This window comes from Lichenostomus cassidix, chromosome 2, assembly GCF_008360975.1.
Source record: "Lichenostomus cassidix isolate B80296 chromosome 2, HeHo_3.0, whole genome shotgun sequence".
NCBI classification, from domain to species: domain Eukaryota; kingdom Metazoa; phylum Chordata; class Aves; order Passeriformes; family Meliphagidae; genus Lichenostomus; species Lichenostomus cassidix.
Genome location: NC_139482.1, coordinates 13,734,521 through 13,878,699, shown reverse-complemented (window position 1 = coordinate 13,878,699; position 144,179 = coordinate 13,734,521). Strand labels below are relative to the sequence as shown.

The following is a 144,179-nucleotide window of genomic DNA, read 5'->3' as shown; positions in this document are numbered from 1 at the left end:
AGAGCATTAAGGATGCTGAGGCCTATTTTCCCCTGCTTTTAGAAGCAGCATGAGATGGTAAAATGAGACACTTTGTACCAAAGTTTTTCTGGCTGTAAATATCTTAGGAAATATTCTCTAGCTTGTAAGGAGAATTCTTACTTTGGGACAAAAGCTTTGCCAGCAAAGCATACCAAGAAAGTATAGAATTATGTTCTAATTTGCAAGGTTGTGATTGTTCTGCCAGATGGCAGGACTTTTTACTGTGCCATAAGGTAGATTAAACAGCAAATGCAGGAATAGCAAAATATGGCTTACAGATCAAGTATTATGAAAATCTATCAGATCAAAACTGCTTAAAATTCTTAATAAAAGTAAGACTATCTTCTCAACTAGTGACCTGATTTAGATTTTAGTGCATGATGAATCTGTAATTTTGACCATATGACATTAAAGATGGAAGTACTTTCAGAATATGTAGCATACAGAAATATTTCACCAAGATTCTTCTCCTTAGAGAACCCCCAAAAAACAGTTCTGCCTTCTCCTGCCTCTCCATTAGCCCTCCCCAGGCCCTGTTCCCACCACATACACTCCCACATAAGAATTTGTAGCAAGATGTCACAACCACTCTATTACTCTACTCCAGTGTGAGAATTTTCTATGAAAAAATAATTAAAGCCATATATTGCCAGTGTGATCTAATGGAGCTTGTGATTGTTCTCAGATGAGCTTAATGAGATAGTAAACAATACTTGTGCCTAAATATGAGGGGGGCAAAAGCAATAGAAAGATGTAGAAAAATTAAGAGAAAAAATTAGAGAAGAAACAAGTAAAATGTACAGCTTGCAACCACTTCACTCCACAAAGGGTCATCCTGAGCAGTTGCTTTTCCTACCAGGAAATTAAGCTGCATACATTTTGAGGGATGATTCACCTCCAAGGACTTTTATATGGTATTAAGGCAGATTTCGATCACTTACCGTCATTACTTAGGCAATGAAAAACATGGTGAGTTTTTAGTCTTAGGCAGGAGGAATGTGGACTGCTGAGATTAGGTGGTTGGGATTAGGGGCTGAGTACCTCTGCAGACCCATGCAGAGCATGTGAATGAAATGCTTTTTCCTTTGTTTAAGTAGGGAGCTTACTCTCCTATGTGGGTTGATGTAAGGCTCCTGCATGTGGAACAAAGTGCTCTGGGACCAGCCAACTCCAAATACTACTTCTTTGGATGTATCTGATGTGCCTGACTCTTGGCTCCATTTGGAGTTGGTGTCTTGATGATTTGGAATTAACTGCATTTGTTTTTTGGAGGGTAGGTGTCCCCTTGCTGAGGATGTGATGGCATTTGCTTACCTTGGAACTGATCAGGACACTGCTCACAGGCAGGTATTTGGGTAGAAGGGTAATTCCTAAGAAACATCTACCATCCCTCAGGCTAGTGGTTTCACTGTAAAAGTCCAGGACAGCAATAAAGAAAATGTTTTGGGGCCAAACCCAGGAGTCCCTGAGGTTGATGTAAACACTTTCTTTGGAGTCAAGAGCTTGGAAAATGGCCCTTTTCTCTTCCACTTGGAAGGAAGGCGAGAGCGGAAGGTGTTGAAGGAAAAGTACATTGCTTTATTTTTAAAAAGGGAAAACACAGCTGAAAGCTTTTCCTTTGTAATTGTGTTTCAAGTGGCTTTAAGAGTGTATCTTTCTAGCCATCTAACCTCTTATTGCTATAGTGTCTGAATGTCTAATGTGAATTTATTGCAATGGTGGTATATTTGTGGTTGGGTTTATTATTTAAAGCCTTATTTTAAAGGCCTTAGACTGTCATTAAGATGAGATGTGTGTGAATGAAGCCAGCAGGATTTGTCTAGTAATGTTGTGTGATACTGTAATGATTTGTTTTCTGTGTGTCAGCTTTAACAGAGAAAAGTTGGACTGATTTGGGAGAAAGAACAAAAGAAATGACAGTAAATTAAAGCTGGCTTTAAAGAGATTCAATTTACATTGACCACTTTGGAAATTTTTGTAATTTGTATTGTGAAGATGAGTCTGTTTCTGTGACAGACTCCTCCTACATCTCCACGGTATCATCTCCTGTCTGTCTGCCTAGTGGATACTTAATTGTATGTGAATATTTTAACAGGAAAGCACAGTGTATGGCTAAACCAGGTCAAAAAAGATTTATGCAGCTCTCCCATATAACTTACAGGAAGAGCCTGTGAAAAGAAATATTTTCTTGCTTTCCTGCTGCTAAGTGGATGAAATGTATGTCTTTCTCGCCCCTGTTTTATTCCGAATATTTATGGATATGTTTACTTATTAATGAAATTTCTTAGAAGCAGACATAAGACCTACTTCCATTCTCCAAACCACTTACAGTAACTATATCAACTTTCTGGATCTGTTGCTTACTCGGAGGCTGTGAGTTCCAGGAAAAGCTCTGTGGGTGTTAGCAGGGAGAAGTATTTTTCCAATATGCAAAAAGCAATGCTTTTTCCAAAAGTTTTTTGACTTGAACGATAGATACCATGGCTCTCCACATAGTTCTGTGCCTCTCCAGGACCTCTTTTTGAAGCACAAGAGTTAGTGGTGTGTCAGACTGTGCAATGGGACATGTGTGGCACATGGCGTGGGGAGGACTGAGGCAGCTCCTTTACATCCTACACAAATCCACAGCCATCCACAAGTGGCACATGTGGTCATGGAACTGGAACAGGAATATGAGATTGTCCTGAACGAACCACGAGAAATAGATCTAAATGTGTTTCTGCTTTGCTGTGCAGAACAGGTGAGTGTGCTGTGGGACTGAGGGTGTTGTGAGTGCTGCTGAACAAGCTGCTCCTTAAGCGATGCAGTGCAGCCATACAGACCTTGGCTTTTGTGGATTAATGCTGAAATTTTCAGAATATCCTAGGGAATTTGAATAACTACTCCCAAAGCACTCATGAGAGACTTTGCTATGCTTTTCCTCCCATAATGAATGGAAAATGTTCTTCTTTTCTGTGTTCTGGTTTACACAGAAGTAAACCTCTGCAGAGCTGGTGAGTGTGACGATGAGCCTTTCATGGAAGTGCAAATTACAGATGAGCTCCTTGGGGGCACCAGGTAGCTGAAACATATACACAGGACACAGGCATATGATGAGTGAAAACCAAACTTTGTAGCTCAAATGATTTCCACAGAAACAAGCAATAGGGACTAAGACTTCAGTGGGAGACAAAACAACATGGAAATAGGGAGGGGGGGAAAAAAACAGAGAAGAAAACCAGATTACAGTGTAGGGAAAAAAAGCTGATGGAAAGCTTTCCAGGCAGAGAGTTGGCTGAAAGGAGGTTTGGAGCTGTGACAGCAGAATCTAATTCCTCTTTGACTCTTACTCTGTTCAGGAAGACAGGCAGTTATAAATTATTTCTAAATGGGGAGGCTTGCATCATAGGAATATTTTATTTTCTCCTCAGAAAAGAAAAGAAAAAGACTCCAGTTTGTCTCAAATAGCTCAGGTCAAATAGATAAAATATATTTATCAAGACTTTGCTGCTTGTGTCTTTACAGTGTGCCCTTGCTGGGGTTTATCAATGCCAAGAGCATGTTATAATTCCAGAAGAAGGGAGGCAAGGGAGGCCTAATAAATAAGTTACAGGGAAATTTATGCTCCCAGCCACCTGCTACCCAGTCAACTGTGTTAATGCCTGGCAAAATCGAAGTCCCTGTGAGATTTCCTGTCTCCTGAATATTAGTTTCCCCTGTAGTAGGTAGATACCTCTCTAATGGGTTTCTGGCCACCTGCAGACCTGTCCAGCTGGGTAAATTGCATTGCATCATAATGAACCTGCTTAAGCAAGCAGGAGGAAAGTTGCTTCAAAATTATTTCCATAATGGGAAAACAAACCCCTTAATTAAAATATTATGCTCTTAAGTATCAAATAGAACAGTTAGAAACCCAAAACCACTTAATAGGAGCTTGCCTTTTTGTCCTGTCTTAAATGGTAATGAACGTAGCTATTGCAGGTCATATTACCAGGACATACTAAGTTGTGTGATCTGTGTAGTGAGACATATGGGGACATTGCAGGCATTATCTGGACATGCTGTTGGGATATTTTATTAAAATACATTCTGTAGACACTTTGTTATGCACCTGGAGCCTAATGTATTCATAGTTAATAAATTCTAATGGATATATAAATGTGCAAAGAAAGCAAGGTCAGTGAGAAGGTAGATGTGTCCCATAAATAGCACACTCCAGAGTTTTTTGTTTGCATGATCACAAATCACACCCTCCTTTTATTTTCACCCTGGGAAATTTCCTCCTGGGAAAAGTAGCAGAGGGATCCAATGAATGTGTGATTCATGGAAACATCAAGGAAGAATGGAAAGGATAATCTAGTTTTTCACATTGCCATGTGACTTGTCACAGAGAATATTGTCACAGGAAAATCCTGATAGAAAAGAAGGAGGTTTTTCAAGCATGGCAAAGGTGATAGACAGGAACAGACAGCTGAGAAGGTGCTGGCCTTACTGGAAAACCCCTGATGTGTATTTTTCTGTCACAATTTTATTATTGCAGACCTCTGTTTTAATCTGTGTATTACAAAATGAAATGATCCTTATCTTTTATCCCCATCTTGTAGGCATAGAACTGAACTGCTGTTACCAGGCAGACACTGGGTGCTGTAGCTGCAGACACTGGAGCTGTGGGATTTCCCCTGAGTACCACACCCTGTATGGATACAAGTCCCTGCAGAGTCTCTCAGGGAGAGTCCATTTGTCTGCAAATGCGTGCTGTAAACTGGCAAGTGTGACTTTCCCAAATGAAGAGGAGGAGAGTTTTTCAGAGGCTGGATCTGGACATCATTTGCCCTGTGGTGCCTCAGAGAGGCTGGGATCCCTGCCTGCTCTGCTGGCTCACCCAGCAGCCAAGATTATGGGGTGACTTTGGGTGGCAGAGATGGCTCTTGAGGTAGAAAGAGTGTTACATTTGCCAAGAGGAAGCTGCTTTTCCACTTTTTTTCATAATGATAAGAAAGTGAGAGGAAAGGTTGGGAGTACAAACTTTCCTGACCCTCCTGTGTGACAAAATCACTTTATGGCCCTGATAAAATATCTGCCTCTTCTGTGAGTTGTACCATTGCATTGGAGCTGCTGCTTTTGCTTTTGGCTCTGGTTGAGTAAATATCATGATTCTGTCTGGGCTTGCCATCCTGTAACTTCTCCTGAGTTTCTAAAAGAACCTCTGTGCTGAGGCCTTTTCAGTGGGCTCAATCTCCTGAACACCAGAATGGAACAGTCAGCAGTTAGTGACTGCAATTACAAACAAAATCCATGCCAATTCCAACTTTGAAAGTTAAAATATAGTGGCTTTTACTACCATTTCTGAGACTCTGCCCCTTTTGTGATCTTTCTGGAGCTACGTGAAATGTGGTTAATTAACCTGCCATCACCTTCTTTTCCATGAATCCATAGTCACATTATCTACTTGGTATGCTGAAGCTTTTCAGTGATGTATGTTCTTCACTGTGCAGACATTTGATTTAACCTCTTGGTAATCTACTAAGTTAATTCAGTTTTGCATGAGTTGTTTCATTTTGTTTTTTTCTTGTGTTCTGGTATTCCCAGCCTTAGTGTTCTTACTATTAATTTTGAAGCAGAAAACCCGAGTTTCTGTAAGGTGACCTGGATGGTCATTCTTTCATTTTTATTCTTAGCCCTGGTCTGGACTTGTCCATGCTTTTATGGAAAGTAAGGCTGCTCTGTTTTTGCAGAACATACCTTACAATACCTCACTAACCAACATTTTTTTTCTTAGATCTTAGGAGTTTTTTGTCTTTTGTCCTAGGTTTTCAGTGAAAAGGAAAACTACAAAACGAGAAAATTTGCATTTAATAAAGAGGCTATGAAAAACTGAAGCTTGAAAAGGTCCTTCTGTTTGAGGCAGCCTTGGGATAGTGAAATAAATAAGTAAAATTTAGATAAAATGGAGAAAGATAGCTACCACTGCAATGCAGTGAAATGGAATTAAGGAGTCTGAGTGATTCTTTCTTGTAAAGGTCAACATCATTGACTGAATTTTTGTGAACCTAATAAATTCTAAGATATGCTATAAATAGGAGCATCTCAAGGGCAATACTTAAGTCATTCAATTGAAAAATGGGACAAAATAAATAGTAAAATGATAATGAGAAATGGCAAATCAAGTTAAAATGGTATGTTTAGACCTGGCTTTCTTGATAATACAATTTTAAAATGTTACCAAATCAATTCTTATTTAGAATGCATTTTGGAAAGAGATTAACTGACTTTGGATACAAACCAGGTTTCTACACAGGTTTTCAATAATGCCAACATTACATATATTTGACTATTTCTAAAAGCTGTCACAACAGTGAAAATCTGTTTACATATTTTCAATGTTATATTAATTTTAACCTGTAAATTCAACATTTTATAAGAAATCTACATCCACTGTAGAACTACAAAATTTTATTTAAATTTTCACTGATTAAAGTACAGTTTAGTAGTAGGGAGGATAATTAGTCACAGGCTTGTAATGAATATTGTCAGACTATTTGTTAAAATCAAGAATCCAAGGAATTCATATAGTTAATACCTTGAAAGAGATCAAAACAAATGATCATGGTGGTCCATTCAGGTTTTAAATTATATTCATAGCTTTATAGAAAATGGAGCCCAATTTTATATTCATGTATAATTTTAATTTTTATTCTATGAATCATACTTGAGGCTTGTCTTTTCTCAGGAAGAAGAATGTCACTGCTCAGCATCCAAAAATGTTCTGTTCCCAGTTCCATCCTGACTGTAAAAGCTCCTGTTGTGCATTTCATCCCAACTGTAAAAATTTCATTGTCCCTAGATCACGTCATGGTTCAGAGATCAAGTTTGTCTTTGATGAAGTTTGGGCTTGATCAAGTAATTATGTTATCAGGAGATGAGCAGGAGCTGGAGAAGGGATTTGAGCTGGTAGCTGCTCTCTGCATCAATGCAGATGATGCCAGATGGTGGCAGCTGCCTCCCAGCCTGGCTGGCTCCTCGCTGTGCTCTGCCTCCACTGATGATGCTCCAGCTTCACCAGCCAGCCAGGAGCACCCTGCCCTCAGCAGAGCACAGCCTTTGAGCCACGAGATGGAGAGTGAAAATTCAAACAAACAGTGGCAGCCTTAGATCTATAGGTGAATATTTTATAAAGCTGCCTCTGATAACGTTTTATGTAATATTTAGCCACTTTCCTGAGCTAATAGTGCTCACTGGTCAGAGTGGTGATGGACAGTACCCAGATCATCTCTGTAAGCTGAACTGTCATGTTAAACTGCATCAGAAGAAAAATGGGAACCTTTGGACATACTTTCTTATATTTAACACACCTTTTTGGTTTTGGGGTCTTTTTCATTTCCCTGTCCCTTGGATAGATATACTATACTTCCAAATTAATGCATTTTGACTACAGCTTCAGCCTTTTTCCACTTGTTTGTCTGCTGGAAGAGCACATGGCAGATCAAGGTAAAGCAATAACAGGAAAGCATCTAAGCATAGATGCACAATAACCAGAGGCACTCTCACAGAGCAAGTGGTAAGGTCATGGAGAAGTCACAGGGAGGGCAGGACCTAGAAGAAAAAAGGACCGAAACAGGATATACACACAGAAATAATGCTGATAACATCTTTGTCTTGCATTCAAACCACTCTGACCCCTAACAAACAAGAGCAGTGTGACTCCATGGGTAGGAAATAAAGGATGGAAGAGTAGCAGGTGGCTCTGGGCATCTGTAATTCTTGTCTAGCGGAAGGCAGGGTGGTGATGGATACTTGCTTACTCAGGTCAAAAGGATTCAGGGTCCCAGCAGATGTGCAAGGGGTAGCAAAATGCCTGAGGGCTCTGGGGGAAACAGCTGAAGCAGCTGTTGGTGTTGCAGGGGCAGAGGACCAGGATGAGCATCTGGCAAGCATCAAGCGAGGTGAGGAGGATCCCTGCAGCAAATTACACCAGTTAAACTGGCCCTTGTTCCTCACACTGGAAACCTTTAGTCAAGCATCTTTCACCTAACTCTGAGCGAATTATACTTTATTTCTATGTACTGAAGGTCTTATGAGGTTAACCAATAATTATTTGGGATCTTAAACTTTCTGACGTGAAGTTGAGACTGACTAGGGCAGCAGAAAACGTGGAAGAGGTTGTTTTAGGTTAGTCCTGGTGGACAGCTCAGCCCCACACAGGCCGTGGCTCTCTCCCCCACAGTAGCTGGGTGAGGGCATCAGAAGGGCAACAGTGAGAAAACTCATACACTGCACCATCAGCATGGCAGACTCCAGATACATCCAGACCCCAGTGGAGTTTGCCTGTTATATACATCTTGTATAACATAAAAAAAAAATCCTAAAAATGGGCTTTTATGCTTTTGTAAGCCATTAGGAAAACTTGTGGATTTTTTATCTTCAGGGCAGTTTGCAATGAGGTACTCCAAAAGAGAAAATAAATACTCAGACTACTACTTTTCAGCTTGTTTTGAGGAACCTAACAGCCAGCCAGAGCTGTGCTCCATAATTATGGTATCCAAGATAGATGAACCTAAATAGTTTTTGTATAGATTTCTGAAAGATCAATACTGTTGTTTCTTTTTTAAGCCTCTCCTGTGACATAGATAGATACATAGCTAGAAAAGTTGTATATTTGGCTGCTGCAGATGTGGGAGAATTTCTGACAGGTTCCCTGAAGATACTGAAAGAAACAATTAGAGTTTTCATTATATTCTCTGCCATGGAAAAGTTTAAGGTGTTGCCTATAAATGTAATGTACTGGTTTCTTTTATAAAAGTGGTCTAGCTTTTGGAGGAAAGAAGGTCCTCTAAGTGTAAATCTTTGGATAGCTAAGCTTGTAACTAATAATTTGAGGGGGTGTTGGTAATGATGGGTGATTTTCTTTCTCTTTCACAAACCCGAGGAACAACAGAAGTGAAGGTCATCATGGCTACTGCCAAAACCTGCTTTTGTTTCTGAGTCCTGTTATATATTTTCTTGGGTTCTGAATTTTAACAACAAACTAAAATGCAGTTTGAATCCCACTGTTCTTTTTCCTTCATAGGGGGAATACAGAGGACCAGAACACAATGTCAGGAAACCCTTGTATTTATTTTTAGGCCTATTTGTTAACGGTTTTCCCTCCTCCCCTCCAGACAAACTCCTGTTGAAGCTGATGACTCAGGATTGCAAAACCTGCCCGTTTTCTTGTCGTGTGCTTTGCTCTTGGCTGATCTGAAAGCCTGGCCAAGTTCAACAGTTCAGTGAAGCAAATAGCAACCCCCTCCCCACAAGGGTAGTGCACTGCCCTCATGAAACTGTGATTCTGATTAAAACAGAAAAGTGGTAGCTGGAAAGAATCTAAATGCACATTTCTTCCTGTCACTGTGTGGTTTTTGCACTTAGCAGATGGCAGTTTCATACTTGCTGTGAATCCTCCTGTGTGCCCCGTGGGCAAAAGAGGCAGTCCTGCCTTTCTCCCTCTCTGCTCATCTTGCTAGCCCCCTTGGGTGGCATCTGGCAGAAAGTTTGCCTCCCAAAAAAGGCACAAAGAACTTGGAGAGCAGCTGTGGTGTTGGTTGACTATGTGGTTGCACAAGTGGCAATGGCAGTGCCAGCAGTGGGGTGAGAAAATGCACTCAGGGATCCTGGGATGGCAGGATAATGCTTGGTTGTTGGCCATGCAGTCTTTAGGTGGCTTGAACCATTTGTGATGTGTACCCAGGTAGGGAGGCTTAGGGGTTGGGAATGGGAATTACTGGGAGGGTCTGTAGCCCCACAGGAATTCAGCAGTAGATGACAATTAAAAGATCAAAGAGCAAAGATTCAAATGCCAAAATTGGGTGATGATATTTGCAACAGAAAATGAGTAGAATAGTGAGGTGCTAATATATGCAGCTGGAAGAGAACTTTAGCGAACTAATAGGTACAGCCGAAGTAAAAATAATTAAAATTATATTTAATGAGAGAAGTAGGAAAGCAATGTTTGCTCTCTGAGGAAATGAGAAGGAAGATAAATGGGAGTGAATACAGAAGATAAATAAGAAAAATGTAGTTAATTGAGGAAAAATGAAAATCACTACTTTTTTCATTTGTCTAATGGTGTTAAAGAAAGAAATAAGAAAAATATAATTGTGACAGTAGGGGAATTTCATATTCCTTGATGATGAACCCATCTCAGGTCAACAGTATTTGATCATCTGGATAAATATCAGTACATATGTCCTTCATCAAAATTAATCAGTTTTAAGGAAGCAAGATTTAAAAAGCTGTTCTGTAGATGTTCGTCTGTAGCTGAGGTAAAGTTTGCTTTTTCTGGCAATATAGCACCATATTTCTGCCAGTATGTTGTGGAAAAGCATCTGGCTTATTCTTGCTCACAGAAAAGGACCTAACAGTGCATTGTGTTGTATGGTGAAACTACTGACTTGAGCACCTGTTGCAATTAGGGAGGAATTTATTGATATATTAATATCAATGCCTTATGGCTTACAGAGACTTCCTTGCTCTTAAAATTCATACTATTTATATAGGGATGGTCAAATGTAACTAGCAAGTTGCTCCAACTGTGGAAACATTGCAATCTTTTGTGGGCACTGGGAGGGTGAGAACCCTGAGACAATGCTGATTGGCATGGAGGGAGGCAGTGCCAGAACTGGGGACAGGACAAAAGCTCTTGATTTCCTGGCTACAGCATTTTGCATTAACCTACTATCTTTACTGGGGATAAAAAAAAATGCACAAAGATAACTGGAAGGTTAAAATAGCAAAATCGGTGTTCTCTGCTAAATTTAAAAGTATTAGCACGAGAAGCCAGTGGGAGAAATGTCAGCGAGGACCAAGTGCTCAGCTCTTTGCATGGCATTTCTTGGAGTGGGATAAAATCCTTCTTTGCAGACCCACAAAGGTGCCCCAGTATCTACAGGCACGCTTCCGTAGCTCATCCCTGTGTTCCCAATAACTCCTCACACCCTGAAGCCTCGTCTCTGAACACCATTTGAAGGAGGTATCTTGCTCATCAGAGGCAGCTGTGAGTTTCAGGCAGTGTCTGGCAATGTGCTTGGCCACGGGCAGTGTAATTCAGCTGCTGATGTGTGCATGTGATTGCTCAGTATAAACCCTTAGATCCCGGTTTTTCTGGCAGGCTTAGTACCTGTCCTTATCTCCTGAGCACCAGAAAGCTCTGCAGCTCAACCTTCCAGCAGCCTGGGCTGCCAGCTCTGCCTGCCAGCCTGGACAAGGACTCCTTGCTGCTTTATTCCTCAAGTCTCTTTAGAAGTGGCCTTCTCTCACTCTGGTGGCAGCAACCCTGGGTGCTGTTGCCTCTCTTAGGCTGATATCTTCAGACTTTGGTGCTCCTGGGCAAACAACCTGTGTGTACCTGAAATGTGCTCAGCCACGCTGGTCTGCTTGGCCATTAGGAGCAAGTGTGTGTGTTTGGAGGAAGAATAATTACCATGGAACTCATCAGATGTTTTCCTTGAGCTGTGAGTGTGTATTTAGCTGGTGGCTTCCTGTCAGTGAGTTTTCACATATCTCTCAGGGAGGACAGAGACCACTGCTAACCCTTCCAGCCCTCTTAGCTTCAATAGCATTACATAGAATTTATACGTTGCATGTCTTAAAACACAATTAAAGGTACAATTTAATCTGTCTATGGTCTGTCTGGAATAGCTGTCTGCCACAGAGTATTCTTCTTAATATATAATTAATATTAATTAATGTGGGTTGCAAAGACTCAGGAAGGCTTTAATGGTGTTTAGGGAATTCTGGAGACACAGAACACTTGCAAAGAGAAATTTATTTTTATCTTTCCTGATAAAGTGATTTTTCAGTTGTGAACACATATTCTCGCACAGAAATACAAGTTAACAACAAATATCATGTTGTGGTTTAACCCCAGCCAGCAACTAAGCACCAGGCAGCCACTTGCTCACACACCTCTGCCCTGGGTAGGGAGGAGAATTGGAAAAAAATTAAAACTCGTGGGTTGAGATAAGAACAATTTAATAATTGAAACAAAGTAAAACATAATGCTACTAACAACACAAATAAAAACAACAACAACAGTAATAATAATTGTAATGAAAAAGAGGGAACGAGAGGAATAAAACTCAAGAGGGACACACGATGCACACTACAATTCCTCACCATCCACTGACAAATGCCCAGCCTGTCCCTGAGCAGCAACCTGTGGTTCCTGGACAACTCCCTCAGGTTTATATACTGAGCATGATGTTCTGTGGCATGGAACATCTCTGTGGCCAGTTTGGATCAGGGGTCCTGGCTGTGCTCCTTCCAGGCTGCTTGTTGGAGAATGGAAGAATGGAAAACTGAAAAGTCTTGGGTTTAGAGTGAGCGCTACAAGTGAAAAATAGAGCACCAGTGTATTATTGACATTATTCTCCCAATAAATTCAAAACACAGCACTGCACCAACTACTAAGAAGAAAATTAACTCTATCCAAGCCCTAATCAGGTATGCATATGTGCACATATGAGTGAACCTTATCAGAGATCTTAGAACTCTACAGTGTAATTTCCTGTTTAGAAGTGAGAGAACTAAGAGGTTATCAGTCATATATATGAACAAAAATACTTTGAATTAAAGAAATAAAACATTATCAAACTACAATAAAATGTTTGATAATTTCAGACAAAATTTGCAGGAAATGTTAAACTATATTAATACTGTGAGTTGGGCTGTGTACAATTACATTATGATATTGGCATACTGATGGATTTCTATAGTTTTAGCTGATATCTTAAACTTGTATCTCCTCAATTTTAACCATACAGGAGTATTTACTCTTTCTTATAGCTCACGCCTGAATTTACCTTGCTAAGTTAAATAACCTAACGTTTACTGAGTTCAGTAAAAATAAAAGTAGTGAGAGAACTGACAGTTTGTGGATAAGGTGGTTGTCTCTGGGTACAGTTCTATGGCTGCTAAAAGTCTATGATGCTGTTAATGATAAAGCAAAGACTTGGTTTTTAACATACATGAGCTGTAGGTAGCATCCTATTATTGCATATGGGACATTTGTTACAAAGCTGAGTTAGTTTGTCTTCAGTAATCAATCCTTTGCTGTGAGAGGTTTCATTTCTTGTTGTTTGAAGCTGCTGGCTGTAAGTGTTTCTCTGAGACAGGATGCTAGACTAGGTAGAAACACAGAAGCTGCCAGGTCAGATCAGCCTACAAACTTTGCAAAATACCATAGGACTATTTTTAGCCAAGCCTCAGCACAACTCTCATGACTGCACCTATGATACAGTGTGACAAAAATCAGGCTTGATTGCAGTTTCTTTTTATCATGGTACAGTTTTTCTCGTGTGAATGATGAACATAGAATAATATTCACTTCTAAGTAGGTTTGCTCAGTGAGAGAGACAGAGAGAGGCTGTGCTCCATTTGGCTCCACTGAAGTCATCCCATGAGCCCTCAGCACTTCTCTGCCTTTCTAATGTCTTTTTTCATGTTCCCTCTGGTTCCCATAGAAAACCAGCAGAAACTAAACCATCTTTTTACTGAGTCTCTGGCTTCCACACACAGCCCATTCATGATCCTACTGAAGTATTTATTGGCCTTTGGAGATTAAATAAAGCACACATAGCACTTATAGCTTTTGGAGATGAATTCCATTTTCTGGCTATGTCTGGACCAGAGTTAACATAGTTGAGCTCACACTGGTTCAACTTAGTAGCACAGGTATTAAAATCAGAACCTCTAATACCATTTCACTGGCTTGATTGGTTTAAAAACTCAAGAGGATTGTATTTAACTAACACTTTTATTGGTGCTCATTTGAGTCTTTAGGTGCAAAAGCTTTGACTTTCATTGGGTTTCTTCTCTGCAAAGAGAGCTGGAAGTGTCCCTGTGCAGTGTCCTGAGGCCAGCAGCTGAACTCCTGGGAGTAATGCCAAATATATGAGGCACAGTAAAACCATGAATTGAAAATAGTACTAACTAGGCCAATCTAATTAATACCTTCTAAACCCAGGAGTTTACAAAATGAAGGATGTAATTAGAAATAATGCGAGTCTTTTGAAACCCTGGCCTTGGGAGACACGGATGTTATGTGGTGTAACTAGAAAACAGGATTTGGATCATTAATAATATTTGTAAAAGAAAAAGCAAGGCAGTGAATGGAAAAGACCAGGCTCAGGAGTCTTTGGTGGTGGTGGGTGGAAGTGCCTAATGGTCAGGACTCCTCAACTCCTGTGACTGTGCTCAGTGAGTTGTGCAAATTGAGTGTGGGAGACAGTATGAGACAGAGTCTTGGGCCCCTCTTTTACTGTTGAAGTGCTGAACCTTCAGCCTGAAAAAAATACATGTCCTAGTTCACAGGGAGTCTGTGGGCTTTGAGTTTTTCACCTGGAAGGTGAAGGTATTGCTGGCAGGAAGCTGTGGCACCATTTATAGCTTCACTGTGTTTCATGGAGACAGAGATTCCTTCTTGGGCTGCAGAGGCCTAGGCTATGAGTGCCTAAGTGGCAGCGGGTTGAGATTTTCCTTTTGAGGGAGACAGCATTTTGGTAGGACAATTCAGAGTGGAAATCACTGGTGCAATGGTATTTTCGTTTTGACACAGCCTGCCCTTGGGTTCAGCTTCCTTGAACTTGCACAGTAATTACCCAGGCACAGGAAAGCCCTGTCTTTGGCTCTCTCTGCTGCAGCATCCTCTGTTTCAAGGATGCATGGAAAATGCAAGGAGATCCAAATGACCATGAGCTTTCTCTCAGCTCTTAACCCTTGTCTTTTCTACACAGATTGACTCCATTCAAAGACCTCCTACCTGCCTGGTCCAAAAGGAGAGCTTTGCCATTAACTTTCATTGTGCAGTTGCTTGGCAACACAAGGTAAGGATCTAAACAAAAGGACAAAGAAAAATGATTTAATTCCCAAGACAGCCTGAACAGCTTTGGTGGTGGTTGCTGGTCTTTCGGTTGTTTGGCTTATGCCACAAAATTTTGCTCACAAAGCAGTGTGACACCCTCAGTTATCACTGATACGTTGAAAAAAATCCTTGTTTCAGACACACATATGGCTGCAGAAAAGAGTGTTTCCTGGCTTGGCTCTTGCTGTCGGGGGAGGAGGTGTAAATAGAACAACATAAAAATGCAGCCTGGTGGCATATGTTCCCCCCACCTGGGAGCCCTGACAGCAGAGTCCCCTGCTCCTCGGGGCACAGGAGTACCCCAAACATGTGTCTGCTGTGACCCTCCTGTCCCTGCTCCTCTCATCTCTGGCCGGGAGCAAACCCTGGGGGCTGATTCATGCCTGTCTCCTTGCTGTCCCCAATGCAGGGTGACATGTCTCATTATGTACCGCAGTGGCAATTGGCACTTCCACTCAGTGCTGGAATGAGATGAGTCCTCACAAGGCATGTAATGTATGCGCTACCCGTGCCAAAGTGGAGCCTATCTCTTGTAAAATGGCTTTGATACATCGATAAATGGAGCTAGCTGACAAAAATTCCTTAACAATGAAGTATCATTTCAAAGCCAATATTTTTTTAGAGTGCTGAAGGTACAAGGAGCCCTAATGACTAACAGAGGATTGTTATGTATGCAGGTGAAAAAGAAAGATGACAAGGATTTTAAATCAATCTATCACATTATGCAGTTACCTGCCAGGAGTGAGATTTTCACCCCTTTCATTTTCTGCTGCCAAATACCACATATTCAGGCTGGTAAGCAGAACATTTGGGGGCAGAATTTACATTAAAAATGAACCTTTTACATAAATTATGACCTCTTTTGTTTCCCTCCTGACTGATGCACTTTAGCTGTCACATGCCCATTGTAGAGGGACTATTCTTTCCCTGATGCGTGCATGTAATTCTCATTAACATCAAGGCGACTTACAAGTACTCATTTGGGAAAGACAGAACCCAAAGTGCCTCTAAATGCTTATGACAGGGGTGCCCAGATTGCCAGGTCCTACAAGCAACACTCCAACATGTTCATCTGGCTGAGAGCCTCTCCCTCCCCAGTGGCTCTCTCAGCCATCCTGTGAGTCCCACTGCCCCAACTCAGATGTCCCCCCAGACACAGATGCAATCCCCCTCTGCCTCCCTCAAGCCCTCCCAACAACCTGAATCCTTCACTGCCTCCTCCAAACTCCCACGTCTCCAAACAGCCTGGGCCATCACACCTTGCTGCTGCTAGCCCACCAGCTCTGCTGTGGGTCCCTGCTGGCCCCTGATGGGTGCAGCAGCAGCACTCAGACAGCAGCTCAGGCAGTCCCAGGCAGCAGCAGCAGCATCTCCTGCACCTGCAATGCCACCAGCTGCTCCCTCTGAGTCCCACATGGCACAGGCATGTTCTGCAATCTGCTGGTTCCTTGCACGTCATGGAGCTTCTCCAGCTGGAGAGAGGCAAGCCCGTGTGAATCATCCCCCCTGCCTCCAGCAGGCCTCCAGGAACAAAGTGGCCTCCTTACCAGCCACACACATCTGCTGTCCTCTAGTTTGACCTGCTGTTTTCCCCAGGTCTGGCACATCTGGTGTAAGGAAATGAGAGCAGGCTGGGAGTAATGGCAAACTGTGTGTGGATCACAAAGGATTTGGCCACCCTGCATTGTAGTCAAGTGCTGGGACTATAAAGTGAAGGTGCCACTGTGGAAGGTTACCTCTGAAAATGAGGGGTTATTTGCACTTTGAGAAATGCTTTCAGCTTCATGCCCAGCTGACATGTTCCCCATGTTAGGCACAGGCAAAGAATTTGGCTGCCTGCAGCTTCTCTAATTCCCAGATCCTTCTGTAGCCTTGGCACTGCCACAGAAGGTGTGAGACCAAAACTAAGCCTCCTGTAGACTGGTGGGATTGGTAGGTGGTGGAGAGGAAAAACTGCACAGTTATTCCGAGAGGAAGGGGAAAATGACTGATGAAAATTTGATAGGACTTGAGTTTATTGCCTGTAACTTTTCTCAACTGGTAAAAGAACACTGAGACTTAAGTTCCCATTTGATTATGACTATCACTTCCTCTTTTGTGATACATCCCTATACCAGTGCAAAATAAAAACCAGCCCAAGTAATAGTCTAAATAATGTAGGGGAACTTTGAGAATAAAAATACTTCTGTATCACATAATTCTAAGGGCAGTTAGTGCCTGTTCCAGCCTTTGAAGGAGCTGAAGACTAATCACAACAATAAAGTAACTCACAAAATAACAAGATCTCTACAGCATTAGACAGGGAGGAGAGAACAGCCTCATGGAGGAAAATTCCCTGCCAATGGCATTGGTTTTCCTAAAAACAGAAGTAAGGCAAAACTGCAGATACAAATAATGGTTTCACTTTTGGGAAGAAGTGGCTCTGTGCAGAGGAGAGGATAGAGTGAGCTGCTCCCTTGTCCACCTGTTTGAGTGCTGAGGCTAGGGTGATTCTTAGAATCATGGGGTTGTTGGGCACTTGAGGTTTACATGAGCTTAGAAGGCACTTTTTAATCTCCAGAATTTGCTCAGTGTGAAACCTTGTGGGTCTATCCTAAATTAAAACAGTGAAACAAAACATGCCTCTGGTTATCTGATAATTTTCTATAAAGATGGATCTGGGGATATGTAACTTTGAGTTAGACATTTGCCTCCTGCCAGCTAAGTGAATGAATTTAGTTTCATAATGTGTTGGAGTCAAGTAAGTTCAACAGGCCTAACAATGCACATTGTGATATTTAATTACCCAGTAATTTTCAGTAAGAAATGTTGCTCTCTTTTTTCCCACTCCTCTTAATATCCCCTTCTTTAGCATTAATGTTCTTTGGCAAAAAGTCTTCTTTTCAGCAGCAGAATGGATGGGTAAACCCAGAGTGGCAAAATGCTCTTTTCAGAGAGTGAAACTGGCAAGTGCTTGACAGGTCGTAATTGTATTATGTGGCAGGGCTTCCAGGCTGGTAAACATGTGCAATTCTCAGTACTTGCTTTCATGTGGGGAGGGGGTGTGCTCTCAATATTTCACATATGCCACCTCACGGGAATCAGAGCCATCATACTGGTACAGACCAAGTGTACTGCTGTCTGTGCTGAGACCACTCTGCTTCTCAGCAGTTCTAAAACATAACAAAACTCATGCCCAGTGCTCTATTGACTCTAAAAGTTAAAAAATCTTTCAAGAGTTGCTTCCTGTGTCTGAAGGAGGGACTAAGAGGATGAGCTGTAGAAGTTAGATGTGGGAGAGGATCAAGGCTCTGGGAGGGGTGAGCAATGTATATGTTGACATTTCAACTCTTAAGGAACCAAGAAGCCTTGATTCAGTGGTGGATGTAGCTACATGGCTGCTGGAACACGAGAGATTAGTCTTTTAACCAGACAGACATCTGAGAATTGTGAGCTGAATTGCCATCTGGAGGTGCCCATATCTACTCACAGAAGGAAACTAGATGGCTGGTTTAGACCTTACTTTGAATGCTAGAGAGGATGAAGATGAATCCCACTGCTGTGACTCAGCACTTGATCTCTTTCTTCGGTGTTTTGCAGGAGGATGTTAACTCACTCCTTTCAAGTTTCCTGCTTCCAAGTCCCTCTCTTTGCTTCTTTCCACCCTTGTTCTTTCCTCTTCCTCATGATATGCCTGAGCAATTCTTTGGCTAGAGACAGCAAATAGAATCATGGAATAGAATCACAGAATATCCTGATTTGAAAGGTTGCAATGTCAGGTTTTAAAATTTGTTGTGTGAAGTGGAAAAAATTGAGACCTGCATTTTGTGTTGCTTTGTTTTCTTTTTGGTGAAAGACTGATAGCCTGGTGACTACACTTGCCTACAAGATTCAGAGCCCTTTCTGCCCTAAGATCAACTGAGCTGTGACCTTGGGTTGTACTGGGTTCCTTTCCACTTCTATGTTTACCACCTACAGACTATTAACATGAGTTTCAATAGCAGAAGTTTTGTAACTTCCTTGTTACAGCCCTGCCTCCAATAAATCTACTTCTCTGAAAGCCTATGTGTTTATCTAGTTATGATTTTCAAAGATTAGTAAAATGAAACTGCAAAATACTGCTCCTCTTCAATACATTCAGGCTTTTGGCTTCATGCACTCTGTGACTCTGAGAGGGAAATCTTTGACCCCTTTGTAATTCATTACGAAGTCACTGCACCTTGTATAAACTTGTCCAGTATGATTTTGAGGTGATAACTTGGGTTTTGCAAGCAGGACAGATGAAGCCTTTCTGAACTGATTTTAGTTGTCTGTGCTGAGCTCCATGTTGTGGCTACACCATCACACTCAGTGTGGAGTCAGAGTGTGAACACAGCTGCCTCCCTCAGACAATTGAACATGTAAATGGTGTAATGCTGAAGTTTTAAATAGTAGCTTTGAAGTTATGTCCCTTTTATGCAAGAGGCTTTCTGTATTCTAGGGCTGCCTTTGTATGTGCTCAGATGCAAGGGGAGAATCACTGCAGCAGTTCAATGGGAGCAGGCAAGGGTAATGTCTGGAGCGAGAAGGAAAGAACTACATCCAATTGAATCCAGACAGGTGGAATTGTGCCAAGCTAGAACTCAATTAAAACACTGGGATTAAATCCACTTTTCTAGTAGCACCCTCTTTAATTAAGTGCTGAAGGCAGTAATATGACTAAGCTGTGTATCTTCTTGTTAGCCCATCAGTGCAAAATCTTCGGAAAAGAGACAGATGAACTTGTATGTTGAATAGTTGGGAAAACTGGACAATTTGCCACAGCCAAATGCTCTGTTTTACTGAAAAGGCAACAGTGTTGGTGACAGCTGGTTCTCTTTCACAAGCTAAAGAAAACAATAGAAACCATTGTCTGTACAGAGATGAAGACATATGTTAGGAAATGGCAGTTATACCCATTGCTTAATGAACTATTTCTCTTCAGTTATATTTAATTATTCTCTCCATGTAGAATCTAGAGTCACACATAAAATATACAGTATTTTAACTACTCCTTAATAACTCTCTCAATATACACAAGCTTGTGTTCAAGCAGGTTTCAAAGTAAGCTTTAAAAATGATCTTGAACAGTGCCAAAACCCTGCTTCAGGGGATCATTTCTTCTTGATTTGCTGACAAGATATGTTTTTATTCAGTCCATGGGGGTAGTTTGTTTCAAAGGTCTAAAAATATCCATGATCTTTGGATTATTAATTCTCAGACTTGGACCTGCATTTCTCTTCAGTGTTTGGGAAAGAGTGGAGTCTTTGCAATCAGATGAAAATGATGTATTGGAAGGTGGAACTCAAGTTTCTAAGAGCTGAACTATGGTGCAAATAGAGTTCAATTACTCTAGAGATGAGATGGAATTTAAAAAGACAAGTCCTGTCACTACTAATGGCCATCAAACACATTTTACAGTCATATAGTTGTGTTGTGTGTGGAATATAGAGATGATGCCAAATCTTGCAGATATATTTTACAGTATTCTTGCTGATGCACATGATGGCCACCAGATTCTTGGGTCAAAAATCTTGGACAGATCATACGTCCATGTTAATCAACCTCCTCTGTTTTCATCCTCTCCAGTGAAATAAAGAGCAGAAGAGTTTAAAAAACCTGAAAAACTGCTGAATGATTGTGATGTGCTTGCCAATAGCAAACAGGCCAGCAAGTTCTCGAGACTGTGGCTTGCACTGAAGAGTAATTTACAGCAGGAGTTGAGCATTGGAACTGATTTGGGGGAGAGGAGAAGACGAGACTTGTCTTCTACAGTTTCTTTTGTACTGAGAGAAACGAGCTCTCACAAACTGTAATTCAGAACAGCTAAATAGGATTTTTAATGAGTTCTGTGAGCTACATGCCTAAAGTGAACCCATATCTGCTGCAGTTGTGCACCAAGCAGCAAGTCTAGGGAGCAGAAGTTATTTCAACTGCTTGAGGAGTGAGGAGCTACTAACCTTAGAAAATGATGTAAGAAGTGGCTTTGTATATTTGTTAGCATCAGGAGTTGTTTGAAAATAGATATCTGGGGGCTTCTTACATTCTGAAGGTTCATTATGAACTTACAGATCCTGGTTTTCATACAGTAAGGTCAACAAATAGACTGCACTGAATATAAAAATAGTTTCAGGGCTGGGAGCTATAGCTAAGCTGTTATGATAAAAGCTAAAATTGTGATCTGTGCAAACAGTGATAATGATTATTTCATATTTGAAATCCTGTGTGAATTGCTAATGACCAATCTTCTCTGCTTCTGCCATTGGTTGACATTAACTTTTTATTTTCGATTTCTTCTACAGACTTTTTTTTACTATGGCACTAATTGCTTCTCTGCTAGCAGTCCTTTAAGACACTGACATTGTTTTTCAGCTGCAAAGAGTGAACAGAAGCCCTTAACATTTCTCCAAAAAGCTGCATCTGACTTTCTGTGCTGTTTTGTTTGAGTAAGACCCATTGAACTGGGTCTGGCAGCACCATTAGCAGGAAGAGCAGTGACATTTTGATTGCTCAGTACTTTCTCCAGCTTCAACATAGCTCAGCAGACTTGGGGATGTGTGATTACTCCAGTTTAAAGGGCTTGGAAATGATGAGCCATTTTCCATTTCTCCATCACCTGTGCACTTTGTTTGCACAATATCTTCCAGACATTTGGTAACATACTCACCTCAGGGATCCCAGATGTCTTCTGTTCACACTCATTTGTTTTACAACATGCACTGATGTGAGACAATAATCATAAAAGAAAAAAGGTGATTTGTTTTAGAATGATGGAAGAGAGACTCAGAAAATCTTTGTCTTCATTCAGCACAGTGAGGATGGAGAAACAGAAACTGTGCTTGGAAGTGATTAAAATCTGAACCATAGAGATTTGCAAGTATATTGAAGAGTAACACGAAGATAATACGAACACCTCTTTCTGTAGTGTAGCAAGCACCAAAAAAAGAAGAAGATCCATCAATATGGTGATTTATATGGCATCTACTGGGGCCTGTCCTGTTTGCCAACATAAATGCAAAAAGAAAGAAGACATGTCACTACCCTTTTGTTAAAATATATATTCAGATAAGAAATATGGCTTTTCCTAATAAGAAACAATCAGGAAAGAACTCAAGGTTCACTGCAAGCACAGTGGTGTCAATAATAATAACTGCAATAATTCTTACTAACACTTCTGATGATAGTTTCTTCCAGCTCATTTCAGGGTTCTGTCAGGTTTCATTAATATACTCACTAAGCCTTTCTCTGTATTAAAAGCAGACTGTGATTTTGGGTCACCCTTCATGCTGCCTGTCATGGACATAAGTGTGCTTGTTGCTGAGAAAAATACTTAACAAGCCATCTAAAGTAATGGTTAGAAATGCGTGTGAAGTTATAAAATAAAGCTGTAAGTTTCAGAAGTTTGAGACTTCCTGGAGAGAATTAAGAGCTGCACTTCTAAAATAGATGCTTTTTATTCACAGAGTCACAAGAGAATAAAACTGTAGGTAGAGCAAATCTCTAAGAAGAAAACCCTTAGCTTTATGTGAACTTACACACATAGATCAGAACAAAACCAAAACACAAGAAGAAGTGAGAAAATGAATAGATGATTGTGAGGTAGGTGACTATAGGTCTGAACTGCAGCACTGTAGGAAATGCTATAATTACCTTGTAGAGCCAGAGCAAAACCACTTTAAGAAGCAAATTTGGCAAGCCTATAAAAGAACAGGTTGAATTTTTAGTTCTAAACTCTGAATAAAGACATGACTAGACCCAAGCCTACCTAAGTATGAGGGTAGGATAAAGCTTCTTGAAGGCACATCTTAAATCTGGAGGTAGCAGTGGATGACACAGTGATGAAGGATCCAGTGTTCTACCTACCTTCAAACTATGTATTTGCCTCCTGAGCCAGTGGGTTTTGAGAGTCCTACTTTAACCTAAGTGGTGAAGTTTTGCTTCTGCTAGCTGACTAGCAGGTGGACCAATGCTTCCAGAGGTCAAAATGAACTATGGTAAAAATTTGCCAAAGCAGTTCAGATCCTTGTCCTTGGTAAAACCAAACAAAACCACAACTAGTTGGCAGATAATGAGAAATAATTAAGGATGTTTTCCATTTGTTTTTATCCATCTAAAATATAAGCCCTTAAATCCAAACTATTAATTTAAGCTCCTATACAGACAAGAGAAAGTGATATCATAAAAGGAAAATTCACCCCATCACGTAGGTGTTTGAGACTGAATGTACCTCACACTTTGGAGATGATGCCCAGCTCAGCCAGGGATGGACAAGCTGGATGCTACTCTTGAAGACTAATTGACCACATCTGTCGTAGCACCCCATGCTTTTGGTAAAATTGATCCTAAAATCCAGCAACAGCTCTGGAAAATACAAGAGACAAAACTGGCAATAAAGGTACTTGATGAAGACTGGGTTCAAAACCACCTGTAGTCATAGCAGCCACATTACAGCTCCTGTCTATGAGCTTGGAATGTACATTTTCTGTATCTTTTAATGTTGCTTTGCATTACAGGACCATGAATTGTAATCCTGTAGGGACTACCACAACAGAAACATTAAAAACAAATTGCATTATCTCAAAGAATGTTATATGCATAAACTAGCAGAGCAAAATATTTGCCAAATTTTAAAGACTTTCTCAAATCTGAGTTAGGAAGTAAGCTGAAAGAGCAGAGAGAACAGCCTGAAAACACTTCTGCTTGTAGAGAAGTTCTTTGCATTTCTAGGTGCATTACACCATCACAAGGAATCCACAAACCTGACTAAAACCTTTAGGTATTTAATAACTGCACACCTTTACTTTCAGGCAAACACTTCACTCTGGTTCTTCTAGTGCTCCTTCACTTTCTGACATAGAACCATGGCTGCATCTCAGGAAATATGTACATATGTGTGCTTGCTGTATTTAACACACAGACAATGTGACATTGATTAAAATGTATATATTGTTAATCAGCAGCAGCTCTGAAGAAAGCTGGCTACAAGGTTGAAAGCTCTATCACCACTGATGTCTAATGAAGTGCCTTCTGCAAGGATGTGCCCATATGAAACCACAAAGGTCAGACTTGTACTGAGCTGTACACTGTATTTGAAACCCAGAAGAAACAGCAATCTATATTAGAGTTCACAGCCTGTGTGAAATGAGACTTGATTAAAATTATACAAGTTGTTAGCTCTGAATTGTTTCTTCATGTGAAAAGAACAAAACTCACCACACATAACTTTTCAGTATAAAAAGCAGTGAAATCTTCTTGTGCATTTAAAGCAGTGCTTAGCATTGTAATAAAACACATGGTTCAGTTATAATGTGGGGTCAGTAATGCAAGGAGCAAGAAGTATAGCGTTAAATTAAAGAAAATGAGAGATCTGACTGACTATCAGTTTAGCACTATTACTCATGATGAGGAGTAAAATGAAGTTCATGACCCCATCTACTCTGCCTCTACTCTCTGCTCCTTCGTGTCCTTCATCAGGAGGCACTTCCTCAAGGAGATCCATAAATCCACAGTTTTCTCCAAAGATTTGGCACACACATATTCTAACTCTTTTACCGACCATACTTCTGTAAACAGAAAAAGAAAACTGTTACTCTGAGGCAAGTTACTACATCCACTAGTTGTGAGATGTTTGGTGTTTTTCTCTTAAACTAGATGGTGACATCCTTACAGCATTTCTTCAGTCTGTCTATATAGTGCTGCACATATTTTCATAGAGTACATAGCACAGAAGAACCAAATAGTCCTCATATTAGGTTATAATAATTATTATAATACATATAACCTATTTATTACCCATAGTAATAAGCTGGTAATGGCTTATTTCAGTTGGAGAGCAACCTGATCTTTTCCAGAAAGCAGCTACCATTTAAGTTTTCATAAGTAGGACTACTAACAGGATCTTTGGTAAGACACTTACCCTATCGAGAAATCCATCTTTTGCAATAATGGCTATTAAGAGCCATAAACTAATTGTAGATAATGGCCTCCCATTCAGCAGCAGTAATTCAGCCACTTTATCAAGATATATGGCTTTAAGTTGACCACTTTAAGACCTCAGTACGCATGAAGAAAAGGGTATAGATTGTGAAAAGACTTGTTAAAATTAGCAAAGATGATCCTTAGTCACCTAGTGAAATAAGAGCCTAGATCTCAGGTGAACTTTCAATGACCTCCTCTTGCAAACAAGATAGTGATGCAAAACAACCTTCAAGCCATGAGAGGCTCAGGCAGCAGAGCAGCATCAGCTGAGCAATGGGAGATCTGACCCCCCACTGGGCTTCCCATACAGGTAAATGGGAGCTGGGGTGCCCTGTGCCACACAAGACACAGCCTGGGGAAAGAAATGTGGCTTAACTGGCAGCCCTCGTCACACACAAGGAGAAAGGCCAAAGAAATGTGAAAGGAAGATAATGTAGTGTAGGGCATGAACAATACATTTGAAATGCAGGTTATGGGTATAAAGTGGTACATGTAACTGTTTGGAGGACATGCAAAGGGGTTGGTGTGGAGGGCCAGTGATCTTTCACAGGAAGGGTTGTGGTACCAACTTCTCCTTGCCTGAGTCTCAGAGATGCATGGTAACTCCAGAGCATGGATTAGTCCACAGGAGCTGTAGGTGTGACTGAGTTGGAGTTCTGTTCATTCCTTGTTTTGCCTCCCATCCTCTGAAAACTGATTAAAAGAGAAACTAGTAGAACCAAGAATAAGAAGATCCTTTCTGATTTACTCTTAACACTTTTCCTGCTTTTCTTCCATTTTGTCAGCCATGCTTGGGGTAAAACCAATACCTGCCTACTTTGATATTCCTGTGTTCTCATCACTTGGCAGACTTGTTAACCCTTTCGAGATGTTACAGGTTAATTTTCAGAAGGTTTCAGTGGCTGTCTCCTTACTGCCTCACAGACATCTCAAATACTACCTTCAACCAGTCTGATGGTTTTCCTCTTCACTCCACAAAAACACATTTCAAAATAAAAAGAATTTCGTATTTCTTTACATATTAAATGGATTTTTTTCAGTCATGTAAATAGAAATTGGATAGAGCTATCTTTTTTTGTTGTTTGGGTTTTTTTCTTGATGATAGAGCTACGAGAAACATAGATTAGCAGGTGAAAAGGAGAGAAAGATGAAACACTGTGATCTACTTAGTCTCAAAATGCAAAATGCAAATGACCCACTGACCCACTCTGGTATGCTCACAGTCATGAAGCTGGTAAATAAATATTTAGTAAGAATATTGATATCAATATTTAATTAATGCAAAAATATCAGGCATGATGTAGAAAGCATTGAGGCTACCCGAAAGGCAGATTATTTATTAAAGATGTAGTGTCTGGGTCTCTGAAATGAAACACATGTCCCTGGCAGGGATGTAGAAGAGGAGGTGTGGGCTCTTCCCTCTTCTGACACATGGTATTTGTGGCATTGGGTGGGCTTATTTCATGCTTTTCATGCCTTAGTAATGCACAGGGAAATGTTATAAAAGTATTTGAGCAGTGAAGGAAGCATAAATTGCACTACAGCAAAATATATTGATAGTACAAAACCATACAAATCAGTAGTTCAGCCCAGGCAATTTACTTTGAAACAAGTGACATAAACTGACATGTTGCAGAGGAAAAGCAATAAAGGTGAACAGATTTCAAGATGAAAATGATGCATGAAGAATGCCAGTCTTACAGCCCTGAGATGCTGCCTGGATCTTCAAAGCCACATCCCCACCCATTGCCTCTCTGAGTTTAGTAATCCTCCATTTAGGTTCAGCTGACAGATGGGTTGGTACCCCCACTCCCTTCTTCCATGCCTGTGGATTTAAAAGAGCATGGCAGATGCCAGAGACATTTTTATATCGCAGATGGGTTTTTTTTAGAATTGTGGGTTTTTTTCTTTTTTTGTCAGGGAAAAATGAAGAAATTGAAATGAAGGGAGTTTCCTGGTAATTCTCTTAGCAGCTCCTGTCACCAGAAGTACTTGTTTCCTCAGGCAAGCCCTTTATCCTCCAGACTCTCAACATCCAATCCCTCGGTATTTGTCATGACAGCACCTGCCAAACCCTGCCAAACCTTCTCCTTACCTTCTACCTTTGAGAGAAACACCTGACCTCTCTCTCTGCTACCAACGGTGCTCCAGTAAGACTGCAATTCCTTTTTCAATTGAGACCCACCTCACCCATTATGGAAACACAACTGTCTGTAATAAAATACAGTGCATGGTGCACAGTGATGCAGTACAATGACAGGGACATGAATCAAACGTCTGAGGGACGAGCAAAAACAATGTAAATTTAAATAGGAGAATATGATTATTGAAGATAGAATTAGGTTTGGACACATGATAAGACTCCATCCATCTGTGAAAAATGCCAGGAGATTTTTTAATGAGATTTTCAGTTATAAACGTTGAGACACCATCAGTCCTGAGGTGATAAGATTAGAGCTTGATTGTGTGTAGCTATGAGAATGGAAATGTATATACAGAACTGACCTACTGTGGAAAAGCAATTAGGGACTACAGGGGGACTAATCAGCAAATAAAACAGCTATACAACATATCTCATGGCAAAAAAAAAAATCAGACACTGTTATAATTTAACAGACACTTGCAGATAAAATTGTGGTTATGGGTGACTTGAGGCATAAAATGGTATAAAGTAAGAAATTAAAGCTCTAATAAATTAATGCTGCTTGAACCAATATGCTGTTAGGCATAATGGATTGCAAAGGACAGGACAATTAAGGAATGGGATGAGAATTATTTCTGGGCTGTAACGTCCAGATGCCTCAATCTGAAAATCCAACCCAACTTTGACATTTGACTTTGGCAAAGCAGCTTAGAAGAATTGACTTGGAAATGGACTAATTGTACAAAAGAAAAGACTTGCCAGGGTCAAAATTATGGCTATATTAGTTTGCACCTGTCAGGTTTTCATAGGCCCCATAAAAGGTAGGTTCTGAGGATGGAGGAACTTCTTCTCCACCAGGACTGGCAGCTTCACTCCAGACGGCTGCACAGGTGGGCACTGCTGTCATTTCCATGGTGCTCCTGGGCCTCACCCAGCCTTACACCTGCAGGGCTGTCCCCACCCTCTCCTCTGCACCTGCCTTTTGCCGTGCAATTGCATTTTACATCCTGCCAAAAAGAATGGAAATGGGACTGGCTGTGCATCTGCTGGATCAGGGATGGTACATTTGGGTGGTGAAATACTAAAGGAGTTTGCTTTCACTACCTGCTGAATACCCCTTTCACAGACAGTGACCCTCATAGCTGTGCACTTCTGGCACTTTTTGTCTGTAGCTGACCCATCTGCTATTTCCATCTGCTCTTTTTTTTCTTCAAGTTTACAAGTTGTGTTCTGAAAAGTAATTCAGATCCCATTGCACCATTTTTATCCTTGCAGCCTATTTAGTGTGGAAAACTAAATAAAAGCACCTGCTAGCTTCTAGGCAAATTAATTTTCCCCGAATGAAAGGAGCATTTTCTCAACTTAAAATACTTGTTTCTCTTTCCTGAACTTCATCCTCAACAGATTCACTTTATAGGTTCCTTTTTTTCACAGATCAATTCCATTGCCATGTATTTTCCCTCGAAGGGCCCTGTGGCTGATTATCACAGAAGCAAACAGAGTGCAATGATGTACACTTCTAAGGAATTCAGGTTTAGTGATTCTACGGACAACAACCTTCACAACCTCCTTTTGGGAGCAATCCCTACTCTGAGTAGGGATTTTGCTCAGGTGCTTGCTGTAGCTCCATCTCATATTTCAAACAGGTACACACAGCACTGCTCTCCTGAGGAGACAATATTCAATATGCTCTTTTCAAGTGTTAACAATGATCAACTATATGGTAATAAGTACAGTATTTTTCCCAGGAGTAGTAAAGTAGCTGAAGTAAAATGTTTATACTCCACCTAATGACATACTGACAGTCTGTGCTTTGTTCATGCATGCAATGTAAAGAAAAGATTTGTCAAACTTTAATGTGCAGAGTGCTGAGTATTAAAAAGAAACAAAATAGGTAAGTATTGCATAAAGCAGGAAATGTGCAATCTAAAGCTCCTGATGGGGAAGCAAGCTGCGTCAAGGTCTCCCTACACATTACCATGTGCTCCACAGGTGAGTTTGGCACCCAAGTGATGCCAAACCAGGCCCAATGGGCTGTCCTGGTTGCATTTGCTCCAATCATCAACTTGTGCTCCACCTTGGGAAATTTGGCCACGGCTGGGTAAGCCCTGATGACTCCACTGAAGTTCTCAGGGACCTTATCAGTGCAAACCTTGCCATGGGAGCAGGGACTGAGTGCAGTAACACAGCAAAAATGGGCATTACTTGGCAGTGCATCTCACCCCCACCCCAGAGCAAGCCAAGGGGGTGTAACACCTGCACAGGGGGTCACCTTGGGCAGCCCATGGCAAGGGGCAGTGGTGGCAGCTTTGTCCTCTTGAATTTCAGCTGTTTGGCTAAAAAGCAGGCTGTGGGAGTGTATTCCAGCAAGGAAAGAGAACAGGTCAAACAGAGGTGAATCTCTCTATCCTAAGCAATGAATGAACCCACCCAGGTGTGTGTTTGTTGGAGTTGCCTAGCAACAAAATAATTGTGATTAAAACATTATGCTTGTTACAAGATGCTAAATTAAACCAGCCATTTAATAATACCAATCCATTTTAGTATAATAAAATACATCAGCTATGGGATATTTTATGAAAATGTTTAATTCAACTGTTTCTTTGGAATGTAGTAGTCATAGTTTGGAAATTTAAGTTACAGTTCAGTTCTATGTGGTTTTTTTTATGCTACTCAGTGTCTGAGAATACAAATGTCATTTAAAGTTAAGGCTTCGCTGTTCATTTTGAAACAACAATTTACAAGTGTCATATTGTCATAGAAAATAAAAATTTCTGTAAAAAAAATTTGCACAAAGTTTTATGATGGTACAAAACATGAAGCAATAATATACCAGTAAAATGAAATCATTTTACTACAGAAGATTTTTATAGTTTTTCAATAAAGAAAAAAATATGTTATTTTACACTTTAAAAATTATGAAACAATCTAAAACAATATAAACTGAACATTTTGTAACACTGCCTTTACAAATTAATAACTTTATAAACATATAATTCTTTTAAATATATTTATCAGTGCAAGATACTTTTCAATGTAAAGTTGCAGTATCATTTTTCCTTTATTGAAGGGCAACTTTAATTCTATTACCTTCAGAGAAATCAAATCTTCAGTGCTAAATCCTCATTATCATAGTAATGTCTGAAGACCACAAAGGAGATAAATTCCTTTTTATGTTCACTATTCTCAGTGTGTTAAAAGACGGAAAAAACCCACCAACTATCAGCTTTTCTGTTCAAATAGATCAAGACCAAGAGCTGGTCTGGGATCTATTGAAATCAGTGGGAGTATTTCAAAAGGTTTTGGGCTTGGGCTCCCCAATGGGATTTTCTCTTCAAGGCAATATGAGCATGTAACTCTTAGACAAGTTAGTGGACTAGAAGATTTTTCAGCGAAGGAGAACAGACCCTTAATTCCTGACTCACACAGTGGTGGTGTGCTGAAAATAGTTTTGAAAAATCCTTTTTTTCTTTGGGTTAATTAACTAGCTGCTGCAATACTATTATGGTCCAATTACAGTGTTAGAAACCAATGAAAATTCTACCTCTGACAAAGTGTGTTTGTCACTCAGGACATCTCATGGACTAACTTTTAGGCAAAACTTTCAGTACTTAGGTGCACTGTCTTGTCTTTTGGAGGAGCCAAGGTTGAGGGGGTGGGGAGGTAACTCTTCCATCAATCTAAGGTCTGATGACCTGAAATGGGTGTTTGGGTTTTCCTGATAATCATTGCCTTTCGGGCCCCTCTGAAGTAGCAGCTGTCCATGTTTTTTAAGTGTTGGGTCTTCCTTTAAAATATTTTCAACTTCAGACTTCATTTTTACCTACTGATTCCCTCCTTTTTCTTCAGTTTCTGGGTTACTGGTGGATTTTCTACAAATTTTTCTGTTTATAGTTCATACTGGTGAAATTATATGCTTCGAAACATTTGGTTGATAAATAGGGGTGGATTCTGTAGCTCCAAGTAATTCAAGGAGGAATTAGCCCTTCTTTAATCCTAATCCTGGACAGGATATTTCATTGCTCTTCTACAAAAGCAATTTTGGAAAAGACTAACTCAGAAAGTCCCATTCCCTTCCCTGACTCTACTCAGGAAATTCAATGAGGAAAAACATGAGTTCAGCACTTGGTAGGATGTTCCTTCCCCCACATTTGCACTGTTTTTATCTGCTGGTTGGTAGATACCCAGGGGAAAGCTGAAGCTGCCCCAGTTATGGCTGTGCTGTGTGAGGTCACTGCAGAAACCCAGGGTTACCTTCACACCTGCAGGAGGGGAGTGACCCCTTTGCTCCCTCACTGCCTCCTATGGACCCCTGTGGGAAACATGCTCTTGTTTCTTTTTACCCTGTTGGACCAGCTGCATGGGCTGGTGGATATTATTTGACCAATAGTATTTGCTCTAAAATATTTAAAAAAATGCCACATCATTGTCAAACACATTTTTCCGACAGCTTAGGGTAGTCAGTTCACTGAATTGGTCACTGTCTGCACTAGTGGTCAAACAGAAACCTCCTGGTCTGAAATGCCAATTGGATGTAACATGATGGTAAGAACATACCCTACATACACTGTGGGATTTCATTCTGCCCTCAGTACCCACGAGTAAGCCCAACTAGCATTGATTAGCATGGAAATACATTGTTACTGAGAGAACAGAACTCTGAGTTCAGGTAGGGGCAGAAGGAGGAAAGTTTCTCAATCTAAAGGCAATCTTTTCAGTAAGGGAAGCATTTTCCCCAGTGTAATTAAGAGGCAAGCTGTTCAGGATAAAGACATGTTTCATGACATCAGGAAAAAAGATACTGTCACTTTATGCTGTTAAGAAGAAACCCAAAGTTCGACTTTGGAGGATAAAGTTAAGAATTTTCCCTTATTTTTTAACACAAACTCTAATAAAATCCTTTGCCATTACCAGCAAGTTAAAGCTGAAGTTTTCTTTCCTTGGCAATGGCAAATGCTTATGCAACCTACTCAGAGAGACAAAGAGAGAGAGAAAGAGAAGAGAAAGGGAGAGAGATTTTACATTTGAAAATACATTCTATATGAAAGAACAATAAAAGGGGATATTGCAGCTTTATACAAAAGGGTCAAGAGACATGAAGTTGAAATACAGAAAGCAGAACAATCGAGCCAGGTTGTCAAATCTGATTAGCCCTTGCCTTGGCTGAGGCTATTTTCTTACACTAAAATATACTTTTCTTTTAGTCAGTGAGCCATCAGAATATGATTAAAGACAAGGGCGTAACTGCAGAGAAGCTGTAGTTAATGTTAACACAATGAGAAGCAGTACAAACAAAAAGGCACTTGAGAGGACATACACTAGCCAGTGCCAAGGACTTTTTTTGTTTAGTTTTTAGGCAGTACACTTGGTTACCAGTTGTGTCTGATGATGGCACATACTCTTTTATGGAGTTCACAAGCACAAAATTTAGTACAACACTGAAAAACATCAATAAAATTTGACTGTATTGCTTCGTAAACAGAGCTGACACGCTATATCAGTACTGATGCAGCAGTACTTTCAAAAACATCCTAACCCTTCTTTGCCTATGCACAACACGAGCAATTATACACAAATACAGGTGCAGAAGTCCACTAAATTGCTGTTACTCCAATATTTTCTGGGCACTGAGCTACAGACAGCATGTCCATCCAAAGGACCCCACTGAATACATTTTGTGACAGCATCTTGGATTTTGCACAGTAAAAGCAAAATTATCCTTTAACGGAAAACAAAAGAGAGGGAGAGAAAGAAAGACAAAATGAACTATAAGTCAATCATACTTGGTCTCAACACCAGCATTCGATTATTTCAAATAAAACCAACAGAAAAAGCAGACTGTACATGATTCAGGTTGTTAACACAGATTGTTGTCCATGTTCATCGGTTACACACTCATTGAAGCTCCTGAGAAAAGCTTGGCTCAGTGTCATCAATGCACTTTTCAGCCTGTACAGTAAAAGATCAACAGTTCCCCAGCACGACTGAGCTATGTCCTTCCATCCCGATTCTCTGACTTCTCCAGCCGCTTTACGCCTTCATGCTTCCGAGTATGAATTCTGTGTGTTCAGTTTATCTTTTTTCAGTTTTACACCATCGACCAGTTCAAAGTTATAATTCTCCAGTGCAGACAAGTTCCTCTCTGACATCCCATTGTGCCAACAGGCACAGTACAGGACAACTCCACAGATGGCTCCTAAAAGCACGCCGAGTGCACTCATGGCTATGATGGTGATAAGGATTGGATCTAGGGTCTTCAGAACATTGCCTGGCTTCCTGGAGATGTTGTCATCATAGTCCTCACCTGCACGATATGGAGGTGTAAACCCTGAAATTCAGTAAAGAATTGCAAAACTTTCAGAACTGATCCTAGTTAGAACTTTGCTTAATGAATTGGAAATTTTGATAAGACCACTGATTTTTGACATAAGCTTTTTACTTAATTTTAAAACCTAGCTTTTTGAAGGTGGTCATAAATAGCTGAAAACTATAATGTGGCCCAAATATCTGTAGATTTTTTTCCAGACTGTTCTCCAATCTTTGAATCTGCTGCCTATTAGAAGAGCTCTGGTTCTGCCTTGGATTAAGTGGGAGCCTTGGGAGTGAATAATGAGGCCTTTTGATTATATTTTGCCATGTTGCAGTATTTAGCTAAAAAATGTTGATCAAATCCTACTCAGCTCAGTGCGAGAGGTTAGAGCCTAAGACATTGGTTGGGAATATCCAGCCATTTGGTCTCTACTTAATGACTTAAGGATTGGATTTTGAAGTGCAAATAGTGGCAGAACTGACACAGTAGAGCACTCTGCCCCCTTGTGTAAAATATTCCCTGGGTATCATCATGTTTTCCCTCAACTTTTTTAGTTTAGGAAAATGATCCAAAAGCAAAAAACACCATAGTTGTTGCTGGAAAAGCCAAAAAGCCTTTTTGGACAAACTGTTTTTCACTGAAATCAATTATAGCAATCCTGTTGACTATAAAAGAAAAAGATTAAGCTCATTGCCTGAAAAATGCAAGTATATTTTATTATTGGAACAATATGACAATTATGATCCATTTAATGATCCATTTACAGCTATCATCATTGGAAATGATATTGCTTTGGTAGACTGGTCATAAAATGGCATTTTCAGCCAGGTCTGTGAAACATTTAACCTGAAGTGTTTTGAGCCTAATTACTGAGGCACGGTGAGGGTCATAAATTCTAAGAGATAATGATAGTGCTCTCTTCAGCAGTGGAAAAGCCTTCTAGACAACAAAATATTAAAGGGCTATAATGTGCTTGCACATATATGAATATAATGTAACAAATTAGGTATACAAAATTTGAAATGTTTGAGACAGGTACAAATAATAAAAAATCCGTAAGTCCATATGACACGGAAGAATAAAACTATTACAACCTTCAAATAAACGTAAGACTTCTGATCCAGATAAATCAAAACTCCTTAATACAATACACAGTTAGAGAACAGATCTATAAATAAATAAATAGAATGCACAAATTCACATTAAAATACGCATTAAAATTCATTCCCTTTTAAAAAATAACACAATTTTTACCTGTTTGATTACTTTCTGGGTCTTCTTCTTCATCTATTTCATTCTCCACATCAGTTGATTCTAATGAAGCAAAAGAATTGACATTGATTATTAGGGTTACAAACACTGATTGACTATCATGCTGGCAATAATGGTATAGCAGATTTTCCTGTGTCAGAGCATCATTATGGCGGCTTGACAGAGCTGTTCATTATAATGGGCTCTGAAAATTAATGGAGAAAGAAAGAAAGATTAAAAAACTCCTCTCCGCCCAGTCTTGGCACAGTTTTAGTTATCAGCAGGGGTTTTCCATGCCTGGGAAAGAGAAATCAGTGTGATGAATTAGCATCTCATTCACTGTATTTACAATTTTGGAGCCCAATTCCATAACACTTCATCAGCATAGGCATAGTTAATCACAAGAATAGTTTCACTAACTATAGCAAGACCACTTGTGTTTGGATTTCAGACTGAGCTTTTGGGTTTAGCTCCCTCAGGCAGAAATCTTTACTCAACATTTGGTTTGAACAACCAAAACATGGAGGTAGGAAAGAAGTTATTTTCCTTTCTCATGCTGGAGCCAATTAAATACAGTCACTGTGGTCCCAGCACCTTTCTTGGCACTAAGGACACTGCAGGAGGACTAAGCAGTGTGTTCTGGCTCCCCTTCCTGCTTTCTGTAACTCTGGTGGCATTTGATGAACACCAGGGGTTGGACCATGTGATAAAAAGAGATTGTACAGTTTTCTCATCCTGCAGTGAAATTACCACGTAGCTGAAGACTGGCATGTTACCCTTAAAAAGATGTTAGCTACAAAAGGTGAGGAGCACCCTCTATTATTGCTCTTAGTTGTATTGCCAACTCACACAGAATAAACTTATCTTCTTAATGCTGCGGGTTCTCATTTCTATTCCCTCATTTATATAAAAGTAATTGCTTCATCCCCACTGTGAAGGACAGTGTTCAGTTGCTTCTGTTTATCTGGGGCTGCTGCTGCCAAATTACGTGCAGTATGCAATGTGCATATGATCAGCAGTGACTGGAATAACTCAAGACTGGCCAGGAATAAAAGGGCTCAAAGAGCATCTCAGGAATAGCCTGGCTCAGACATGGGAAAGGCCATGTCCTAACATTACTTTGTGTCCTGTATGTCTGGGAGCTGACGACTGCAGCAAATGAGCCACAGCAAACTCAGAATGACAGGACAGCAGAGGACAGAGCAGGGGCCCTTTCACCCTATCTGCTTATCCTGTAAGGGTTTGATATGCTCCTTTAAAAAAGAATTTAAGAAGGCTTCGTAGTAAGTGATCTAAAAAGGGCGAATAAATAAAATTGGATTTTGTGCATTAGTTAAAACACGTCCTGCAATAGGAAAAGCATAGAAATTTAAAGAGGGCAGCAATATGAAATACAGGGAGAGATGTGAGAATGTGAATATGCTGTGACCCATGTTAGTATACAATGCCAGTTCTGATCCAAGCTGCTGTCATACCAAGGTGACACTAGTGGCACTTACCATGAATAAAGCTATGGACTGAATCAGGATATTTTCAGTGGAAACATAGCTAATAGTTATCCAACCGTTTCTCACAGATAAAAACAGCTATCAAAACAAAATAAACAATGTTTTGGACGAGAATTCTCTATGTTCTTCCTTTTACACTTACTTCGGCAATCCTCTTGTGCTACGTGATTGTCAATTTTAATGTCATCCACAGCAATTCCTCCAGTTCCTTTTCCAATTTCTCCCTCAATGACCACCTGGAAAAACAAGATAGCGTTCACATTGTTTTCATGTTAGCACACAATTGCAGCAGTCAGGATTTCTTAATTAGTTGTTAACAGACATCTTCACTTGCCATGATGTCACACTCACATATGCTTTGACTGTGTCTTGAAAATCTGCATTGCCTGCCTTTATGAACTTACACAGGCAAACGTAAATTATGCACTGTCATGACTTTATTAAAGACTTTTACATCAGCAAAACTGTGGCAAAGAGGCAGTTTTGTGACTGATGATAAATGATTTATAAAGTATTTACTTGGCCCCTGATAAGAAAGCGCTTGTATCACTGTAATCTGAGATACCATGAAATATTTCACTATTATTAGTCACAGCAAGCGTACCTCATCTGTAGGTGTAATATTGTCTACATAAATCCTTCAGTGACATCTTTTACTGCGGTGTATAAAACACGACCAGCGAGGTGCTGCTGGTCTTGGCCGTGGTAGTTCAGTGAGGAGCAGCCAAACTCACCTGGTAGTGTTTCACAGACTTGTGCAGAAGAACACGTCCTTCCTTCCAGTAGTTTGCCTGGTGCCCACTCAGGGTCCACAGCACCTGGTCGTATTCATCGGGCTTTTGGTAGCGCAGTTTGATCTTCAGGGTGCCAACGTGTGCTCCTGACATGTGGTACCAGAACGTCATGCAGTGGGCAGAGTTCTGAGAGTAAATCACGGGGCTCAGCAGTCGGGCCACTTTGCCTTTCTGGCTTTCATCAGCTTGTGAGTAAATGAAATTGCCATCTCCTACTGTGACAGAAGGACTGCGTTAGGAATAGCCACCAGCTTTAATTTTCTTTGTTAACATAAGAATCCCCGACCACCCCTGATCTTTTGCTTTTTTTCCATGCTCATGGGTCAAGCATCACAAACAAGAGAGTCAGAGGGTGTTGTTTGGGAAGCTCTAGGAAAGCTGATATGCTCTAAGGAGAGGGCCACAAAGCTGACCAGAGGGCTGGAGCACTTCTCCTGAGGACAGGCTGAGAGTTGGGGTTATTCAGCCTGGAGAAAAGAAGGCTCTGGGGAGACCTTATTGCAGCCTTTCAGCCAGCAAAGGTGGCTTACAGCAAAGATGACAAACATTTTAACAGGGCATATAGTGACAGGATAAAGGTCAATGGTTTTAAATTAAAAAAGAGTAGATTCAGACTAGATATAAGGAAGAAATTTGATGGGTGGTGAAACAAAGACACATGTTGTCCAGAGAGGAAGACAACTCAACTCCAGAAACATTCAAGGTCAGGTTTGAAGATGTCCCTGGTTACTGCAGGGAAGTTGGACTAGATGACCCTTAAAGGTCCTGTCCAACCCAAACAGTTCTGTTATTCTACACTTCCTTCTGGCCATCTCCTCTGCTATTCACTGGGATGTTTTGTGCCAAGTGTGAACCCTAACAACATGCTCACCACATGACACATACAAGGCATTTGCTTTTGCTAAGGGAAGGAGGCAAAAGCATGTTTGGTGAGACAGCATGTGCTCCATTAGTCAGTGTGCACATCCTGAAAACAGCCAGCCTAGTTCAGCAGGCTAAACAGAAATCCCTGGGGCCTAATCTATGCTAATTGTGCAAACAGCTATTAAAGAAAAAATCTCTGTTTGAAGTAATCTGTGCTCAAGAGGCAAGATTAGAATGGGAAGAACACTGAAGGGTGAAATGGCTTTGAACAGCCATGGTCTGAGATCAGGAACTGAGATCCAGAAAGTGTTTCCAAATAGAGGCTGAGCATTGTCACAGATGGTGTCAGAGTTATGCCCTTGATTTTTGTAACAATATATTGGGCTCTATATATTTGTGAGCCCCTTCCTGAAAGGGCGAGATTATGGTTGGTACTTTCTCAAGGGCGTCATGGATTTATTCATACTGAAATCTGAATACCTTATACCCTTAACTTGGAGAATTACTTTCTTGATCATGCTGAGAGATAAGCATGTGGGAGTGTGATTAGTTTGGTAACAGAAAATTGGTAAGTAAGATACTGACTATAGAGAAGTGCTTCTGATTTACATCAGCCACAGATCCATCCATTCCAGTCAGCTTTTGGACAGTGTCTTTGCAGAGAGTCATGGTGGAAAAATACAAAGTTCATCCTGGTGTGTGTACAAATAGATTGCATGTGCAATGCACTCACACAAAAGGATGGAGTCAGCATTTATTGACATTGGTACAAAGATATTTTGAGAGCAGGAAGGATAAAAGTAATAACAAGAAATACTATTTCTCAAACATTGCTGAAATAAGTATACATATGGCTGTTTATACCAACACTTAAATGAAAGAAAATAAAAAGAAGCAAAAGAAGATGTTTTCTAGGAGTGGTGTTTTATCAGCACTGGTCTTTGCCTATACATGACATTCTTGAATTACATGTGAAATAATGCATAATTGAGACTTGCTGGATTGCAATTGTGTAGTCCTGCACCAAAGAAAACAGGAGGGTGAGCATTATGATTCTGGTAACCATATGAAGGACAGAGCAGTGAGAGGAGAACCAGGAACAAAGAAGAGTGGGTTAAACCCAGTGGCTGGACCTAATAAATGAGAAAGGAATGAATTTCTTCTATCATGAGACAAGGCTGTTTTCTTTTCTTTGGATCTTTCTGTGAGCAGTTATAGGTATTCTGCCCAATATGCAGGTCAAAGAATTTTATAGGAGAAGATGGTGTTAAATTGTGAAAAAAAAATTTAGGATTTTTTTTTTTCTGTGTTTCCACAGCAGTATCTTATCCAGCTTCTTAAGAAGGAATGCTTATGTCTATATGTTCTTTCCACCTTTGCTTCTGTGCAGAGCAGCACAACATGTGCAAATCTCATCAAAGAATGGTAATAGGGAAATCCAGAGGGAGGAAAAAAGGAAAATAATCACAGCATTAGGATAGCTGTCTGAGTTGGAAGACCTAACACTGGCCAGATTTCATCACAAGATATATAATTTGAAGCGACATCAAGTGTATCCTGCTGTCTTCAAGCAATTGCTGTGCAAGATTACTTCTGTGCATTTTCTTCAGCTTTATACTTCTGGCTGAGAGAAAGATATCCCTGGAGTTGCTCACTGTGGTTCTCCCAATACACAGGGTGGCCTTGCTGTGCACTGAGGTTTGTTTGGGACATCAGTGCCATTCAGACTGCTCGTGGTCTGGGTTCACATCCACTCCACTCACTCCGTGCCTGCTGGCAGGCAAATGGCAAACCTGGCAGGTGAAGGTGCTCTTAAAGTTCAAGGAAAATTTAGGAAAATACTGAAATGTAGTGCAGTGAGAGAAAAAGGGGCTGCCTGCAAGATTTACTAAGGCTACAGCTCATGGAAAAAATAAGTTTGCTGTACTAGCAGGGCCCAGTGGAAACAACAAAATCTCATTTGAAGAATATAATTTCTTCATCTCCTGACTGAAGACAGGTTCAGTCTTTCTATAATCCTTGATGGCAAAGTGCAGATAGCTCTCATTTTCAGAATATTATTGCAGTGCCAGGTCAGGAACTCTGTCTTCATTGTCTTAATTAGAGCTTTACTTATGCATGCCTTTTAGATTTTGTCAGTCTCTGGCTAACACAGCTTTTAACCTCCTTTCAATGTCAGATCCTACTGAGCCATTTCACTTTACTCTACATCAATTTTTCCACCATTACAGCCTTCACTTCAGCTAACTGCATTTAGTTAATTTGATGCCATTTATTTGTACAATGCCATTTATAGTCAAAGTATTACAAGTTTTTTTTCCCCTGAAACTACTGTACTTGTCTTAAGATTCAATTGAAAGTGTCTCAGAATTTAAAAAGTCCAATTTTGTCTAATTTCCTTGTCATTCTCATTAAGCAAAGGGTAGCAGAAGTGGGAAGGGGGATTCATCTCAACCCATTTGATTAATCTGCACGCATGCAACACTAAAGTGAGAGGCTGTGCAGGTCACACAGTGCCCTCCCTTCTCCACTAGCCTGCAGCAAATTTATTGTCTAATTATGCCAAGCTATGAGGTGCTACAAAACAAACCAATCAATTCCCTGGGCTGATATTTTTTGAAAAACTGTGTGAACAGAGAACAGCTATAATCTCCAACTCCTGCTGGAAAGGAGAAGGGTGTGGTAATACACCCATCTGGGAAATTTCACTTACATACAGTACTTTTCTTTGGTGGGGAGTCCCTGTAACTACAAACAGGAAAAATGCAAAGTTTGTTCTTGACTGTATTAGCTGGTCACTTATATTTGAAAAATATTTGGTCATTCAGATATTTTTCTACCCCAGGTGATGATTATCCAAAGGCAAGTCAGGGGAAGGGAATATCTTCAGTTCCTGACAAGAAACAATCTTTCTTCTCCAGCAGAATGGACAATTACAGTCAGTTGTGATTACCTATAATGGGTGAGGTTTACTGGAGACCCATCTTTGTGACTTTATGTATTTTAGGTTTAATTAATTGTCCTGTGATTTTGAAAGCTGTTGGTATTAAAAACAGAACAATCTCATCCCATGTAAAATGGCCACATCATGAACTCATGATTACCTGTGTGGTCTTGAATTGGCCCAGTTTTGCTGGTCAGGATGGCCCACCTTAAATCCACCTGGTTGTCATGCTCCCAGTGGCACAAAGTCTTTTGGGATCCCCAGCCAAAGGCACAGTTGAAATTGTATAGTGGCAGCTCTGCAAGGAAAGAGAGAAAAGGGGGGGATGAAATGTGATTATCAGTTTCATAATTTAGATTTTGTACTTCAAAATAAATGCATACATTTAACCATTAAGAGAACCATTCTCTCCTGAAATTCTGAGAAGCCATAGGAAGAGAAGCCCTCCTGGGAAACAGATGAAAAATTGTTATTTTTTGTAAATGATGTGGTTGTTTCTTGTCTCTTTATGACCCATATTTGGGATTTTTTTTTTCTGTGGTTAGATTGATTCTTCTGATTTTCCTGCATTATCTGATAACCATGTTGTAACATATAAGACTCAGAAAGAAATCTCTGACTGACTTATTAGATTTTCTGGTTGTCAGTATCTCTTTGCACCGTAATGCTGCCACATTTTGCAACTCACAATGAGATTTGGACAAAAATAAGAACAACCAGAAATGTTAATGGAATGTCCTTGGCAGGAAAGGATTCCTGGTGAAGTCTATAGTTTTTGGCTTCAATAAGGAACTTTTCTCAGCATCTTCCAGACAGTTAAGTAGGCCCACAAGATGGCAGCATTGAAATGGACAAATTGAGAGGGAAAAGGGACAAATGTGGCTGATTGCCAAATGAACTCAAAATAAGCTTCAAAACAAGCTCTGCATAAAATAAGGGAAGTCTGGTATTATGGTCAGGATGAGATCATATCTTGTTTTCAGCTTCTTTTCAATTCTGCCCAAAGGTTTAATACATAGTAGCTTATTTTCTTCAATAGAACTTGGAATTTCAATGGAAAGATTACACAAAGATAGCACATAAATCCTTTGCATTTCTTATTTTCAGAAGCAGTTTGAAATCTTTTGAGCATTTGGTTCCTACCCCATTGGTATGAAGTTTTATCTCACCTTGAGCAATGACAACTCCCAGTAGAGCAATACCCTCCCAACAGCAATGTGACCAAATCTTGGAGTCTTTTCTCAGGCATGACTCACGCCTTATTAAAGGAATAACTTAGGTTTACTTTAATGAGATGCTTTGTGCAAGTATGAACTAAGAACAAAGGACTCTATACTCCCATCAATATCAGCTCTGGGGGAAGAATTGTGTTTCTTGCCCATTATTAATAAAAAAGCCAAGAAAGATAATGCAACCTTTAGAATGTGCTTGTTTATTGTGGGAAAATAACAAGAAATATGGGAAGTGTGTTGAGACCTGCAGTTGCCAGACCTTTGAGGTGGAGCTCTTCCAGTCTGAAGAGGCAAAGACCTCCTCCATGTACTGAGCTGCCAGGGAAGACTGGTAAAGCTTTTGAACTCACAACCTGGATTTTAACAGAAGGTAAGCTAGAATAATAATTTTAACAACACAAAACCTCAGGTGAGTAGGTTGAGACAGAATGGATATAAAAAGGGTTCATCTATCATTCCCTCCTTGCCTGCTGCGTCCTTGTTTGGCAGGCCCTTGCTCCCAGACACAGTTTTTCCTCAACTCACTGGATCCCTGCATTGAGGCCACAGTTCCCTCTCCCCTCTGGCCCCTAGAAAATTTCATTCTGTCAGCAGAGAGGTCTGAGCTCGTGACAGCTCTTCTCCACTGCCTGTCAGTGCCTTGGCTGTGCTGTGGTGTCTTTGCACTGAGCCCTCATTCTTCACTCCTTTCTTTCATCCTCCCCATCCCAACTGCCTCCCCCCTCTCTCCTGCTGGCCTCCAGAGGGGTCTACTCCACATTGTCACGAATGCAGCATCCTAGTTGGGAACAAATGGATTCAACAGATAATGTCTGCCACAGGAATTCAATGTGGAGGAAATATGTTTCCTGGAGCACCCTTCCCCTTTCTAGGAAAAAAGCAGAATGTGGAGAACAATCTCTCTTTGGGCTCAAAATGTTGAAGAAGCAGAACTCATATGCACACATGAGTGCAGAAAGGCAATCCATTATGTCTCTTTCTTCAGTATATGGGGTATTTTTTTCTAGACAATGGGGCCATGATCAAAGGCATCTTGCCCAAAAGGGGACATCTGAAAATCAAAGGGGTTTTTTAAAGAAACAAAGTGACATTGCAATGAATTAAAGAGTTTTAAGATTGTGAAAAATGGTCTTTCATTGTCAAGGAGGCCTAGGGAGAGCTATATTGCATGGCTTTGACATCAGAGCCATGAGACAGAACTTTAGAAAAGGTTTTAGAAAACGTAGAACAAAATTAATCTTATTAATCCCAAAGGATTATATCATGCAAAGTAGTGATAGCCTGCGTGGTATTCAAACCACAAGAAAGGCGAACAGTGGTAGATAGATCACATCCATCTGAAGATACCACACAGCATAAATGAGCACATAGCACAAAGACATTGAAAGGACTGGTATTGTTCAACCCTGAATAAAAATAAATAGCAGAATACATAGGAAAAGTATGTAAATGAGTGATGAATCCAGAGATTTAGAATGGAACAATATTCTGTTTTCTCCATTTCATAGCCTAAGTACTTTGAGATATCCAGTGAAGTTCAGTGTGAATCAAAGGAAAAAAATTCTCATATGATATGAGTGGTACTTGCTCCCTCGAATGCTGCTAAGATTGAACACAATTCAAAGAGAACTGGACACTGACATGGATAAGGAAAATATCCAGAATTTAATTGTGAATTCTAAACTGCAGGAAGTGACAAAAGCCTTTTACTTTGTGCTCTGAAGACAGTTTTGAGCACTAGGATCATAAGGAGAGTTTCAAAACAGAGCTAAATTTCACAGCTTCATCTAATAAATACTTTCTTACACTTTCATTTGAAATATATAGTCCAGGAAATTGGCAAAGAGCCTAAGTCTGATATGCTTTGGCCATGCCTGTGTTCCTTGGCTTCAGTCTCAGAGACAGCATGGTGTAGCATAAAAATGAACTTGTTTTCCATGCAGAACTAGAATACAGTGAAACTGGGGAGAATTTGACCAGTAACCTGCACGCAAATAGCTGTTTCTTGCTAGGTTCCTATTGTTTTCTCAAAAGTTATTGTGTTACTATATTCCTTAGACAATCATAGCAATGGGATTGAAGGTCAAAGGCAAGGCATTTCAGAGTGCTCTTGTTTTATGAGCTTCTTAAACATGCCATCTCTTATTGCCTATTCTTATGTCTCTTCCAACACTTCTCCCAGGGACTCATAAAAAAGGAAAAATAGACCTGCTAGCTAATTAATAATGGACACTTGTAGCATCAGGAGAGGTTCGTTACGGTTCAGCATGGACAATGGATCTGCCCCAGAAAAGACAGACTAGTTCAACCCTTCTATTAAAGGTCCCAGGGGGCTGATACAGTAGCTCACAGCAAGCTACAGGCAATCTGTCCTCTCCTTTGTCCTTGAACTATAGCTTGGCAGCTCTGGTGGAAGGAAGGAAACTAGGGACGAGTAGCAATTGTTGGGCTCCCTCTGCAGCACTGGCCCATTCCCATGCTAGGACTGCCAATAGGTGATTGATCTCTGGGTTTGTGTGTATTGAGAGGACAAAGAAAACCAGCTATTATGTAATCAAATAGCAGCAGCTCAGATGAGAATCTGAGAGGGAGGTGTGACGAAATCCCATATGCCTTTTTCAAAATGTAGGGTACGTGATACTGAATTAAAACAGATTTATCCTCTCAAAGAATAACCAACAGCTGTACTTTTTGACCACATCTTGCTCACAGCTGGGACCATTACTGCACATGAGCAAGAAAGTAATTTGAAAATCTAGTTGAGTGAGTTTCTTGCAAGTCCATTAATCTTTTGTGGCCCACAGACTTTGACATATTTGTATAACTCCTCCAACAAGAGGCAAGAAGAAGCATGATGGCATTAAAGATGCTATGAAAGCGCCCTCTAAGATGCTCCTGCCAAAGGGTAAATCAACATTAAAATAGGAAATTACAAACATAATTTGGACCACTTCAAAGCAGTATATTTGGTCTGATTCGTATTTGCATTTCACCTTTTTATACTACTTATGCTGGCAGCACAGAATTACCCTAAATGATAGTAAATTATAATTTAACTGTCTTAATATCCCTTTACTGATACAAAGTTGCTCCAGCATAAATGAGAATCAGACCTATTCTACCTTTAAAATATTTCTTAGCATAGATTTTAACTTCAGGATTTCTTAGTTATATTTTTCTGAGCTAGCTATTACATGCATGAAAAACAAGGTACTTTACTTCTCAGATGAGTGTGCTTTACAAAGGACTCGGATTACACACTGAGAGAATGTAATGTAAATGAACAGCTTGCTCTGTATGTAAATAGCTAAAAGACAAGCATTTCAAATAGTCCTTTAGAACTGAAAAATATGTGTTCAAAAAGACTAGATGTTAGAAAGTCTTAGGGCTGAGAACTGAGAGGCATTTACCTTGATAGATGGATTTTTAAAAGGCATCTTTTCAAATTTGAGGAGGAAAGTAGATCCTCTCTTAAAAAAAAATCAAACCTTTAAACATTTTTAGAAGTTTGAAATAATGATTCTTTTTTATTTTCATTCAATTCAGTCCCCTTGAAATGAACTGTAAAAGACTCCTTCATGGAACAGCTTGTTTATACACAGAGGCTTTCTAGCTATTTGCTCTTAACTGTTTCCATAGTGTATGAAAGCTGGTTGGAATAGGATAATCTCAGGCTTTGACACACACAAGCATGTTAGTCTGGGATAACAAGATTAGGGATATTTGCAGGCTGGAATGCAGGCAGTAGGACAGCAGTACATGGCGCTGGCACCTATTGCAAAGTACCTGTGCCATGGCAGGGGCTGCTGCTGAGAGGGCTGGTCAGTCTCTGTCCCCAGTCACGGTGGACAAGCTGCTGTGGCCACCACTGGCACCAGTGGCTCATGCAGGGTTACCCTGGTAGCCTACAAACTGCAACTGAACTGGAACAGCTCCTTGGCATGGAGATCATTTACCTCACAGTGCCTTAGCATCTTAAGGTAAACCAGGCCTTAGAGGGTATTAAGGCCAAAGCTGAAAGCTCAGTCCTTGATGTGTTAAATTCATACCTTGTTCAGCTTGAGAAGAACTGAAAGAGTGCACTTCTCCTCAGGCAGCTGAGGGCCAGGGGCCCCTGAGCAGCCCTGGAACTTGAAGGGCAGTTTAAACAATGTTATTTGTAGCTGACAGAACAGGCTCAGTCTCGGCTGCATGGCCCCTGCTCCGTGGGCTTCACTGTGACAGCCGAGTCCAGCCATGCCCCTTCAGCAGAAAGAGGTGTTCATACCACCTCCATGCCACGAGGGGTTTCCCCATGGTGAGCGAAATGTCTGTCTGCCCTTTTTTGGGAGTCTTTGGCTGGTTTTCACTGAGGGATTATGAGGCAGCTGGAAACCTTTACGTCTTAAACTGGAGATTCTGGAAACCTTATTCTTATTTATTAGCGTCTGGCTGATCTCTATCTGCAATCTTTGTAATGTGCTGCCATGTGGGAGCCTGGAGTTGGGGATGTGAACTCGTCCCTTATTCCCCGGAAGGAAACGGTTCTTACCAGCACAATGCAGGGAAGTAACATTGGCATGCTCTGAACAGAGCCTCAGAAACTCTTTTAATAGAGAAAAAATTTGGCACATCACAGAGTAAGCAAAGGTGGTGCAGGAGGGAAGTAAGGAGAGAAAATGAGGATATCTTAATCTCTGGCAGTAACAGTCAATCTGTTACTGGAGAGTCCCGCCCAAGCCAAGGGGATTAAACACGACCTGCAAAGCAGCTGGCACTGCTAGGAGGGAGTGAAACTGCACTGCACAGAGGCACTACCTGAATTTGCAATTTGTTTAAATGCAAGAAGGTAGTTTGAAAAAGCTGTAAAAAAAATTCCTTAATTTCATCAAAATAGAAACCTAACAGATAATTTCAGACGTAAAAATTAAAATGCTTTGCTCTAAATCCACTGCACAGAATCTTTTCTTCCTCTGCATCCCTCCACACCTTTCCAGAGCTGTGGGATCAGTCCAGCCCTGCAACAGTGCTGACTGTGGAGGGGAGGGTGGGGAGGTGTCCCGGGAGTGGGGACTGGCTTGCTGTTGTGTTTCTCATTGCACTGGTGCTCCACAGTCCCCCTCTGCTCATAAAGCAGGGCAGAGGTAAAAATAGTGTGTGCTGACTTAGCCAACTGGGTGACCCTGGAGACAAATTTTGAGGAGAGGAAAAGCATTGGCCTCTGCAATATCTGAATGCGGAGGCCGAGAGTGGGAACAACATCTGAGCTAAGTCAGCTCTATCTCTTAATCAGATCAACACCATCAGTGTCCTTTAGGAAATTTTTTGCATTATTAGTCCCTTTCTTTCACTTGAAGCAAGAATGGATGGTGTCACATGGTTGAGGAAACAATGATAAACACTTACCCACCCTGTTAATAAATCACTTGCAAGACTGTGCCTGACTGTGCTTTAATGGAGGAAATGGGAGTAACTGAAAACTGACCTCTTTACCGCTCCACAATTAATGATGCAAAGGATTTTTAACCAGTGCTTACAGTTTTTGGAGTTCAGGTTTTCAGCCCAAATCCATCCTCTCCCCCACTTCCAGTAAATTGTACAGGATATTAAAAAAAATGGTATGAAAGCTGAGGAAGCAGCAAACTGAGGAATTTAAAAGCTGCTAGCTATTGTATTAAGTAACAAGGACCTGCTGCCAGTGACAACTTGGTTTTCCCTTTTCAAGTTCATGGTAGCAGTTTATGTAACCCCATTTCAAGAAAACTTGCTAGCAAACAATATTGTAAAACTGCCAGCTCCCTGGTGGAGAAAACTGGCAAACTTTACTTGTCTTAGTTTTGTAAAACCACGGATATAAATAGTGAGTGGGCCTGTGTGGCTGTTTTTGTTTTCCCAGAGTTTGCAAACACACTTTGTGTCACTGACATGCCACATTTATAAAGTGTACTCTGTGATTAAGTTAGTTTAATTTTGTCAGCACTTGGCATTTGCTGATGCAGAAGGAAATCTTGTTCTCTGCTGCATCTACATGTGGATGAAAGGAATAAAATATTTACTGTACAGAGCTAAGAGACCAGATGCTTCTTTACTTCAGAGACTTCAAGGAATGGTAAGTCAGGAAGTGCTGCAATTCATTATTTTGTCTCTGGCACGAAATTTGGGTATGGAATTTATTATGCTTTTAATAAGATTTTTTTTTTACCTGGTTGTAATGTATTGTCAATTACTGTTGGCTTTTCTGTATTCAGCACTGTAGTCCCACCTGGAAAAGAAATTATGTGTATCATGATACATGTGACACAACAAAGGACACAGCAGTCATTAGGAATATCCTATATATAAACCTGAAATATGACTGTCTTTATTAGACATGTAGGTAACGGAGTATGTGAGCTTAAGCATGAAAATATAACATTAAAAGTCTGGTTTCCTTTATTAAAAAAGAACACAAGAACTCTTCATCAAATAAAGCTGTGTATCTTTGGAATCCTTGCAAACACCAACTAAATAATCCTCACCATGTCCCTGTGTCTGTCCTTGGTTTATAGACACTGATTTGCTCCAAATCACATGGGAAGTCAGCAACTGGTCTTTATGGCACCTCCTAAGAGTCACTATTTTGTTCATTTACCCATGACCTGTTGTTTCTTGTATCAGGGATGGGAGGTAATACTGGGGCCTCCCTGTAGGTTGTTTCACAGCTGCTTTGTGAGACCAGCTCACAGGAGAGGTGCATGGGAATTGCCTGACTTTAGGATCCAGTCTAAGGCAGGTTTCACTTCTGTCTCAAAGTGAAGGAAGAATCAAGGACTTCCCCTTTGTCCTTTTCTTCAAGCAGATAAACAAGAGGTGAGTGGGGTCATGGCCCTCTCCTAGGCTTACTAATTGGTGTTTTTAAAATACTTGACTTTTTAAAGCAAGCATCATATTCATAAGGAAACAAAAAGGAAATTAGTACAATTATAAATGCACGGTGGGGTGCTGATTACCAGTCAATGGCTCCTCTTTTCTTTTCTCCAGCAAGCAAGTGCTTAAAGCATTATAGAAAGGATGACTATGATGACTTCCAATGAGATGAATGCCCAAGCTGTATCAGCTTTATGTTTGTGAGAATGATCTTATGGGAAATGCTATAAACCACGCAAATAGAGCAGCTCTGTATGGGGTCCAAATAGAGCAGGAAGGAATTTGGCCTACAGCACAATTACAGTTAATTGCAAGGGAGGCTCATTGTGGTTCTCACATATGTGCAAGTGCTGTCAGGGAAGCGACTCTCCAGTCGCGCCCACGAGAGCGCGAGCACCACACTCGCACTGGGAACGGATAAAAGAGGGAAAGGCACTCATGAAATCCCCTCTGCACTGCCTTGCTATCCTTAACAGGCCTCAAGACTTACACACTTGCCTTCTGTGCATTTTGGAGGAAGAAAAGAATGCTTACAATTAATTTATTGGTAAAATCAGCTCTGTGCATTTTATTGTTCTAAGTAACATCATATGCAGCATTTCTCCAATGTCCAGAGCAACTGGGTATGCACTGCCTAGGGTTTCTAGGTGTTGTAATCATAAATTATTCTTACGTGTCTGCACTTTTGTAGGAGGGCAATGTAGTAACTTTCAGTATTAATACTGAAAAATGTTCAGTTCCCTAGAAGAGATGGTGCTCAGGAAGGCTGGTGACTGTTCCCTTGTCTTAGAGATTATAAATTGCCCCCTGAGCACCATCTGCAGAAACTGCCAGAAGGTTTTTCTTCTGCTCAATAAACTTTCCCTGAGGGACATGTGGGATGAAATCCTGGGCTCCTTGAAGTGCAGAGACTATGAACTTGGAAGGTGCTTGCATAGATCAGTCTGTGTCCCCTGGCAGAGCCTCCATCTATGTGAAATATGTCTCTACCTATTGGGTTTCACAAGACAATGTAGGGCTTTGCAGGAAGCCCTAGTGTTTCCTGACCTGCTTCTTTCTTTTCTGAATAATAAATAAATTACAATGTTTAGTAACATCGAAAGCTTTCTGAGCCACCTTAACACAATACAGATGATTTTATCAGACTCCCTGCATGGCTGTTTTCAAAAAGAATAAGATTTATCTGGGACACTGATTTGAAAAGCAGTGATACTGACCATGCACTGTCTTTTCCACTCAAGAATTGTTTTTACAATTTATGATTTGCAACATGCAATTGCAGGAGACATTGACAAAGCTTAGAAAGGGTTTGATGCTGAAACTTTCACTTCCATTTGTATCTGCTGCCTGATGTTCTACTTGGCTCATTCCAAAAAGCCAATCTCTTACCTAAGCTTTCCCAACGTCCTCTTGGACAGCTATTGCCAGATTTTAATGCTATTTTATGTCATGGATATAAGAAGCAATAAACATTTATTAGATAAGCACATGAGGGAGCAGTGATGAAATAACTTGTGTCGCTGCATCTAAAAATAGGCTCAATTACCGTAGATGTATAGATTTCATCAAACAGACACAGAGGTTTGTAGAACAAGTGACCTCCAAGAAGAGATCAAAAACATAGAGGTGCAGTGTCAGCTGTCTTAGAAGGACTAGTGATTGTGTGCAAAAGTGTGAGGATATGAAATCTAGCAAGCTTCCTGTGTTCCAGATGCAGTCTATATTCCATCTCCCCCTCCTATTTTTCTGCTGGTGATGGCAGCTTGGAGAACATCAGCCCCTCCGTGGCTGTAATGCAGTGCTGGCGGGAAGGCTCATGGAAATATTTCTGGCAGTGTGAGTATGTGTCAGTATGCTTTGATGAAACAAATCTGTTTTGTTTCTGTCTGGGAAAGGTTTGGGGATGAGATTTGAGTCCCATACTAAGTTTTATGTGGGAAGCCTGTATGTAAACCTAAACAATATTTTAAGTTCTTCAATCTCAGACAATAAATCTCAAGAGAGCTGTCCAGCTTTTTTCTTAGCAAGAGAAAGTTTGATTAGGAGATTTGATTAGACACAATTGCTGTTCAAAAAATTGCCCTCTCTTACATCTAGTCACTATTATTTGCTTCAAAAATTACATAGCTGAGAAAACAATCAAAAGTATTGTCATATGTAAAAGGCAGATGCCCATGTTTTGACAGCACTAACAATACAAACTGCATACTAATGCCCATTAATACTGAGTGGTTAAATCAGTGCAAACATTAAGCTGGTGATGGATATGAGCTACAATGAAGCTGCAATGGAATGAGGATGGTTTCTGCACCTGTCAGTTGGTAGTCATCACCTGTGCCACTGTGACAGTTTGCCTGGTCGTCATCACATTCATCCACGGGCTTGCCTTCGGAAACGGTAGGGACAGCGGTTGGAGCTGAAACAAAATCCAGTTGTTCTGTTAAAACATGTGCTGGAGAAACAGCATGCAATTGCAAGTAACATCCTCATGAGCACCACATGTTGTGTCTGAGGATTAAAGCAATTCTGCTTTGAAGGTGGCTTAGTACTTCTTTGGAAAGGGGAGTATCTGTTCTGCTTCCTGCACTGAGGTATATCTGAGCTCAAGGGCTGAGCAGAGCTGGGCAGCAAAACCCCAGACTTTCTGTTCACTGGCTGATGAGTGTTTGTTGCTCCTAACAAGGAAGAGTGAAAGCCTGGCAAGGCAGAATGAGAGCCTTGGAGGGTTGTGTGTGGGGTAGAAACCCCATAATTCTATTTCTGTCCAAAGTCCCTGTGAGTGCAGAGGAGAAGGAGGGGTGCCTGCTCAAGGTGGTAATTCTCTAGCACCCAACATGCTGCTGAAGAAATCTCTCTGCAGAGCACATGCAGGAGAGGAAATGTCTGAGCACAGTCCTGGTAACAGCAGCAGGAAGGCAGTGTGATGTAGAATCACTTTGTGCTCAATGAGGACACATGGAAGGTGTTTCTTTTGTTTTTTGTTGAAGTTATAAATAAATAAGACATCAGTGATGTCAGTCATCCCTCCCGGCCACCTGCCTGCTTCTCACTGCTTATGACTTTCCGGTAGCTGCTGCCTAACCAGTAGAAGTCTGAACTTTGTTATTACAGTGAAAAGCTTCAGATTTGTGTAAGATGCCAGAAAACACATCTATAGCCCAGTATCTGCAAAGCATGCCACATCTGGAAAACCAGAATACAGAGACTTGCTGCTATGTTTAAGTTTATGTTTTATGCTGCACGTATAGTTCCCCGGCTTAAGATAAGCACTCTTGGAATGTGATCCAGGCTTTTGTCTGTTCTCACCCACTGTTATTTTCATTAGCAATCTTTTTCACTCATTATAGGCCATGCAATAATGTATGTCTTTTGCAGATTCTTCTTTTTCCTTCTACTGCCCCCAGCATCTGCTGGCCACAAAAGATCACACACACTGACTTTTTGGCCTGAAAATGTCAGGAGAGGTGGTAGTTTTTGAAGTAGCTATATTATTGGATAAAACATGCCTCCTTAGGACCCTGACCTATGCTTTACAGGTTCAATCTATCCCTAGTTAAAGAAACAGTTCTGTACCTACTATGAATTATGCAGAACATTTGTTACCCACATTGCTATAAAAATCCCTCTGGGGGATCCCTCTAGCTTTCTACATCCAGTTAAGTTTCTTATCTTGATTTTTGTGTCCCTGTATAGCCTCAAGCTTGCCTACATCTCTGCCATCATTTCATATATGACCCCCTGGGATGCTTTAAGCACACAAAACTTGCCCTTGCTCATTACTGCTGGAGAGCTGATTTCTACTCCTCTCTGTGCCAACCTCCATTCTTCTCTTCTCAGCTCTTTTCATGCTCAGTAAATCTCCAGTGACTTCATTCAACTCCCTCCTTAAGATACCATTATACAACATTAAGCATTATTATGCTTCTCCCACAGGCAAATGGGAATTGACCTCACCTGTCCATGGGTGACCTACAGGTGAGCATACATCAGAAGTACACCACAGCAGAAAGACTAATGTGACAAGATGTGTCCCAGGGGAAAAAAAATTGTACTTGCTGTACCATTTTGCCCAAAGGAAAAAGCTCCTCCATCTCACTGAGCAATATGCTCTTGTGAGGTGGTCCATGGACTCACGCCTGGATTCTGGGTGGCTACAGGAGCCCTGTGGCTGAAGGACTTTGCCCGCAGGTTGTGAGTTTACATAAGGCCGGTGCTGGGTTTCCTTTTTTTCTGAGCATGTAGCACAATAGTCTGCAGGAACTAAGTATTCCCACAGGAAATGAGGATTTCCTGCGGGAACTAAGAAGTATTTCCAACCTCCTCACTTTCCGGCGAAGTAAAATCATACTTATTCAATCTGGCCTTCACTAAAAAAACAACACGGAACTCATCAGTTCTCACAGCAAATGCCTCCCACACTTCCCTCTTAGGGGAGAAATGGTGAGAAAGAAATGGAGGTAGAGCAGTTGTTTCCATTCATCTTGGGAGCCTATTCAGCTACTTCTACAAGAGGTGTCACAAGAAACCCCAAATAATATGGTTTGTTTTTCTGTGTATTTTTAAACTATGTGGTTTATAAGCCTCACCACTGTACCATCATCCACCAGATAAATTTGTTGAATCCACATAGTGTTATCTGTAGTTATCTATGAAGTTAAATAATTATGTTTATATAACAAAAATCAAAGCTGACTTCATGTCACAGTCCAAGGACAAATGTCTGAACTTTGCTTTTCCTGGTCTTTCATCTCCTACATACTCTTGCAAAATTAAAGCTTAGTAAAGAACAAAGAGGCCCCCTTTACCCCCCAAAACTAACAGCACAGTGTCCAGCCAAGTGATCTTTGCCCACCATAGTTTCTGGTGTGACTTTCAGGTCCTTTGAAGGATAGAGGGATATAATTACTATATTTAGTGCAAAGCTCCCTCTGCATTCTCGGAAAACATCTCCTCCAGGGTTGTATCATGGTAACATAAAATTTAAGTTCCTGTCTTTATTCTCTCCTAATAGCTCTATGATTCTCAAAAGTATAATCATAAGGCTGCTTAAGGGGATGGAAAACCATGTGGAGAATATCACTGTGATTCAACAAAGGAACGGGAAAAAGAATAATAATTGTGCCTTGGGCATATTCAAATGTTGCAGAGACGAACTGAATAGGCCAAGAAACAGCACTAATGGCAGTCAGGGAAGCGAGAGTCCAAAGTGCTGCCTGTGCAGACACAGCAGTCGTCAGCAGCAGACCAAGTAGAGAATGTATTTATGAAAATAATAAAGTGCATTCATTTCTAGCAGAGCAATTACCTTCAAGTTCACAGCCCAGCAGCTCCATCCGCAGCCCCAGTCCCCCGTGTGTGGCTCTCTCAGGGTAGACACGGATGAATCGTGTCGATACAGGTTCAAAAGTCCGCAGTTCAGGCGTGTCATAGTTGGTGTTGCCTTCAAAAGTCTGCAAAGTATGACAAATGTGACTTGTTAAAAAAAAAAGAAAAAAAGAAAAAGCTATTTTTCACACTCATCTTTTTTCCTTCGTTCTCCAGCCTTTGAATTAGGTGAGCAGTAGGCCAGATTCTCACGGCTTAATAAGTGTCAGGCATTCCTGTCCTAAATGAAAATGGAAAATACATTGTTAAAGCTTCTCGGAAAAGTAATGCATTTCATTTTTCATAAACTCAGTAGCAACCAATCCATCAGGGTCATAACAAGAGCTGAGTGTTTAATGAGACATGTTTTTAAATGACGCTCTGATCTGAGGTTTAACTGGGTGACATTTCCAATGCTTCTCAGGGAAAAAAAATGGCTGAGGTGAAGATCCTGTCACCTTTTAAGTGGTTACAATAATAATCCAACTATTCAAGAGAAAATTTCAATCTGATTTCCCCCAGTGACAGAGCTTCACAAGTTGTAGCTATTTCAAAAGGCATAAATTAAACTTCAGGAGCAGTAGCTGTAAGAGTTCTTCCAGTGAGCCCGCTATTGAAGAAGAATTAGAAGAAAGAGAAGAAAGGGGCTTCCTGACAAAACTGCAGTATAATCCAACAGGCAAGGCAGGTCAGCAAATGTACATTTCAGACAAAAACTCTCTTCTCTGGGCTGCACTTTGGGTTCTTCAGACATAATAAAACTCTCAATGGCATTTGTTTGATACCTTCAGTTTCTCTTTTCAATGATCTTTTGCATATAGAACACATTATAATTTGTTCTTACAGCAACACCTCAAGAGCCTCCATGTAGATGATCAGTCCTTACAATGAATCAACTGTACAAAGAAACAGTGCTTGGCATGAAAGCTTTGTAGCCCAAGATAGGCAAAAGCAGTTATTTTTACCCTATTTTATAGCAAAAAAAAAGTCTTCAGAATATCACATACAGAAGTCTCTAAAGTACAAAATATGAAAATGTATGTAACAAGTAAAAGTATTTTCGCCTTTCCCATGAATTAGTGAAATGGCCAAACTCTAAAAACCATCTTTGTACAGCAGTTCAAATTTGGGATTAGAAGTGCTACCATAAGATACGTCTAAGTCATAGCTGTTAAACCTGAAGCATTCTTCAGGAAGAAAGCACCATCTTTTTGGATGAGAGCAAAACCCAACCTGCAATGAGCTTCTATTGATATGGGGCAGAGAAAACAAAGGCCATGGCAAAAGCTGGCTGAATTCCTAAGGCAGAAAACCAGCACAGGTAAACCTGATTGCTTATCGCATTTTCAGTGAAGCTCTCAAAGCCTTCCTTGTTTTTACTGTACACCCCTGCATTATGATCCAATGGTCCACAATCCTTCTAGCCACTCATTACAGAGTGCCAAAAGGCAGAGCTGCAAAAACCAGTGGTGATGGGAGACTGTGAACAACTGAACTAAAAAAATAATTTAAACACCAAAGCTGCTTTTCCTGCTTCCTAGGGAAATTGCATCTCCAAGGTGGCTTCAAGGGGCACTGGCTGACCCAGTGTATTGCCAGTGCTTGGAAGACAGTTGTCATGAATTCATGTGTAGGGGGCCTGTCAGATCTAATTGACATGGAATTACATATTATTATATTTGAATAACAATATAGTGCAAATGATCAGAAAAGCTAGCTACTATATGAAAAAGAATGAATGCCATTTTATGTGCAAAAAGTAGACAGACACATGTATCTGAGGAATCCTTGCTCCCTTTTTTAATAGTAGTCTTAATAGCAACATATAATAATGAATACTGATTTATAAAAGACATCACTACTGGAGTACTGACACATAGACATTAGGATTCAATAGGCATCTAGAATTATATTGAATCATTGTCCTTTGTAGAGCAGAGCTGCCTGTGATTCAATTTTGACTATTCATTTAAAACACATACTGATACTCTTTGTGGGAGAGGAGAGAGGAGTGTACAGCAAAACTTCACTTTGTGAGTGTCCTTTATACAGGCTATGTCACAAATTGCTTTACTTCGCTACAAAGATAAGTTATAATAGATAATAGTTAAACAAAAGAGTAGCTAGGCTGGTGAGAGGAAAAAATTCTGCCTAATGTATTTTATAATCAAAATAAACATTGCAGAAAAATTTTAAAAGGATGTTCCAAATGACAGGATGTTCTGAAGTTTCTTGAACCAGAAATGATGAGAGGAACTGTAAAAACAACGCAGAAAAACTCCCCCCAAACCAAAACAACTCATCCCACCCCCATAAAAAGTGGAGGGAGGAAAGAAGTATGAAAGAGAAAGATGACTTTACAGCATAAGCTCAAGTAAGTAAGCCTTTGGACAAGAAATACAAATTGGATCTTGATATGGAGCTCTGCATGCCCGTTTGATGATTTGGGATCTTCACTCCTTTGAGTGCTTGAGCTAGACTACAGGGGGAAACATTTTGCACACTCAAAAATAGCTGAAATTGGGTCAGCCAAAGAGGAAAGAGTTATGGTAGTCTTTGTGAAAGGAGCTGCAGGCATGAACGACAAGATCATGTTCAGAAACAAGGTGATGTTTCCCCCTTTGGACATATTCTGTTCTTATGCTTAGCCTGTCACTGCTCTTTCTTTTCCTAAAATGCAGTTGTTTGTTTATTGAAAGTCACAACTTTAACCAAGTGAAATGATGTGTTTCATTTCATAGAACAAGGCTGTTTCTAATCCACGTTCCTGCTGTGACTCATTATAGCATCCTGTCCCATCCAGCTCTACTTACAGTTAAAAACACTACATTCCAGTATTAACATTTTAAATTCCTCAGACTCTAAAATCATGGGATTTATCCTATTCTCTTTAAAGAAGACTTGTGCTTCGGAAGCAAGTTTATTAAATATATTGAATTTTTAGGAAGGATTATAATTACGCCACAAGGGATTTGAATTCCAGACCTATCCATTCCATTAATCTTAAAAGTTAATTTCTGGTAGTGATGAAAGCTGAGGATGGGCTCAGTGCATTAGTTAGCACACTAGTTTTCTTGTCAAACTGCTAACTTCTGACAATGATGGCAAGTGCCTGTATTAGAAAACAGAAAGCCATGCAGCAGACGGCGCGCTGCTTCGAAAGCATATGGCATTATTTTTTTCCCTCGTTGAGCCACAGTGTAGAAGTACATGTCAAAACAACATCTATTTTAGAAAGAAAATGGTTAGATCCCATTGTTGATTTACACTCCCTTCACACTTTATGATGAAGTCAAAACTCATGGTAACAAGAGAAAGGAGATGACTGCAAAGGCTGAATCCGTTTAGTTTTAATCCCCCAAACAAATGATGAGAAGTGAGAAAATGCAGACATATTCAGTGAGATTAAAACAGGAAAGAATGAAGTCCAATATTTACCAAATGTGCCTGAAAAACTATATCCATGGGCCCACTCAGCTTTTCCTTTAAGGAAACACAGGTTCCTCCAATGGATGAGTCTATACAGCAAAACAGCTTTTACATCTAATTTTCAAACTAACACAGATGAGATATGGTGCAACTCTCAGGATTCCCATCTGCCAAGCACCACAATGATTTGCCTTTTGAGGGTACATTTTGGTATATGATTCCCTGGTCATCCCTGTACTACAGCACCAGTTTGTGAGCAGGGCTGAGTGCCTACTCATATCCTCAAGAAACTAGGTAGGAGGACTGAAAAAGAATTGTGCTTTTTGAGGCAAAAATGCACTTTATGAGCAGTGACAACAAAATGAGATGGAAGACTTGAATGGCATTTGGTGTAAATAAGCTAAGCTCTCAGTGCAATTTACCTTCTGAAATGCATACATCCAAATACAAGCCAAAACGGGTACATTCACAGAAATTCTTCTGGGTCACAATAATTTTCTTTTCCTTGGAATCTAACCCAGCAATTCATTTGGCCCTCCTTTGTAAATCATCCCAAGCAACCTCCAAGATGCTTCACTTGTGAGAGTACAATAGTAGTTCTCACTTGGGATGGGATAACATTAACACAAACTTCATTGCTTTCTTTTGCAGGGACTTGGATCAGATCATTACAGAGAGCCTCTGAAACTCTCAAAGCAATCTACAGACAGTTCAGAAGCACAACAGGTACCCCATTGAGCTGAATAACACCACTCTCATTCTACAGCTCTGACAGAAAAGAAGCTAAAGAAAAGTAATTCAAATAAATTTGTCTCAACTAAATTTGGTCACTGTCAGTTTTAGAGTTTGTTTTTTTTAGAGTAGACTTTTCAATCCCATTGCCTGGGATTTTGCAGTAAATTGGGGGCCACAGGGGCACCAATGTTGCCAGGAGTCAAGCCTGAACTAGCTGTTGAATAAGCAAAACTTGCTGCCAGGGAGGCAAATGTCCTAAGGACAGCTCTTGCCCTCAGGCATGGGACAGCTCCCACAGCATTCCTTCAGGGCTGCTGCCCTTGGAGTCCTCCTGCTTGGCTTCACCCCAGCTGTGTGCTTTTTCTAAGGTCAGACAGAGATGTGCAGAAATGTAATTAAAACTTTTTTTTTTTAAACTCAACTTTTCTTTAGTGTAGAGTTTTCACCCTTACCTTTATCTTTTTCTTGCTGGAATCCATGATCATTTTCCAGTCTGATCCATTGTTGCTGTAGCCAATTTTGAATTTTTTCATGAACACTTTGTTTTCTCGGTGCTTGCCTCCTTGGACAATGATGCCCCTCACCATTTTTTCCTCACCAAGGTCTATCTGAAGCCACTCATTTGTATAGGGATGAGTAGTGGGTGGCAGTGCCCAACCTGAACGGCTCGTTATGAGGCGAGCATTTTCTGGGATCCAGTTTCGATCCACTTGAGTAGATGCAGTAATCTGGGAGTCAGGAATAAGGCCAGACACCATACCCAGCATTCCAGAGCAAGGATAATCTACAGAGAAAAAAACAAAACAAATAAATTAAATAGTTATTCTGAACAAGCACAAAAGCAGAAACAGAACGTCAGTCAATTTAACAATCATAAGTAATTACTTATTTATTTCTTATATCCAAAATAATCTATTGGATTTGTATATAATTTTCATCTGTTCAAACTTGCACATCCTAGTTTTAGCAGGAAGTACCAAAATACCACAAGTATTTTTGGCCTGGTGGGAACTGAAAGGATCAGAAGATCTTATTCTATTCTTGTTTTCTATTCTTGCTAAGGCAAAGAGTGCAGAGCCATCCGAATTTGTGAATATTTCCTCAGAGAAAACTTAAAAACCAGCCAAAGCCTGATTGCAGATTGCTTCATTTTGGTGACGTTGGAAATGGAAATCTTCATACATTAAAATATAATTTATTGTTGCACCTGAGATTTTCCTAATGCATTTCTTAGGTCTCTCAGACTTTTTCAGGTGACACAGAAGCAAAATATTTGCTTCTTTTATGATCCTAGATAAAAAGAAATTAGAAGTACCTACTAACAAGAAATGAGTAATTCTAATATGGAATGTAACAGCAGTTATGATTACCTACATCTAAACTGAAAAGATTTCATAGAATGACTTGGAATTCTCTAACAAAGTAATCAGTAATCTTATTTTCCTGGTATATGGAAACCACTTCTAAGAAACATTTTCAATACTAAAGAAACCCCTTAACAGAAAAATCATTGTCCCTAGAACAATTAAAAATTAGGGCCATTGAATTGTATTAAGTACTAAAAAATGTGCTAGAAAAATAAGTTTTGTAAAGTTTATTAAATCATTAACATTTTCTTTCAACTCTAAGTTGTATTTTTACTTCAGACATAAAGGCAGCTCCACTGTGTAGAAATTATGGAAAACCTAAAACTGTAGAAAACTTTTTTCTAAAAAAAATTTTGACAGGTAACTAATTGTGTGATAAAAAAGAATATACTAATCACAACTGGGAACTTAACTATAAACACCATTACTTGCACAGACTTCAGATCTAAGTGTTAGTGCCTTGCAATGCTTTTAAACCTTGTTATGTATGTTTGTTCCTTGAGAAACCTGCTGAGAACTAGCTATGAATAGCAGACATGAGAGAGGGACTGAATGGAAAAATAAGATGGGAATTTGCAAAATATCCATGTATCTCAGGAATTTTGCATGAAGCTGTGAAGTAATTGGAAGAAAAGTAAATATAATGTCAGAAAAATATTCAGATAACACTGGATGCTTGGGCTGTGGTGTTTTATTTTCTTTTTTTTAAACTTTTCTACATTCAGACCACAGTGGAAATCATGATCATGAATTTTACTCATAAAAATAAACCCCACAGCATAGGCACAATAAATTCCCCTGATTTTATAATCCTTCCCAAGACCTACCTGTTATCTTGCAGCCATAAACTTCAAACCTCAGCGAAACTCCATTTTCCCAAGACACAGGTCTGATTCGCACAAACCGTGTTAAAACTGGTTTGGCAAAAGGTCTGTAAACAACATCAGTGGGATTGCTATTCCCTTGAAACACCTTTGTGTGGAAAGAAAAAGTATATATTTGTTAGGCTTTGTCTTGAATGGTGTTTACAGTTCTGTGTTTTACAGATAGTTATGATATGAGGTCTAACCAGGGTTGCTTGTGGGGCTGAGACAAGAGGCTTGCATGGGAAACTATTTCATTAATCTCCCAACACTGTTTTTGCAGACAGGTTTGCTTTCCTTGGGGAGGATGAACGAAGATATAAAGTGTTCAATGATACTAAAGATATTCCAACTGCCCAGATCTATATGCAGGAATGACATATATGCAGTCTTTGGCACCCAAGGACTTTTGTGTCCTGGAAGAATCCCTCATTGCCCCATTAGACCAGTTTTATTTCTTGTAAGCTCATAGAATGATGCAGAAAGCTACAGAAATCTCAGGCTCAAATTAAAGGTGTGGGTTTCAATCAGACCACATAAAAATCTTGTATGGAGTTAGTATAAAAACATACATTATTTTGCTGTTCTTGGGCTTACGATTTAGCAAAGTGTATTGTGCAAACCTTGCTTTGTTCACCTCCTGATTTCAAATCCTTTTCAACAAGTTCTCAGAATTTCTTTCTCCCTGCATATTGAGATGGGAGTCTATTTAAAATCTGTATGGCAGGCTCTAAGATTTTCCCTGCATCCCCTGAGGCTGGCAGTCAAATTAGATGAACAATGAGACTTCCACCAGAAGCACATGATTGTGCTGTGCTTTCATGTTGAGGATCCTGCAGACACACTCCTTCCTAGCACAGCCCAAACCTTGCAATGTTCCAGTCCAAAGAAGGTGATTCAGCTTCCTGCTTCTTCCTCACGTAGAGGGGACCAATTTCCTGTTGTTTTCCATGGATACAAACCCCTCTCCTTTTATGGGAGATTCTCCCATTTCTTACAGACACTGTCCTACTTTCCTGTTTGTTCCTTACAGTAACTGCACTAATTTGGAGTGGAGGCCAACAGCACACAGCTGTCAACTCATGAGGCTCAGCTACATCTCAAGTAATTTAAGATAAGGGTTTCATATCTAGTAAGAGATTTTAAATGAAGCTGCATTTCTTTCCAGCAACTTTTTTTTTTCTGTGAGGACCTGCTCTAGTTTTCTCAAAGTTTGCATCTGACAGAGGAAATCACCTTTTCTCAAAAGTACACAGATTCTTTTATGTAGTTATTGCAGCACTAGTGTAAGGCTGCCTTGAGATCTGCAGCTGCAAACTTTTAATTTGAATTAAAAGATCTGGGAGGGAGACCAATGCATTACTTTTTCTTGTCTTGATCAACAACAAAATACCGCAATTTTAAAAACCTTATTTTTTTAATGAACCCTTTGTACAAGTGACACAGGTTTAGGAAATGTTCTAACTAATTAAGGACGGCATGTGCAAGAGAAACTCATGTAAAATACACTCTTGGAGAGTTTACAAATTGAAGCTGGTAATGAAAATCAGGCATGGTCTGATTTTGAAAGAAGCATTTGTTCAGATTACAGAATCCAGAGCCAGGAAACCCCATGTCTCATACCAGCCACTGTGGTGGCCCCTCTGGTGACTTTGGGCAGTCAGTTATTGTATCTTTATATACATCACTGTACAGTGCCCACATTGTGTCATTTGATCTTTAGAGCTTCCAGTAAAACCAGGATAATACCTGTCAAAGAGGAGATTCAGTATCCATTTTTTATTGTTTTCCAAAGTGCTTCAAAAAAGCAAGATGTATGTGTTAAACACTGCTACCATTTTGATTAGATAAATGTAGTGGACTTGGCACAGCACTTACAGATGAGTCAGGGACAAACCAGTAACCAAATATTTAGAGCTAGATAGGGTTACACTGATAGAGTTTGATCCTGCACAGCTCTTCTGTGTCTCTACAGAAGGGTCACAAAAAAGCTGTTTTGGAGGGAGGCACCACAAAGCCTTTCCAGTTGCATCAGCCCTGGCAGCCTCTGGGGATGCTGCTCCCAGGCACATCCTGAGCGAGGTGGGAAGGGAGGCACAGCCTCACTGGGGCTATTCATGTGAGAGCTGGAGCAGAACTGACTTCTCAGTAATGAGCTTTATGCTCATAGTAGCGGATAATGACAATTTTTCTTACGAGTGTCTAAAGCTGTTTCATTGGGAGGTCACGGAGAGCAAATCTGCTGATAAATGGAAAGGTGATAAAAATCTATAAGGATGGAAAGATGTGCCTAATCATCTGTCTGCATGACCCCCATCACTGAGATACTTGGAAGTCTAACAAACCACTAATCACTTGCTAGCACTCCTGCATGGCCATGCACAGGGAGCTGAGGCACTGACACACTGCATATCCAGAGCTTCACTGCAGATAATAGACCCACACATTTTTTGAAAAGTCCTGCATAATGTTTTTCTCAAGGTCACATAGAAAATCTCTGAGAAACTGGGAAACAGCAGAACACTCCATGAAAAAGAAACAAAGTGACTCAAATTATGGTGAGTTCAACAGATAGAGCAACACCTTGCAGGATTTTCAGCTGCTCTAGGCTTTGCACAAACACTTTCTGTGGCCCATTACTACTGAGACATAAGCTGGCTTTTGGATCTGGGAAATTATTAATGCTGATCAGCCTGACTAAACTTTATTTCCCTTTTTTAAACAGATGACAGCAACTAAACAGTTGAACAGACTATTTCTTGGCTGAAGAGAAATAAAAAAAAGAAAAAAAAAAATACTTACAACAGGTTTGTTTCCCTCCTTTAGTGTAATCCAGTCCTCTCCATTGGAGCTGACATCTACACGATATGTTTTCAGATAATATTCTTTCTTTGTTTCTTTTGAGATGGCTCCTTGGGTCCCAATTCCAGAAACAAAGCGGAGAAGGCCCAGGTCTACCTGTGGTAGAGAATAATTTGGAATGTGAGGACAACCAGTTCAGAGCATAACAACACTGCAGCAGTGGCACCCCCTCTACCTCGCTGTGTTACACAAAAATAATAAGGATTTTGTATAAAGCAAACTGCAAAATACTGTTGATAATAACATAGACATAATTTCCTCTTTTGTAAACAGTGTCATCACAGAAGACAGGAAAATTTGCCTAATTAGCCAGGAATGTTATTCATATGCCAGAGAATTCTCTTTCCTCTGTGAGGGAGGGACCAGAGATCCCATCAGTGTGAGAGGGAACCAGACTGGAGGGGAGTTACTAGAGAAGACCCTCAAGGAACAGTCTGGTGAACAACCTCACTCAATACTTCCATTAAGTACCTTGCATAGATGCTAACGAAGTCCTCTAAGGACACAAAGCTGCAAGGCATTGCCAATACAGAGGAGACTCATGCAGTGAGACCTGAGTGACCCTGAGGACTGCAGCAGTAGGAATCAGATGGAATTTACTAGGATAATGTCAAAGCTGTGCACTTAGGGAATGATAACAAGAATTCTGCTAAAACCCAGAAGATTGTCACTTGCAAACAGAAGAGAATAAAAGAATCCCAGAGTACATTAGTTAGTCACAAGATAATTACAAATCACTGTGTGATTTTGTTGGGAAAAAGGCAAATTGGTTGCTTGTACTATATGATCTATTTGAAGAAAACAGAAAAAAGCATTAGCACAAGTGCAGTAATTCTGTTCCAACTGTCAAATGCCATGAACTTCTATCACTAGAAAACAATGTCATTTTGAACTCGCTGGAGAAATACACATGAAAGTACCTTAGAGCTCATCTCTCTTCTTCACTCTTCTCTCTCTTTCTCCTCTCATGGAAGTACCTTGTCCATTAGCAATGGGCAAGTGATTTAGGCTAACTTTGCTCTCCCCCATTATTTATTTTTCATCCAGGTCTTTTCCTCATCTAGTACATCATGTGGCATCAAAGAAGTACCAACATATTTGGGAGAATGATGTGGGGTGCAGGAATACAGTACTCTGGTAGCTGGCTACTCAGTTCTCCTGGAAAAAGAAACTCTTATCCCACTGCACAAGTCCAGCTCCTAAATAGCTGAAACTGGGCACAAAACTTTCTCACAGTCAGGTTGGTGACCACAGCTTTGAAACCCTTGCCATTTCCTTACAGCCTTTTTAAAGCCATAACAACAAACCAATTAAAATCAAATTCTTCACCCTCTTTCTCTGCAGTTAGAACCTTCTCTTTGTTTCCCAAAGCAGGTAATTTAATTTCAATATAAAATGACACTACTCACAAAATATTAATCAGTGTAATTTATTCCCCTAAACTTCATTTGTCCAGAGTTTAGTAGAATAATAGGCTGAATTAACCCTTCTCAAGTTAATAGCCTCATGAATGTCTCAGGCTTTTTCATTATTTCCAAAGTACTTAGGATGCAGAATATATGTGTCCTGTGTCCCAGAGGCATCCTTTTTCCTGGATGTATGTCATATATCCAAAGGCACTGGAGCAGTTAAATCAACATGCTCTGTATTCTCTCTCAAAAGGCTGAAGGAAGTGCTGCTGAGGACAGGGTGTCTGCTCTCTCAATGCCCATGTCATATGCAAGGCATTTTGGAATCTTCCAATGCAAGAATAAGAGCCTTGTGTGTGACAGATAGAACTGGCTTTCAAGGCAAAGCCCCTGACCCAGTTTTTACTGCTCTTAAAGTCTATATGTAACATTATAGCCCTTGTCTTTAGGGGTGAAACACTGCAACATTTTGGTTTTGTGTGATAAAAGAAAAAAAATCAGTCTTACCAAAAAAAAAAAAAAAAAAAAAAAAATCCCAGCACCACCTCACAAAAACAATCAAGTGATTTAAAGTAACTGGAGAGTCTCAGATGTTAGATTGTTGCAATCTGAAAGTTAATGGGGGAATCTGGGCATCATTGCTCTGAGCAATCGCAGCTTAACTTCAAATGCTCTCCAAGCTGTACTCTGCTGATTGTAAAGTGTGCTGCACTGAGTTATGTCCAATACCACATTCACTTCCAGGCTGAAGTGCACTTGAAAATCTGGAAGTCTGAGGGAGCGCAGAGCTAAGTTATTTAAATGATCTGCTTCTCTTACAATTTGAAACAGCTCTTCAGTTTTGAAATGATTAGGGTCCCAAGCCTGTACCATTCCAACTGATTTGAAATTATTCCAGTAGAGCCTTTTTAATATACAGTAAGTACTTCATTGTGAATAAAGTCAAGCAATGGCCTACTACAAGAGTTCTAGGTATTTGAAGCCAAGTTAAATTTTAACATTGGTGCCTTAGGGAAAGGTTTGATTATTTGATGCCTGAGCTAACAATTGCTACCAGTCATTGACCATTGAGGTTCTCGGGCTGTCAGAAAACTTCAGGCCCCCAAAGTTTGCTTGGTCCCAAATTCTGGGATTCAACACACATTCTTAACTCCAGGGCACTGAATATCCTACAATGTCTATCTCACTGCCCAGGATTAAGTCCTAAATACACAATGGATATGGACATGTACCTTCATGCCTAAAACCTGGCAGAATTCTCTCACTGGGAGAGAGGGAGACTGAGAGGACTTCTAATTAATTGCCTATAAATAAGGGAGGAAAGGCAACCTCATTAGCACTTCTGGCTCCAGTAACTGAGTAAGACATTACTGGAGGAGGGAGAACATCTCTTCACATAGATGTGCTCTCTCTCTCTAGGTCAGCAAATCTCTATTTGCTTTTTGAAAACTGGAACTATGTCAACAGTAGTCCTCTCCTGGAGTGGCTGGAGTCCGACAGCTCGAGTGTTCAGCACAGCTTCAAACCCCTTGCAAAAGCAAGCTGTGACCCCAGACCTGCTGCATGCCAGGGATGTTTGCTCACAAGCTGATAGGGGAAAGAAGAATAACATTTCTCCATCAGTGTTTTGTGAGAAAGAAGCAGTGCAAACAAGAAAGGTGAGATTAAGCAGCAGAGAAGCAGAAGGGCCTCTTGGAATTCTTAGCACTAACTCTGTGTCAGTGAAAAGGTCCAGGACAGAGGCAGGGCTTAAGGTATTTACCTCCCTTTGACAGTTCTTTGCAGTGGCCTGCGGAGGGGAACTGCTCCTCTCCAGGTGCATGCAAACAGAATTGCAACACTGAGCACCCCTCTGTGGTGCCTAAGTATGTTTGCAAATTAAGCTCTAAATGTAGCAATCTTCTCTAAGTAAGGGGATAGAAATGAATTATGTAGAAGACTACCTTAGAAACTGCATGACACATTTTAATGGGCTGTTAAGCTCCCCCTCAATAATCACTTTGTCATGCATTTTGTTTTTGTTCCAACGTTTTTTGGAAGCTTTGCTTTTCATTAAAAGCAAAAAATGGTCCATGAAACACAGGTTCTAAATGTCACAGGGAATGTTCAGAGTTGAAGTTCAACCATATCAACTGCTTGTAACAACTGGCACGTGAAGGTACCAAAGTGTAGCTGTGATTAGACACAGCTCTTCTATTTTTTTCCAGAGGAATCAGTGTAGAGGGCAATAGCTTTGGAAGAGCTGTCTCACCAAACAGATAGGAATTCTTTTGCATTTTGAAGGCTTATGCCTACAGAGTCCACCTCTTTGAGTAAGTTCCAGTCAGCATAGTATGTCCTCTCCAAAGAAGTCTCCAAGTGTTAACATCACCAGAGGTAACCCGTTTTTCTGGGATGCAGGCTACTCCAGCTATGATTGTAATATAAGTCTTTAATAACTAGCTTTTTGTTTTGGCCTTCTTGTCCTTTTTGCTTCAAGAACTTGTGTTTCATGTTAGAGTGACTGTGAAGAGATGTGGTGTTGAAATACGGTACTTTTGAAGATGAACATCAAATGCATTTCCCTGCAATTATTTGACATTTAACTTTCTGCACATATGATAAACAAACATCTGGTATTTATTTTAGAAAATGCAAGCGATTTTGTAAGTTATTGCAAGCCTTATGGCTGTGATCTGAGATAGGCAGCTGTCTCCAAACCTGAAATCTTCACATTTCATTTCCATGACCAGAGTTTCAGCTTTGACTAACAGCAGTATGTTTCAAGTTCTCTTTTTTTTTTAATTTTCACTTTCATTCAGATTAAAAAGCATCTCTCTCTTGGAAAAAGACGCCTAAGGGCCTTATCCAAAAACACAGCCTTTGATAATTGCCTGTGCTGCAATGTGACCGTCTTTATTTGAAAGTGCGAGGCTGGGAGCAAACTTGCCTATAGGAATGAGCCCCTGACTTACAAGAAATGAGGAGCATCTCCAGTGTGCATTTTTTTTTTTCAGGAGAGAAATGTTCATGTAAAAAGCCCCAGTTGTTCATATTTGTAAAATCAATTTATTTTCTTCAAAAGTATATTGCAAGGCACTAGCTGTTTCTACATATGAATTACTTCCTCTCTATTTATTCTGCAATATCTGTTAGCATCCAGGAGAAATATTCTTATTGCTGTCTTACTGTCTCCAAAAAATGCAGGTGGGCGACACATTTTTAAGACAAAGATATGCAAGGGGTGGCATATGCATTTTATTGGAGACCAGTTAAGGAGAAGAAAAAAAATAGCATTTAGCTCTGCACAATACATCACTTAGCAAATCTGAGCAAACTGCTGGATAAAGAATGACACACCACATACACGGCTTGAAATGAATATTGCTGCTTCCTGTCGTCATACATAACTGGGCTGTAGTATGGAAGACCTTATCTTCAGAATGAAAATCTGCCTTGTTAAATAAAATACAGTCATTGAGGGAGCTGTAGCAAGGGAGCAGTTTTGCCAGCTTTTAACACTCCTACTGTAGGTCTGTTTAACAGCCTGAGAAAATAAAGTACTGAGTGCTGGAGTTTGATTAACAACAGGAAGCTTTTTGTTGTGGGCATCTCTTGTGGCTTGAAAAGCTGTACAATCCATCACTTGACACAACATACCAAAGTAAATATTTTTAGAGAACCGTGTCATTTCCCTAGATAGCATACAGTGCTCTGAGTCAGATTAACTGTTGTGATGCTTCACTGTTCTGTCAAATATTTAATTAAGCAAGAGTTGATCTATTTTCTTAACATTGCTATTGGTTTGGCCAATCATGCTTTCTCATGAGGTATATACGACTATGACTTAATTCCTTTATTTCTGAGATTATAATGCTAAGTAAAAATGGGACAGGCTCCAGTAGAAATTCTGAAAACAGTCTAATTAATTTGGTTAGAAAATTACTTCCAAAAGTCTTCATTCTTGAAATGAGTAGTCATTACAAGAATACAACTCATTGAGTAATGACAGGTTGTAAATCTTCATCCTGGATTTATGTGAAAATAGTTAAACCTGCAAACCACCTCAATTCTTTCTGTAAAACTCTCAGTGATACTTGTGGCAGCTCCATAAAGAAAGTGGGGAGAAAACAGTGCTCTTATTAAGATTCTCTCCTGAGTCACTGAAGTCTTTCTCATTGACCTTGACAGCAACATCCTGAAAACCCCAAAAGGGAAAGCAACTAATCACATACTCAACTTGTAGTCTGTGCCTGACAACTGTCCCCAGTCAACATGTTTTACTGAACTGATGCTTATGTGACTTGGCAAAAATGGGGAAGCATGAAAGAAGAGATGAGCAAACATTCAAGCCAAAGAAATAGGAATTCTTGGCAGCAAAAGGGAAATGAACCTTTCTTTAGCAGTTGAAATATATATTCCTCACAGTCTTCACCTTCTGCTCAAATCTCTTTCTGCAGAAGAAAAAAACATAAGTGTAAAGATTCCCCCAACTAAAAACAAAGAATAGAGTCAAAAGATGCTATCACATTGAGCTACTGATGCTGGGGTCACAGTATTTTGTACAGTAACTTTTCTCAGAAGCAGATCAGCCAGTTTCTATGAGAGAAAATTAAAGATAATAATGAAAAAGTATGACTGATAAACATAAGAGAACCTCAGTCATCATTATGAGGCTGGTTCAAGAAGGAAAAGATGCAGAAAGCATAAGAAAAATGAAATCCAGAAACATAAAGGAAAAAAGAAAAGACAAGAAAAGAATAAAAGAAAAAGCTTCTGTGTCTCTGACAGAGAAAAGATAATGCTTGTGTGGGCTGTGTTGCATCTGGATTCATGGCACATTCTCCCACTCTTATGTTAATTTTTTTTTGCATAAATCAGAAGCAACTAATTAAAAAAGAAATATTTAATTCTGACATGTTCTTTGAACTGGTGTTCCATCTGGTTCTGTTTGAATAGTAAAATCTGCTGTAGTCATAAAAATTGGCAAGCAGCACTCTGGTAAAGAGAAACAAAAGAGACTCAGTACAGCAGGTTAATACACTAGCATTTTAACTGGAGACATTTCCAGAATTCAGCAAAGCAAATCGCTCCAGTATGGAAACCATAAAGATCAAATGTTGGGGAGAAATGCTGCGAGTGCCGCTGGCACACGAGCTCTGTGTGACACTGGTGGTGTGAGGCTTTGCAGGGGCCTGGGTGACAAGAGAGGGCAGGGCACTGCTCCCCAGACAGGCTCAGTGTGAGTGGGAAATGCACCCAGGGCACACGCAGGGACAGGGAATGATCCCTCTGCTACTCATTTGCAGCTCCATCTTACACATTCATGTGGGGCTTTGATGCCATGCCATCGTTATTCAGGAGACTCAGAAAATACCTTTTTCCTAATTTATTTTTTTTACTTGAACACTATTTAAAACCTGAACACCAAGATACAATAAACTCTGATAACAAAGGGAGGAAAATGGAATCGTATTGGGTTTTCTATAGACTCTGGGATCTAAGCAATCAGCATCTTATGCCATTCAAATCCTCTCTGTAGCAATGGAGAGAAAGGCTGATTAACTCCCAGTGCTTTAGAAAAAGATTGTTTTACATCTTGCAGGAACATATCTTGCTGTGAAATATTACTTCTTTAAAATGAAAACCTTTGCTTCGGCACTACATTAACTTGCAAATGGATAACCTAAGACATGTACAATGACTTGGTCAAAAAAAAGGAGGAATGTGAATGGCCCCTTTCTCCAGCTAAGATACTTAGGAACCCTTGCTGAGCAATAAATGAGTCAGGAACGTAATACTTTTAATTAACGTTTTCTGAATACTTATTTGTAATTTACATTTAATTTTAAACCTGAGCTTAATCCTCTGATCTGGAATGAAGACAACTATTTAGTGCAGTTTGAATGTGACCTTCCCCAGTTTGTGTTAGAAACTATAGAAAAGGGAAACTCTATAGCAATACTTGCAGAACCACTCTTTTCTGAGAGGATGTAATTGTAGGACTTTCTATTCCCTAAGTGTACTGAGCAACTAATGCACAAATGGGAAACAAGTAATCCAAAGCTTCTCTCTTGGACTTCTTCACATGTGAATAACCAGGCTTTGGGTGGAAAAAACTGAATTTTGCCTATTAAGCTCTTTTGTAGCATTTTTTGCCAGCTGCTGTCCTGTCAAAATCAGAAGGTACAGGCAGAAGGGCCTGATTTATAATTTTGGTATTTTGAATATGAGTACAATACTACATGTGTAAACACACAGTAATAACTACTCCTTCCTGTTTCACAGCATACCTATGCTAATGGTAGGAAGCTGCTAAGCAAGGGGTGATATATTGTGCAAAATTAAACCTCTCCTGTCTCAGACAGCACACCTTGATGGCATAGATAGATCTGACTGAGCAATCACTGTGTTCAATGTCAGTTCCACTGAAATAACTGGAATTTACTACATTCAGATATTTTTGAGAGTTCAGGCTTTGGGTTTTCTATTAAAAAATCACAACGAAATGAGGCAAAAGTGCCAGTGTCTGAGATATAATACTTTTTAAGCCTAATTTCACTGCAATAGGCGTATAACTGGTGTCACATAGAAACACATGTATTTTCTTTTGATCAGCTTTCTCATCTTGGAAAATCGGCACAGTCTCTTTAAATCAGTCATTCATCCGCAGGAGTCTGCATTCATTTATTCTCTGTTAAATGGAACTGTCAGTTTTGTTGCACCAAAATTCGATTTTCTATTTCATACACATTGTATATGATGATTTTAATTTACTGCTGGGTCACCAAGCAAGTCACTGCTTTTTTAAAATATGAGTTTCTCCTACCTTCTAGAAAAATGTCAGGTAGCTACAGTTAGACAGTGTGGTGAGGGTACTGTAAATGTGTGGTGAAAAATGAGAGACAGACTGCACATGCAAAGATTATTTCACTTTTTCTGGTATGCTGCTCACAGCTCTGAGGAAATGCACACATGTGGATGAAATACTTCTGATACTGTGATTCAGAAGACCTGCTGCTGAGGGTGCTGCTCTTGTCCTGTGCTGGAGGAGGAAGGACAGCAGAAGGGATGGCACAGGACACTGACTACCAAGACAACTTCCCCTGAGTGCTAAAGCAGACCAGGGAGACCAGCTGCCCCCAGCTCTGCCCTGCCCTCAGCAAAGCATACTCAAACTTCAGCATGAGGATTTAATTGCCAGGATTTCTTGCGCCAGCTAATGATGCCTGGTTTGTGTAACCCCACTCTGCCTATCTAAAAGTTACTCTATCTGCAGCTATGTAAAGAGAAAAGCTATTGATTTTTAAGTGCTGTGGCTTTTTAAAATAAACACAGGATGTATTCTCTTAGTTAAGCATATCATGAAATGGGGGAACCCTCCTATAGACAGCTAAGTTTTAAGGTCTGATAAGAACATTAAAAAATTATTCTGTGCTGTTTTAACTCAAGTCCACAGCTTGAAGTTAATAGTATTTGCAATGGAAGAACCTGCTCCTGTCTCTGTTATGGCTGAAAGACACTTTACTCCTTAGTACAATAATCTATAACCTAAATACAGCCAGTTAAAACACACCCTGGTTTAATATGTGATAGGACAGACTGATCCTTTCATCAGCTTCAAGAGGATCAACACCAGAAATGAGTTTGGCCTGTTCAACATAGAATGCTGCAATGAAGAGAAAGACCAGACTGCACAGGTACAGCTGGTTGGTGAAGCTATGGGTAAACAGTACTTGTCAGATGAGGAGCCAGCAGTTCCTGAAAACAGAGGAACTGAATCTCACCTTTATGTTCAGTCAACTGTATTTTCTCTGCTAGTAGGTTTTGTTTACCAGTCAGGTTTGGAGGTTATTCTGATACCTTTTTAAATGCTTTTTAAAAACCTTAAATGAAAACATTAGAGGCAAAGACAAAATGAAATGAAGTGTTTCCTTTTTGAAATATACCTTTTTTTTTTTTCTTTTTTTTTTTTCTTTTTTTTTTTTTTTGTGGGAAGAAGACAAATTGCTTTCTGAAGGGCAGGTATTTACCACTTGGAAGAAATCTCATTTATCCTTCCACTCTACCTATTTTGCTACTGCTGTGAAAATGGCACCTAACGGGCAGAACAGAATTGAACTGGGACAGAAAAGCAGGATGACACAAGGACAGGGGAGGTAAATAATAGCTCAGCAACAGAAAATCTGGAGCATGGATGCTGGGATGGGGAAAGGCCCATAGGACTCATGAACTCTACAGCTTCATACTACTGTGCAGGTGTGGAAAGAGTGAATAAAAATGCATAATCGTCTCTGCAAAGCACTCAGCAGCACACCTCTCATCTCCAGCCCAGGGTTGGCCCCGTGAGAACAGAGACCTTTAGCTCAGTAATAATTCTGCTTATTATAACACACCTCAGCTGTGCGTTCCTACCCAAGGCTCTGTTTCTAGCCACTGCCCTTAGCCACTTAACTTCTAGCCTTGAGCTTTATCTCACCCTCAGTCTGACACCTGCCTAGCTGTGTAGATTAATTTATTTCTGCCAGACTCAGAAAAATCTCCCTCTGAGATACTTTCTTTCACATCTGCAGAAGGTCTTGGGTGGGGTGAAGCAGATGTGTTGCTTGGTACTGGGTGGACAAGACAGCCTCAGCCCCCGTGGGGTTTGCAAACCATCTGGGAGGGAGCTCCCCCACCCAGCAGAATGGCACAAACAACTGATTTTTTGGTGTGATGGCAGCTTAAAACCCAGCTAACTATAACAAATGCTTTGATTCAAGCCAAACATGTGAACCTGGTGAATGGAAAAAATAAAAAATAAAAAACACAAAAGAGAAAGAGGAACCACTTCGTACAGAGTTTCGTAAGTGGATTTAATTTCTGTGAAATAAAGAAGAAGAGCAAGATGTGATTTAAAAAAAAACCAAAACCCAAGCCTGTGGTGGTTAGTTTAAAACTAGTTTTAGTTTTGATTTAAAGATTTTAATTTCTTTACCTCCTGGAACCAACTAGTGAAAGTGAGACAAATTTACAAAATTATTTCAGTATTTGCTGAATCAGTGCTTCTGGTGGACACGTTTTTAATTCCCCATCTCAGCTCCAACAGGCCATCTGTCTTGCAGCCGTTGAGGGGATGTAGAGCTGGACTGGGAAGTGGATGCATAGGTAATTACAGAGCTACATACAAACTAGTCAGATCTCTGCATAATGGATCCCCTGAAAAAACTGAAACTATTATAATGATTAGGCTGCTAGTGGAGGCTCGGAGGGGCTCTGCTTCTGCTGCTCCTCCATATGTTGCACGCAGGATTGCTTGAAGCCACGCAGGACTCCCCTCTTTATTAGAGCTGATGCTGAAACATGTCAGAGGGAGGTAGAGAAGATTTTCTTCTAAACTGCATTTTGCACCTGCACTTCTGGAGCAATAAGGCTGTCAATGGTTTTGCACAGTTCTCTGAGCATCTCTTCAGCCTCCCCAGAGTGATACATCTATGGCTGGGAACTTTCTGGTACTAAAATAGCTCTTAAAGCACTTTGAATAATCAAAAAACCTTCATACTTTGTAGGGCCCTTTTATTTCTCCCTCTCCCTCTAGTCTAATTTCAGTACTTGCCTTTGTGAGAGTCTACCATTTATTCCCATGTCACAGTAAATAAAGGTATGAATGTATCCTGCTGGGTCAATTAACCCCGGTTCTGCACTGTGTCACAGTCTGTGCTGGCTGTGATTTCCAGAAAGGAATATTCTTTTGTCATTCTTTGCCCATGTGCAAAGCATGTTAAGATCGCTAAGATAACTGTAACACTTTTCCACACAAAGCTAACTCTGCTTTTTGTGATTTCTGGAGTGCAGTTATGAACTGTAAAATGACACGAACCAAATACATGACTTGTAATCTAAAGTGGTAGAGAAGACAAAGGACTGACAGTTTTTGTGCTTTCATGTCAGTGTGCTCCCTAATGATGGGCAAGCCCCACCACAGAGCCTTGAACTCCAGCTCTCAGGCAGTCCTTCAAAGGCCAGAACTGGGAGGCTGAGATTTCCAAGTTTTCATATTATTCTGTGCAGTAATATGATGCACTTCTGTATCAAACTCCAAAAGAAACAGAAATAATGAAAATAACAGGCATTGTTGACTAGCACTTTCTTGAGTTTTCATGTGGAATATTTAGATAAGCTTGCTGAGTAACGTCAGCCTAGACAGCTGCCTGATGTAAGAATAAATCTGTTAATGAAACAAATGTGCTGTGCAGCAGCAAATATAAATACTGACTATATTTTTAAGTGAATACCTGATAAGGAAATCAGCTATGACACAGATGAAAGGTCGAGACACCAAATGATGAACTGCAATTATTTTCAGAAGTGATATGGGAATAAATCAGTATTAATCTATATACCAGTTCACATCAGTGATATATGCTCCTGGGTTTCGCTTACAACGGAGCAAATAATGAAGAATGTAGGTTAAAAAGTAAAGGAATGAAGACAAATGTGGAAGGTAAATTCCATTTCAGAGTTCCCTCTCAATTCTGGTGAACTGGTGTATACAGAGAAAGGCTTTAAATCACTGGGAGTATATTTTCCTTGCACAGCAGAGTTAATGTTAAATAAACAACTGATATTTCAATCAGTGAAGGTGAGGGGGATCTCCCAGGTTGCTTTTTGAGAACACCTATTGTTACCTTCCTGGCCTTTCTCCAGACTCCTGAATGCTGCAAGATGCAGAGGGAGAATTTTGCACCAGATCAGCTGACATTCTTGGGGCTGACTGGTCGGGAGGTCTCGAATTACTGCAGGAGTTGTAGGTGCCAAAGGGATAGGTGGGAAATGGGATAGAGACTGGCAGGCAGAGGGCAGAGGGAGCAGACCAAATCTGTGCTCCCTGAGCCAACCCCTGAGTCTGGAGGTTTACACTTGGTATCAGGTCTGTGTCCTGCTGAAAAACCCAGCAGGATAAATTTGGGCTGGACTAGCCATTTATGTAATATTAACCAGAACACAGAATAAGGAGTTCATCTTAGTGTATGGCCCTATGAGAGCTGCAGAATGACAGAAAATGCTCAATCCAGACCATAATGTCTATTTATGTTAACTCCCTGTTAACCTTTTTGAACAAATTTGAACTGGCAGAGTGTGTTTACACCAGAGTAGTGCTTTTTTGGTTAATGGCTACAAAGTTCTGATCTGATACTAGGACTCCTAAAGCTGGACTTATGGTTTTGCCCAACCCCAGACATAATATGAACTGAACATCTTGTGTTATTAACAAACACACTTTGGTCTCTGGGCAAGCTGGAGGCCTCACTCACTGTTACAGGGGGAGAGAAAAATTGTGCCACCCAGAAACTATCATCCAGCTTGGTGGGAGTGCAAAGATTTGTGTTATATGCATTAGAAGAAACATTTTGATAGAAAACATACAGATCCTGCAGTAAAAGTACCCAGAAGGTGTTGCTCCTTGTGGGTTTGAAAACCCAACCCATGATGAGGATTGATGGCAGCAGAGGCTCCCAGTGACCCTGCTAATAGGCAATCAGTCTCCCCTCAAAACCACACACGAGGGTTTCAAGTGTCTTCAGCTGAGGACACCTCTCCCTGTGGGTGCTCCCCCTGCTCCTGCCCTGCCCTGGGGCTGCTGGCCACAACTCTGGGGCATCCCTGAGGCACAAGGTCTTGCTGTGCACAATGGCTCATGGTTTCTTCTCAAAGGACTGAGAAATAAGATGCAAAAAGTTCCCTAAGTATAAAGATTTTGCATGTTATTTTTTCAGATGAGTGTAAATGTAACTGCTTTCTTAAATGCTAACATTAAATCTACTCTGTAAAAACACAATTACTGCTGCCATGGCAGGCATCAGTTGTCCCTTTTGAAGGAATGCCTTGAAAATGCAATCATAAAATCCTTGCACATTATGGATTTCATTAACATTGTACTCCCCGAGGATTCCCAATTGCACAATAACAGGAGTTCTTTAAATTTTAAATACCACAGACAGGAACAATTTCACTAAAACCAGATGTGAAACCCTTGCATGGGCCTTCTTACTGGTTCTAAGTACTGAAACTGGCTGGTAATTGATACCTATTAACATGTTTGTTGTTCAGATTACAGAAATGGGAACACTATACTATTTTTCCTGTGAAAGGATACGTTAATGAGGGACAATGACTTACATTGCAATGGCAGTTCCCTGCTCTTGATTAAATTAAAGGGCTGGTTTTATTTTTTATTTTAAATTATTCTGTTTCAAACTGAAGGGCAGTCGAGTGTGTGAAACATAAGTGCAATAAACAAGTAGGCTGAGCTTAAGGTTGAGATGCTAATAACATCCCATATAACAATAAACTACCTTAATGCATATTTTTGGCAGCCCTTGTTCCCTCATGCATACCTTTATTCCATTCATATTAGAAAATTCACAGACTTATTAATGTCCTTTTAAAGAAGAAATTCAATCTAGAGTGACTCTGTTTCTGATTAAGGAATCACTCCAAATCTCATTGTAGTTGAGCAATTTTCAAAGCGCGTTTGAAGGTAAAAATAACACGGAGAAAGTACTGTACAGACTTACAGTGTGACTGTACTATGGTTATTTTGCATCTAAGCTTTCTCATTGATTTTCAAACTAAGGAAAGGAAGGGAAAGGCAACTTTCGCTTAACAGAGCTCAGTAAGCAGGTGGCACTCAGATGGACTCGGGAGTTCATACCTGTCAGCCAAAAAGGAGCAATCTAGTCTTTCCACAAAAGAATGGGTTTCAGGTCCACAGATGGAACTCATGCAAATCCATTACTAGTAACAAGCCAAGACTATTTTCCTAATTACTTTTGTCAAAATGGTCCAAAAGATTTCAACAGCTCGAAGAAGACAATAATATCTCATGCCCTCTAGACGTCCTCTATAGATACCAATCTCCTTTGGCTGATACTCAGAGAGGTTTTCTGTTTCTTTTGTCTTAACAAAAACATTAACCTTGAAGGGAGAGGCAAAAGGAAGGGAAAGGAGAACTGCAATATTTCCCTTATACAAAAAACCCCCAACACACTGAGGAAATTAGTATTTGGAACTGAATTTTCAAGCTGTTCTGCCCATGTATGACTGTGCACAGCTCATATATATGCCCCAGTTGCTTATGCACATTAGTAGCTCAAAGGCAGACACCAGTATTTGACCTGCTCCAGTGTTTGTGCAGGTATGGAAATGTGCAATTATGAAAAAATTAATGATTAACAGATATACACAAAACTTCTGTCTCTCAGACAAGGACATATAGGCAGAAATTTTCACTTTGAAAGTTCTAAGTTCAGCATTGCTGTATCCTTCAGCTTTGTTTTTTTGCTGTTGAATATTTTCTGGAGTTCTTGCACTGTGCAGCAAAAATCCATTTATGCTGCACTGCACAAAAGCAAATACTTCACATAAATGACTAGTTTACAATAGCACACACAACAAAGCAGAACAAAGTGACCTCAGTCCTTCACATATAAGTGCCTTCCTCCTTTTTATAAAATATTACAAATTTTTTTTCTATGGGTAATTTCAGACTATTTTACCAGTTACATGTCCTTGGTTGTTTGTCTGCAAGCTCTTATGGAGATGAACATCTGTTCCCAGGGATATTTGTACAGAGGAAGCATGGGATTTCAATATTTTATCCAGACACAAACTCACAACATGCACTTACTGCCACTGGCCTCTAGACTTTGTAGAAGATGGAGGTTCATATGCACAAGGACCCTCTTATTGAGGTTTCTGATGGTCTGAGGCCCTTAGCACCCATCTCAAGATTGTCAATTAACAGGAAAGCATTTAGAACACAGTTGGAAGTTTGAGTTATCAACGTCAGTATAGAATTAAACCACAATTAAATATGCATAAGAATTATCAGAGCCCAAGATGAGTTAAGGTGTTGTACCTTGTGAAAGGGGATGATCTCAATGTCTGAACTAGCTCAGTTTCTTCTGCTATGTAGGTTTAGTGATAGAAACTACTTAGCAGCTCTTCTGCAGCATGTGCAAAGCATCTCTATTCAATGCAATGAATCTTCAAGCAAAACAGTCCTGCCAACCAGGCACAGCTAGAGCCTAATTGCTCTGTGATGAGGTCTTCCTTGGGGATGCTGGTCCCTCCACATGGGCCCTGGGCAGAGAACATGTCCAAAGGCTAGACTGCCCAGGGAAATGATTCATGATGCTTTTTCCTGACCAGGAGCTGGGTGGTGGATGAGAGACATGGTATGAGCAGCGCAGCATGCAAATAATCACCAGCTTCTGGGCTGATGTGGTAGCTGGTGGCAGTGAAAAGCTGCTAAGAATTATGCTCAGTGGTTGTTTCAGCCCCTGAGCACCCTGGTTGATGTCAGGAGGTAAAGGAGTCTGAGAAATTCATGTGCAGGAGGCCTGAGGTACCCTGAGCTGTTTAAAATATAAAACCTGGCATAGTTTGAATCCTGTTATGTGTCTATTATTAAAGAAGTTTATGGTAAAAGAACTCCTTTGAAATTTTTTCTCAGAAAGATCTAGTTCTAAGTGAAAGGATTAAGATATAAATATATAGGTAATATATAGGTACGTAGTTATCACAACTTAATAAAGTTAATAAGCACAGAGAACACATGAATGAGATTTGGCTAACTCTCTTGTTTTGATTATCCGGTCATAAATGTGCAAGTGACAGCAGAAAAGAAGGAAACAAAGGAAAAGTGGCGGCCCTCTGACCAGATGAAACACATGGAATTGGATTCTGATGCATTCCACTCTTTTTCCATGTGCATTCCGTGGATTGCAAGTGGCAATGATTAATAACAAGCCTTGCACTTAGATAAGGTTGAGGAGATTTTAATGTTTATTCCCAAGTAATGAAAAAGGACCAAGAGATTTTTTTTTTTTTTGGCCACTCTGAAGTCTGATTAAGTCCACTGTACACGATTACCATGTTGCCAAGAGCTCAGGATGCATGGAGGCCCCCAAGCAGGACACCTGAGAGTCCCCTTGTGTGCCAGGGATCAGAAATGAAAGATTTCCCCCTCTTTCTTCCCTTTACTAACTACTACTCAACATGTTTTTGAGCTTTCTTTCAGACATCAAACCTCACAGGAAGCACCAGTGTGAACATTCGTATGAAAGGCTAATAAGGCATTGTTTTTATATGTCAGTTAGTAATTTCCTATAGAAAATAACAGAAGTAGGAGGAATGTTTCAAATCTATGAACAAGTTTTATTAGTAATTGAAAATCAATTAATAATATAGATATAATATGCTTAAGCATTTCTCTTATTTTTTGCCAACAGAAATAGAATCTAGGTTTCAGCTAAGCAGTGTAAGTCAACCTACAATTGAGGCAAACCAGTGTTTTTCATATCATGATATTCATACTTGCCTGCTAGTACAGGTTTTTTGTATACAGTAATTGATATGAATAATCTTAACCTGCTCAGGAGTTATACACCATTCAGCTGTGGACATGATAATATATAATAAACAACAAGCCCAAAGAGACTGACTGAACTCTAGGGGCAACTAATGTTTGCAGGATGTCTCCTGTATTAACAAAGCAAAGCTGAGGCAGCCCATCTTCTAATGAATGTTGTGTTCAAGGATGTGGAAGAATAGCCATCAGACAGAGACCACTGAACTCATTCTGTGAGTAACACATTCTAGAAGGGACACAGGTCTTCTGAGGTGAAATCTGAGTGCATGAAAACACCACATTGTATTAATGCTTAACTGTAATCAGCTAGAGACATAGCACATACTCAGTTTACTGGGACATTCCACTTTAAGTGCATGTTAAACTAATATTGACTTTTCCACTAAACCAAAATCTCTGTTATTTGTGCCCAGAAGACTGCAAAAACAATAGATGTGGGAAGCAGAAGAATTAATCTTCGTGACCTTTTCTTTTCCTATACCTTCGGGAGTAAGTTTTTTTTTCCTGCCTAATAGGGAATATGAGCTATTCACTTGAAATGATTCTTAAATTATGTAGAAGTACTTTACTGTGCTATTTTTTTTCTTTCTTTTGCAATTTTTTCTTTCTTTTTTTTTGAATTCTCCACACTCAATAAACTCCACAGAGTATTATTAATAGCATCTTTAAAATGTTATCTGTTTACCTGTATCCATTCTCGGATAGAATCTTCCCCTGGGGTCCATCCATTCTCAGGGTAATTTAGCCGGGACCTTTCTGAAGACCAGATAGCACTGTACTGGGAGGAGACAGTGATTTGATCAGAGTGAATTTCTCCTGACTCCATACCTAGTGGTTCCATGCACTGGAAATCTGAAGAAAAATAAATTACCATCATTATTATGGTCAGCTTTTTGATTTAGGCTTTGAATAATAAGAACATTTCCCTGCTTTGAATATGAATATCTAAAGAATTTATTTTTATGTGACTTTGAATACTTTAGCAACTTTAAGTGAGGCAGTATTGGGCTCATGGTGTCATTCTTAATACTGTCATTTGAGTTGCCATGGAAATTCCTGCAATAATAATGCTATACAAATATTTTTAGCCCAGTATCGTAGCCATTTCAATACAGGACAATAGAACTGACTATTCTAGGCTAGCACAGACACTCCTGTGGATTCATAATATAGAACAAAGTATGTTCACCTCATAATTATGTGCAAACCCAGAAAAGACAAATTAGATGCCTTTATGAAATAATTTGATTTTAAAACTATTTACTTCAGTACAAAAAGCTTAAAATAGAAAGCTTCAGTATAAAATGCTTAAAAAATATTATTAAAATTTTAGCCATTCTCTTTGGATCCTGGACATTGGAATGAAACAGATAAAAAAATTTGAATTCAGGCCAGAAGATTATTGACCTAAGGAAATTACCACCTCTTCTATAACATGGTGTATGGTAAATGAGTTGATCATCTCCATTCAATCTCTTTTTGTTGACATAAAAATGACCTATATTATTTGGAATCAATTGACTTCCTAATCACTATAGTGAGTTCAAAGGTTGATAGGGCAGAGTGACTCAATTCTTCTCTCACTTTTCAAAAATAAAGGTTCCAACCCCCACTAAGGCAGGAGAAGCAATAGCTTCAGACAGATCCTCACACCCTGAGGCTCCTGGGACCTTCATGCCAGAAGTTTACCAACCTCAGCACAAGGGCAGGAGAAAAAACCCCATGTGCCTCTGCTTATGTTCAAAGACTTCACACTAAAGAAATATAATTCATTCCTTCATTAGAATTTAAGCTAAAATAACTGTGTAAAATGTTAGCCCTGGCAGTTGGATATGCTCCTTTTTATCACACCTTCTCGGGAGCTGATGTTTCAGTGCTGAACTGAATGTTTCAACATCCATAAGTTGGAAAAATGAGATTTAAATAAACATAGTTTTGGTTTTAAAATGAAAATTATAGTATTCTGAAAAAAATGTTTAAATATTTTGTCAGGGATCCAAAAACTTATATTCAGAAATGTTATCAGAGTATTTTATAGGAAATGTAGTTTGGGCTACCCAAAGCTGAATCATGCCAAAGGCATTTCCCGTGGAATAGGACCCTCTCCCCCCATTGATTCTGTGCTGCTTCTGTGTAGTAGGTACATGGTGAAGTACTGAAGCTGAGCTACATTAGGGTGAGACTCAAAGTAAAGGAACTTCTGCTTGAAATCTGAAGGAAAGCTGTAAGCCACTACAAAGAAGGCAAAACATGGCAAGTGGGAGTAATATGAAAATACCTAAAAAGTGTCTCTAGCTTGATCTAGACATGTTGGCTTTCCCTGTAGTCTAATGAGAGGGACAAGTACCTCCTGGGGACATCTCATACATCTGACATAAACAGACTGGGCTATCCTTTGGAGGTGACCAGACACAGAGAGCAAGTATGGCTGAAATTAAATGAGAGAATTCACTTCTCTAAGTCTGCAGCATGTAAAATGTTTCCTCTTATCATCCAAAAGGGTTTTCATACACACGAACTTCTGTTCTGTTGTCCTGAGCTTAAGAGCTGAAGACACCTTGGCATAGCAGATTTTGTTACTTCTGATTTCAGTGTGATGGTGAATCTCCAGCCTAGGGAGGGTGACTGTGGAGGAGGTGGACATGGGGACACAAGTTGCCTGTGCTAGTTATGAGGGGATAGGAGCAGCACCTACATAAGGAGAAACCAAACTAACTGAAGGTACAATGCTCCCCATCCACAGAAACTGTGTCTCTCCCATTCCCTCCTCTTGGCTATGCCTGGTGCAAGAAAGTAATTAAAAAGGCAGGGAGTGGAGGGGAGGTGGGGAGTTACAGTTAAAATTTCAGGTTACCTATTTTTCTTTTGTCCCTTCTTGATTAAACAAGTACATCAAATCTGTGTGAATCTGCTTGAAACTCAGGAAGATGCAGAAAGGAGAGGGTATTTGATTTAAGGTGTGTGTTTTATAATTGAGGAAAACAATGAAATCTGCAAGGACATGGTGAAACACAGCCTGTTATTTTCCTGTCTCCCTCACTTTTTTTCATTCTCTGTCCAAAGGGTAAGCATGAAAATGAGTCAACTGAGAAAAAAAATACGAGACAGAGAACAAAGCTTAGATAGCTTATGAAATGGTTTAACAAGAGCACATATATTAAATGGGTTCTTTTTATTCAAGAAATCGATCATCAAAGCTTATTCCATGTAATAAAAGAAGGCTTTGGATAGTGCATTCATTGGTCATGTTTCATTGTTTTAATGCAAGTGTTCAATTGCTCTGCATTCCTGTGTTTCCTTGGTCAGCACAGTTTTTCACAATAATTATCCCAACTTCCTGGCAATGCAGTGGAATAAAACTGTAAGGAAATTCTGCCTCTTGCACTGCTTTTCAAAGGGCAGCTGTCCTTTAAAAAAAAATAGGAAAGAAGGAAAACAGAACCAAACCTTCCCCACCATCTTATTTATTTAAGCTTTCTTTAAAGCTTCAAGCAACACCTGGTGTGCAAGAAGACAGAGTATTTTCCAAGAAGCTCTGTGGGATAGATAAATACTGACCTTCTGAGACACTGCTCTGTGACACGCTGTAGTTGGCTGAGAATCCCTCCTTTGCTATGGCACTGTCAGTGTAAAATACCATGGAAAGGATCCCTGTTGAAGACCGGACACGTCCTGGGTTGTTTTGCCCACAATAACGCCCGATGTGTGGGCCAACTGCAAAGAGACAGGATACAATAGTAAACTACCACTGCTGCCACAACAATAGGTGCCACTACAATATCCTCCCAAAGACAGTCCCTCAGCAGGAAATGGTGAACCTCTGTGACAGTTCAAAATAACAATGTCAAAAATAACTTGGTGATGAATGATAAATTGTTTATCCTAGCCTAGCAAATGTACTTCTAAAATGCTCCAGATAGCACTCCAGGAGCCTCTGAAAATGTAAAGCACCAGGATTTCAAAGTGTCCTTCAAAGTGTGCAGAAAGGGCAGTGATGCACAAAATTACACACACAAAACACCACAAGTATTTTCCAAAGTGTGATTGAAGCACCAATTTATGACAAGAACAACTGAATGGTCTGATTTTGCCAGCCCAGTACTCAAGATGCTGTGAGGAGCTCAAACAGTGCCTTCCAGGTTTTATGCTCTGTACTGCAGATGATCTGCTAATTTCAAATGAAACTTTGAAAAACATTTTTGACTCATATCGAGGCTATGACCAATGACTCTTCATCCCCCTTTATTTAGGCTTTCAGACCCTCATACTTCTTTTGCCCATATGGTCAATATTAAAGAATACTATAAAAGAATTTAAGAGTGAAATCTTAATCCTTTCAAAAGAGCAAGGATTTCTTAAGTATATCTCCATGTCACAGAATACACACACACACCCAGATACATGATGTCTCTTAATGTTAATACTGTATAAACCCAATTCTGATATTTGTCAGCATTTCCTGTGCTCTGAGATAATCTTTTTCCTTAATTAAGCTACTCAATTCACAACCAACATATGTGTCCTTCCAGCATTTGAACATTCCCTATGGATAGGTCCCTAGGCTGTGGAATGGTGCTACATCTGTGCTTACAAACAATAAGAAAAGATAATGCTAAAACCCACCCATGGAGTCAATCATGAAAATAATCATGAGGCGTCATTCTAATGCTTACACCACTGGCTTTCCAGGCTTAAATTAACACCTTGTCACTTCTCTAGGAAGTCCATTACACTTTCAGCCTAAAATATAAAATGTTTAGATATTCTAATTATTCACAGTTCAAAGAAAATCTACAGCTAACATAATTTTCTAGTCATTTATTGGCATTTTCCAACAAGTAAAACAGTTCCAGCTTGGAGTAACTTTATTATGTAAGCTACACATTTCTGTAAGGCCCTCGAGTTGCCAGAAAGAGAGAGCTCAGATGTTATAGTTCTTGCTGCCAACATGTGCTTTTCTATCCATGTTCTGGCCAAAGTTAGTCTTCAGTTGCCTTGGCAATCCCATGGCATTTAAAATACCTGCCAATTCAGATTTTTTCACCAAGGTTGTTCAATGCAGCATTGACAGAATCAAACATCCTATAGAAGATATGAATTGAATTCTTCCTCATCCTAGGCATCATTCAAGCTTCCAAGTTTTATTTTTTGGAGAGAGAAATTTGTTTTAGACTGTTACCATTAGCGGCTTTTTAAAAACACAAAATAATGCCCCCACATTTCAGTTGCTGCAGGTTTTTGGTTTTGTGTTTGTTTTTGCTTTCTTTTGCATTTTCTGTTTGCCAACTGCTCTGATCCTACTCTTTCCCAGAATGGCTTTCAAGATTATAGCTGCTGATGGTGCTCTGAACTGCAAGAAAATAAGGATAAGGCTACCATGTTATGGTACTCTGAGACTCCCTCCTCCCATTTCCTGTAGGGAAACCTCTTTGAAATGACAAACAGTAGAGAACTTTGTTTAAAACAGATAGGCTTTAAGATGCCCCATGACTCACTGGTTTATAATTTTTAAGACATATTTAGTGATTATGCATTTGAGTCTTCAACAGATAGGCCCAGCTATCACAGTACTTTACCCTTTGCTAGCTATGTAGATGCAAGAGCCAAAAATGTGCAGAACACGATACAAAGAGGTATTGAATTTTTTTTGCACAACGTGTAAACCTTAGCCTGCTGAGCTAATATGATATTGATTTGAGCACAACTGGATGAGATTCTCCTTCTCCCATAAATAGCTAACACAAAGTTGCCCTTTTTTATTTTTCCATTCAAGTCAAAAACTTCTGAATGACAATAACTTATCAAGTATTTCGGGTGTCACCATGTCAAATAAATGCTGTGCAGGAAACCCATTTGAGCAGTCATTCAGGGGGTGATACTGCTGCCTGTTTAGGTAGACTATCCCACTGCTTTTTTTTACCATCTTCCTGACAATTCCTTAAGAAATGAGATAGGATCTCATAATAGACTGTGTAGAGTTCCAAATGGGAATTTTAGGGCAGCAGGTGCTGAAAAGTCATTAGGCCCAGAAAGCTCTTTGCAGCCTCAAACTGTGGACCATCCCATTGATATGTCAGCATCCCTCAGGAAGGGTCAATGTGGGTCACTTGGATATGTCCTCACTCAGGGATGCTTCTACACTACCTGCAGAACAAAGACATTTCAGTGAGCCAGACACATCGTCTGACTGCCCATGCTGCAGCAAATTCTGAGACCTTGGCTCCTATTTCCACTGGCATAGTATTATACAGTGGAAAAGTTAGTAACTTTCTGGTTAAAAGATAGGGGGACAACTAAGAAACCTACTTTACATGCATTTCCCAAAATGCAGAATCTCATTCTATAGCTTGAATAAATCCTTAATTATTCTTAATATGTATTTTTGAAGGTTTACAGATCTGAGTGCAGGATATATAGAATGTGGCTGGTGGTTCAAGACTAAACAGAAGCTTTATCCTTACTGCTTCTTCTTTACTGTTGTTTGCCATTCTGGACAAAAAATATTCATATGAGGAAATTCTGAGACTTACTGAAATACATTTTTTCCCATCCAGTCGAAAAGTCAGCTTTCAGAATAAGGTTAAAAAACCCTAGAAAACCCCACAAGCAAGGAAAAAATGTATTTCAGACTTCTAAAATATTAAAAGAAATGTTATGTTAACTAGCTATGTATTTAATTTTAAAGCTCCTCCTTATAAGTATGCAGGTATGTTGTGGACAGTACTTTCACAGCAGTATGATTTTTATTGACAAAATATTTGCGCACAATTTAGGATGCTAAAGAGGAAACAACTGTAAAATTAATTCCATCCTCACGTTTCAGTAGTCAACTATACTGAGCTTGTGTATGCTCTTATATCTTAATAGCTTCTCACAAGAGTGCAGAAAGCAACCACAACAGGAGAAGCACACTTAGATTAATAGCAACCTTCATTTGCACTGATGTTAATGACTGCAGTAAAGCATTCTGCTTTGCTCTCTAATTCAGTGGAAGCTCTTGTGGTATTGACTGAAGCAGCAATGCTTAGGCTGTGGTTCTCAAACCATATGTAAACTTCTTTAAATTACATTTGAGACCGAGTAGACAGCCTATAGAGCTTCAAAGAGAGCTGCATGATGAATATGTGCAATTCATCAGTAAAGCTAGTCCTCGTTTTGAGCAGGCTATTTTTCTTCAAAGTCATCAATGGAGTGTTCTCAGCAGAGGCTAGCTGAGGTATATCTGTGCCTTGGGCAAAGACATTTTTGGAACCTAGTTTATTCATGCAAAATCATATATTTCTATTCTGAGATCTACTCACTCTCCTGCTCTAAATCCACCTGCTATCTCTTCCAAACCATAGTCTCTTTTCTGTACAATATTTGCAATATGCACCTGTAGTTCTCAAATATTCTCCAACAGGGCTTTTTCCACGAAACAAAATGCCAGGTTTGAGGCATTCCTGAATGCCTGCCATTCCTCTCTTGAGACAGCAAAACACTTACACCACTGTTTAACTTGAGTCCCATAAGTGTCCTTGGTGAATTCCTTTTGAAGTCAATCTAACTGTTCACATGCTTCAAAGATAAGCACGTATTTTGTACAGTCAAGTCGCAAATACTCAGCACTTGCCAGCTTCAATCCACTAAAAGGACAACCAGGTAGGCTGAGGACTCCATGATTGTGACAGAGCATTTCAGGATTAACGTCTTTTTGAATGACTGTTACAGTTGCTGTCAAATTCTCTAACAGAAAATTGTTTTCCATCAGTGAAATGGAAATTACGTAGAAGTAAAATGTAAATGGAAGCTTACTGACTTTGACATATCCTTTTAAACATCATTGTGAAAATTTGTTTAAAAGAACATTTCTCTTCTTTATTTTTTGCTTTTTCTGGGGGATGAAAAGAAAAAAAAAATCACAACTGTGTAAAACAGCAAATTTATTTCCTGCTGATCTCTAGTGACTGAACTGATCAAATTCTAAAGTGAAAACATTTTCCATTATTGTTTGGTTTCATCTGCTCTAACTTAGGTAAGTAAAGTTTACATATGACTTGGGGATTCATATCTCCCAGTACAGTCAATGAGACAAGAAACTCCAGAGGTCCATTAACTGTGCCCTAAAGTAGATGTTGAGACAGATCAGAGTGGGATGCTGATCCCTGCTGAGAACAGAGGGACTGACTTTGGCTGACTCAAACACTGTTGCCTGCTTTCCAGAGATGCCTGCTCAGGGGGGCTGTCCATCTAATTCTGCTCTGGTTGAGACCACAACGATTTTACAAAAAACTGTTCTCTCTGTCCTATGAAACGCTGCCATCATCCCAGGAAACCACAGCTGTGCTGAGGTGGAGCAGGGGATGTGAAGTGTAGGATATATGTTTTTTCCATATATTTAAAGAATCCTTCTGTCACATTTATATCAGTGCAGTGCAACAGCAGCTTTAACACAATTGGGCGTTTAGCAGCAAAGCAAAGCAACTTCCTTTCCTATGGATATATCACTAAACAGAGCAGGCCAGGGAACACCCTCTGGACCTGCAGCCAGTGACTGCTCCTGGGATCAGACACACAGTGTGACACAGCTTGCCCTTTTGGGGTCTTCCCTCTGAAACTGGCTGGCAATGTCCAGCATGCCTGTTGGGAATGATCCCTGGCTTTCACTGTGCTCCAAATCATGCTTAGGAATTTCTTGGGAAAGTGCAAATCGGTGTGTGCTAAAACTGTGCAAGGGAGTGTGCCAGTAAATTAGAAGTGCACACAACCATGTCCCTGTTTCAGTTAATAGTGTAGAATAGTTTTTCACAGACTAAGGGGAAATGGACAAGTGGCTCAAAGACCCACCCTGGGTGAATCTGCCTTCATCAAAGGCAACCATACTGTCTAATTTCCCACTGTGCAGAAATCTATTATTTCCATGTGGATGCAAACTAGATTTTTTCCCCAGATACTCTCTCTCTATGTATACTCCAGTATCCAGACACTCTCTGTCTTCAGTTTATAGCCAGGTTGTACCAGTGGTTTCCTGTGTCAGCTTTGCTCTTCAGTTGAAATAGTTTTCCCTCCCAGGGATTCATCCTGTGATGCATTTACAGAGAGGCAATCACATTCCCTTTCTTTGTAGTGTTAAGTTAAACAAGAGAGACTGACTGCTGGCTGAGGATCATCCTACAGCGAAATGATGCAGCAAACATTTCCCGACAACTGCTGCAACCTCCAACAGTTTGTATCCAAGAGAACTTTTTTCCCCTGCCTACAAATTCTGTTGAATATTTACAAGTAAAACTGCAAGTACCCTTAGTGGATGTCAGGATCATTTTGGGTGTAGACAGTTTGTGGAAGGCTGATAATGCTTGTTGATAATTGGTCTTCAGTATGGCTCAGCCGCTTTCTTGAACCAGGAAATTACTGCTTTGAAACTCTCTGCACTGTCAATAATTTATTTCTTTTTAGTTATATTACACATAAATTGATTTATTGAATCATCTTTTCAAATATCAGTTTAAATGCAAGCTCTGCAGGACAGATTTGGCCTATATACAAATGAACCTATTATTAAATGTTCCAGACATCATTATTGTACTGTTAAAATATTGTTTTCCTAACTGAGGCATTAAATACTAAATAGACTTTTAGTTACTGTTATGGGTCTTTCTTCACTCTTTATTGAAGGGGATTGAAAAGAACCATGATAAACCCATTAAGCATAAAATAAACAGAAAAGAAGCTCAAATATATGTTAAAATACATATATATCCTGTAGCATCAATGAAAGCTTTAAGCAAAATTATATCAGGGATTTATCTAGGGAAACAGGCAAGTTTAAATGTGTTATTAAAATATATTCCTAAAGTTATATGCTTTCATTTATATCAAATATTAATGCAGGATTAGCAGTTTGTATAAATTGCCACTGCTGTTCTTAAAACAAACAAAAAAATCTATTAATATGGATTATCACATGAGTAGAAAACTGAAATAGTTGTAATTAGTGCCCAACACAAACAACATGAATCTTCAGTCATTGAATTTTGCTACAAATTAAAAATGAAGAATAAAAAAGACAGCTTCAAGATGCTTCTCTTTATCAGCTTATGCCGTACATAGAAACTGTGAAAAAGGCATCACAAATAATCAGCTTTACAATGATGTTTCCACAGCTCATAAAGGCATTTGGCCACCCTAAAGCTTGGGCATTCAGCTTGAACAATCCCTTTTAGGCTGGAGCTGCAGCCTTTGGCTCTGGGTCCATGGAGAACTGGTACATGGCTGCCCTGCCTAGGGGAGACTTGAATCTTGCAGACCCAGTGCTGTGTATGAAAAATATAGAGAAATCTTGCAGCTATTTGATTTGCCAGGCTCAGTGTAAAACAGGGGTATGGGGTTGGGCAGAGGGTGAAATGAGGCCTCTCTGACTCTATAGGCTTAGCTCATATCTAGCTATGCACTTAGTGAATGTGCTCAAGGTCAAGTGTGGTCAGAAACTAAGTGGAAAATTACTGAGATGACAGAGATGTTCCAGAAGGGTACCCAACACACCCACCCTGACACATGTGCCCATCTAATCAGAGATTATAAATTAACAAATTAAGATAAAACCTTTGGATTTGCTTACGCTGCTGGAAGAGAGAGCACTATAATGGAGGAACCCTGCAGTGCCCAGTCACTGAAGCCACCTGAATGAATAACTCAGTGACTGTTTACTGACCTGGGTAATCATTTAGCCACTATGATTTCAACTGCATGGACACCACATTTTCTCTGGCAAAGAAATTCTCTGCTTTGACAGCTGTTCTGTGAAGCAGTTCCTCCACAAGCCAGAAGGTCAGTACCTCAAGTCCAGTTTCTGCAATTTGTTGGAAAAGTCTGGACTATGTTAGCTCGGAAAATCCAGGGTCTCACTATAAGGCTTCACATTTAATTTATTTCAGTGTAGGAGGTTCATCACATATTACCGCTGAACACAGAGGTTTCTGCTAAGCCAACTGTTCAAAACTGAACATATTTCATTAAAAAAAAATCATTCACACTATGAGATGCTTTACTGAATGAATTTACAGAGCATTTTCTCAATTTCTTTTTAATTCAATTCACTTAACGTAAATCAAGCAAGTATCTCTCTAGCATGACAGTTTAAAAAATGGGAATATGCCTTCTGCAGGCCACTACATAGTAATGTTTATGCATATCACAGTCAATTTCTCTCTTACCATCGGGGAATCCATCCCAGATTTCCAATCGGTCATAGCGACAGAATGCTCCCCCTGGAGTATTTGAATCAGGTTCCAGCTCAAAGCTTTCAAATTCCAGTATAATCTCTGACATCTTTGGTGCAAAGATAATATAAGTGCATTCAAGGCTATTGGGATATTTTTCAGGGAATCCAGGGGACTTTATCACTCCACTTGATGAAGTAAAGTTTCTGGAACATTCAGGTCCTGTAGGAGAAGGAGAAAAATCAGCTGGGTTAACACTGTGCTACTAAGCAAAGTAGTTAGAGGGAAAACAAAATAGGTTGTATTGTCTCTCCAGCAGCAAAGGTGGCTTTTCAATGAAACACCTCATTTTAATAGCTGCATTAATCATTCAGCCAGCTTGTTCCTATTATTGATAGTCAATCATTTAAAGCCCAATTCGCATATACTGTCTGATCTTCAATTTTCAATTTGTATGGAACAATATGAAAACTTGTACCAGCTCTAGAAAAAATTATGACAAATACAAAGTCATGTGGGAACAATGAAAGTGTAAGCTGCAGAAATCTCGACAGAGCCCTAGAGAAATAATTATAGCCCCTTCAAGCTCAAATCTTTAAATCTTATGGCTGACAGGCTTTTATTGGTGAAATAGATTTTTTTTTTTACAAAAGCGGGTGAGTGAATTCAGTAGAGGGAGTAGTGGTTTCAGATTCCTGGAGCACTGACTCAGTAACTCTGCCAGATGTGACCTATAGCCTCCTTGACAAACTAAATGTGAAAGGTAATTCGTACATGTACTGAGGGTGAGTGACTCATTCTGAGTGGTGTTGACACAGGTGCACCAGTAAAATGTTGCTGTTAGTGTGGGCATGATAAACTGTGTGATTACAGGCAGTGTTGCTAGAAGTCACCTAATGTCAATGTTGACACACCAGCTTTCCCTGATGTTCCCACCATGGCACAATGGGATGCTCCAAACAGTGCTCTTGGTGGAGCAGGAAAGTGGCAGTAAAGATGTAAGGGTATAAAAGGCCAGGTCACTGGATGTGCCTTTGTGAATACAGGGGACAAATTTGAGTCTCTTGTTGACTGATCTCATTTCTCCTTTATTTAGGTCCCTCAGGAATCCTCTCTGTGGATCTCACACCTGCAGGTGTGCTCAGAAGTCAGCTGCAGGCACTGCCCACACATCTTCCCCCAAGGTCGGAACAGGTACCCCCCTCTGCCTTTTGACACTCTGAATTTAATAGAGAGTGATTTACAGGACTTAGGGCATTGATGGATAGCAGCTGGCTTGGGGAGTTCGAGTAGGATGGCTCAAATGAAGGTCTTCAGGCATGGAGGAGAGGAAGGACACAGAGAGCACAGCTTGGTTGCAACAGGCAGAAGGATGTGCTGGAGGATGACGTGTGTGAGGCCTTAATTTGGATGAGGATACCCAGCATCCTTAGAGACTGTAGCTAGGAGCCTTAGAGGATTTCCAATGCTTAACACAGATCATTGAAGGAAAACAGTCTGGCTTGTTGCATATATGAATACTCTTGCTTCACTATAGAAATGTTTTCATTGTGAATGTGCCAAACATACTACCCCCCACAGATCTGGCCACCTCCCAGCTAAATTCAGCATGCAAGAGAGAGGTCTGAATGAATTTAGTCAGTTCAGGTATTCTTGCCCTTCAACAGACATGGAGAGGAAATTCTTGAACTATCACATCAATATTCAGAACACTTCATGGCATATTTTGGAAGATGTGGATATTGATGTTCATGTAACCTGACCCATTCCAATTTGGGAAATTACATTTTGCCTATAATTAAATTATCCCCTTACACATTAGTTGGATATTTCTCTTCTCTCCCTGTCATTCCCTTGTCTCCTTGTCATGTATGGGAGGGTTATATTCTGGTTGTTGCTCCTCACTCCCACCAGTAGCTGCTGTTCCATGATAAAATAGCTTTGCTATGCCATTCATAGTATAAAGTGCTCTGTACTCCTCTTGGAATCCAATAAAAGATGCAATATAAAATGTAAGCCAGGATCATTACTGCTTTATTAAATACAGCCAGATCCTGGCTCCGAGAGTGCGCAGTCGTCAGGCTCCTTACGCTCACACATGGTATCTTGATGCCAGCTTGCTATATTTTAAACATGTTCAAGTCAATCTGGTGCAAGAAACAGAAACTGTTTTCAGAGGAGCTGTATCACTAAAACACCCTCCACAGATTTTGACCCTTTATTGACACTGTGAAGCAGCTGCAGGAATTAAATAAAGAAAATCAATGCTGTGGCTACAAGGACCTCCATGGGGTGATGTACATGGAAAACTGGCAGAAAAGGTTCCAGTGGAGACACCACAAACCAGAAACTTCCGAGGTGGAGAAACTACATGTGAACATGTGTATGAAACAAAGGAAGAGAAATGAGCTGAAGGAAAGACAGGAGGCAACAGAGAGAGCAAAGAAAGAGAAAGAGATGACACTGAGGATAATTTAATCTGCTATCTGTGAGTGTCACTGAGCCAAAAAATCATTTGCCTTCTTGGTCGACACTTTCTTTCCTTTCAGTTTACACCATAAATTTAGTTGACTAAATTTAGGAATGTGAACTGTGTAGATCCTTTTCTAGTGAATACGTCACTCATCCACTCTAAGATAGCATGTCTGCCCAAGCCAAAATGATGAACATTTCATGTGGGCTAAATGTTGGGCAAAATGGGTTTCATGTTTTAGTCCTGAATACAACTTCTTCAGTGTGTCTCTGACTATGGACCTGATGAGAAGTAAAGGGTAATGGGCAAAAACACCCCCCAACTTTGTGCTGGAAGGAGGTTCAGCCTCCAGCTCAGCACCACACAACCCTGGGCTTGGGGTCATACTTCTCATACCTGGGAAATTATGAGTAAGTTGTGAATATGCTAAACCAAACATGCTCGTCTTGTGTGAGCAGCTGAGCTTCACCTGTGCAAAATGGTGAACAGCTTTGTTTGGCACAGATATTAAAATGCAAACTGGAATAACGTATATGCATTTATTCAGAAGTTAAATAGGGCTGTGTTCCCACAGCAATGATAACTTGTATCCTTTGTGTACACATGGCATTTTCCAACACTGCGTGGTGATAACTTTCCTGACTTAATATACTGTTTATGTGGAATGAACTGGAGTTAAAGTTGCTCTGGGAGTCATAATTTTGAGTTTTCTGACTTCCATGTGTGTAAAATCACATTCATAATGCCATCTTAGCATGGTAAATGTGTATCTTTGAGAGATGTAAATGACCACACAAGGAAATAAACACAATGCTCCTGTCAGAGTTCTGAGTTGTCACTACACTGTTAGGAAATAAATAAAAACCTTTTTTCTTGAAAGTGTTCAGTTACTAAAATAGATGGTTTCACAGGTCATTCTTTCAATTCTTCTTGTGTTTCAGCTCTGTTCTTTACGAAAGATGGTACTGCATATATAAGCACTGAGAAACGTCAGAACACATTTTCAAGAGTCTAGCCTCCTAAGGACACCAAAATAAATAGAGATATTTTTTCAGGAAAGCTTGGTGTCATTTGGATGTTGAATTCTTTCAAAAAATGTGACCCTGAAGGTCAGCAAAAGAATTTCTGGGAGTCAGGAGTGGATTTACAGACAGGGAAGATGGTGAACAAGAGGTCTGTGGCCCCAATTAGCACTGTGCAGAGCAGCACTAGCAATAGAAAAGAGACTTCACTACTGTGCTTCTCCTCATTAACAGTACAGCTGCCACCAAGAGTGTGTGCTGAACACAGCTGAAAATCTGGCTCTGGTTTAGGGGCATAAAAAGGACTTGGACTGGTTCTGAAAATGGGGCACTGACTGGGAGTGGTGTGCATTGGAAATTCGAAGTTTTGAGCTTATTTTTTGAATATGACCCTAAACATTGATGTTGAAGGCAATTTTTTTTTTCCTATAAAATAAATGATATTGTCTTTTTATATATTAGGAGTTTTCATCCTGTATTCTCCAGGAATGGAATACATGAATTATTAATCTCCATCCAGCTATAGGGAAAAGGCATGCCAAAAAAAATGACCTTACAGCCCTTCAAGCTATTGACTCGGGAAGAGTGTTATAAAAGAGGGAGTGTCTCTATGTCTGGTTAATCCTGCACTCTCTGTTTCTCTGGGCTTTCTCTGTGCCCCATAAAGATAATTGTGCTCACTGGCACTAACTCCTGGCACGAGCATCCAGCAGGTCCTGCCTGTGAACAGTGCAAGCTGCTTCTCTGCTTCACCTCCCAAACATGATTTGTGAAAGCAGCAGCAACATCATCTGCTGCCCATGTGTCCTCTGGTCCTTTCCGAGCCCACAGCAATCTCTTGGGAGCACAGAGCAAAACACTAACCAAAATAAGTCAGGGACTCAGAAGGTTGCAGTGCTGTTGAGGCAGTAACATTGTAAATCATACAGTAATTATTCTTTTTTTTTAAAAAAGGAAAGCAATAAAGCTAATGGTTTTAAGATGGTTGAAACAAACAGCTGACGAAAACTACCATATTTCATGCAGAGGAGTCAACCCTCAGACAGAGCTGACCCATTGGATTTATAATGATTTACACCCACTGGATACACACCCCGCCTTGGAATGACTAGGGTAATAAGATTTTCTCTTTCAAGCATTTTCATGCATTTTCCCATTCCAAAGAATTATGGTGAACTTTCTGATGCAAGTAAAAATCACAGATTATGAACTATATAACAAGGAATTGTTTCTCACCTCTTTTGAAAACTTCATAACGGATAGAAAATCCTGCTCCATGTGTCTCATAGTCGGAAACAAATTTAATAAAAAGATATGGTCCCGAAGACACCAAAGGAGGGGGAGCAATTTTTCCACAGTACTTTCCCCATAAGCGTCCTTCAGCATTATCTCCATCAATCACTTCAACATAATCATACCTGGTAGATAAATGGAAGGAAGAAACTTTTAACTTCCAGGAAAGAAGGAGACCTAATTAATTTAGAAACCATAACACAACATAGATAATCAAGAAAAATGCTAGCTTGCTTGGAAAATGCATTATGCTGAAAGATGTAAGCAAAATGAAATAATTAAAATGGACTACATTATGTCTGTAGACATCATCTGGCAACATGGAACTATTAGGAAGAATGGTGTCCATTATGCTTGCAGACAATGTCAGCTAAAGTAACCAATTAACAAAAAAAAAAAGGAAATCTCATGAGCACAATTCTGTATTATTAAATTGTGTTCCTTTGTCTGTGTAGTGTTGTTATCAATACATAATGCATAGCATTCTTTTCAAACTGTGAAGTTCTGTTATGAATTCAAAAATGTCTTTTTGGCTGTAGCTCTTTATGAACAATACTTTGATTTCCATATGCTGTCCTCCAAACATATGTCCACAGAATAATAAATAAATCCCTAAACATTAGATTTTGTTCAAAACTCCACCATGTTGCAGATCAGTGGTAGAAAAATCTGTTATTTTCCTTGTTATCTGGACAAATAGTTTGGAGCACATCACAAAATCCACAAGTCAGTCACAACACTTGGTTTTTCTCAGACAAAAATGGTTTCAATACAAATCACCTTTGCTTACATATTTGAATCAAGAAGTGCACGTTACAGCATTCATATTTGTACAGCATGTGGTTACTAGACAGACTGAGCTAAAACCTCTGTGATTATTTGCATCAAACCTAAGGACTGTAAAAGGAAATGCATATAATAACCAAATAATGATTGGCAGTAAAAGTTTGCCTGTGAGCAACATGTTAGGGCTCCTCAGCCCTGTCAACAGCTATGCCAATGTGTAGTGTCTGGTCTGACAGATTTGGTGTTCACAGGCTGAGGAGAGCAAGCCCAGCGGGCTGGTGGTGCTGAACCAGCCCAGGGAATACAAACGAGAAAGTCACGAGAGGCAGAAGCTCCAGGTGCAGACACAGGTCTGTTCTTAAGTTTTATTAGCAGATGATTTCAAATGACCCCAGACAGGAAGGAGGATCAGACTCAATCTGTAGAATCAGTTTAATCCTCTCCTGGAAGGTGGTGGCATTTGGAGCTTGGGTTGTGTTCTGTGACTCTTTCAGATGGCAGCAAAAGGCTTTTCCCTGCCCTGTGTCTCTGTGTCTCAGCCATGCTGCCCTTCTATTTAACAAGTTGCTGTTAGCCAGACAATCTCATTTACTTTTCATTATCTTACTACGACTGACATTAAAATGTTGCCATTAATTTGTTTAGACCTTTATATTCTACTGTTATGCTCACTGAAATGTTCCAAGCATATTAATACACAAGGAAGAGCTAAAAATGACAGGACAATAAAGTGTGTCTGGCATTTTTAAAGAGATCAAAGAAAAAAAATGTCTTCATGATGACCAATGTCATTTTTAACAACTCTGCTCCAAACCATCCAGGGCACATTACTTATGTTTACATGAAGTCCTGTGAGACAGCTGCAAAGATGATATCACTACTTAAAGTGGACGGCTTAAGGCTCCTTAAATTAAAAATGACATTACCTCATCAGTTAAAATTGTGTGCCAGCTTTGGTGTATATCAAATAGAAAATAAAGCTGACACTGATAGAACTGTAAGTATTAACATATGTGAAATATTGTGTTAACTGCATTTCTTCTTATGTATTTGATTTTTCTAGTAGCAATTGCTCAGCTCAGTGGCTTCACTGTCCCAGTGCAGATTGGTGGAAATACAAAGCGGAAACATGCATTTCTGAGATAATTTTACAGATACTTAAGTAGCCAGTAGTTTTTAAAATTAGACTTCTCTTATTTCTATAATGTCTTGATGATATATTTATAACAGGATTTGAAAGTTAGAAGAAGAGCTGTAAAGAGAACTCAAATTCTTGGAGTTTTGTCTGGTTTGTTTTTTATTTTCCCTTCTCAGAAATATCCTTAAAAATGCCAGCTCTAGGTTCCATGCATGTATTCCTCTCAGGGATACATGCAACTAGTTTTTAGAGTTTAGGGAAAAAATGTATGTTGAGAATTTTTAACAAGACAACCTTTGTGCAAATAATTAACTGCTTGTTAAAGAGTAACCACATAAAACCACAGCATCTGAGTGAGAGTCTTTGCTCCATTTACCCTGTGATGACATTATTTTACCAGTTTCCCAGGCACCATTCTTTGCTCAAGCTTCAACAGTAGACAAATTTTCAAATGGTATGAAAAACATTAACAAAAAATGCTAAGCAAATTTTGCATTCTTTCCCCTCATATGTAAAGCACATAGAAAAATTCAAAAGGCTTGAATTTGGTGTTTTTATTCTGCTACACCTTAAAAATAAACAATTTTATATAGTCTTACTAAGTCTTCCACATACAGCCAAAACATAACTAACCTGTAAGTACCAATTTTGCTATTATACGAAGTAAATTAGGCAAAAAACCCCATTCAAATTAAATTCTATCACTCTCCTAGTTTTCTTCCTTTATAGCAATAGCCTGCCCACACTTTTCATTGTCCCTTATAGTGACAGAATAGTAATTTATGGTACTCTTCCTGGCTGCTGTGCAGTTGTAAATGACACAATTTGGTTACTAAAAGGCTGTCTTCTAATGGATTTTTGCAAGTTATAGGTCATGCAGCCCTGTGGAAAATTGGAGGATTTTTCAATTTTTTTTCTTTTACTTTGAAAAATCACTGACAGACAGAGAAGAAGTTTAGCTGTGAGACAATGGGTAAGAAGTCCAATTTGAAAAGAAGAAGCTTTAGAGATCAGCCCTACAACCTTCATATTCTAAGGATCATGTTTTTCATTTGGCAGCTAACAAATGGATTTGGATTCTCCCACACGGGTGGCAACATATGATAGCTGGGCTGCCGTAAATGAGTATCTATATTTTTTTTTTTTTCTCAGAGAAATAAAATTACTCTGGATTTTACTAGTTTATACTTGGAAACCAACATCCTGCTGTCATTTTTGCACTTTTCAAAATCCTACCAGAGACCACAGCATATCACAAACAACTGGTCTTGTAAATAGGAGAAAGTACAGTCACAACTTGGAAATGGAGTTGCTGCCAAGGAAGCTCAGAAAGCAGCTTGCATGTCCCTCTGGACTTGGTAGCAGTTCTTTTCCATAAGTTTGTCAGAAGATGCTGTGCCAGGGATACAGTTGGCACATTGGCATCCCTGTGAGAAGACTGAATGTGTCACCTCCGCAGCACCCAGACAGACTTGGCACCCAGCCCAGGATACTGAGTTTGCAAATTTGGATTTCCCATTTGGCAATTCTTCACTCAGTTACTGCTGTCAATGGTGTGGCAAATATTTCTTGTAATTTTATAGTCCTTTAGGGCTTATGGCACAGAGATGTAAATATAAACATGGCACTAACCACTGAGTGTAGTTTTGGGTGAAAGACCAGAGCACAAGTTCAGGTGTGAAAATAGGAGATGCCTGCCCATAAGAGAGGACAGTCAGGGAATATGTTCATCGAGCTGCTTTGCCACAAGGCAAAAAGTATTCCCTTTTTGCTTGTCTGGGTCTTTCCAGATATCCCACTTCTGTTTTCACCCTCTGTGGTGTGCAAGGCCAGTTCTTTTGGGTGGGAGACTGATGAAGAGCAGCGCAAGAGCTCACACACACTTCCTGCTCTTCCCAGCTGGTGCCTGAACAGGACATTACCAGTTGGTCCTAATTTTATGGTTTAGTAAAACCATGTCTGGGAGAGATTCCCAGTGGAAAGATGAAGGAATCTAGAACTCCTCTACAAATTCATTAAGGAATTGCAAAAACTTGGTTTTTTTTAGAAAGTGTAAGTTATGATTTCAAGGAAAAGGCCAAGCAATACCCATAAAATGAGCCCTGGGCAACGAAAAACATAAAGAGCTGCAGAATACAAATTTTGGTGAATTTTCTAGTTCCAGTTTCTAGTAAGTGGTAACAGTGCTTACACTGGGGTTCAGTTCTGAATATGCTGGAGACCCCTGAAATGCACCATATCATACTGTACTGCAGAAAGTGGGGTGCAAGTGCTGGAAAGCCCTGCCTGCTGCTGAATCCACCCTTTCTGCCAAGCTATGCGCTGCTTCTATACATTTGCTTATTACCAGGGCAGTGAGATCTTATGACCTTTTTCCTTAAAGAATGCCTTCCCAAGAAATAGGCAGAACTCAGCTGAAATCTAAATATCTGCCATATAATCTTATGGAACAATCAGTGAAGTATATACAACTATCATTTACATTCAAGTATGCCATATTTTTCTGCAGCCTACTGTGATCTGTATGGTTGTTATGAGTAATTTGGCTATTCACCTGCTAGGATGAAAAAATTTTCCAAATCTCTCCTTCTTTTATCACTCTGATTCCACATCCAACTAAGCTGTTAAATTTCTCCCTGACATGAATTATCCACCCTGGTCAGACTATCTTTGGTTCTGAGAATTTTCTTCTTAGTATGCATCTTTCTTTTGAATTTATTTTATAAAGATTTTTTTTCATTCCTCACAAGTCTCCACTTTAGTCGAACAGAAGGCATCGCAAGAAGAAATCTAAATAAAGAGTTTCAAGTTGTTCCGCACTGTGGCTTTGTGCCCCATTAGTTACTGAGGGTTAGAGGTGTGGGATTTACTGTAGTGCTTGTGGCACAAAGCAATCTGTATCCCAGAGCTAAAAGCTTAAAAACTGCAGGCACTCGAGGGACACCAAACTTAATCCCAGTTTATTAGCAACAAGAAAAAGAAGTACATGCTATTAAAAATAAAAATTTAGCTCAGCCCTGAATGGGCTGATTTTCTCCTTCAACCTCAGCATCTGCTGCATTTCTCTTCATCTGTGCAGCTTAACCACTCTCCAGGGCCTCTTGTAAGGTAACACCTAATGGGCATTGGGAGACTGACCCATCCTGGGAAGACACACCAACCTTCCCTGTAGCTGGGACTGTCAGTGCTAGTGTCTACACCATGGGGATATAATTCCTCACACATGGGCCTCATAACACACCTCGATGGGGTGAAAGCAGCATGCAGTCCTAGGAGGATCCTGGATGACTGCTATGTCCTTAAGAAGTCTAAATGGGGCATAATTGCTCCCTGATCACCAGGTGGCACGGGAACTGCAGGATTTTTTCTTTTTGTAGCCCCTTCTCAGTGTGCTTAGTGCTGTGGGATCCTGCATGATGTGTTCCTACCCAGCTGCTTGCTCCCATCATACACTGCATTCTCACTGGAGAAGCTTCTCTCCATCTTTCACCAACAGTCATCTGTTGGTATGGAAATGTCTTTGACCAGCTTTCTCCTTCTTTCTTTTCTGTCTTTCTTTTCTTTCTTGCTTGCTTGCTTGCTTGCTTGCTTTCCACCCCGCTCATTCTCTCTCTCCACCCCGCCTACCTTCTCTCTACCCCATTCTCCCTTTCTCCCATTTTTCCTCAAAAACCCAACAGATCATTTCTCTCAGTATGTGTTGCTGTTGAGCCACTAGCAGAGTAAAGAAGCCAGTTCTCAGTGGCAAGAAGGAAAGACCTTTATTGTTTTGATTTCATCATATATATAGAGTTTTCAAAGGTCACCCAGATTGGTCAGTCAGAAACCTCCCCCTAGGCCTGATTGGCCAGGCCTGCACCGTCCAGATCTTGGGACACTGTTTTTAATAACATCCAAACTTTATTTATAAAACACAAAAGGAATTCTCATGGGAAAGACCTGTGCTAGCCACAAGTATGGACATGCACACAGTTGAGTTAGGATGAGCCAGACAGTGCAAACTCTGTGAGAAGGGAAGGTGGGAGCCTGTGCCCATGGCAGGAGGTTTTAAAAAAATTGGTTCTACTTGTACTGGATTCATGGTGGATTCACGGCGCAGATGCAGCCCCCGAAGGGAGATGACATATCATCTAAATCCCATAGTTCTCTGAAGTGCTGGATATTTAAATATACAATTTGCAATTGATTAACAATTTGTTATTTACTGTCAGTTTGGGGGGCCTTTGTTTCCATTGGTCTTTTGTGAGCTTGTGTTTTTATGGTGTTCACCCAGGGCCAAAATTCACTGAAGTTATTCATACAAAGGTCCTGTCAACCTAAGAGATTTCTGGGAATAAGGCCATTGGGATTTGGCCACTGTTCAGTAATTTACTAATGCCATTAACTGACTGTGGGTCTCCATTAAGAATGAACTACTGAGGGTCTATTTTAGCACAAGACAATGCTGTAGTGAAAAAGAGAAAAGATGTAACAAAGACATCAATGAAGATCTACAGTTACCCACTGCAAGAGTTTAATTCCAACTAATGTTAGCAGCAGTCTTGTTATTACACTGGTTTCTGGAGTAATTGAATGCATTGAGATTTGCCCTTTCATTTAAAATTAAGCTCTTTATTCTCTGCTGAACAAAGGAATCTGAAATGCAACATACCTTAACCAATAAAATTTCGAAACCCAGAAGTAACAAAAATAATCATAACAATTTAAAAATCTGATTATCCTTTGTCTTATCACATGTTCCTGGTCTTTTGGCTCATGGTTTTTGGGTACCTGGGACTGCCAGAACTGAAGATCTGAACTAAATAAGCAAGATTGTATCTGCACTTTTATCTATATAGCTCCACTGAGAACAGTAGACAGATCTTTAGCTGCTGCAAATGAGATTAGCCCCTTTATGCCAATGGATCTAAGTCAGTTTACACTGATATATGGCTAAAGAGGGTGCAAGTGGTGACAGAATATTTTACCTTGTGTTTTCTTAGTTCTGTTCTATTAATACCAAAAAAAATCTGGAAAACTGTTCAAAAAAATGAGAACACCAGGATTCACTTTTGGAATGTATGTAACATTGTCATGCAGAAAATGAAGAAGAACCAGAGGTTATGGACTGGGTTTTGCCATTTTAGTATTGCAATATCCTAAGGGAAGTAAAAGCAAAATTCATCTGCTAAGGTCGTCAGCACATCTATCTGCAAAATGCATTTCACCAATGAAAAGATTTGATCTTGAAGTTACGGTAAATTCCACTGATTTCACTGCTTCCCACATACTGTAATAAATTATAATATAATGATCCCAGTATATAAAAATGAAAACCTCTTCTGGGAAGAAACATTCAATTTTAAACCTCTTCAGTGAGGAACTTCAGTTCATAACTTTCTGGCATACAAAAATGCTATCTTTTCATGGCAAAGGTTTCTGTCTGTCAAATAAGACAAATTTACAAATGGTTGACTTCCACTTTAAGTGGGGGAAAAAGAAACACTTAGCAGTTTAAAGACTTCAGAGAGGAAGGAGCTTTCTAGTGTCAAACTGGTGAAGTTTAGTATTTATAGGAAATTCACATGCCTCTAATTACTCTAAACTCAGTTCCCAAGTAAAATATGCCATCTGGAAAATATTAGAGTCATTTACAACTTGTTCACTTCCCTATTTCACTGCAAAATCTTACCTCTTGCCAACTTTCCAGTGTTCTTCACAAAATGAAATGCAGTCTAATTTTTACTGGTTGTTTAATAGTTACTTTATCTATATTGAGACAGCTAAGGGTTTAAGAAACTGGAAAAGAGTTACATTTAAAAAAAAAAAACCAAACTTTCTTATTACTCACTGTACCTCAAGCTTTTCATGTGGATGTTTCAGGTGGGAGGGTTATGCCTCAGCTTAGTTTAGTATTTAACTACTAATTTGGCCAGGTTAGATTTGTAATGATATCCTCAGTGATAAGAGAGAGAACAAAGATGACACAAGCAGCCATCATGCATAAGAATAGGCTCTTGTAAGCAAAAAAAAAAAAAAGAAAAAAAAGTCCAAAAACTCAACTATATGGTTTTGTTTTTGTTTATATGACCTCCCAAGAGATGCCCATCAATCAGAAAACTTCTTGTTAGTAGAGCAACTTCATCCAAGTATGCCAATCTGTTTGTAAGTGAAGCTTTGCAAGATTCCTCTGAGGTAAAGTTGTCATTCTCATTTTACATATGTGGAGACGGGAGAGAGAGACTGACTGCCAGCAGTCTTACAGAAATTTTGCAAACAGCAAGGAACAAAGCCTAGATAGCCAGATACTGTGTTTTAAACATGAGAGCCCAGTCTAGCTTCTCCTGAAATAATGGAAGGATTGCTAGTGGCTTCTGTGGGTTTCAAATAAAGCTTCTTAACAGAGGCTTGAAAGTTGGAAGTTTTAGTAAGCCAGAGAATGACTGGAAGAAGGGGCTGCATAGTCTCACACAGAATCACAAATACATTTCTGTAGGAGAACTAGACTAAATAACTTGCATAGAGAGACTCATGCATATATACACACTCACTGTACACCTCTATATTCATCATTGTTTCCATGTGCCTAACTAGTTTAATGACTTGTGGCTGAATTAGTGCTGTGTGCATGTACTGCTGAACTCACTAAAAAGCCTGCCTAATTGGTAAGTTATAGAAGCCTCGGGTTTGCTTCCTCGAATGCCCAAAGAACAGAGAAAGAGCTGTATCAAATGGAGATCAGGATCAGTTGTGATTTCTTTTTCTTTCCATGAAAGTAGAAAAGAAATACTTTAAAGTGATGGCAACCTTATAGCACTCCATTTGGGAGTTTTGAACTGCTGATTAATTTGTAATTATCCTTTTGGGATCTATGTAGTATATTAATCATAACCTTAGGAACTCAACTTTTAAAAGTATTAGGTAGATGTTAGTTTTTCTCAGAAACTGTGAAGGTTCAGAACATAAAATAAGTTCCACACTTTGGAAACTCAGATATTTGTCCCTTGTGGGCTGTCTATAACCTCTCTGACCAATACCAATAATTAATGAAACTAAAAGAGGCTAAAGGAGAAAGGAAATTGCAGACATACATATCAGCTTCAGATCAGAAGTTATGGCAATTTTTTTTCCATAGCAACCATTTTCTGACGCTCTGTAAATACAGTAAAATGATGGGCATTTTCATTTATTTAAAGTTAGGAACTATATTAAGAGAATATTAAGGATGCAGTGTTAGGCACTTGGAGCTCAATATTTCCCAGTGATATTCCCTTTGTTGTGATTTCTGCATCACATGCCCTGTGGGCAGATCTTGGGCCAAACAAAAAATTCACTGTGGGATTAGTGTCTTCACATACTTAATCTGTAGTGATACAAATGACTGCTATGGGTCTCCCTTGCCTCAAAGTGTGACACATGTAAATGAGTTGATTGATTTTTTGCTGAGACTGTATCTAAAACTTGTATATAGCCACACGATTAGGCATATGTGCAAACAAGCAGAGTTACTGGAAAATGTCCAGCTTTGCTTTTGAAACTTTGACTTGTCAGTGTTTCATCATGTGCATGTATTAGAGCTTTTCCCATGCATTTTTACTGAGGAAAGGGGGAGCAGACTCTCTTTAGCTATCACCAAGAAAAAAAGAGATTGAACTACATAATGGAGATCCAAACTTTCAAGTCTTTTCTGTATTGAAAACAGAGTCCTAAAGTGTGTGAGATATGTGACATTATTAGGTAAATATTCTCATAATACTGAGAAGACCTTTGGCAGATTTTTCTAACAGCTAGATGAAAACCATCTCCTTATTTCTTTCTTATAATACAAACTTGGAAAGGCAAAGTGCCTGGCCATAACATCTAGGAGTGCTCTCTGGCACAGGAGGCACACAAAGCTGAATAAGAAACATTCGTAGTTCAGAGATCAACCCACTTACAACGCCTGCATGTTTCCTGGCGGGCCATTATCTCAGCACAAAATCATTTGGTTGTGTACATTGCCACTTTAACAAACAACCCTTAAGCACATGAGTAATACTTAGGATTGGCAACTTTAAAGGAGCCCTGGCTTTGTGAAATCTGAATGATATTTCCTAAGAGCAGTGCAAGGAACATTTACTCAAGGAAGGTGCTTTCAAATTCCAGACTTCTAATCTTAGTAAGTGTGGTTGAAGAGCTGCCTGAAAAAGTCCCACGGTTTGTCTTCTGTTTCACAACTGGGACGTGTATGCACGTATGTGTGTGTGTTTCTGTATGGATATTTTTATATTCTTTATAAAAAAAAGAGACATGAATAGTTTCAGCTGGTTCTTTCCAAAGTTCATTCTCAGCCAGAGAAGCAGCCTGAGAAATTCAGCCTGGAAGATGTTCATTTCAAATGCACTAAAGCAGATGAGAACAGGGAAGCAGAGTGGAAACCTCTATGCAAATTTAACTATAGTAATTGCTACCAATCCTTTTCTATTAATTTGTTTTCTGATTTCAGTAGAGACATTACAAATAAAGCTCCTATTGATAACTTACACATCTCCTTATAGGTGTAGTTTAGTTTTGCACACATCAGTGTGTCAATCCAACACAAGTGCAGACCTCTCCCTGAGATTCTGCTCTTGAAATCTGCATTATGAAACTCAGCATTACCCTCAAAATTATGATTTTCTTATAAAGTATGTGATTGCCTAATATTTATTGCAAACAGATCACTATTTCTCCTAAACTCAGAGTTACAGTACTTAGTTTTTGTAATGGAGCTCATAGTTAAACGGTACCAATTTGAAACATCAGTATATAAAAGTTTGTCCCATTGAGCAATTTTATTGCCATTTTACTGTGTTTGTCCTAGAACTGAAAAGTATATGTAACTCAAATAAATGTATTTATCTTATGATAAAATATACCATAGATGTTTGAAGCTGCTAAGCCTGAATTTAGCTCATTTGTATCCTATATCACAGACAATGTCACAGTTTTTATGTGTTTTGTGACCTTATGATTTATTTGGGTCTTAAGAAATAACTATGTGTTTAGAAAGGAGGAAAACAGTGGCCAATAAACATTCCCAGTAGCCTAAAAACAGGAACAGCTTGTTAGCTGAGGTCAGCCATATGACCCAGTGCCCAGTGAAACTGCATTGTTATAGCTGGAACATGGGGCAAACCAGCCATGCAAAAAAACCCACCCCAGCGATCCACCTCTCATAAAAATGTCTTTCTTAGAAAGAAAGGCATGTGATAATGACTTACAGGAAGGAAAATGTGCACAGCAGATCAGCATCATCTCTGGTACAAATTTACAGAATTTAGTGGCATTGCATCTGAGGTGCATTGCCCTATGCTAATTTAAAATGGAAAACTAAGTGGAAAGCCTACCAGAATTCACAAGTGTCTGCTAAAATTTTTTGCATAGTTTTCTTCTGGTTCTTAATACTTGTGAAAGCTAGCAGGGTAATGGACATACACACAACATGAACACACACAGAGCTCATGGGCTTCAGTAATTGGGACCATACTGCATACATGCGTGTCTGCTCAAATTCCCAGGGGGAGCTGCACAAATGTCAAGGAAGTATTCATTAAATGGGACCAAGTTTGTCTTCTTTCCACTTCCTTTTCCTCCCTCATCAGTGCAACTTCTTGAAATATACTCTCTCTTAAATCTGCTGAGCATTTGGACCTATACTCAGTGGAGGCTAAATCTAGTTTGGAGCAGCATGGCTGTGAGATGACCCCTGCCTTTGAAATCAGGGCAGTGGATAACTTGAGTCAGGACTAGCACACTCACAAAGAAATTGCTGCTTTGAGGTCAGAAGTAATGTTCTCCTAGAACCACTCTCCCATTCTTGTACAGGCTGCTTCGACAGCTGTAATCAAGAAAAAGACACTCTTCAGGAAAGAGCTGTTACTGGGCCCAAGAAAGTATGGATAATGATGTTTGTATGTCTTCTGCATTTCATGGGTCAGGCTTCTGTCCTTGCTTTCTACTTAGAGAAATGGACAGTGTGACATGGAGCTATAATAGTATATTACCTGACAGACCAAGGGGACCTGCAAGTAACCCAATGAATTGCAAACAAAAATGGTGTTGCATCTTCTTTCCTTTTGTAACCCACAAGGGAGTGGTGCTCTAAGTCTTCTTCAATTAATTACAATAAACAAGTCTTGAAAGGCAATAAACCATTATACAGCTGATGAAAACACTCGCAATTAAATGGATAAAATCCTGATTTGATGGCTTTTGTTTAGTTTACACTTTCAGTAGGTAACTATAAATGCTTTTACTTTTGTTTGTCTACTTAGTGGTGATAAGCACATCCAAGAGCAACCTGTGCAAGACTCTGTGGTATTAAGCATTGATTCTTTCCTCTCCTTCACTCCTGGCAAGCAGCACACTAACTCAGACAGACAAGCCGTGAAATGTGTTTGGGCCAGATCCTCTTGTACGTGCAGAGAATCTGAGCAAGATAACGCCAGGCTTTCCTTTATGGTTTAATAATGCAAAAGACAGGCTTTCACACACTAGGGAGAACAAGGTTTGTTTGCTTTATGCATTCTTAAAGGTATAAATTGCCCAAAACAGTAGTAGGAAGTCTGGGAAGGAAATGAGATAATACACCTTCCCCTTCCTCACTTTGAGCCTCCTGAGCAGCCTCACAGAGATGTCTGACTTGCACAGAGGGACTCAGGGACTCCTTTTGGCAGCACAGCCTCCCTCCTTCTGTTGCAAACGCTGTGGTGCTGTGCCCAGGGTGCTGTGCTGCAGGGCACATGGTGCACCTCTGGAGCTGTCCTCCCTGGCCAGCAGGACTGCAAGACACTGTCACCTTGCAGTGATGTAATGAAAGAGAAACCTATGGGTTTGCTCTCTCCAAATAACCAACAGCACACCCAGCTTTGAGCCAGGTGGTACATGTGTCCTGTTCAGCTCCTACTCTGAATAAAACTGTTGATACCTGGCAGGGGAGGGTCTATAGCTGGAAAAGTCTCAACCTTTGCTTCAAAAACACTTGTTTTTTATCTCAGACTGAAATATTATTTTTATAATTTTTAAATACAAATCCTCCCTGTCCAAACAGCTCATGGGTTTCATGCTGCTGATCCAAGGTGTCCCTGATAGTCCCCCTTTAAAATTTTACAGTGCAACATAACCTCATTTTGTTACACTGTAAACATTTCCAAGACACAGGATCCTGTTTTTTATTACAAGGGGGAAAGGGAAATAACCCCCCCTCTTTCCTGAAACACGCAGAAAGCCCCTTCAACAAATTAAAGGTAGGCATTGCTCATTAGCTTTAACCTGGATTTGGTCTCATGGGTGCTGTAAAGCCAGTCCCTCCTTCTCTCTGAACAAAAGGATGTTAGGAGACTAACAGACCCTTGGAGAGGCACAATCCTGCCTGACTCACAGTGCCAACATGTTGTGATGAACAGATTCCCGAAACAGCTACACTGAACTGAATTTTCACATGTTTGGCATATAATATCCCATTTTTCAGCTTTTCCTCAATTACCGCACATTTCTCCTGAAACAGATACCATGAAGTGTCCTCTGTCCTTACATGATTGCTGCATGGCTAATATAGGACAATTCCAGCCAAACAACCTTGAGAAATATTTCAAACCTTAGTTCCTCCCCCCTCTAAAAATTCCACATGGGAATTCACAAAAATCAGAACTAGCAGAGGGATAATAGATGAACTGATGAAGGATTACCTCCTTTTTCCCCACAGGGATAAGGATCATGGAAACACGTCTCATGCCAGCAACAAAAGGATATGTCAGCTGGAAAGAACCTGAGTCAGGTTTCCATGCAGCATTATGCTCTGGGAAAATCACAATATTGCTTGTTAATCGTGCTGCTCAGAGCAGTGATAAACTCTACCAAAAATTGCAATTCTTGCATTTGCAGATGCGATTACAACACATGTCTGAACTGTTTTTATTTAACTGGCTGAGGTACTAATAATGTCATAGACTCTGCTCAGTGCTGAATGCTCCCACCAGGAACAATAAATCCTGTGCCACCACAGTTTTGCCACTAACTGGGTAAGAATTTGGCACTGCTATGGATGCTGCAGTCACATCTTTGACTGCAGTGCAGATGCAAATATCCAACCTGCGGCAGGTTGGAAGCTGGGAGTCATTCTTCTTTCATCAAAGCCACTCTCTGGGAAGGCAGGAGCATTGGAAAGGAATTGGGCTGCCCAGGGGTTGCCTGTTCAGTCAGCTGTATGCTTCCTGGTTTGTTACAGCTCTGGTCTGTTCACACAACAGTTAGCAGGGCCATAAAGCTGTGAGATTAGAGAGAGAGTTGAGATTTCAAGCTGCAAATGTGAGCCTAGATGTCCCTCAGTACAATGAAGCCTAGTTAGGTCATTTAGGGAGATAGGAGCTGATGGGAGAAAGTGAGCAGACAGTGGACTGGAAGGCTGAAAGCAGGCTCTTTTCATATGCCATGGCTATTAACTGAAGCCAAGTGTCAGCTAACTTCCCTGTGCCACAGCTCTCTGGATTGGAAAATCAGATATTGATATCTCTCTGAAAGAGTTTGAAGGTACTGGATGAACTGAGATGGCCACTGTCACTAATTTTGTGATTCAATACATCTTTCATAAATAGATCTATTTAGTTGACAGCTCTTCATTCTAGCATCTAACCATTTTAAGCTTTGATTTCAAACTTTTATCCTTGCAGATTGACAATGAGAAAGAAGGACAAAGAATCCTAAAATACTAGGTATTTTTGGTGAGTCTCCATTTCAAAACATTCATAGTGAAATACAGAATTTTGCTACTTTTGCCACTACATCAAACCTTCTTCAACTAAGCCCATTATAACAAGCAACCACATTTCTTTATAACCCATAAATAATCACTGATGTAGCCTTGTCTAGGTGTGCAGGGATTTAGGCAATTAATACTCAGAAGCATTAATAAGACTTCTGCACAAACCCCTAGGTGTGGAAAAGACAACCGTGTATCCCTAAGCTCCTTAAGGCAGGTACTTACAAGGAGCCTGAAAAACAAAATATTTGGGGTACAGTCATTATTTAAGCAGAAAATTATTGTTTAACATCTGAGGGACTTTGAATTACCATGAGTGACCTGTTGCTTTGGAGAACTGGTTATATAGGGACATTCTCTGGCATGTCATGGTAGGGTGCCCCAGCAGGTTATCCACACTTGTTTCACTGTTGACTAAACACGTTGCACCAATGGATTCAAAGGATTTCTTCTCTGAAGAGGAGTATTTCCTGTACCTGAGCTCAGGTGTGAGAGGTTGCCCAGCTTTCCCCCAGACTATCTAAATAAGTGATCATGGTGATTATACTGCAGTCGATAAAAGAGAGTAGGAAAAAAGGAGGTGTGCTACCTTCTTCATAATCCTGGCATGATTTTCTATTTGAATCTCATTATGTTTTTTTACTCTTTGATAATCAACATACAATCCAGTAATTTTGCTGTGAGGTGGAGTCTTTCCACATGAAGTTATTGCAAAAAAATCTCTTGTTGCATAAAAGTCTTAGCTAAATTGTATACAGGATAGATTGCATACACACCATGAAGTTGTCAAAACATTGTGATTTGATTAATGAGGCTGTTAATTTTCAGACTTGTCTCCCATACAGATCTCGAGCCTCTTCAGTCACATCAAGACTTGTGAGGTTAACGATATTCCCTGCCAGCCTTTGCATGAGTCTGTCATGTTATAAATGACTCTCCCTCCATTTGCCATGCAGGAATTGTCTTAGGTACCTGGGGCAACAGGAGAGGAGGGGAGCACATTAGCAAACACTTTGCTATGGAAGACATTCTGAATGCAAAATGCCTTTCATCCAGTATGACCAGTGCCCTTTACACCCAAAGGCTTGTTCCTCTTCAACATGTATTTTGTCTCCTGATGCTTTTAATCCTTAGGGATGCAACTCGTGCTGACTGCAATTTTGCAGTCTCCTGCCCATCTGCATTTAGCCAATATAATTGTGAGACAAAAATTAGGGAGTTGATATAAGGTAAGTGAACATGGTTTTATATGAATTGAATCATAAGAATAGCCTGTTCTGTTTTCCTATATCTGCAATATTTGTGTTATTCTGTAAAAGAATCCCAAAGGCATTAACATAAGTAAGGAACACAGAACAGTGATGAGAATTTCTTTCCCCTTATTTTGCCCCATTCTTCATACAGACAGACACACAGACATGCAAATCCATGATTAGGAGGCATGGTTAAAACTGTTTCTAAGTGTGATCATTAATCATTTGTATATTGAGGACCTTCTATTTGTATTTCCTTCATTTAAACATGTAAGTCTTGACTGATTGGTGCTTTATTAAATCAGTACTATCCACTACTCATACAATTTAGAAACATGAATTACTCACTAAGCTAGAGAATTTTAATATCCAGCCAGTCTCATATTCAGGCCATATGTTCCACCATACAAAATCTGAGATAAAACCGACAGCAGCTAGAATTTATATGAACATGACTTATTTTAAGAATTAGACTGTGCAGCCCTGCTTTTGCTGACGTCAGTGAGACTATTCATGCACAAGGATTTAGCAGCATAGAGGTTACACACAGAGCTTGGGAAAAAGGTTTTAATGTTCCGCAGTATGACATCAGGTTGGAACTGTATCTATCTTTTTGCAATAAAGCCAATCCAAATAACAAGAAAAAAGAATCTCTGCTTACACGGTTTTAACAATTTCAATTGTTGAAAACTCAAAAAAACCTTTTGGCATATGTATGTGAATTAGAAATACATGATTCTTAAAGTTGAATCACTTAACAGAATTACAGATAAGCCTTTTTATATTCCCCAAGTACTTATCAGCTTCACCTAAGGTAGGTTTCTGGGGGTTTTTTGTCAAATAAGTTTTATTTCAGTCAAAACTAGTTAAGAACCTGTTACAAATCCTCCAGTTTCTGCATGATTCAAATACCTTTGAATATTACACTGTTTTACAAAAACATGTTTTCAAATGGTATCCAAAGTGATGCTGGAGAGCAGAAATACAATTTCTACATGCAATTGCACCAGATTGTCAAAATCAGCATAAAGGGAGAGAAGGAAACAGGCTATGGGATATGTTTTGCTATTGTCAAACCCAAGAGGGCATCTCACCTAATAATTTAAATGAGATCCTGTTGCCTGACATTTTTAAAGCCTTTTGATCTCTTTCTCCTGGTTCCCTGGGTTGTAGCTCTGTAGGGTGCAGTAGACAGAAAGCTATGGATTAAACACCATGTTGCCTATGCCCTCCTTTACTTTGCCAAAACACCCTGTTAGTGGACAAAATGAATGTTTGCTTTTATGAAACACTACTCCACTGGAGATGGTGGAGAGCAACCTTTACTAAAGGTTGTTAGACATGGGACAATCTATAAAACTGCCAAGTTCAGATTTTTTGTTATTATCAAGGCAATAATTCTTTGGCCCTTTGTTAAGATGATTTGACAACTTTGTTGTTAAGATGATTTGACAACTTTGCACAAATTAGGGACTGAGATTTAACCTCCTGTAATCTGATTTTGAAAATTAATTTAACACTCCCTGGATCCCCAAAATCAGGTGGAGGTAATGCATTTGTTTTGCAATTTGCAGCACTTGGACATAATGCTAGGAAATGACAAATTTTATCTTTCCAGAGAAAAGTCACAAAGAAAGATACCTTATTATCACTAGTTCAGTGTGAGCAGATAAGCCTGCACAATTTGAAGATAAAAAACTTGGCAGAATGTTTAGAACTTGAGCCTTGCATCTAGTTTATGCATTTTCTCACTGAATGCAATGTTAACACATTCATTAACTTTGATAGAGGAAGATATTGCTTAAAAAATTAGAGATAATAAACAATAACAATAAATTTGTGAAAATAAATATGAAACGAGCATGAGAAATCACAGCGATCAGAGCAGACCTTTTCCCTGTTGTAACCCTATTAGTTTATAAAGAATTATATGAAGCATTACTACAGACCCTTATATTTCCAGCGTGGGAGACTGCAAATTGCTTTGTGGCAAACAGCTCAAAGTATTTGCATTCAATTTACATTTAGAATATGTAACACAAGCTGAGAAGAGGTTGGAAAAGTCCTTTCAGAAAGCTCCATTTTATCTGTACATAAGCATTAGCTTCAAGCATGTCTGTGAGATCCGTCGGCTCCTTTGGTTTGGCAGAAGCCTCTGGGGGAGCCGGGTGCCACTCCCCCTTCACAGGGAAATGCTTACTAATTATTCTCCCAACCAGCACTGATAGAAAAGTGTCACTTCCAGCCTTGACTGTCTCCCCTGACAGCCTGCTACTTTGCTTAAGTGATCGCACAGTTACAACATTTTTCATAATATTTAACCTAAATTTTCCTTGCTGCAGATTAATCCTACTCCTTCTCTTATCAAGTACAATAACTTCACGGCTCACAGACAGCATTTCTAACATGAAACAGGGATCTAAGCAAAGGCTCTTTCTTAGAGTATGTGATGTCAAACTGACCTTTGACTCTCACACTTTAAATACATCTCTTGGCATCCTGTGCAGAAGAAAACAGACACCACTTGTTTCCTAAAGATTTTACAACTGGCTTGTGCTAATTAATCAGTCTCCAGCACACACAGCTCTGTGCTTACCTGGCTGGAGGAAGTGCAGATCACAGGAGCAAAGTGCAGTTTCTCAGATCTGTTGTTCTCCAGGTACTTCATTAATTACCAAACAAAGGGAAATCTCTTCATGGCTGCTTCTTCCTTTCTGCTACTGTGCAGCAATCCCATTACCCATTTGACTCTTTCATTACATGCAAAAATAGATTTTGGTTCCACGGCCTATTTCGATTCCTGGTGTAGTTTAGCCAAAGCCAGTGAAATTCCAGTAGGAACAATTTGGCCCACTGTCTTTAAGTATTTAACCATCTGCACAAAAACCACAAAAGAGACGCCCAAACCAAAACCACTCATTTACATAATAAGGATGTGAACCTACTACAGCCATGTGAAACTATCATTTTTCACATGTGCTTGTGAATCTTTTCCCAGGCTTTTGCAGAGGGAGGGACAATCTGAGGGCTGGGATATATGAAGTGAAGAGAAATGTGTGGGTGGGGAAAACCAAGAGTTTTAATTTTTTTCCTTTTATTCTTTAAGAAGTATGCAGCAATTACTTCTGTATTTTAAAGAAATGGTAAAAATACCCAGAGGTTATAGAATGATGCTTTTCCTTAATGTTTATACAAATATAAACATTAATCTAAAATAAATACAGAAGTAAATGGAATACACCCACCTCTACAATTACAAAATCACTTTCCCATGGGTAAATTTCATCGTATCCCCATCTGTTAGAACTTGGATTGTGCCATGAACCATTATGGCTTATATCCCTTAATTATTTTGTATCATATGAAATGTAATTGTGGATGTTCCATGTCTTCATTGCAAATCCCTAATTTTCTTTTGTAAAGCTACCTATATACTTGGCCTAGTTCTGTGTTGTGGAAATGAATTCCCAGGGTTAATTAGGTATAACAGAGTAAGCTGCAGTCCTGATCCCACAGTCTCTATGTCAGTTAAATTCCCACAGAGAGAACAGAACTTTTTCCAGGCTGAGAAGAAAATAAAAAGGAAAAACACACCCGACACTCTGCCCCATGTCTGAGACCAGGAGCCCCGAGGGAGACATGAAGCAACTGTCCTGGGCAGAGGACCATGACAGATACTTTACCCAACAGGGAGCCCAAAAAATCTGCACTCTGCAACTGCACTCTCCTCTCTGGCATCTAGCAAAACTCTTCAGACTTTGGTAGCAGAGGGCACAGCAGCACAAAGATGATGCTGTCAGGAGGGGAAAAGATGCTACTGAGTGCAGAAACTAAGCTCTTGAAGAGCAATTTGAAATCTGAAATTGGAAAGTATGTTCAAGTCCTTCTCACAGAGCTTTTCTGGTCCTGGTGGTAGGACATGCAGCCCGCCCTGTCCTGCTGCTCCAGCTCCTGCTTCAGCTCCACCAAAGCTGAAAACTGACACGGCTCCATTAGTTTAAGTGGGGGCAATTTAACCCGCTGAGGTCTAGCTGGAGGCAAGTCCTTCTAGTGCACCTATAAACATGCAACAGTAGGTATATTTAATAGCTGCTTTTATACCTTGCAGCTGAATTGTGGTTTCCAGTGTTCTTGCTTGAGTGAACAATGTGGAATTCGTAAACTGTGGTGGTTTGACAAAACTCACGTAAGACCAGAAATTGCAAACCTCCCTGTGTATCCTACGAGCAACCAGACATCTTCCTTCTGAAGCAGGTGTGCCAGACTCCTAAGAGCAAAGGGAATGTATACCCCTGGGTTGCACTCCCAAAAGAAATAGTGCTTGTGATATTACCAGCTAGCTGATGAAAATCACAATTTTGTGACTCTGACTTGAAGACATGGATTTTATTATTTTTCTGAGAGGATTATTTCGTGACTTTGAACTAATGCCTGTTTTAAAGCTGTGCCAGTTTTCATATACCGTATAGCTGCTTTGCCCCCCTGGTCAAAAACCAGGCTTATTATGGCAGACATGAAAACATCATGAATGTATTTTCATGATGGTTCAGCAGAAAGACTCAGATTCTCAAATTCAGAAGGTTGATATAGCAAAGAAGATAGACAGCCTCTGTTTGAATTACAGGGCTCTCCTGACAGAAAAGAGGTAATGGATTTCTCACACATCATTTCTTACTGGATATTAGATATCCTCTAATAGACTTACAATAAACTACAGCAGATGTTTGAAAAGCACATATTTTGCAATTGATTATTCATATATATCACAAATCAAACATTATATAAATAATAGTTGCTCTGTAATCATATTGCTTCTGTGAATGAGAGATTCAACTATTCAACCAATGGCTGAATTTTTATAACTCATCTTCCACAATGTCCTGGCTTTGACTATAATAGACTTAATGTTCTTCCTAGTATGTTGTACAGTGCTGTATTTTGGATTTAAGATAAAAATTATATTGATAACAGTGATATTTCAGTTGTTGCTGAGCAGCATTTACACTAAGTAAAAGACTTTTCTGCTTTTCACATCACCTGACAAGGGAGTAGGCTGGGGCTACAAGAACTGGGAAGAGGCACAGCTGGGACATCTGACTACAACTGACCAAAAGGATATTCCAGACCATATGGTATCATACTCAGTATCTAAACTAGACTGAAAGTTGGCCAGGGGCTGCATGCACTTGGCTGGGCATCGTTCAGTGGGTAGTGAGCAATTGTACTGAGCATCACTTGTTTTGTGTGTTATTATTACTGTTACTGTTACTGTTACTGTTATTTCCCTACCACTTCTGTTCTATTAAACTGTCTTTAGCTCAACACATAAATTATACTTTTTTCCCCACATTCTCTCCCCCATCCCACTGGGTGGGAGAAGAACTAAACGAGCAGCTGTGTGGTGTTTAGCTACCTGCCAGGTTAAACCAAGACATACAGGAAATGTAACTTTGAAGTACTTAAGACCTCCCAACTACAGTTACTTTTAAGATATACATAAAAAAGCTGAACTGTGACTTCCCTGTGTGCAAGCACACTTGTTACCTGCAAAATGAATCAGTCAGATGAGAGTAGCTGCATTTGCATAATTTCATCTGCAATTTATTACTAAGCGTGGGATCTATTCAGTTATATGGATAAGTTGTAGTAAGAAAAAGAGAAGGCATTCTGTATTGCTGTCAGGTAAGGAGGAAAGGCAGTATAGGGTTTGGTCTCCAGGTGTGAATCAGCTGGAGCAGAGGAGGAGGAGGCTCAGGGGTGGGAACCCAACACTAAGAGCACAGTGTAAGGCTGGAAGAGCTGGAAATAAATTTCCTTCCACTGCCTGAAAGCTGGAAATGGAAAGAAGGGTTTATTCTGAAGATTTTGAAAAGAAGAATAGATGCATCATGATCATTTCAGTATTATTCAGCCACTTTGACATAATCTTTGTCTCCTTGGTTTGTTCCTGTCTGCTTTCACATGAACTGAGAAGTGTTGAAAATATACAGACATTTCCACACAAAAGAGCACAAATATATCATTTGAATGTGAAAGAGGTGCTAAACAGTGCTCTCATTTAAATGATGTGTAAAGCCAAGAGACACGCAGTCTAAGATATATGAGAACAAGACACAAAACCATCTCTACCATGTTTAAAAGCACATTTGTATAACTACTTCATGCTGATATTACATTCAGCAATTTTCCCTAGGCCTGGAGCTGCTGAGACAGACAGAACATAGATGACCTTTGGAGTGGGATTTTTGCAAAATAAATAAACTAGATAGATGGGTAAAAAAGTTACAAAGCTCTTTAAAACATCATATGAGACAATCTTGTGAACAGTGCCTAAATATCACCTGCTGGGTAAGACTTGCAGAAGCTGCTGCAGAATTCACTGATAATATCTCCCCACCAAAACCACTGAACCATCTTGTAATGGCAACTCATTCTGTAGCTTTCCTGTTTTCATGTGCCTGTAATTATAAAACATGTCACTTCCAGCTTTGTCCTGGCAGCAGCACCATCCCATGGTCTGGGATCAGAAGAACTGACACTTTGACCGAAATGCTGGGGAAGGCTGAGGCACCCATGGTGACACCAGCACAGTGTTCTTCTTCCTCCCTTTGGAGGTAACTTTGCTGATATTATAGGTGGACATTTTAACAAGCACTATGATAGTCAGACTGTGCTCTTAAGTTTTTCTTCCAGACTTCAACTTCCTGAGGAGGAAGTTAGCATCGATCAAATTCTCACCAAAGCAAATGAGGTTTTGCCATTTGCAAACCAGAGCTGGACCAAGCTCAGTGGTGCAACTTGTTTGTGACTATCTCTATTATAACTTATTTTCTGAAATAACAAAACCACTGACTGCTTTAAGGGTTAATTTCTTATTGAGGTAATTTTTGAAGTAGATTTACTTTTCAGTCAGATCTACAAAAAATGTTTGAAGAGCTAATTCTTTTTTACACATGAAACTTCTAAAGTGTAAAAATTATGCCCTTTAATTTTAATAAATTCAGCTTAAATATTCCCTCATTGGTTGAATTTTGTCCAAGGAGTGGATTTTTATGTCTAATATTTAAATCCTTGAAAATAGGGTCTCATAATAGGATCTCCAGTGCAGTTTGAATTACTGTGTAGCAGTCCTGGCTGGCTCAGCTCTAGCTAGCACTCCTTTTAATCTACTATTTGAATATATTGCTGAAGAAATACTCTAGATTTTAGTGGACAGAATAGTTATAGATCCTAAATGACTTGCTATGAGAAATGGAATTAAGAACAGTACATATGGTTTAATAGCTTTATCATTATGAACAGACACAAAGGCTGACATTTGAAAGTCATTATCCACTTGCACAAGCTGGTATAATTATACTTTTAATCGAGAATTTCTACTTCTTTTGTAACTTCCTGTCTTTCCAAGTTCCTGTGATATACAGTTCCCATTTTGGCCTCATCCTGTTTTGCCCTGCTTCTTGTATGTTAAGGAGTCTTGCTCTACTGTAGGCTAGCATTTTTCAAATGCAGCAGCATACAATAAACAGGAAAGATTCCCTTAGAGACATTGTTGTTTTTAACTGATCAAAAGGCCATTCTGACATCCGCTTCTTGCTCAATAAAAATATTATTTAAGGAAAAAGAGAAACAACCCCAGATTAACATTGTGTCCTTAGTCTGGCTAGAGCCTCAGCAAAAGAAATTGCTGGCGTCATTACTGCTTAACCTCTTGGTATTCAAGCCCACCCTATTTTAGTTACATAAGGTAGAGACAACAAATTAGACTGTAAGTGAAAAGACTGTGTCCTCTATTTTTCCTGAATTTTAGACAGAACCCCTTACTACAATTTAGCAAAACATCACAAACTTAAGGACACTGCCCTGACAATCGGCCAAGAGCCCATGAACTGCATCCAGTTTGCATGTTTCAAGTCTGTGGGAGTTTTGAAGCAACAGGAACTTCAGGATTTGGGCTTCATAAATTGGCTTAAGACAGTCATTGCTTTGACCCTGATTAAAATAGTTTTGAGCTTGGACCCAAATGGATGCACATGAACAGTCTTCTGAACAGAAGCATTTCATAGTGCTTCATCATCCATGTGGTGTGGTCTGTAGTGATTACGAATCCTAGCGTGCAGTGCTCCATCTTAATGGAATCAGTCTTGTTCATGTGTTAAAGCAAAATATTTTGGGCCTTAATTCAGGCACATTACTAAGCATGTGCTTAATTGTAAGCACCTGCTGGCTACGTTATATTAAGCAGGATTCAAGCATATGTTAAACAGGACTGAGCGTGTGCTGAGAGAAGAATGAGGAAGTCAGAGTGAATTAATTACATTTGTTGAATTAGGCAGCCTGTGTTGTGTGCACTTACACTTGGGTATTTTTCTTTCCATTCCCTTCCACTTCAGGGATGTTGCTCATATCACTGTGTCCTATCAAGTATCTTTGCTACAGGAGATCTCCAGCTGCTGACCACTGTACTCCTGTGGTGCCTGTGCTCTGCAGGAGTGACTTTGAATGCCACAGACCAGTGAGCACAGGTCTGTCAGTCTGTCCCTCTGAGATTCCCACAGGCTCTGAGCCAAGCCACGGGTGCTGCAGGTAGCACTGCCTAAGCAAACACAATTTGACACTAAGAGCACATCAACATGTGATATGTTTCAACACAGCTGAAGAAAATGTTTACTTTTTTAAGAGCAGAACATAAAGGTCCTGTGCTCATTTTCTGTTTTAACTTTTGCTTGTAAACCAATTATGCTGCTTGTTCTGCATTAAGCCTGTGACACAACAAAAAATTTCAAAACAGTAGCAAGACATTTTACCTCATTGACATGGGCAATAGTGTACCAAGCTTGGCAATCAGCTCTGTGTCTGCCATGACAGAAATGAGCTCCAGCAGCTATCTAAGTCTGCCAGTTTTCCTGTCCACTTAGGGCAGCCATTTCTGAGGATTTTGGGTGGAATTTATTTCACCTTATAATAGTTGTCTAAAACCCAGGGAGATACTCTGAGCTAGTTATCCCTTGGTAGTCTGGAGAGAGAGATAAAGGCACCTGGAAAGAATGATTTATCCTGGTGATCAGTCTTAAGGTAGGATTTATTTTTGCTCCATAAGCCACAGAAAAAACCAACATATCCAGATTAGAGGACACACAAATTTTTGGAAAGATGAATTAGGTGAAATTACATGTTTTTCAGTGCTTTTTCACCATTTTTCTCATGAAAATTTTTAAATGACACTTGCTTATCACTCCGGTTTACGCCTTGCACTTCCATCTACACAGCAACTCTGCAGCAAAATACCCTGTGTTTATTTCCTACCCATGTGCCAACACTATTTCCTGCTACATGTTCCCTCTACAAGGAAATTAATACTGGGCAGCGCTCCTTTTGCCAGGAGGAAGCCTCTTTGGCAGACCACTGTTTAAAAGGGTCTTATTAAGAGCAGTTTTGAATTGCCAGATGAAGAGAAAAAGTTGCAAAGGAACAACAGTTAAGACAGTTTCAGACATCCTACAGCACTCTTCTGAAATCTAAATTGCAAATGCAGTTATTAGTGTGGATGAGAAAGGTGTAATGTTGGGGAAAGACAGGAAATTTAGCTTCTAAGTTTGGCTTATGGCTCTAATTTTCATGTGTGCATCATACGGTTACTAGACACCTGTGCTTGGGACTTGAAACTTGGCTAGTGTTGAATCCACGTGGTGTAAAATGGCATAATAGGACTTTGATCTCATGGTATGAGCTAATCTTGCGGGAAGGACAACTCTGGTCCTGACACTCCAGGTCCGGGTGAGCTAGCAATTTTTGTGGCTGAACATGCAGCAAGATCGGAGAGTTCAAAAGTGAGGGTAGCTGCTCTCGTGGACAGAGCCAACAAAGGCAGGCGCTTGGCAAATACAACCAATTCCTGCCTCTCTTATCTTTGACATGCTGCCACAGCTCTCCAAACACCTTTCAAAGGAAACGTGCTGCAGTCGGGCCAAAGTAGCACTGTGTGCTCCCACTGGCTTGGACTCGCCAGGGTGCTGAAGTGGCTGTGCACGTAAGCAGGGAGGATGTCAGGCATTCCCAGAGGAGCACGTACTTTGCAGGCATCAAAGGAAGCTGCAACCCAGGAGTTGGCCCACAAACCATGTGTTCCTGCTGTTTGTAGCCTGCAAAATGCAATGAAGCACTCCCGGACAATTGAGGTACAGATGTGGGAACTCTGGTACATGAGACACGACTCCAGAATGAGTCTAGCAGCTACAGAAATGTTTAAAGTCTGATTTACTGCAAATTGGCTGTTGTTTGGCTGTTGCGTGTGATCAAAATGGGTCATCCTTGCCAAAGGAGGCAAATGCAATTCTGTCAAATAGCATCTAAGTGCTTCCTTTGCTAAGTGGAAACAATTGTTCTCCCCACTTTGCAGACTCCTCTGGATATCTCCTTAGGTGGCACTGACACAGTTCACAGATCAAGAATGCCAGCACTGCTAATATTAAAGAAATAATTGGAACAAAATGTAGGAATTTTTTCCCCCACAGTAAAATTTCAAATTCTTCTACAAAGAAAGATGCAATAATGTTACCATCTGTGTCCCTTTATTCAAGCCCTATCCACACTGCAGCTAGAACAGTGTTCCCATGCTGAAACACTGCATCATTATTAGCAATTAACAACATAGCTCCTTTATTAGCAATGGGATGTCTACAGTCAGATTGCATCGTCTGTGCTGCTCTTATTTATTTTGGAGAAACAATGAACATAAAATGGCTTTCCAGGACACTGACATGGTGTGTACAAAGGCAGACGTCTGTTGCAATCTCGGGGGTGGACAGGGAGGAGGTGTCCGAGGGAACTGCTCAGGCACTGAAAGACACTTTCATCAGTGTTTCCTTTGGAAAAGGCTGCTCAAAAAAATGCTAGGGGGAAGGTGGGAGGGAGGTGAAGAGGAGAGGGAAGGAGAGAGGCAAAAAGCCAAAGATGAAAAGTATTTTTCTTACTGTAGTCAGCTCTGAAGCTTTTTGACAGATAATTGCTAATTATTTGAGAGAGATGGGCATTTTTCTGCAGGTAACTGTCTCTCATGCCTTAAAACCCTGTAGAGCTAGACTGGAATAGCCTCTAACACCTACTTTAAAAAATCCTGAAGACCAGCAGACAGCAAACGGTCTATTTAACACCTGGGAAAAGTAGATACACTGCAAGAAAATATTAATCTCTTTTCAAAAACGGATTATTCAAGAGCATATTTTTAGAATGCTTTTTAACTTAGACACCAATTCAGTTTTCTGGTTACTGGGTCAGAGTGCTTAATGGCTGCGTCAGACATGGGACGATGCATGAGTGAAGTCCCTGGCTCAATGGCTGGGGAATGAGATCTGCTCTAACGTCTGAGTGCACAGTTGTGACTGCTTCTCTTCAGAATTTGCCAAGAATGCACATTAAAAGAGGCTGCAGGGTAAAAAACTACAGCTGCCTGACAGACAGGCAGCAGCCTCATTCTGCACAACTCTTGTCTGTACTCTGCTGAAATAAAAACAACAGGCTGATTCATAACTTCTAAATTATCCATGCAAGAAAAGTGGATTTTCCCCTGCTGTAATGAGAATATAGGAGCCTCCTTCCTCAGCACCGTGCTGGGGAAATGGTCCACAATCTGCCCCCTCACTGCAGCTGGTCCAGACCATACACACTACAACAAGCTTTAACAACTCATTTGCTTAAAGCTTTTCCATTGACTATGCTTGATAGAGTCCTTAACAGAAAGCCTAATTTTGATCCTTTTCTCCAGATCTCAGTCTTGGGTTCAGATACTTTGAGAGGATTTGCCATGCTGGCTGCAGCCACAACCACATGCTCTTGCCATGGGTGAAGGCACAGTGGTGACTCCTCAGGACAGGGACAAAACTGTCAGACAGTTGCAGCCTTGATGGGAGAAACTTGCCTCCACCTGGAGCAAAGCTGGCTATTTTGGTCCTAAGTCCAGCCTGCCCTGAGCCTTAACACTGAGATGGCTCATCTTTATGCTCTTTCTTTAAAAAAGTAGTTTCTGAGCTTAGCCAAGGGGACAGACCCTGACCCAGCAGGGCCCTGCAACCACCATTTAGGGATGTGCTTGTGGCCCTATCCCTCAGCCCTCCTACATATTCAACCCTACATGACACTTCCATGTATTTTAAGAAAGAAAAAACAAAGGGAACCCTTTTTCAATAAAAACATACAATCTAAAATTTTAAAATTAATGAGCAGAGCTAGTGATAAACTAGTATTTACTTGAGCAGAAAGGCTGGGGGTATTCAATGAAATAAAAGTTCTGAAACACCATAACTAGATCTTCTCTGGTTTTATGGAAACAAACATTTGGTTCACATGGATTGCTTCATTTTGTCTTTTGCATTATGTAAAATGCAATTTCTTTGATTAGTAAGTTGGATGATGTGATCTCCTAGTCCCTTCCAACCCAAATGTTCCTTTCATAGAGTGAAAAAAATCTAATAGAGCTCAGTAAAATTTTATTTTCATATAAGAATAAAAAAAATCAAATTGAAAAGATGTTTCATAATTTTGTCATCAAAATTTGAATGAAATTAATGACAAAAATTGAAGTGAATGCCTCCACTTTGCTTTGCTTTGCTTTGTGGGGGAAGAGAACAGGATGGTTGGAATTTAAGACATTCCAGAGTCAGACAATGGACTTTGCCAGGTTTATACAGTGCATGTTTACAATAAAACTTCCTAATATATTTTAAACCAGTTTTTCCCATGATAGAAATACTTTCTACAAAAGTTTTCAACTGTTAGCAATTGTTGCAACTGTGTTGCATTTTTCAGGGCAGTTCCCTCCCCCAGTCAAAACCAGCTAGTCATTTAAATAACACTTTCTCTGATGCTGAGATGGAACTCATCTGGAAAATTCTTGTTGTACTTTCCTGCCAAAAAGCTATCTAAGATCATACTTTACTAAAAACGCATTTTCCCTCTGGGTTCCTTAGTGGCAATACAGCAAAAAAAGTGTTCCTTGGGAAACAATAAATAAGCACATGCATGTGTAGATGGGCAGATGTGTGAGATTTCCTCAGCACAGAAACACAGTTGAGGTTACAGCAGTGACAGTTCCATTATAAACCCATTTTCACATGTTTGGAGCTTTCTGAGCTGTATTATTTTGTCACCAAGGTTTACATTTGGCTCCTAGCTTATAGGTGATACTTTTTTTGAGGTTTCACAAAGCCTATTAATCCATTTTTGAGTTACCAGGGGGGAAAAGAAATGCTTTTCCCACCTCTTAGATTCTTGTAGCCCTGTTATGGCATTGATTTTTGCACAGGAGTCTCTGCAGAGTTTAATAGCAATCAGCAGCCTGATGTGCCTTAATGACTTCCTCTGTGCGTTCAAAAAATGGCTAAACTTGACAAGTTGAAACCTTCCAAGGGGCCAGTGCTCACTGAGTAATAGCTCCCAGGCCACTTTGGGATTATTATTGTAAAGTAATAACAGAATAAGGACATTAAGATTTCCTTGAGTTTATAGAAACATTTCAAAAATTAGTTTTGTCTTCAGAACAGCCCCTGAGTTCAGAGTTTAGAGCACTTCTCAGCTTGTGCACATCAGAGTAGACCTACTGCAGTTATTGTAACAGGGAAGGATCCAAACCATTCAGGAAATACAAAGTGGTCAGCCACAACTTCATTTACTTCACCAGAAACATGCAAAGAAAAAAATGGTATAGTTAGATGCAGGATGGGCCCTTAATGTCAGTGTTAGCTACTTTGCACCATACTTTAGTGTAATATCTGAATGGGAGCAATTGCCTGAAAACATAAGCCTGCACAACACATAAAAGAATGTGGCATAAGCAAGTTTCCTCTGTGTCAGTCCACTCTGTTTATCTAAAGCAGGACTGGCAGAGGGACAGGGAAAGGATCCTGGAGCAGCCAGTGTGATCTGTGTCCCAACCATGCCAGCAATTTGCAGATCAGGTTCTTCCTGAGCCAAAAGTCATGTCCTGGTGTTTAATGCCTTTCAATCAAATTTTTTGTCATTGGTGTAAGCTGGCTTTGAAGCCAAGCAAATTTGTAGCCACCATAACAATTTGACTCCTACTGCTATTTTATCTCTTCTCAGAGAAAAGGATGGTAAACTGAGTGTGTTTTTTTCTGGAATGAAATTTGATTTCTGAAAATTTTGATCATATAGTGAGGGGTGGAGAAACATAGTCATGCAGTGAAATTAATATAAAGTAATACTTCCATTTCCTTTTGATTCTATTTTTCTTCTATAAATCTTCCCTTCAGTGAGAGTTTCAGGGCTGTGACTGAGAGCAGAAACAGCATCAGGAAGCTGTGACTTTAGCAAGAATCTAACATTACTAGCTCTCATTATTTTTTGCATGAGTAGCATGAAATTTGGTTGCATATTTTAAAGCATTGACTGCTGATATCGTGGTACTGCCAAACTTCTCATTCATGGCAGAGGAAAGCCCCCAAAATACACTTGATAAAAAATGAAACAGGAATCTGAAGTAATTTTTGAGATACGAGGATTTTAATAAAGTTTCACAATTTTTTGAAACCTGACTTATGATGTTCAAAACTTGGAGTGGACAAAATTGAGAAAGAAAACTGCTGTGTTTTACTGAGAAGAGTGTGAGTTTTCACATCACATATAGGGAAGAGATAGGGAAGGACAAGGCATCAGGTGGAACAAGCAAACCATAAAATAGTCTAAAATGTTCCGAAAGGAGGTTAAGAAGCAAGGTAGATGACCCAGCACAGTACCTCATGCAAAGAGTATGTGTACTTTAACAATGGAAAATGGTTGTGGGATGTTTTTTAGTTTTGTTTGTGGTTGGTTGTTTTTTGATTTTATTTCATTACTGTTCTAGCAGTACAAATGCCTTTGAATAGTGTGCACTGGAAGGAAAATAATGTCTAAACTGAGAAAAATCTTACAAGAGACACTGGCACCACTAAAGTGCTCTTCTAAAAAGGGTTTTCTGGGGCTTAAAATAATTTTTTTTCAGTCCAAACAAGACTGGGGAGAAATTCTGTCACTGACTTGGAGGAAGTCAGAATTTCACCATATGTGTAAGAATGGGGAATGCTCCCCTCACAGCAGACAGAACAGGTCCAAAATATTGTGTGTCATCTGCTTCCACCCAATAACAGCTTTATAGAAGTAAGTTAAGAATGAATAACCTAACAGCTGCCCAAGGCGGCTCTAAAGTGCTGCTTTCCCCTGCTGCACATGAGAAGACAGCCATTAGTGCTGCTGCTGCGAGGTTCACTGCTCCTTGGGGGACTCTGCATTTGCAGAATGGCCTGGTTTTGTACTGGCAATATGCACACATCTGAAATTGCTTGCATTTGGATGCTGTTTGGTGCACAGTTTTGAGTTAGTGCCATGTCTGTTATAGATTCTTCTCATCATGGATAATGTGTCTCTTGTGAGCATGAGCCCTATTCTTTATTTTTGTTCAGATAACACTTCTCTCTGAACGTCAGAAGATTGCCACATGCATTTCTACATAGCAGTATATTGTTAAAAAAAATTAACAGCTAAAAGATAAACAACACAAAACAATGGCAAATTACGATTATACTGCTCTACTTTTCCACCCAGCAGTCTCCAAGGATTTTGCAAACACTAATGAGCACATCCTCAGATATTTGAAAACCAGAGAAATATTATGCTCTCTAAGGAAACAGAGGCACAAAGATAATGATTGACTGTCCCAAGATCAAGCAGTAGCAGAGAGTTAGCACTACAAAAAATCACAGTACCACAGCACCCAATCCTGTGTATTTCTTTAAAGATGTTAGTGGAAAGAGAGTTTTGTACACATATAGAGTTACTTTGGTCTTTATTCCATCTACTTTTAAGAAGCTCCTGCCCATTCTTCATAAGTATTGAAGTGCAGTCCTGATGAATGGCAAAACTTTAACTGACTTCACTCTGAGTTAACATTTGTTCAGCTACAATGCTGACCTTTCTTCTGAGAATTTCTAGGGAGCTGTGGAAGTGTAGAGTCAGCTCCTCAATCAGCTGATATAAATCACTGGGGTTCCACTAAGTTCAGTAGAATGATCTTTAAACAAATTAGGAATATGGTTCATGAAAAACAGCTTGCTTTCTTTATATATTAAATCAAAATTATCTGGTATCTTTCAGATGAGAAAGAGCTGAAGCTGGGATGTTGAAAGGAAGGATTTATTTTCTTTCCTATGTTGAGCATATGGGGACATGCAAAAGTTACCTGGTGATCAGATATTTATTTTCAAAGCATCAGATGAACTGCGGTTACACCTATGAGTATGTTTTTACTTTGTAATTTCAGGTGTGGGGGAGGAATAACTAAGAAACTTGCATGTCATATGGAAGATCACAGGGTGAAAGTGTGCATATGGGTAATTTCCATGGAGTAAGTGAGGTGCTTGAAGGTCACACCACAGTAATTTATGTAGCTGCCTAGGAACACAAGTTAAAAAAAACTTTCCTGGAAAGCATAAGTTACAGCAGGCAGAGGAACTGCTTAGCTTAGACACTTTGGCTAAGCTTTTGTTTGAAGACTAAAAGCTGGGAGAAAATGGATGTGTCAGGAAGGCTCTCAATACGCACATCTATGTCTATACTGCAATTTGCAGCTTGCACTCAGCAAGGAAATCCAATTAATTTTTGCTGACAAATGTAGCTAATACAGTATTCCAAATGCTCCCCTAGCTTTTGTGACTAGTTATGTCACACAGAAGGAGGTCTACACATTGTTTTCACAAATACTATAGCTTTAGCAGTTTAGAGACATTTATAGATAAAGCAGTACAGACCTTGCTACAAACTGCTGACATTAGCAAGGCTTATTCTTCAAAAGTACTGACATTAGACATCTTTTTATTAGAATATACATATCCCCCAGTGCATGCTGAATTATTTTAACTATACACAAACAAAACCTTAATTGAACTAATTAAATTGGTGCAAAAAATCAGTGCATGAAGACTAGGCTTAGAAGACAAAGATTAATATTTCAAGGAGTACATAGGTACAGTTGGTTAAAAAGTGTAAAAATGTGCAAAGGATAAATGTAATAGCTAGTAGAAGGAGCCTAATTGTCTGAAATGTGAGACTGGCTCTTGGAAGTAAATTTTAAGTTCAGTTTGGGGGACAGCTATTTGTGTGGGAAAGGATGAACAGCACTGGTTCTTGAATAATGACATACTATAATGAAAAGAATGAGAAGCAATTTGGGCACTATTAGCTACACTGTTCAACAGTAATAAGGAGCTTGAAAATTATGTCAGAGAAATGAGATAAAGATGACTATTATACTGTTGGAAGGCCATCATATAGTATAGCTGTGGAGAATAAATGAAAATGGAAACCAGTAAGGAACATAATACGATATACTTATGGTATTTGGTGTTTGAGCTATTAGCAGGTGCAGCTCTGCTGGTATCAGTGGAGCTGTCTTCACTTGCTTCACAGCTCAGTGTAGACCTGTATCTATTTTATATACCTACATTAAATAGTCCATGTGCTAACTTTTGAAATGCATTAGAGCATTAGACTATGTGGAGTGGTTAAAATGTGTACCTGATCTAAATGCTTGCCATCTGGAACACAAGGAGATGAACCTAAACTGTATGCTGTAATGCATATAAAGAAGTTTTGGATTTAGTCCCAGATATGAATATACAAATAGATAAAGTTTACAGAACTGTGACACTAAGTCCCAGGGGTTTTCTGGGAATGTCAAAAAACACTCAGCAATCAGAACATATGCCTTCTATGTTAATATATCTTATGCCTCTCTCTCCAAAACAGATTATGGAGATGACTGTGAAACATTAAAAAAAAAAAAGTTTTTATTTAAGAGCTACCTTTGCATATTTTTCTAGACTTAGCTAAAGCTACTCAAATGAAGCGACAGCCCAGGATTTCCTCTAAGAAGGGCTTTTAGCATGAGGGATGTAAGCCTCTCATTTTGCATCTGGCAAAGTGGTGTGATCACTATGGAAATAGGCAGCATAGCCTGCATTTCTGCATGGTGATCAAGCTAAACCTTTTCTAAATTGCTGATCTGCTTCCCTTGTTACAGATGAATACATCAGAAAAAAGTCAGTAGAAGTTGTCTGGCTTAATGACAGATTGGCACAAGAAGGCAAACTTTGATTTTTACTCATGTGCTTAGCAACTTGTCCCAAACACTCACTAGTAAGAGCTGGAGAAGAACTGATAACCTCTTTATGGTGATTTATGAATTGAGGAGACAAAAAAGTATGAGTCTGGATCTTCTACTGTACTATAAATTACTCTACAAACATCTGAAAACCACTGTTATAAAAAGCAATTATTAATTTGTGTAGTGCCAGAAATGTATGTCCTACTCATTAGCCCTGCTCAAGTGAGTCTGTTGTTTTAATTGACTTCAGTGTGACTGTTTATGTGAATGAGCAAAACTTTGGCTTTGAGGGAGCATTTCTCAAAGCTTGAGGCAGAATAATCACTCGGGTGTGAACAGACTTCTAGTTTTCTCTAGGTTACCAACTTCCAATTTAATAAGGAGTGTTGTAAGAAAAAAAGACAAGAAAAAGGACTACCAGTATCTTTTTTCAAAGAACGACACGGCCCCTAACACAGGGCAGAGCTGCAAGGTCAGTCCTGCCCCACCTGCAGGGGTGTGCTCCAATCCCACTCCCACACCCCAGCTCTCGTGGGGCACAGAGCAGCCCAGAGCACAAATGTGCAACAGAGCCCAAGTGCTGAGAGTGTAGGGAAAGGATTAACCTAGGCTCTCACCCAGAGTGAGGCTCAGCCCATCCGTATTTAGGGGAGGCAAGGGACATGTGGCCACTGCAATTCCACATCAGCGTGGAAGGCAGCACACAACTGCCCAGTTTCTCCTGAACAACAGCTGGTTATTGTGCTTCTGGGATGTGCATAGTTTCTTCTGGAAGAAATCATCGCATTAAATGGTGTCTCTTCCACATGTGGAGATATTTTCTCAATGGTCCTTTTGAGCCATCTAAATTCTTCACTTTATAGCATTACGTAAAATACTTGTAATGATATTAACCTGCAAGATGAGTCTAAATACGCACAATCTGTTCCTGTTTAAATAAATTATTATAAAGTTCACACAGTTCATAACCAGCTCTGTGGATCACAGAGTTTCACAGTACCTTATGTGTGAGAAACAATCAGAAATTTGATTTCTGAGGTTACATTTTTAAAAACCTTTGATATTGCCCATGAAAATCAATTTCCTCCATGGAAGTTTAGGACTTGGGAAGGGGGTTATTCTCACATTTTTGTGAATTCCTACAGAAAAACAAATGACCTATGCTCCCAAAAAGTTGGCAGGTGACTTATTAAACTTCTCTCAAATCTCCTTCAGGAAGTTCATTAAAAGTCTATTTGGAAATGGCCAGGTGCTTGCTTCCCACAGTGCAAGAGGGAAATCTGTCACCCTGTTTAAAAAATTGTTTGGTTACTCGGGATAAAGAAATAATCATTATACCAAGCTGTGTGGTTTTATGATGGAAAACTGTGGCTTGGTGAGAAAAGTACCAAGGTCAATGCAATGAAAAAGCCACAGTGAACTCAGACATGATTTCAGAAGTCAGTGGTGGATAGAGGCCAAGAGAACAAAGTCTTTCCTGTGGTTCACTTGAAAACAGTTTTTAAGATTCTGGATAAAAATAACTCTGTAGCTTGAGAGACTTTTTAGCTTGAAAAAAATATCATTAGAAAAGATTTTTTAAATGTTTTATAAGGATTTCTAAGGCTGACAAAATTACCTTGTTTGACACTGGATCCTGTCCTAAAATACTACGGCCAAGTCAACTAACAGGAAAATAGTAGGGCTAAGCCTTTTTCATTCTTTATTCTGCCAAACCACTGCCTCTTGCAATCAGGATTGATTACAAACACCCAATTAAGAGGCATTTGGAACATGATCTGAACACTAATCCTGTCTCTTTTTCTCTTTATACCTAATTATCAGCCTTAAGATGGGTATTAGTGCTTTAATTAGTAGATTTACTTTAGGAACTTCTACATAAACTAAGAAATCTATAAAATAGACATAAATAAGCGTATATATGCACAGTCCTAAAGAGGTGCAGATAACATATGCCTATATCCAAGCAGTTTGGTGTGAGATATAAGTCTAGACATATACATGTGAGTGCATGTATATCCAGTTTTCAGACATAATTTCATTCTTTGGAAATACTACAAAAGAAAATAATTTAATTTGGTTTCACATCAGCTGTATAAAAATCTCTATATCATAATTATCAAATTATGATCCAATGTTATAGCTTGCAATAAACTATAATTAAGAAACTAATTATGGAACTAACAGAAACACATAGGTTTTTGTTTCAATTAGATTAGCACAGGAGAGGAAGGTGGAGACAAGAGCAATGTAGGGTTGACTGAAAACATATTTAGAGTTTCATGGGGCTAATTCCAATGACTCTGGGTTTCAATTTAGAAAGGACTTAGTCCTTTGTTCTGAATTTGTTTATCTCTGTCCACAGAAAGGATAAAGGATTAGGCTTAAGGGAATCCATATTTGACCCTCAAATTTTTCCTGTCTGAAGGGCATCTGGTTGTAGCACATCTAGACAGAATTCTCCTCACAGTTAACTTCAGATTAATATAAACATCTGTATATGACTGGGTTTATAGTTTTAAGGTGCTTCTGTACAGAGACTCTCCTGTGGCAGGGGATGCACCCATACACAGAGTGCAACACTGGGCTCTGCCTCCAGCCCCTCAGCCCTGAACACAGCCCAGCACAGACTCTCTAGCTATGACCAGGCAGTTTGGTCATGGATTTCCTAATACCTTTTCCTGAGAAAACTCAAACCACTGCTCTAAAAGAACAAATTGTTAAACAGTTGAACAGTAGAGACTTTCACAAGAGTTAACTGCTTGGATAAAAACCAAAGGAATCGTTTCATTACGCTGTATAATCAGAAAAACAATATAATTTCCAAATTCTTTTATCTCTTATTTAGTCCCTAAAGCACAATAAAATAACAGCTTCTTCATCTTTAGACACTTGCATCTGATATGTATGTGCAAATACATGCAGAATCTTGTGGCAAAGAGAACATTATATATACTTTCATAATGCAGAATCTTTAAGTAAAGGAAAAGTTTTTGGGGTACAACATGTATTTTCTGCTTCCCACATCCCACACAGATGGATTCCTCTCCTTGAAAGGAACCTTTCCTGCAGCCTTACAGAAGGCACCAAACAGCAGTGGTCACCAGAAGGGCTCTCTAGGTCTAGCTGAGTGATCCCCGAAAAGGCCTTTCGTGTGCTTTATATAAAGCAGAGCAATTCCCTCAAAGTGCACACAGAAACATGAGATAACATGTGCCCCCCAAATCTACTACAACAACTCATCTCAAACTAAGCCAAAACCACTTGTTTTAGGAACAGAATGAAGGATGGCCCCCTTCATCCCTTTAGTACTTCCAATTAATCTCTTGGTAACCCCAAACAGCTCTTGAGGGACAGATTTTTGAGGGAGACAAAAGGAGTAAGATGCTGCCTCTTGAGCCCAGGAATGGCCTTCCCAGTGTGTTGGTGGCCACATCCTGCTCTGGCTTTGACAGAGAGATGTCCAGGCCACTGCCCACCTCTGCCCAGGCAGTGCAGCCCACAGTGGGGTGACTCCACATGTGTGGGCTGGGTGGATTAGTTAATCAGGCTCAGAGCAAGCAGGGGAATGTGGGCATCTTTCCAGCTGCCCTCAGCAGTGAGGAGGGAGCATTCCCACCTCTCCTGGACACCTTGTCCTACTGGAATCCACTAAAAGGCCAGTGCTGATGCTTAGCTGATGGGGCCGAGCCAGTAAAACCATATTTCTGTTCAAAAGCTCAGAGGCCTTGGTTCCTTCACACCTCTCTGCTCAGCTGTGGGCAAACACAAGCCCTGCCTTCCACAGACCTGATTTAGACAAAAGCAAATGAAAGCCTAAACTATGCAGAAGTTGAATAGTTCCTAAAGGAAGGCTGAGCCATGACATAGCTTGCTCCTGTTTATTTTAGCAGGCTGAGTTTGCTATACCTACTGATTTGTAGCATAAATCCATTGACATTATTAGAAATAAAATGGATGGATGAATTTCTAACATCATTAAGGTCTATGGAAGTTATGTGGAGCTATACTTTCACTCTACAGGTCTGAATACCTGTGCTTTCTTCCTTACTCAAGGATCTGGAGGAGCCATTTTCTTCTATGTAAACAAACAGAGGTATTTTTTGCTCTGTATTCTATAACTGACTGCGATTTCTATACAGCTCTAATCTCATCTGTGTAATTAATCCCTTGTAAACGCAATATGAAGAGTAATTATCTATGACATCTCTCCTATAACATGTATGTTTCCAAAATGGGCAATTTTTCCATTCTGAGCCATTTGACAGCTTTGCTGTATATAATCCACAAGTGTTAAGCAAGGATGATATTTATTTTCTACATCCATAAATGATGGCCTTTAAAACAATAGCACTGTGTGGCATATCTATGAAAACCTTGTAAAACAATACAGTCAGGTCTGGCAACAAACTTAATAATTTGTCAGTAAGGAAACCACTATTGGGCTTTCCCTACCCAACCCTCCACCTTTCTTAAGCCCTTTTCTTCTGAAGCTTCACATTCATTTTCTTAATGTTTTTAACCTAGTGTCTGTGAAATTTTTATTGCTCCCTAGATAATGACATCTGATCTGAATGTAACCACACACCTCTTTGCTCAGCAACATTTGTCACAAACCATTATAAATTATCATGCTGATAGTGTGCATTGCTGGGAAACCGGAAAAGTTCCATAAATTCAAAGTACTGTATCAGTGACATTCTTGTTTATTATCTAGGTATAAAGTTTTACTAGATTCAAGAGGGCTACATTTACACAGTAGGATACTTCAGCAACACGAGACTTGTACAGCTTGCACTAAGTGCTGAAAAGCATTTACCACATGCAACAAACACTGGAGCATTTTAACTAATATGTGGCCATATGTTTTGTCTCTTCTATTCTGACTCCAGAAATGCATGCTTATTATTGGAACTTGCTTGAGAAAAGGCAAAATGGCAAACTAAAACCACTTTTCTCTTAAAGTGCAACCATAATTTCTGTTTCTTGGCATCCTGAAGAGGAGGCATAACACTCATTAGAGTTAAATGTTAAAAAGAGACTGTGTATTTTTTCATTATATACGTCCCTGATAACAATCTGTGGTCGACATGTTTGTGTACTTCCTGTCGAAACCCAGTATTTCCATAATGCTGGTACACTAGTTCTGTCTAGAAGATTTTTTTATTAGATGAACCTAGCTTGTGTGAACATATTTTTAATTATTTGCGTATCTTTATTCTTCAAAACTGTGAAAGTTGAGTCCTTTGGAATGTCTCCAGAGAAAAAGGAATTTTCACCATGTTTACTTGAAATTTAAAACAACTCAAATGGTTCTGATTGTCAGAAAAACATACATATATGAATTTTATTAGCAGTCATTTGAGGAATACTTATTCATTAAAGCATAGCATAATAAGTAGGTAAATCAAGGGCATATTCTTAAATTAATTCCAAACCCTAACATACAAAGAGACTAAGTGGGAACAGTTTCAGTACAGCTAATGCTTAAATGTGCTGCTTTTGATTCTCCTCAGAGAATCAACCTTTCACCAGTTTTACATTTCAATACATCTAGCCCTCTATATACAGCAATATTTTTTGAAGTTAGGTAAAGTCTCCTGATTTTCTTGCTGGCACTGTGGCACAAGGTAACCTTTCCAAAGTCACAGCGTTTCCCTTCCTGGGCTCAGGGGGTTCTTGTTATTAAAGCTGTTTTCAATGCTAACTAAGGTCCAAGATGCAATGAACAGCATTATAAAGAGGATTTTGGGAGCTAGGCCAGCAAGCTAATCTTCTCTAGTCTACTCTAATTGTATGGGACATTTTTTGTTCCCAGACATGAATTCCCTTATCTCTCGTTTTCTATCTGCATTTCATATTTAAGTGGTTATTAATTTCCAGTGCTAAACCTTTCAATAAACTAGAGTGTAACCTAAATTACACATTTCTAGATTGCAGCTTGAGTTTCTAATAAGCTAAGCATATTAGCAAAACAAGATGTACTTAGCTGGAAAACCAAAAAATCTTGTGATAGGTTTATTGCATTAACCACCCATTGTATTCAATATTCAGTACAAGGAATGTGAATTTTGCAAGTAGATGCTGAAATTTCAGTCCATGGAGACTGTTGACAAATTCCTGTTGCTGAAATAATTTTCTGTTGTTCTGGCCCTAAGTTTGGTTTTTTGGGTTTTTTTTTTTTTGGTTTTTCCACAAACTCAATCCCTCTCAAGTTAAAAAGAGCAATTTTCAATATAAATGAAGTAGCAGAGTAATTTAGCATAGCCTAGAAAATTAGCGTTTCAGCACAGACAAAATAATGGTAAAGTCATCACCATCACACACTGCAAAGACAATGCAAACAACCCTGTGGAGAGACTTCCTTCCACCCACTACCATCTCATTACTGCTTTGGGCTCGGTTTCAAGGCAAGAAATAATGCAGGGGGGAGAGTGGACAATGAACACTGAGAAGGAAGCAACAGAGGGAGGGAGTCAATCCTTTCCCTGGACCCAGTTCAGCTCAGTCTAGCACTGTTTAGCACAACACTGTGCCACAAAGATTACTTGTTCTTCAAATAATTGTATGCTGTACACCATTCTACTGCTGCCAAAGACCATGTTGGTTTTACAGAGTTGGAAAAACATGCATTCTAGCAAGGAAGAAAAAGGATTTGACACTGAAATATGCTTGATTTAATTTCCTAATTTCTATCTGAGAGACAAAGAGTGACAAATGTTTTAAAGCATTAGCAGCGTTCCACAGAATGAAAGCAAAACCTGTACCAAGAAGACACAGGGAAGTGAATCATTGCCTGAGTACAAGACATTAAAAATTAAAGAATGGGAAGTCAGCGTGTGAACATATGGTGTGAATACGAGCTGCAGCTCCAACGCCACAGTAAAAACTCATTTTCGCAAAGAGTCAGTTTAGTTTTATGAGCATAGGGTTTTCCTGCATTATCACTCAGCTATGGCACTGGAATGCTGATCTATAAGTGGTTATAAAATCGACAAAAAAGCAACTAAGCACCACACTGCATAATTTAAAAACTTCATTTTAAGAGAAAACACTAATTATGATCTAAGTAATCAATTTATTAAATAATAGGACAAAGACACGCATGGTAAAAAATCAAGTGTTTGAGTACAGTTGCTCTCTTTCATTAAGTCCAACACTCTAATCTCATGGTCTATCACAACCACTCCTGATGAGCTGAGCATCACTTCATAGGACCAAATCCTGAACACTCCCATGAAACGCCAAACACCACTGGCTATTGAGTTTAATCTTTCTGACATGTAGAGAAAATCTTGACTGGTAGCATTAATGAACAGCAACTCTCTTGCAGTTATCAGAAGAGGATAAAAAATTATGATACACAAGAAATACTTAAATAGCTATGATACTCCAGAAATACTTAAGTAATGAATCACTAAAATATTTTCTTCATGAAACAAGCAGACCGAATTCAGAGGGCATGTTGAAGAGGGTAATGATCTGACCATGTGTTGCCTTGTGCAAGCTGTGAGATTTACAGATTTGGGGAAAAGTGGAGAACAGCTTCTGGGAGGTTCTGATTCCCTTTCTTACTTTCTGAACAGGCGGTCAAAGGGAATGCGAGGACAGGGGATAAAGGGAGCCTCAGCTCCCTCCTTCTCAAGGCACCACGGGAGAGGAGGAGGAAGGGAAAAAAGAGCTACTGGCTATAAATCAGCAGCAAAGGGAGAAAGAAGGAAATATGACTATCAGTCCTCCAGCCCACTGCCCCTTGAAGGGTGAGAGTAAATGCCAGGCTAACCCTGCGTTAAGAAGATTTGGCAATTTATAAATGGCCTGTCTCTTCCACGGGCTGTTTGTAGTCGTGGGGGCACAAAAGGAGAAGGAACTCCTTTTTCAAACTCAAACAAGAGACTTACAAAAGCAAGCTGGCCAACAAACGGTGCCTCACCACAACCTCACCCCCACTCCGCGCAGCACCACCGCCACCCTCCCGCCGCGCACCGGGCGGGCGCAGCTCAGACGCAGCCGGCAAGCCTCCGAAAGCTGTAAAGACGCTTTTAACACTCACAAACACACACCCCCAGCCCCGACTCGCCCCCGGCCCGCAGGGCGCTGCGCAGGGCGGCCGCGGAGCTGCCCGCGGTGTCCGGCAGGTGTCGCCGTGGCGCTCCGCAGCGCTCGCTCGCGGTGTCACTCACTTGCAGTCGCGATCCTCCAGGTCGAAGTGCGGGTTGAAGTTGATCATGATGCGCTGGTAGGGCTCCGGCGCCTGGATCAGCCACTCGCACTTCTGGCTCGGGTGGTAAGACTGCGGGTAGCCGGGAGACGTCAGGTACCCGGGGCTTAAAATTTTGATGGTGTCGCCACACTTATCTGCGGGGGAAGCAAACGCATGGGTTGGTCTCAGTGCCCCCGGCGAGCACCTGGGCGCAGCCCGCAGCAGCGGACCCAGCCGACTGCCGTGGGAATGCCGCGGGGCCGCAGCCTTCTTCAGGCAAACTTATGCTGCAGCCTTCTGCTTCTGAAGGCATCTCTGCTACTTTCTATCCAAGGGAAGAGGACTCCCTTCCCGTCGCCATCCTTAAATCTGGTGGCTGGACTGGCAGCAGGTAGCAGAAGGACCCCATTTCCAAACAGTATCCTTTTAAAAAGCCCTCCACTCCAACAGTGCCTCTCACAGTGTTAAAACCTTGCACCCTCATTAGCAGTGTTGAATGTTGGCTTAGAAGGGTACCTGGGACACAATTAACTCCAAAAACTATAATCTTCTTAAGTATGAAGTTTTAAGAAAAGCTGGGAGGAGATGTCAAGGGATGCCATTTGACCCCCTGCCCTGCTATGGGATAAGCCTGGTCTGTGTCACTGACCACTGGGATCCAAACTCATTCGCAGGAGACCCTCCCTTTGTTTTATCAGTCCATAAATCTAGGCAGGTTGAAACTATCTGTGCTCTTCAAACCCAGGGTAGCAGGGAACAAAGTAGGTCTAGTGAAGCAGAAATCATCCGCTATTTATTCTTTCAAGGAAGTTTGTTCATGCTTGGAGACTGCATCAAAGTAATGGAGCAGAACAACATCCCTTCCTCTTCCCTTCATTCCTTCCTCCTCAAACAACAACAAAGATTTATTTCTAACAGCAAAATAGTTGCAAAAGTTTCTAGAATCGCAAAGTCTGACTGCAAAATGTGGTGTTCTGTATCTTGCTCCTTTGGTCAGTATTGTCAGGGTTGTGTTTTAAGGTTTATAGGAAAAATAAAAAGGGACAAAAAAATCCAACCTACACAGTCACTAATTTCACTGTCCAGTGCAGGTTTGTGTTATCACTACTTTTACTACTATGGCTTTCTGTAGACCTTCAGGGAGGAAAAACTTTCTCCACACATTGTTTAATTTTGAGCGATAAAACACGAAGTAAACTATGGACAGGAAGAATGTCCCCCCTAAAAAGCAAGACTATATATCACTCCATCTCAGTAATGGTATACACAGGCTGCAGTACTCTATCCAATACATTCCCTGTGAAAGCAAGATGGCAATCCTTGCTCTCAGCATGAATTTATAAATATACAGGATTTTATTGTAGGAAAAACAGGTCAAATGGAAACGAATGAGGAAGCGCACATCAAAAATGCATAAAGCAACACTCTTTATAGAAATTATTTGCCATAAATTAAGAGGGAAGGGGTTGATAGGTACTCAGATGTATGGTAAGAACCCAGATACTGCTAAGCACATTGCTGGGAAAGGCTATCTTATTATATTTCCTCTGTGCCTTTGCAAAACAGGCTGTTTTCCTCTGACCAGAACAAAAGGCACTGGAGCTCAAAGCTCAAAAGCTGTCACTGGTGATCTTGCTAATCCGCTGTCTGGGGCTCTCAGGGAATCTTGCCTTTTCCTCCCTGTGTAAGCACACTCAGAAAGTGATCTTGTCTCATTAAGCCCACTCCAGCCCTGCAAACAACATGGCAGAGTCTGGCATCTGTTAAATGCCTGAAATAAAGCAGTGCTGCTTCTAGTCACTTGACAGAGTCACTTCAGAGGACGCTGAGGTGGACTCACTACCACCAGCGCTCCTTAATCTGCGACTTCTGGGAAAGTGACAGTGTAATAAGATAATGCGGTCTGCTAGACTCCTTGGCTCTGTGCAATCTCTCTCACACTTGATTAGGAAGAGCAGTTTCTAATGACTTTGGGCCATTAGTTCCAAATAAGGTTAATGAATTAATTTAGTGGACACTAATACTGCATGTAGGTGAAGGCGGCATTAGTAGGTCTGGTAGGTTATAGAGGAGGTTAATGGCCTTGGTGACTCCAGTAGGACCACCACATTAACCACTCGTGGTGGAGGCTTCTGCCCAGCAACCCGCTCTTTTAACAGGGAGAAATGTTCAACAGGAGCATGGGGGTGGCCCCCTTCTGTCCCTCAGAGGTACAGGATGGCAGTGTGGGTTTATGTGGGAGGCAGCTGCCCACACCCCTCAGCTGGGCTGTGGGGATGAGTGAAGTGCAGCTCTTGGAGCATCCCCACACCACGCTTGGTGCACCCCCCAGCACCTCTGCTCCTGTGCCACAGCACTAGAGGAGGAAGATCACCCTGATTAAACTAAGCAGCCTCCTCAAAACATACTGGGAAAGAGATTAACTTCCATCATAAAACATGCGATTTTAATTCTCCTGTTTGACACTCCACTTGCAGTCCCTTATTAAAACAATATACCAGTGTAAGTGTGTGGTGCTCTCTTCTTTTAATTACTTTGATTGAAAACCCAGTCAGGCAAAAGTAAATATTTGATAATTAGTTAATAATAATTGCTCGGGATTTGTCAGGAAAGGAAGACTTGCACGAGCTGTTTCATGTACAAGACCAAAACGTCAAGCAGTCCCACAATTAGACCATCTTTAAAAATGTATCATGCAGTGAAATATTCACAGTGCCCTGGCATTGTTCGGGGAAGGAGGAGCACGCTGCTTTTAATTAGTTGTGTTTTCAAGGGCTGCCTGACAGTAAACTAGCTGCATCACTCATTTGTAATGGGATTTCTCCTCTTGGAAGGGAGTCTTGAGCCTTCACAGAGAAGCTTACCTCCCCTCTTGGCACAGTGTAAGTTGCACGTAAACTGCAGACTTGGGAAAGGGGTACTCTAGAGAGCTCTCTGTGTGAAGACTACTCACAGGTACACGCACAGCTAGTAGGAGGCATGATCTAAAATTTTACGCCTTGGAAAACAGCAAGGGCGGGCGGGGAAGAGAGCCTTCCCTTTAAAGTATTCATTATCTTCCAGATATCGAAGGAGAGACATTTAATTGCCTATGGGACGGGACATTATTAAGATAATTGGCTGTCTTGATCTAGCGAGAATGAGCAGCCCGCTTCATACAACAATCCGAAAGAGCAGAAAATAAAGTCGGAAGGCAATATCAGGGCGGGCGATCCTCAGGCGAGGACTGCGCCGCATCCCTCCTCCGGCAGAAAGTTCCACCCAGCCGGGTTTGTGTCGGTGCCGGTCCCACGGCCCGCCGGGCCCCATCGCCCGCCCCCGCGCCGGCACCCCGCAGCCCGGCCCCGCCGCTGCCCAAGCTGACACCCGACGTCCCCCGTGACACTCACCGCTCCGCAGAGCCCGGGCGAGGGTGAAGGTGAGGGCTGCACAGTGCAGGAAAAGTCCCCAATCCATTTTCCCTTCCGACAGCAGGGAAAGGAGGAAAAAAAATAAAAATGCTCTCCACGCACAACTCTTCCTTAAATCCTCCAGCCGGAGTGAGGAGCAGAAAGCACGGTCCGCAGGGGCAGTCCCGGGGGCAGAAGGAGGTTGGCTTCTCTCTGTGCCTCAAGCCGCCCGCATCCTGTCATTTAGCTCCGGCTCCTTCTCCCGTTCCCCACACTTGTTCCTTCTCCAGGCGCCGCTGCCCCTGCCATTCCCAGTGAGACTAGAAAGCCAAATGAAAACGAGGGAAAAAAATAACAAAAACAAAACCCAACAAACACACAAACAAGACAGACAAAAATCCTGGCGGCTGCCGGCACCTCGGGAGCGCTCTGCTGGGCGGGAGTGCTCTGCGGAGGGGAGATAAGGAAGGGAAAGCGGCCGTGAGCGAGGACCAGCCGGGCGCCGGAGTTTGGCAAACTGCGTCCCCCCTGCCTGCCCCGCTCTCCCGCGGCCGCGGCTCCCGCGGGGCTGGAGCCCCGGAGCCCCGGGGCGGCGGTGCCCGGCGCTGCCCGGTGCCCCGCACTCACCTGCCCCGGCGGGAGGCGAGCGAGCGCGCTGCCGCCGCAGGGACTCCCGGCCGGCCGGGGAAGTGGGAAGCGCCCGGGCGGCTCCTGCTCGCAGCCTGAGGAAGAGGAGCGCAACTCAGCGGCAATAAGAGAGGCCGAGGAGCCGCCGTCTCCCAAGCCCCAGTCCCCTCCCCCTCCCCGCCCTCCTCCTTCTCCTCCTCCTCCTCCTCAGCCCCCCAAGACATAGGCAGCGCGGAAGAAGGAACGAACAAACAAACACGGCAATTCCCAGCTCTGGCAGTCAGCCGAGGCGGGGTCTGGCGAGGGGGAACGCGAGGGGCAGAGGGGGGCGAGAGGCGGCGGCTCCCGCCACGGCAGGTAGAGCCGATCGGGGCGGCGGCACCACCTGCGCCCTCCGCCCCGCGGCTCCTGCGCGGCCCCGCGCAGCCCTGCCCGGCCCTGCCGCGCCGTGTCCTGCCGTGCCCTGCCCTGCCGTGCCCTGCCCGGCCGCCCCCGTCGCCCCGGCCCACACGCGGAAACGCACACACACCCGCATCCCTGCGCACCTCCCGGCTGGCTGGCCTCCCGTGCCCCGCGGGAGCCCTGCCCCGTCCTTCCCGGGCCATCGCCTCTGCCACCTTTCCCTCCTCCGCCACCTTTCCCCCCTCCCAACTCTCTTTTTGTTTCATGCGGGAGCGCAGCCAAGCCTCCGTCCCCACGCGTGTCCCTCGGAGTCCTTGCCGTTCCCCAGTGGGACACCACCGTCCCCTCTCGTCCTAGGGGAGGCTGGTTGTGCTGATATGGGGTGAGCCGAGAGGACTCTACCCCCCCGTGAGAGTCCCCCAGGTGTGAGGCTCATCTGGCCGCTGCCCTCTTGTCCACTTTGCATATCCGCATCTCGCAGGGAGGCCTGCCTGCATTCCCTCCCTTCCGACCCTCTCCCCACCTCCCTTCTCACCCTCTCTGGCTGTCATTCCCTTCTCACTCAGCTTCTGTTGCAGCTTTGCCCCCCTCAGTCTGTCTATCTCTCATGAAGCCTCTTGAGGGGCTGAGGAGCTGCTGGGGTCCCCCAGGGCCGGCTCTGCTCCCGAAGGAGGCTATGCAGCATGAAATCCCCACTGGGGAGTGTGTGTCTCCTCCTGAGCATTCTCCCCACCACTACCACTGGCTCCAGAGGACTGGAACAAAGCGGGGATATACTGGGCTCTGAATCCTGCTGCTTTGGCTGCACGGTCTGGTGCTCACCAGCTATGGGCCCTGTCTCCTCCTTGCCCTATTGCCCTGCCTTACAGGCTGTCCCTGCACCTGGGGAGTTATCACCTAGCTGAACCCGACTGCTTTTATGCGGAGTACGTTGTGCTCCCTCTATGTGAAGGCAATCCAGGGGTAGGGGTTAGAGGAAGAGCTCCAAGGCTGAAAGCTGAAACACCGTGTTAAATGGTCCCCAAAGATGGGTTTGTGCTAGGAAAATGACCTGCGGCCAGCGGTGGATGTCAGCCACTCTCTTCTCCCAAAGCAGTTTGAAAACAATTTGTTACTGGTGTACAGTCAAGGCAAACTCTGTTAACGCTTCATCAGGAAAAAAGTGTGATAGAAGATCTACTCCATAAGGAGTCTTTCTGGAGGATGCAGTGGGAAAAAAGCTGGGATTTGCTGAGGATAGGTTCATCCTCCAAGTGTGG

General features: G+C 40.4%; 1 protein-coding gene across 7 annotated transcripts; it reads right to left on the bottom strand.

Moving 5' to 3' along the window:
- Positions 1-29,587: 29,587 nt before the first annotated feature.
- On the bottom strand, positions 29,588-142,658 carry NRP1 (neuropilin 1). Of its 7 annotated transcripts, XM_085050367.1 has the most exons (19): positions 142,519-142,650; positions 142,309-142,338; positions 141,892-142,211; positions 138,483-138,657; positions 96,158-96,339; positions 91,421-91,648; positions 83,787-83,942; positions 80,914-81,080; positions 63,366-63,521; positions 60,528-60,672; positions 58,786-59,117; positions 54,111-54,255; positions 51,117-51,221; positions 48,102-48,161; positions 40,849-40,986; positions 36,821-37,095; positions 36,229-36,322; positions 34,582-34,641; positions 29,588-33,345 (listed from the first exon to the last, which is right to left on the bottom strand). In XM_085050367.1, the coding sequence occupies exons 3-19, from the start codon at positions 141,956-141,958 to the stop codon at positions 33,056-33,058; spliced, it is 2,775 nt and encodes a 924-aa protein (XP_084906493.1). In that variant the 5' UTR covers positions 141,959-142,211; positions 142,309-142,338; positions 142,519-142,650; the 3' UTR covers positions 29,588-33,055. The 7 variants fall into 7 exon arrangements, with proteins under 7 accessions (XP_084906493.1, XP_084906495.1, XP_084906498.1 ...); XM_085050369.1 differs by having other exon boundaries at positions 36,821-37,092; positions 141,892-142,338; positions 142,519-142,658; XM_085050372.1 differs by having other exon boundaries at positions 36,821-37,092; positions 51,138-51,221; positions 141,892-142,338; positions 142,519-142,658.
- Positions 142,659-144,179: the final 1,521 nt, after the last annotated feature.

Bases quoted from the DNA above. Each gene is read 5' to 3' on its own strand.
- NRP1 (XM_085050366.1), bottom strand. From the start codon at position 141,958: ATGGATTGGGGACTTTTCCTGCACTGTGCAGCCCTCACCTTCACCCTC. The intron at 91,649-96,157 runs GTGAGAAACAAT...CTTCTCCTACAG, and splicing joins TTATGAAGTTTTCAAAAGAG to GACCTGAATGTTCCAGAAAC. The intron at 60,673-63,365 runs GTAAGTATTTTT...TTCCACACAAAG, and splicing joins AGGAGGGAAACAAACCTGTT to GTGTTTCAAGGGAATAGCAA.